This window comes from Apteryx rowi, unplaced genomic scaffold, assembly GCF_003343035.1.
Source record: "Apteryx rowi isolate R43461 unplaced genomic scaffold, aptRow1 scaffold_649, whole genome shotgun sequence".
NCBI classification, from domain to species: Eukaryota; Metazoa; Chordata; class Aves; order Apterygiformes; family Apterygidae; genus Apteryx; species Apteryx rowi.
In genome coordinates, this window is record NW_020450926.1 from 263667 (window position 1) to 407845 (window position 144179).

At 38.7% G+C, this 144179-nt stretch overlaps 1 protein-coding gene across 9 annotated transcripts; it reads left to right on the top strand.

Moving 5' to 3' along the window:
* The first annotated feature begins 5474 nt into the window (after positions 1-5474).
* LMO7 (LIM domain 7) lies at positions 5475-105793 on the top strand. 9 transcript variants are annotated; one of them, XM_026084607.1, is made up of 33 exons: positions 5475-5544; positions 8790-8859; positions 27658-27764; positions 58576-58606; positions 59008-59121; positions 59718-59916; positions 61063-61315; positions 61733-62032; positions 62366-62656; positions 62911-63111; positions 63533-64249; positions 65751-65780; positions 68467-68584; positions 69787-69929; positions 71194-71641; positions 72358-72678; positions 75603-75717; positions 81549-81710; positions 83039-83223; positions 83935-83995; positions 85007-85063; positions 87236-87261; positions 87594-87698; positions 89501-89593; positions 91064-91446; positions 93563-93628; positions 93933-93998; positions 95914-95966; positions 97881-98100; positions 99019-99291; positions 100657-100765; positions 102515-102617; positions 104973-105793. In XM_026084607.1, the coding sequence occupies exons 7-33, from the start codon at positions 61101-61103 to the stop codon at positions 104993-104995; spliced, it is 4884 nt and encodes a 1627-aa protein (XP_025940392.1). In that variant the 5' UTR covers positions 5475-5544; positions 8790-8859; positions 27658-27764; positions 58576-58606; positions 59008-59121; positions 59718-59916; positions 61063-61100; the 3' UTR covers positions 104996-105793. The 9 variants fall into 9 exon arrangements, with proteins under 9 accessions (XP_025940392.1, XP_025940393.1, XP_025940396.1 ...); XM_026084608.1 differs by lacking the exon at positions 61733-62032; XM_026084609.1 differs by lacking the exons at positions 61733-62032; positions 62366-62656; positions 62911-63111 and having other exon boundaries at positions 5522-5540.
* The last annotated feature ends 38386 nt before the right edge of the window (positions 105794-144179 follow it).

Genomic DNA, 144179 nt, shown 5'->3' on the forward strand with positions numbered 1-144179 from the left:
TCGGGTGTCTGCCAGACCATGAATTAAATTGCCGTTGGAAAGGAAGATAGCAGAACAGTTTCCTCTATGACCTTGACTGTTTTGGACCAGGCATCCCTCCAGCTAACAGAGGTGAAATGCCAGCAGAGTTTTCTATCGGGGAAGATATAAATGTCTGCACTTACTGTACAACTTTCTGTGGTCTAGAATACAGATTTGGCCTGTTTCAGAAATAAGCTGCTCTTTCCACTGCTTGACCTTGAGAAAGCTAGTTACTGCCATGGCTGGGCTGTTTGCTGTCAAGCAAAAGGCATTCTGCCCACGTGGTGCCTCGCTTGATTTTGTCACTTGTGTGTTCAGGACTACATGTGCAGCAACCCACTGAATATGGTCCCTGTCATCTGCCCTATCATCCTGATCGTCTGGGAGGGATTCTGAGAGATCCATTGCCTACTGCAGCAAATTATGGCTTTTTAAGACATTCAGAGAGGAAGAACCAGTGGGAGGAGAAGTCTGTCTGGGTGGAAAGTCTGAAAAGGCCAAGCCCCACAAGCTCTTCTTTCCAAAGAATAGCGGCAGCACTTTTGTTGGCAGCTACCACTTTCACCATTCAAGGACAAGCTCGTTTCTGGCATGATGTTAAAAAAGGACTATGGGTAGCTGTGAAAGGGGGAGGCAGGAACTTCCATAGGTCTTTAGGTAGTGTATCTGAAGGTTCCCCACAAAGCTCCTGCCCATTGTCACAGTCTAGAAGAACCACCAGTTCCTACAGGAAGGAGGAGAGGAAAAATTCCCTACTATTTGCATGTTATGCACCTCTTCCTTTCTGACAGACCTTAAAGGGCAAAATCTGTCGGGTCAAGGTAGAGCATGTTGGTGACAAAAGTATGTAAAATGGAACGGACTCAAGATTTTGTATTGAACATGTTGTGCATCTACTCCCAGGTCCTGCCAAACAGTACAGATATGAGAGCATTGTGAATTTCTTCAACAYTTTCTTGTTGGCTGTGGGTATAGTGTACATATCTCCTTGTGCATCTCACTGTGCTCAGTAACAGTACTATTCTGGAGTGATATATTGGATAAGGGTGGTTAGAGCCAAATGAGTGCTGCAAATGGAGATGCGTAATGCTAGGATTGTGTAATGATGGAGCCATTTGCACCATAATCTGATCCAGATTTTGGGTAATTGGAAAAAGGCCATTAGCAAGGTCATAATTCAGACATTGATGCATATGTGAGGTGATCTCTCCTTTCTTGAGTTAATAGCACAGACCCAGTTCTGCCTAGGTGGGCACTGTGACAGGATCTAGGGAAGCTGGCATGCATAGCTGTAATTCTGTAGCGGAGATTGTACCGCAACATCAGATTCATATTGCTGTCCTAGTTTTTTTTACAGCACATTAGCAGTCTCTCCACAGCATGATAAACTTGGCTTTTCTTGCTGCAGGCTGAGCTGGGGACCTGAGGTTCATAATCAGTTTAGTATCTTTGAGGTCATTGCTTGATTAATTGATGGCCCAGTGAGATCTTTGTGTAACACAATATTAAGGATATTTGTCATACACTGTTCAGAATCTATCCTGAAACTTCTATCCCTAACCTACAGCCCTACATCAGGGAGTTGCGCACTGTATGCTGATGCAATTAGCATTTCTCAGAGCAGGATATGGCATCCTTTTTTCATTTGAGTTGATATAGTCTAAATAGGGCCATATTGAGGGAGCTTTAAATGAGACTGAGAGATCAGAACTGGACTGACTGCGGAGACTCCAGCTTTGGTGTTTTCACCACAGCAAAATTAAAAGGAGAAGCCTGCTGCTTCCTTACATTTTGTGTCCTATGGCTTATGTATATATGAGAGCAAGCCCATTTAAAAGCTTCTACAATCTAGCAGGAGAGCTGCCTTTCTTAACCATTCATATTGATATATACCATGGAAGCAATTTGATGTGAACCCCATTAATATTTTCATTAGCACTGAAAAACCTTTGCATTTTTAATTATTTTTAAGGCAAGAAAGAACTATTATCGTCAGCTGCATTTGGCCTTCAGTGGGACAGGCCAAATAAATGTACTCAATTTTAATTTTTGGCCTGAGGCCTATAATTAGTATATTCTTCTGTGCATTGTGCTTTTTGTTCAATCTACTCATGATTTCAATTTTGTGCCATGTTCAGAGTGGCTAATCTTGGTTATTCCTTCTTGATTTGCTTCCTTCTACAGAAATTACAGCAAACTTTAAATTAACTCTATATGCAGAAGGTTTTTAAAAATGCTTAAATTTATGTAAAGACTTGGTTTGCATACTATTTGAAGTAAATTGCCTGGATCTGGTAATTGCAAGTTACCAAAGTTCTAGGGGACGCTTTCTTCTGAAAATTAAATCAAACTGTTTTATAGTAGCAATTAAGTGTGATTTATTATATAGTCTTCTAATTAATAGACAGAGGGCAGTGACTTAAACAAGCAGAAAAGGAGGCAGAATACATGAAGGAGAGAAGAGACTTCAATTTGCAAAGARGTGATGTTCAAAGATGGATAAAATTGCTTTTGCAAGATATTTCCTTTATTGTTTGGTGGATCACATGGTCCAAGTTGTTGAAAATTTGTCCAAAATCAATTATGTCTATTACATAAGTGTACCACACCCAGTAAAACCTGTTTTAATGAATAAACAGTGACTCAGAAATCATAGACGTTGTTTGGAGATGTAATATCTGAGGGTGGGATTCATTTCGTCTTACACAGATTCTTAAAAGTTAGGGAACTCTGAACCAGTCAGAGTATTTGGGGTTTTTGTTTTGTTTTACTTTTAAATGATACCCATTTTCTGTATAGACTATAATAGTTATAGCTGTGCTTGATCTTTTGCAGCACGTATAAACTGGACAAAAGTCCTTTCTCAGAAAAGTTCTCTGTCTCTGTATGAAAGCTTGGTTTAAAATGGAGTACTTCTTTCTGTGACATCAACAAATTCATGGTGTTGCACAATTTGGAAAATGTTTCAGTTTCAAGCCATCAGTATTAAATTGTTCCCTGAACATACCTTTAAATTACTTAATTATTAGTTATCCTTTGAAAGTCAGTATTAGCAAAACCTACAGTGGCAGTACTGATGCTTTATTTTAGTGTCAACACACCATGTAGTCTTCAGAATCACAAGGTCAGTCCAACAGCTCCATCCTGTCTAACAAATCATTGTAGACTGCCACAAATAGTTTAGTCAAGATATTTCCAGTGTAAAGGCATCTTATGTTAACCAGTAATTAAGAAGACTACAAGTTTAATACTAGCAACCTTGTTCTGAACTTGGACTCGCTTATAGTTTGGGGGTGGCTTCTAGCTAGCTGAGGTCATGTGCCAGAACATTTTGTGGTAGTCAAAAATGTTCCAGTCACCGTTTTGGAGAATGAGGGTGTGTTTTTGTTGTTGTTGTCTTCTTTATTTGGAAATGAGCACAGGATGCACCTTGAAACTATGAGATGTACTGCTGTGCACTACCTCTGTGTTCTGGAGGGCCTATGCTGAAGTATAATGACTCTTCAATGACACATGCTTCCTGACTTTTTGAGAGTAACCTCTTAGGAGTGACTTCCTTAGGTACTTGCAGTTCTAAGTTATTAAGGAACGTGAACCTGAGCATTGTTTGCAGATACATAAGGCATTCTGGCTTGGGGATAGGCCCAACTCTAGCACAGTGACATTGCATGAAGGAAACATATCGCCTTCTGCTGCGTGCATGACTTGTAAATTGTCCATATTAAATCAAACGCTTGCACTGTGTAGCACCATAGATATCAGAGGGAACTCTAAAATGAGAATAGCTTTTGTATTCTGCAAATTGATTGGAGCTTGAAACCCAACCCCTAAGTTTCCATAATAGCACAATTCTACTGCATAGCATGCAAATTTTAAATTTCTTATAAATGATTCCCTTCATTCTACAAATAAGCTAACCTGGGGAGCACAAATACTTGCCTTTAAACTTTTTAATGCCATTTTACATGGGCTACTTTCCTCAAAATTATTATCACGAAATATAGCAACTTTCTATACAAGTTTGGATGCAAAAGACTATATTTTATTTGAGATAGCAGTAATTTTGAGACACTGTGTTTTTAAGTGATTCTTGAAAATATCACTAAGATGCAACATCTACTCTTCCTCTAACAACAGTCTGTTTCTATAGAAAATTGTATAAACCACAATTCACCTAGGGGAATCAGTTCTTTGTTGTCAAAAGTTTTTTTGTTGTTTTTGTTTTTTTCCAACTGAATGTTGAAATTGTTCATGTCTTGAGTTGGTCTGTCATCATTCTATCTCATTTTTTGTTAAATGCAAGAATAAAGCTTTCAACCCAAAAGATCTTTGTAACATCTATTTTTTTTTTCAATAGGGAGATTAAAACTAGTTATTGGATTAAAAATAACCTACATAAGAACTACTTGTTTAAGTTTTAGGATTTCTGGTGCTAATATACATTCCTTTTGCAATTTAGAAAAAAATAATAAGGTAATAATTTAACAGACCTTAAAAGAGCTGCCTCCTCTCCCTTGCTCTTTTACCAAGCAAGCATGAACCACAGCTCATTTCTTTTGCCACTAATTTCCCTAATTACTGTGGTAACCAATAACTTTGGTCTGGATGCACACAGATTCCCCAGCACTTTTAATTTGTGTACCTGAAGCCCTGTCAGTACTGGGGACAGCTGGCATCCCCAAAAGGAGGTTCATAACGTCAGGTGACTGAACCTGGAGGCATCTGAATTAAGCATGATGAAATGTGCTTCCTAGTATTTGATTCCTACCCAGAACTGGGATAAAGCCCTCTTTTGGACTGTTTTGGAAATACTTCTCCCTTGCCTGTGAGCTGGTCCTCAGAAACCTGCCAAATTTGGTCCCTTCAAGGGACACRGGCCTTGGAGGGGGATCCATAATCCTAATGAGTTCAGACTTGAGAAGGGTGCTGCCGTGAGGGGCCCTGTCCCATGGAGGGAGGTAATGCCAGAGACTCCCTGCCCCCCGCCTCCAACAGCCACAACTTTTGTCAAACTGCCTTAGGTGCAAGTGGCAGAGAAAACCTATTAAAATACTTTGTGCTGTGTATCTTGACTACACACACTGTAAAATGAAATAGAAGATAAAACCCTCCTTTTGCCCACCCCTTCTGTTTCAAATTTGTTACGCTTTCCAGTTTGGTGGTTTATTGTATTAGAAAACAACAATAAGTGTTCCCATAGAAGTTAGCTGAAGATTGATCTACACTGAAGGAAACTATTTGAAGATGTTGGATTTGACTTTTTCTGAGGCATAAAGAACTTTTTTTTTTTTTTGAAAACTTACTTTCAAAATTAATAGAATAAAATTGCAGATGATATGAACTAAGTGTGGATTAGAAGAACTTCTCTGCAGTACTACTTCTTAGATACTTTTGCTAGGGCTGTTTTTTTTTGTGTGTGTATCAAATTAACTCCCAATTATTATTTTTGTAGACGGTTACTGGGAAAAGCTTTGGAACCAAAGACTTTCGAGCAGCTCTAGAAAATGGAGTCCTGTTGTGTGAGTGAGTATTGTGATCAAGGCTCTCAGTTACCCATATACCCACTGTTTCTTTTCTGTGTGTGTTTTTTTTTTATTAAGTTACTGTAAATTACCTGTGATGGTGGTTCTCTAAATCATGTAAGCTATGTACTCCCACAGGCCTTTTCTTTTTAAAAAGCAGTTTATTTCAGAAGTGAATATTATGAAACTGTAAATTAAAGATAGCATGCATGATTTCAGGTATATGTTGCTTACTAATACTGCTTTTCAGTATGAGGTATGAGAGAGGTTATTTGGTCTTCTGAGGAATTATGATTACATCCAAATATCTCAGTTATGTAGAATATATCAGATGTCATTCAGGGATATGCATACATTATATACGTATTTTTTAACAAGCACTGTAAGATGATAAAAATAAATGAATTGGATCTCAGCATAAGGTAGAAATACACTTATTTGTATGTGCATATGCAATCTTGGCTTCAGTATTTTCTGGACTGACTAAATTACTAATTTCAGTAACAGTATTCGGACTTCAGCTTTTTCTAGGCTGTTTTCTCTGAAAAGCTTCCTTGTGCTTATATATTATAGGCTTCACAATAGTGGAGCTTGTCTGGTTGGGTTGCTAGACTGAGTCAGAGGTGTAAAATGTCCACTGGTCAGGTCTTTTCCACGCATCCATAATTGGTTTTGTACTTATTAGAACAAGATTGCAGGGTTGCCAGCAGTGCTAATCCCTTAGGGTTTTAAGGAATGGCAGGTATAAATGTCACTTGAATGCCACTAAGAGAGAAATCTCATCAGAGGACTCCAGGGGAAATTTAAAAATTCCTTGGAATCTCAGAGCCATTCTCAGATCAATTACATTCATCCAAGCTAACTTTCAGAAGTTTTTTGAATTTGTTAGTATATATGAAAAATGACCAAAGTAAATGCAMATAAGCAACTTTCCTGCATCCTTCCTTCTGCAGATATTACTGCCTTTTCTCTGTCTGTTCTGTCCTTTATTCTTTTCCCTGGGCACTTCTCCTTTCAGCCTATTTTGCTAGTGCTTCTGCAGTCATCTTTCAAGGATTCATCCATATAATGGAGTTGAATTATTTTGAAGATTAAATGCTCTTGTAGAGATGGAAATTGTATTTTCATTACTGATGTAATCAAATATTAGCTAGAGTGAATGTTGTAATAAATTAGTTTGTACTTTAAGAAGAGCTACTTTAGGTACGTATTTAGTGGGAGGTGTGTATTATGTTCGGCTGTAACTTTTAAATAGTGTTTTTAAGAATTGGCACTGAACTGCTATTTTCTAATTCTCTGTCTTCATTGTTGACATTTCTTTGGCAAAAGAATGTGAGCTTCCATCTGCCAAATGCAAATCAGTTAAATTTATATGTAATTAATAGCCATATGCAAGAAAAACATCCTGTAATTTCTTCAGCTGAGCAGCTTGCCTTAGGAGGCATACAGTGTTCTTTAAAGGAAAAGATGCCTAATTATCTTGCACTAAATCATATAGATGTCCCCCTGTATCATTTTAAATTTGATATACTTGAGGTAGAAGGAGAAGTGGTTTTCATAGAAATTCTATGGAAACAGAAAAGAGCAAGATGTGAAAGATTTTCAGATGTCTGATTTTCACCAAAGTATATAGAATGAAAGATCTTAAATAACAGAGGCAAACTGGACTCAACGTTGCTTCTTACCCCAGTTCAGCTCTGACTTGGCTACTTTAACTTCCAGAGAGAGATCATCTCTGGAAATGATATATTTGACTTAAACAACAGCAGATCAGACTTACATTTCCACCATATTCCTATAGCAGCCCAGTTGCTTTGTTTGGTACACTGAATGACCAAGTGTGCATGTTGACTGGTTGGCTGACCAGTAGCTGACAAAAATCATTTTACAGTATAGTAGATCTCCTATGCATACGTTAGCAGAAGAAAGCCGTTAAAGTTCTTAGTTACATGCTATTTCATGTTTTAAAGTACATTAAAGCTAATAAAAATGATGCATATGGAAGATTAAACACTTTTTTTTTTTTTGAATTCCACTCAAAACAGATCACTTATTTTCTTTTCTTGTGGACAAGTCATCAGAAGTATTCTGTTTAGTAAATAGTTTGATGCTGTTTGGAAATCTCAGGACCTGCAGCCATTCTTCCTTTTCCTGCAAGCATTTAGAAATTCATCTTCCATTCCATTTTGTTTACATAAACTCCATTCTTTTTGTTTGTTTTCCAAATAAATTTGCTGTTTGAGCAAAAAAATTCCTTTTCTCACATACAGTTTTAAACTCCAGGTCCTGACTTTGCATTGGTGTGGGTGAATCACAAAACCTCATTGATGCTTTATGTGGGCATAGGGTCTGGCCAGACTTGTAGCGACAAGATGAGGGAGTAAGTCCAAAATCCACAAAGGTATTTAGGCAGATGGACTCTACAGGGTGTCCTGAGGTTCTAGTCATCTGTTGGTCCTGTGGTCTGCATGTACTTAAGTGAACCACGGGTTTTCCCTACCTCTGTGATTGAAAACCAGAGTATACGGATATGAGGAATCCTGTACATCTGCATCTTTGCCTCATCTTCTTTGCAGGGCAAGATGTGTGCTTGGGCTTGTGTATTCAACAGTGATGCATTTGTCCATCTAATCTTTTTGGTTTAATTATGAATCCTAGATAATGTAGGGTAGCAATAATGTGAAGAAAAATAAAATGCTTCTGGCTGAGATTGAAACTATAACTTACACATCATGTAACAAAAATGGTTGTTGCATACATCATACTGGGACTGACAGTGACACAAATTCCTATGCTTATAGGAATTTCAGAACTTTCACATTGAAAATTGATATTTTGATTTTTAATATCTGCTACATCAGAACTTTTATCAGAAAAAAGTCTTTAAATGGGAAATTTGAGTATGGTTAACATCACCACCCATGCAGCTGAAACATGGCTCCATTTCTTCCTGCAGCTAACCATGCATTTCTAATTAATTTCTCTTTCTTTCTTTCTCACTTTGCCATTCTCAACAACCTTTATTTTTGTGATGTGTCCTACTTTTTGCTTCTGCAATCTGTTGCTGTTTGCTTGTTGCATTTTAGAAAACTGATTAAAAAACGTATATTATTTGGGTTTACGTGTTCAAATTTTCTTCGTTCAAGTCCCATAAATTAGCAATATATGCAAAATATTTCTTAATAGACATTGATACTCATGCTTAAAGCTGATTATATAACAGAAATTCATATGACTTCTTTTTAGTTTGATTAACAAGATCAAACCTGGCATCATTAAGAAGATCAATCACCTATCAACTCCAATAGCTGGCTTGGTAAGTAATGATGTCAGATCTAGTATTTACATAATTCTGCTAGTGGGTGGGTGTGTGTGTGGGGGGGGGGTTCTGGTGTGTGAGTTTTTTGTTTCTTTGTTTGTTTTAGTCATCTCTTGCCTTTTGTTCTTACATGGTCTCACACACAAACCACTTCAGAAATCCTTCGGCTAGCAAATGGGCAGACTAAGAAGCATTCTCTATAACATAAATTTTTTAGAATTTACTTCTCCCCAACCCCATTAAAGCATAGGTTGCACTAAAATAACTCAGATCACACGAAGATCTCTCTTTAGGCTTCAGTTAAGGGATTTCACAGTATTTTGGCTGTAAATCGCATTGTTTGTGGAAGAAAAAAATTACCTAGAATCATTTTATTTTCACAGTAATCTTAAAGGATTTCCTGTGTGGTGTTGACAAACTTGCAGGTCAGGGACTGTAGGACTGTAAATTTTGTAGCCATTTGGCATCATAAAAACCATCATAAAAAACAAATTCAAATAATTTTTTTCTTTACCAGTTCTTCTTAGGAAGGTAGCCTTGTTGGTTATCCTTATCACCATCAATGTTTCTTACTCCTGTGACCAGAACTGTTGTTCTTATTTTAAAGGACTGAAGGTGAACAGGGACATATGCATGATTCCTGTAACAAGTAGAAGAGCCCTCCTTATGGCAAACATGCAGTCATAACATTGGGGAAAGTTATTTAACTTCTTAATACAAGTAAAATGTGAAACATCTGCAGATGCTTGTAATTATATATTTTAAAGGTATGAACCAATAAAACGCCTGCTTTTGCAGGTCAACTATACAGCTCTCTAGAGAAGAAGGCATTCTGTTGGTAACTTGGCTGATGGCCGTAAGATTGGGTTAACTTGCCATATGTTTGTGCAAGCTCAGAATGTGCATTTCCACATCAAATGACCGCATGAAGTGTTAGTTGCCCTTGTCCCAGAAAAGCTCAGGGTCTTGGACTCAGGAATAATGAGGGCTGCACATTCTTTTCTCGTGAGGCATCCAAGCAAGAATTCAAATTAAACCAAAATCATCTTGGGAAAGACAGCACAGTTATTCTATCGCTAGTCTGATGGCCTAAATGGCCTCTGAAGTAGCCATTAATCCAAACCAGAAAACCATAGAATAGATTTCATTTTTGTGGTGGCTCAAGTGTTGTCTTGAATCATAACTGTGTGAACTCCCGTTTTTACATGCTTTTTCTTTCTTTCCAGATACAAAAATTTGGAGTATTCCTTAGGTGTGTAGTTCATATCTTACCACTTACTTATGGTATATTACTGTTCCCTCAAGTTGTTTCTAGTTCCTACAAGTCTGCAAAAATTAAAGGGGAGGAAGGGTTAACGAATATACTAAACCAAGATTATCCAGTGGTATCATTGGTCTTAAAATACCACTTGAAGATAATCATTGGGAGAGCTCATGTTTTGTGTTAGCTGATGGAAAGGGTTTTACATAGATATATTAATTTCAGAAGATCATGATTATGATGCCTGTAATGGGAGGGAGGGGAGGTTTGTTTCCCTAGACTTAGGAGGAGCATACTCAGTTATACCAGCTTTGAAGAGACCAGCTTTCATCCCTGCATGCAAAACCCATATTAGAAACTATGGTTTTGTGCATTTTGGAGAAAACACAAGCATTTGTACCTAACAGTCTCATGATACTGTGAACCCATAGGATTTCAAGAGGGAAAGAATCCACTGTTACTCTTGAAAAGCAGTTCCCAGAGTAACACACTTTTGCTAGTAATTTCTTTGTTTTACTTTCAAGTGTAGAAGTGTAAGGTTTACAGTGCTCCTAGATGTACAGCTTGCTAAGAAATCATCCGGTAGGCTTGCTTGTTATGTTCTGGAAATATTTGCATCATTCATAAGTTTTTTCTTCCATGAATCTTCCTCTAGATTGCGTTCTCCAATGGCTTCATATATACTTCTGTGGCTTTCATTTCTGCTGTATTCAATGTCTTTCAGTCTTAAATTAATTGTTATTCCCCAGGCCTGTATGAGGTTTACAAATACTGTTGGTAGGAGGACTTTTTTCTTTCTTTTTTTTTTTTTAAACAAACTTAAATTTTAAGTTTAAAGAAGAATTCTTTTTTTTTTTTTTTTTTTTTTCCTCCCTCCTCCTTTCTGTCAAGGGTAAAGAGCTGCTGAGACTTGAACATGGGTCTTGCAATTCCTGTGATATCTTTTCTGTAGACGTCTTTTGATCATGTTCTTCCCATAGTTTCTTGTTCATTGTCCTCTGGACTTCTGGACTCATCATGCTCAGTTAATGTATTCGACTTCCATATTAGTGGTTTTTTGTTTTTTTTTTTTTGAAGAGAGTATTTGAAAACTTTTCTAATACTTAGAAATTTTTCAACAGTACAAAAATAAAATGATCAACCAGCATGTTTGGTTCAATCTCCAGCATGGTTTCATTCTATTGTTTCTTTGACTTCATGGTTATTTGAAAAAAAATTCTTGAGTAAAATAGGAAACGAAAGTCTATTGAATAATGAAGCATTCTGTTTTATATGATATATTGTGTGCTACATTTTTTGTGTGGCAATAGGGAATTGAGGTGGATTAATGCTCAATTAAATCATTGCGTCACTTGCTTTTGTGACATCTTAATTCTCACAGAATCTAATAGAGATTTTTTTTATTAGCTGGATCACCTAAATTCCRAGCTCATTTTAAACAATTGAAAATAAGCTTTAGCATTCATCTTTAGTTTGATTATACTACTGTGTAGCAAATTTGGGTGTGAATTACAATGGTTCAGGTATAATCATGATGGAATGATAAATAAATAAATGTGTTTTGATGAGTAAATACCTAAGTGAAACTTGGCATTCAGTGACCAAAAATGCTAAGTATGGTACTAGTCAAACCTAAAAATTGATGTAACCTGATATACTCAGTTTAGAATGGCCCAGAAATGGTGGGCTGCAGCTTGCTTAGGAGATTGGATTAACACTGCTTGGGAGACAGGGAGACATAGCCCAGCCATAATGTGAAATGTGTCTAATGCTTTGCTACTGCAGTCCCACTTCTCTGGTGCTCTTCTCAGCTATGCTCCTCCCATTGCTCGTGTGAGATCTAGTGATCTTTTATTTTTATATATATATATATATATATATATATATATATATATATATAAACACACACATATATATAAAATAAAAATATATAAATATATATATTTTACAATCTAGAAAACTGAACTGATTCACAAAGGAATAAGACGAATGCCTGAGTTGCTGCAAGGAAACAGTGGGAACAGGAGACAGAGGGCAGAGCAGACCTATCTATTGATGGTGATGGCAAGCTCTTAGGTCAGCTCGGCCCCTATGTGAAATTTTTTTATCCTGACTGCAATGAGCAGGAAACAACGGCTGGGAATTCCTGCTCTGGATGCAGCACAGCTTATTTTGCAGAACTGCTGCAGCTCGGAGCCTTGCATGTTGGTGAGTCCCAAATCACTGTCAGTTTGCCAGGTGGGTCAAGCTGTAACCCAGGGCTGTTGAGGAGCTGAGCTGATGGTGTGGCAGGAAGGGGTGCTGCTGCAGCTGTCCCAGGCTGGCTTGCCACCGCTCACCCATGGTAAGCCACTGAAAAAATGCTAGTGCAGCTCCTGGGCTGACTTCCTGAGCAATGGGGCATGCAGGCTTCAGGGTACAAAGGACCAATTCCAGCCATAGTTGTAGAGCGATGAGACTTGCTCCAGGTTGATTTTTAACAAGAAACAACGGGTTTCAGAGATGGTGCAGTTCTAAGTTTCCTGAAGGGAGCTCGGACATGATTATTATTATTATTTTATTTTATTTTAGCTGGAGGGACGCTGAAGGAGAGACATTTGAATGCTTGATTAATAGACCAAGTTAATGCTTTCCTTAGCACCACTACATTTAAGGTGAGAGGATGCTATTTGTTTAAAAACTTTCCACTGAAATAATTTCTGGGAAATGCAGGATTAACTTCTGCTTCTCTTTCCAACTTTTACTCTGTAAGATCCACAGCTTTTATGAGAAGTCCATATATTTTCCCTAGTGCAGGTAGGCAGGCCAAACGGGTACAAAGTAGCTGTTCCTGGTCCTTTGTCATTTTGGAGGGATATGGTAGGTGAATGAAAAGTCAGAGAATTATGGAGGCTGGGATTTTGCTATCCAAGATAGGAAGTATGCAGCCTGCCTTAAAAATCCACTTCTGGTCCATACTTAAATGAGATAGACCTATATCATAGAGATATGCTTAAAAAACAAGCAAACCAAAAAACCTCTCTTACAGTGATAGATCTTGCTAGGTAGATTTTATCCCAATTGCTTTGCTTCTGTAATGGAGAAAATCCTGTTTATATTGATTCTAAAACAGCCTAAGCTGTATCTAGACAAAGAATTGCAAATTAAATGATGTGCTCCATCTCCCAGCGTGATACAGCTGCCCTCAGGTACTAAAAAGCAATGTTCACGTTTCAAGTACCTTTCAACCCTTCTTTTGAAGTGCCTTGCATTAAAGAGCAGTCCCCACTTTCCAATGTTGTAGACTAAGTGACCATTTCTCCGCGGTTTCTGGATGTTTTCTTCTTTTTGTTGTTCCCATTGCCAGGTGTTCTTCCCAAGTTTCTACTAAAGGGGAAAAAATCTCAAATCTTTTCTCTGGAATAAATGGATTTTTTTCTAAAAGCGTAGTAGTAGTAGTAACGGAGGACAATGACATTATTTCTGTCTGTATGCTTTTTATTAAGTTGTTTTTAAAGCTTGATTATTTTTTCTCTCTTTTATATAGTGCTCCCGTTTTAGTAGTTAAATGGGCAAAAGGGGAAAGACTGAGGCAAATATTGAAGTCTCAGGAAATTAAGTAAATCAAAAGTTGCAGAATGATTTTGCTTAGAGTTCTTGGGGGCAGGGGGCAAAAAAAAATAAAAATCAGTGCTTTGCAAAAGCAAGCCCAAAGAAAGCCCATTTCTCCATAAATGGGGCTCCCTGTCTTTTAGCTTGAATCCCAGCATGTAAAATGGTTCGCATCTAGTCATGCAAGGGGGAGGACATTATGGGCTGATAACAAATCTTCCAACAAGGCTCTGCCAAGCATTTTAAGAGATGCATCACTGGCTGCAGTATCTTTCTCCCTGAGGAACCTCACATTTCCGACTCAGTTGGCTGAACGCAAGCATAGGATCATACACTGGGATCGAAGTCTTAAGAAACCCTGAGACAGTGCGAAGATGAATGAGTTTTGTATAGTATATGCAACCTTGACGTATCTGTCAGAACAGTTCATTGCTCAAGAGAAATAACTATGCCCAGTAGCAAGGCAAAATTTTAATAAATAGAACTTTCTATTTGAGATCAGGTAGCAAATTCAGAATAAGAGTCAGTATCTCCATTGGGAAGTGGTGGCTTGTGGGAACCCTGCCTTACAACTTCCTGATCTGGTCCTTAAGACCATGTATTTCTCTTTGCAAATCCTGGTAATAAGGTTGAAGTTCAACTCTGCTCTGTGATTGGGAAACATATTGTCACACTGAAGGCCTGAGGGCTATGGTCAAACCACAGGTAGAGAAGGCAGCTATTGGATTTATAGGATTTAAAATGAAATGCTATTACTCTTTGTGTTTTTAGGTTTTACTTATTTGTTCTTTATTAACTGGTCATTCATTTTGATCAAGCAGAGCTGTTGCTGTTCCCTTCCAGCTCTCCCAGTTTGAGTGCTGGATGAAAATTAGCACAAAACATCTAATTCACAAGAAGCTCCTTATTTCATCTTTGGCACATTTTTAGTGAGTTTTCATTTTGCCTTTCATACAAGAGCGTAAAACTGTTCATCTGTAGACTATCCCAGGTTTGAGCTAATGCATTCAGAAAATTATATACTGGGATTTTTTTAGTTGTAGTTCTAGTAGGGAATTGGGGATCTTCTAGGGTGAAGAGCATCAATCATTTTCCACACTTTTTTTTTATTTTTTAACCACTTATTTTCCTGGTTCATCTAGGCCCAACATGCCCTTCTGACAAGTCTGTATTCAAATATCTTTCCCTCTCTCCTTTAACAAAATCTACTATAACAGCACTATATTATATAATTTACTCATTTAATATATCAAAAGGAATTAATTCCACTTGCACCAAGACAGCCAACACAAATAGTGAAGGAGAGCCACTTTATAATGGAGATTGTTAACATATACATCATAAACCAATAAAGTAGGTAATAATAAAAGTAAGAAGGAAGAAACAGGAAAAAATGTACCAAAATGAAGGGGTGATGAGGACAAGGGTGGAGAAGATAAAATGCTACCACTAAAGTTACTTTTGTGCATAACACCTCGCAAAACTTGGAACTGCCCTGGTACATCCTTATCTGCTGTCATCAAATATAGCTGGCCAAATATATCTTTTATGTGGGAAAGTTTTCTTGATACAGTTCTTGTTATAGGAGACTGGCATTCAGATGTCAAATTTCCACTTTCTTACAGGACATTTTTAAACAATTTTGGGGGTAGAATCCATACAACTGAGATAAAAATCTTCATTTTGCATGTTTTATTTAGGACTTGGCTACAAAGCTCACTCTCTAGATAATTTAGATTCGAATTATTTACGTCTTCCATTTAGAAAATTTTAAAATCTGATGGTAATATTAATATGATTTTTTTTATTAAAAATGTCTCCTCCCCCCCCCTCCGGCAGCTCTGCTTCCAAAGTGCCTTGGAATCATTCCTTCCTGCTGAAAATCCTGACTCCATTTATTTTCTACTGTCCAACTCCTTATGTTTAGTATAACCTTTATACTGGTTCATGCTTTCTGTCATCTTGCATTTTTTATTAAATGGTCTCCTTTCTTGTTTATCCAGTTTCATATCCAGTATCCTTTCTTCTATTCATCTGTAAGACTTTTCTTTTCTTTTTTTTTTTTTTCCTTCTTCTTTGCGGTGTATTTTGGGGGCACTTTTTTGTTTGTTTTTTATATATATTTTGTGGCTTTTTAAAAATCTTTTCCAACTTCTGATCTGTGAATATGACGAGAATGGGCTAGATTAATATTAGTAATGCTAACAGCAATCTGTGTGGTGTGAGAAAGTGAATAACGGAGAAGAGGTGCCCCCCTCCTTTCTATTCCTCATTGAAAATGAGGAAAGACAAATATGCAGATATGTGGAATAAGTTGTATAAAAGCTAGTGGTGTTGGCCTTGCTTTGCTAACAAACACCAGGAGAAAAACAGTTAGCTCAAACTATTATTATCCAAAAACGCTCACAAGAAATGGCCAGCCTCATAAATTTTGATTGAGAGCTGACTAATGAGCTAATAGCCATTTGAAAACTTGCTCTGTTTGCTTGTCTAATGTTTCTTGTTGCAGTGATGAGAGGGTTGGGAATGCTGAGAAAGTATAATGTAGAGTGATTTGAAGCATTGCTTTTTCTTTTGAAGTTTTAAGAAACCTTTTGACAAGTCCCAGCCCACATAATAGCTAAGAGAGCCATGACCTCTGCCTCGATTCTTGCCTTCCATTTCCTTCATGGCTGAGCCATGTCCTGTGACTTTGATTTTGTCTTTGGACTGTAAATTCAGAGTGTTTATGCAGCACTTCTGCTAAGCGTGAAATGTGATGTGTTGTTCACCTAGAAGCTGATTTGCCCATCTACAGCATTGCTTGTTACGGGGCAAGACACAAGATGATGCACATCCCTTTCTCAAAAGACTTCTAGTTACTTGGCGTAATCTTTACTTCCACGAATGCTAATTTTGCTTTTACAAGAGCAATTAGTGTTTCTTGTGATTCTTATTCTTAACTTCAGTATGCCTAAAACTTAGGGAGAAAGTGAACGTGAACAAATAATGTCACACATTTTGTGCACTTTGTCCAACTTCCCATCACATATGCTTTCCTTTATAGGGCACCCTGTAAATTTTCTGCAGGCTCAGGAACATTTCAAATGACAAAAATGAGGTTGGTTTCCTCTTTGTAGTAGTAGTTATTTATCTTTCTTCATTTAATATCCTTTTTATGCTGCAGGTAACGTAATACCTCCAGGTATTTTCCTGTGGAAAACAAGAGGTTTTTAATGAGCAAATCTTATTTGCCAGGAAGGACAGTGTAATTCTAAATAATAATATTTTACAATACTTTAAAAAAAAAAAAAAAAAAAAAAGGAGGCTGAGATACTATATTCCTCATGCTTTTTCTTTTTCCTCCTGGTATTCCAGCCTGATGTTATGCTTAGCTGGAAACCTGTCTACTATGGCAAGTAGTATAATTTCTTTCAAATGCTGAGAAGCATTTTATTGTGTAGTGGTATGTTTGTTAGATTCTTAAAGTGTTTAAACTAGATGAGGACTTCTATATGACTGTTACTACCTTAAGTATCTAGTTTTGTTCTGACAAGTAAAATTACGTGGGAGGGGAAACTTTTTTTTTTCTTTGATCAGTGGTCCAGCTGAAGTGCTCAAACAAGTTTCCTGGACATAAAAGACTATGTCGTAGTCTGAGAAAAGATCTTTTGAGCTTGCGTAGCATTTGAAATATAACCATTAWGCAATGTGTAAAATTCTTCAGTTAATGAATCCTAGTGAGATTTTTGTCAGTACTATGAAAAATGCAATCGAATTCAGTGTAGCTTTTCAGTAAAATTCAGAAGTTTCAACTGCCATTACTTCAGACTCTTAAGCAGATGTTGCTTCAAATTTGGGAGAATGATGAGCACATAAGCCCTGGCATGAAAATGCTTAATTTAAAAGGAAAAGCAGAGACTGACCTTTTTTGTCTTTGTTAATCATGGAACATTGTAGAAATCTGCTCGCTATCTTTGAGAATTTAAACTAAGATGATTCTTAAAGCTTTTAAAATGTTGGATCTCAAAGTACTTAGCAAAGAGGTCTTTACCATTCTTTCATTTCTACAGCTGAAGAAAGCAGAGCGCAAGCAGAAGAGTTTAAGTGACTTTTCCTGAGGTCAACCAGTAAGTTAGGGCAGACATGAAATTTTGAATCTCAGTCCAATTCTCTCATAGACCATAATGTGAAACCAAAAATGTTTGAACTGAATTCTGAGAACGTAAAGGATAAATCAATAGATGACAGGAATGATGTAGGATTTGATAAGAACATATGTGGAACTATAAATCAGTTCTTGAACTCTTTCTGCCGTCTTACTGGAAATAGGAATATGGCTTGTATGAAAACACCCTTGTTAGACAATTAAGGAAGAGGGTTATATGCTGGAAAGGAAGTATGGTTATTAATAGTTAGAGATGACATTGTTGTATAGTTTTTCAATGCCTSATAGTTGGAGTATGTAATCACTGCAGAGGTTTACTAATGTTTTGTGCCCTTCTCCTTGAAAATGTATGGTATGCTTCAGCCTTCGCTATGAATTTCCTTTAATTGTTTTTTGTTGCTGCCTAAACCCTTTGAAATGTAGGGTGTGGGGAAAGGGTAGGCTGATGCAAACTCTTTGCGACATTTTTAGTAGCTGCTCGAGATTTCTGTCAGGCAGAATAAAACCCAGCTGCTGTATTAAACTGACAGTTTTTCAGTAGGTGGTGATGATGTGAAATGTATCTAGGAGACTAACTGGGGAGAGATTGCACATGTGCAGACCCCTAAGTGCATACCCCAAGAAATGATGGTTCAGCTTCTAGGCCTGGTCTCCTGTCTTGGGATAGTAAGTGCCGTGCATCTTTGATCTCTATGTGAAATAAAAATAGTGTTTGGGGGATGTTTTAGATGAGTTCATATGTTCCAAACTGATGCTTCCAAAGAGTTACTGGGAAGAGATGTCAAAATGTTAATTAATCAAAATAAAAATTATTGTAATCTAACTGTAAAGTAATATGATTGACATCAAGATTTTTTTTTAATGTGGGAATTTTTCATCCCTCCTCCTACTCTAAACTAAAGCTCCAAAAAGTATGACTTTTTTCCCAACTTGCCAGCACTTAATAAGATTCATAAGTATGGTTGCCAAATAAACTGTAAGAAATTTCCATTTATCAATTCAATCAGCTGTAGTCTGTGGTGCACCCTGTCATTTGTATGCTTTTTTATTTCCTTAAATAGCTGATGACTGTTTCTGCATTTGTAAAGAAACGTTCCTTCCTGACTGGAAAAAAAATGGCAAGCATGTAGAAAAGGTACACACCTTAAATTATGATTGTGACACCTATTAGTTGATTTCTCCTGCTTTTGCCAAGGAAATGCAGTTTTGAGGTTTCATGCAGCAGTCAGTATTTCTCTGTGTTAAATCTTCATTAGCTGGACACTGCAGTGCTTTTCTCTCTGGTTTATCAGATTGTTGTTGTTGTATGATGTTTAAAATTCATGGCAATTTCCAGAGAAAATAGATGTTAATTGCAGGAGTGATAACTTTCTGCAGTATCAGTGCTGGAGATGTATAGCTGTGCAACTCACTTCCGTGTGTGGGACAAGACTCATACCGTGTCTTTCAATGCCTGTCTGAACACCTCCGCACCCGGGTGCCCATACTGAATTGCCCTCCTCCGATGATGTGTGTAGAAGAGCTAATAAATACAAAGGCAGCATTAAATGCGACTTAATATGGTCGCAGAAGAGTTGCACTGTAATGACCGAGCTTGCTTTCTGTGGGGCACGAGAACGGGGATGGACACGAGGAAGCTTGGCCCTAATGCAGGAGCTGAGGTGGACTGAAATACAGCTAATCTCCAAACCYGCTCCTTGATCTGGGCAAGCTGGGAGTTTGCCTTTACATCGTGGCCCAGGTAGGGCAACAGAGTTAAAGGAAGTAGTTTGCTGCTCCTTTCAGAAAACGAAAGATGTCTGTCTGGGGCTGCTGAAGGAAGCGAAGTGAGAGAGTGCTTCAAATTTTTCTTTTAAGAAAAATGAAGTACTGAATTGTAGTCTAGAATCAGGAACTAAGTGTACTGAGGATCTGAGTGTGCAGTTGAAGGGGTTGAGTTGTATCCATACTGAATTGCTAACCTGTGTGAGCAAAATAGAGAGCAAAAAAGAAAAAAACAACTGTGTATACAATCCCCCCCCCCCCCAAAAAAAAAAGAGGTCTGCCAAAACTTTCTGTTTCAAGAACAAGAGTTCTTTACTTATTTTGTTACTCATTAGGCTTCAGGGGAGTTTCACCTTTAAGTGGATTACTGTCATTCCAATTCTGTGTAGTGGGGTAACTTGGCGTTAGAGTATTTTACACACTTAGCTTACAAAGTCTGTTCAGAGTGAAAAGCACATCACTTGATTTTCTCAACTTGGACTGGAATGTGAATAACTGGTGGGAAAGTTAAGGCTTGTCCAAACAAGGAAATAGCCCAGGATGGTTATTCTGTACTCGCTTTCTGAGCGTATACTTATTTTACAGTAAGAGTGTCTGTGAGGGAATTAAACTAATTCCCTTTGTGCAGTCCAAAATGGGATTAAGCTCAGAACTGCACACAGCTCTCTTCTGGGTAAAAAGGCGGGTCTGCCCAGGCTGTCAATGTGCAGTTACTTTTGCCCTTTTCATTTACAGCTTACCTCATTCAGTAACAGTGACATCTCAGAAACGCACCTGCAGTTTGCAACTTGTTACTCCCTCTCTTTCTTATCAATATAGTATTCATTTGGTATGCTGTTGCTGTTATATACAGCTATGTAATCTTAGTTAAGTTTACACCACAGCACAATAAAGGCAGGGGCCTGGGCAAGATTTCAAGTCATTAAGGACAGTTGGTCCCTTGCTGCGTCGAGTACCTTGAACTCCATAAACTCAGTTTCATTTAAAAAAACAACAATAGAAAAAACAGTTTCTGTTTTACCTTTTTCTTAATTTTGTTACGCACACGGGAATTACATTGTGGAGCTCAATGCTACAAGAGATTGCAGGCAGGGAGGTGAACTCTGTAGGGCAGGTCTTCTGCTGGCCTTTAAACACAACGCTGGGCACTGCCTGGAGCTGAGAAAGGACATCTGGGGAAGTCCTCTTAGTGCAAACCTTCGCGGGCTTCTGTAACCAGCTGCTCTTGTCACAGCTGGAGGTGGGGTATTTGGGGTGGACGGGCCTTTTTGTCTGCCAGCAAAATGCTGCTTATTCTCACCTAAGGCTGTTTCAGACTGTGGTCGCCTTAATGGTTTAACTCTAATGAGACTGAACTGCAGCGCAGAGAGGAATATTACTTTTTCCATGGCTAGGGTTATCTAAGCCATGATTTGAAATTATAGATACTCGGAGCCTGGAGATAGTGGGAGAGATTATGCAGGTCTCATGCTTGTATGCGGGAAGCACGAGCACATGCTTTCTGAGAGTAAAGCCAGAAGAGTTCATCACTCGTGCGGGTAGCTGAGCGCAGAGCTAGGGGCAGGGAATCCTTGCCTGTCGGGGATCTCAGTCTCTCTTTATTGCTCATTGTGTGAGAGCCAACGAAGGGTACGGTACGCACAGCGGAGAGGCCAAGCGATCAGCACTGTTTCTGATCTTTGGCCAATACAGTGCCTGCACGTACTGTTATAGGTGGGATAATTTACAGAGCAGAAGCCCTGAGGTCGCTCGAAGCTGAATTGTGCCTGCATTTCTTTTGGTCTTGGACCCAAAAGTGAGGGGGGGGGGGGAATGTAGTTTAGCTGCTCCACCCAATCCTTTTCCGACTTGCAGTTCAAGATTGAACCCGTTAGCAGCGTTTCTCAGGAAAACGGAGAGACCGGGGATGTCATTTTATAGCTGGGACGAATGTGTCGCAGCCACTTGGTAGCCCAATGCTGCAATGGTGATGGGGGTTCCTGGCTCGCGGGCCTGTGATCAGACCGCAGGGTTGGCCCCTTGACTCTGCTCCCCCCTCGCCCTGCTGCCCCCTGCACCCATAACCGCTGCTACTGGTCAAAACGTAGCTCCGAGGAGCAGCCGCGAGTTACCGGACTCGTTCAACAAGATCCGTTCCTAGGCCGCTTCCCTTTCCCCGCCTTCGAATGTAAACAATGCATAGCTCTTCCCTGATGCTGTTGCAAAAGGCAGCTCTAAATTCAGTATTAAACTGACTTCTGCAGGCTTTAATGATTGGTGTAATGCTGAGTGTGTGAAAATTGCTTTATACTTTCTAAATTACCTCTATTTGTCATGGGAATATGCCTTTACTCAAGGGAATGTGAGTGTGAATAAGAAGGATTCCTCATGAGTATGGAGCTGAAGGAGACACAGCATTTGCGGCCAAGGCTACGTTACTCCAAATACCCTTAAAACTATGGTATTGAGAAGCAAGGCTTTTAAGTATGAGCCATTCAGAAGATATTTAGAATTGTGTAGGGGGAAAAAAAAGAACAAATACATCAGTTTCTCTTCCCAAAATGTCAAAAGTTTTGTTGGTAGGCACTTGTAGGTACTGGGATTTTTTTTATTTATTTATTTATTTATTTATTTATTTAAGCCTATAAATTGGAAATGGCTTCTGGCACCAAGGCGCTGTCTGGGTGAAGCTGTAATGCTTCAATGAAAATCTGCATCACGGTCCTTACAAAATTCTGCTCCCTTCCTCCCCTTTCAGCCTCTGAAAGGAGGGGCAGGGAAACCATCTGTCTTTGCATGATTGCTGTTAAAATTAGCTGAAATGGTAGGTATTTAAACAGAAGGAGTAGACAACCTAATGTGGAGGACCATCTTCATTTATTGGCCTAGGCAGTCTGGAAGAAACACAAAACAAAACAACCCACCAAGTATGTTAATTGAATTTGTTTTTCTTCCAGATGCCAATTGAATTGAGAAAGATGTGCCATAACTTGCATTCCTACAGCATCTCAATGTGTCTTGGTGCGTGTGCAGAGCTTCAGAGAAACAGTTAACTAAGACAGACTTACCACACAGCATGACTGCACCCTAAAGAAAGCAAATGTATTTACACATATGTTTAAATTAATATTCCTGCCCCACCCTGATAATCATGATAATTGAGGGATTTATTTTTTAATTAAATTGCAGATTATATATGCAGGCTCCACTTAGTGTAATATTTTGTTGCACATAAATAATCCAAATAAAACAGTGATTCTATACTCTTATATGGAGACCTCTTTTAATTGCCCTATACTTCATGCTCTTTGATTTTTATTCCATAAAGATTTTTTAAATTATTTTCTGTATTCTACCCTTTCTCAGTTTTTTTTTCCTATTTAAGGTCACCTTTTCTTGCTCCTTTTTGCATCTCTATTTCTGTCTTTTCCCTCATTTTCCTCTTGCTGATGCCATTTTCTTCCATTTTAGAAGTGTTCTTCCTTTATTTTCCTCTGTCTTAGGTGTTGAGGAACCTGTGTACCTTTTTCCCCCCCTCTCATCTYACTGGTGCTATGTGTTTATCCTCCTTGTCACAGTGCTGCACCATCTTGATCTCAAATTCTTGCCACGGTGACATTAGGAGCTGACCTCAGGTGCAAGCACAGCACCACTGCCAATGGTGATCCCAAATTTTTTATTTTATTCTATTATATATTTTATTTATTTATTTATTTGGAAGATGTCCTTATTCTTGTGCTTTCCCATACCATGACTGCCTTCTTCCTCCTTTGCAGTCTGGAGGGCAGAGGTGTGAACAAGCAGTCCAGAACGTGTTTCATCTGGCACCATTGCTTTTCCCACCCCATTTAACCCCTGGAGCTGCAGAGCTCTTATGCTGCCCCTTGCCTAGAAGCAGAAGCAATGCTGAGGTCCAGTGAGAAAACACAAGGAGGTAGCAATACAGAAAAGACTTTTCAGAGAGCGAGAGAGAGTGAGAGAGAGACAAGCCTGCATTGCTAGGACACGGGAGAGAGCCACAGATCCCCTGGGAGGCTCCCAGGGAGGCTGTTGCTGGCTCTCGGGGTCTCCCCATAATATTGGCGTGCCATCTTTTCTTGTTTGGGACACTGCAGAGGGGATGCCTTAGCAGCAGCAGGAAGAAAGGTGATTCCCGTGAGGGGCCAGAAAGGCAGGCGCGTGCCTGCAAGTGTGCGGTATTGCCTGCTGTTTCTCCCAACAGCAATATTTAAATGCCTGCTCCTGGGTGACCTGCTTCCCACTGCAAGCTTGGTCTCTCTCATGTTGCTGCTTTCCTGTGTTTTTGGGTGCGGTTTGCTTTGAAGTTTCAGGCAAAAATGAAATGCTGCATGGTAATCGCTCTAACTAGTCAGCATTCTGTGGTGTGCATTTAATGCAAATCTGTACGGCTTGCGTGAAACTGGAGTCGTGCTTGGAGCATCTGAAATGCTTTACTCTTTCCTTATGCATTTATTCAGGAGGGGACATAATCCCCCTCCCAATCTCACTTCCCCTCCCCCAAATCCTTAGAAGTAATAATAACATACAAAAAATGAATTGCATTTGAATTCTGTGGTTAACACTTCAGGCTTTATTTTTGTTATGATTTAAGACATGTAATTGTACGATGCTAATTCCAACTTCAGATGCTCAAGGATATGGATTGATCAATCTGTACATTAAAAACATCTAGTTAATTTTGTCCTGTTATTCCTGTCAGTCTGTTCAAAACCTTACTCTTTTAATGGTTGGAAACCTTACATGTAAGCAGAACATGTATTTGATCTGTTTGACCATGTATTCTTGTGTCCCATTGCCCTTGGACTAGATAACTCTTCTCTCCCCTTTGGTGTTACTCCCCTTATGCTCACAGAGGGCATCAGTATTGCATCTCATGCTTCGCTTTATCGGCATAACCAAGTCAAGGTCTCCTGTTCTCTCCTCATTATATAGATCCCTTGCGGTTTTTTCCTCATCTTCTTGCTCTTTCTCTGCAACTATGCTGATTTGAATCTTTCCTAAATTTAAGTGGCCTGCCCTCACAGACAGTGATTGGGAGCACCTGGGTGGCAGAGGGGTGTTACAGATATGTACATGAAACCCTTTTTTCTCAAACACACTGTGTAGGTAACTTGTAGCCACCAGGAGAGAGAGCCAGTTCATTGTGCTTCTCCATACTTTTAATTGTTGAGTTCTGAATTTTTAGAAGAATCCTATTCACAGAGTATGATGAGATTAGGATAGCAGTATATGCTTTGAAGTTGAATTGGAACAGTCATTAGCCTTATTAAAGTACAGTTATATTCCAAGAAATAACTTGGTAAAAGGAATAGCATGATAGTTTCTATATTTGAGCACATTAATCACCGAACCTTGTTCCTGTTCGCATTTCTAGTGATAAATCTAATTGCAAGGTTGACAGCTTGTCACTTTTTCCAYTTATTTTTGTGGTACTATTTAAAATTCATTTTCAGGTTCATTATTCTGTTAGAGTTTAAAATGGTTGMTAGCTATTTTGAGACTTCTAGCTTTGGTGACTTATGATAATGATTAGGGATGGTCAAGAATAACTCCAGAAGAGCAGTATTTAGAAGTGCTGATTTGTTGAAACTATAACTTTTTGTGGCGATGTACAAATTTGAGCAATAGCCTTTTGGGTAAGCTTTCTTGATGCTCTGGGGTGAATTTGAGGCCCAGACTGGAGGACATCTTGCAGCTGGGACAGCTGGACACCTAAGACATGGCAGGCATGATCAAGCTGCTGGTTCAAGAACTGGAGAGAGGACAAATTTGAACCCCACTTTATCCTCCACTCTAGTGAGTGCCATGACTAGCTATGTTTTGCCTCCCATGTTATTTACCCTTTCCTCCAACCTATTTCTAAGCCACAGCGTTTCTGAAGGTTTTGACTCATGTCAGTGATGACATTCTCATGCGCTGTGTCAAATATGTTTATCAGAAAGTTTATATTTGATAGATTTAATTGCTACAACACCTTCAAAGTTAATTCTCCTGTACGCAATTTGGTACAGCCAAGTTGCCACTGATGAACAAGTACTCTGCTTTGTTTTAATTATGCTTAGGGTGTAGGCAGAATCCCTTTTTCTTGCTCTCTGACTCATCTTTCTTGTTTATCCGCACAATRCTTTCACTCTCTGTGGCTCAGTTGATGTGACCTATCGCTTTGCAAGTTTCCTCTGATTTTGGTGATGGATCAGGCCAATCGGAGCACGCTGCCTTGCTTGGTATTGGTGTCACTTGTGTTTATTACCTTGCAACCACTCATTTCTTCTGGTCTGCTATGCAGCTTTCTTCCTTTGCTTTACCTGCTGGTTTCTGGGATTCCCCAGACCCCTGAACTCAGACTGTCTAGCTTTTTACCAACGTTATGTGCTGCTCAACCGAGTAGTGGGCAGTTCCCCTGCTTCTAGGAGTGGGACTGCAGCCTATGCCTTTCCCCATCCCCCAGATCTTTGGTTTAGCCTTGCATTTTCAAGTCCTTGAGGCTTTGAAGTACTAACATGACACTTGAATATTAATTGGATAAAATGCCACATCCAGCTGGCTTTTCCTGTAGGTGCATTGCACGGAGAGGAAAAGCAAAGGCCTCTGCCTGGGTTGCCCCACAGCAGGATGCTCAAAGGCGGCTGGCTTGCGCTAGCAGCCCCCTGTGTGTTATGGGAGCTGGTGCATCACCAGTTACGGCAAAGTTGGCGGCACAGTGCCCTCCGCTTGTCCCCCTCCGCTTATCCTCTCCGCGTGCCCGCTCAGCAGCCCCCGCCACGTGTTGGACTTCGGGGATGAAACGCCTGCTTTCCAGGGATGCTCGGGGTCTCGGGGATGTCAAACCAAGCCCTCAGCCTCCATGGGAAATACCTTCTGCAAATATTTTCCTTGAATGAAAGCATGTTTACAGACTGATAAGAAATACTAGAATCTCAGGGACCTTCAAAACGGAAAGTTGTGGGGATTTTTTTTCTAACAAGTATTAGAAGCAGCTGATACTTTTTTGTAGATTTTTTTTTTTGAATTTGTAAATGATTGAACTATTTTTACACCCAGCGAATATATATCAAAAAAAAAAAAGGTTTAAACCATATTATATCACACCACAATCATACTGCGCAACTCTACCATAGTACCTTAATTGCAAAAGCTTTGAATGACATGGCTGTATTAGCTTATGAATTAAGTAACTTTGTGTACCTTTTCCTGTGGCTTTCAACCAAACTGAGAAGTGCGGGAGAGGGCAAATTCTTTTGTTGTTGATAGCATTCCACATTAACAAGAAGGAATTTCTTGCCCATTGTTTATGAAGTGGAAAGAGAGCGCAAGYTGCATAATCTTTCTTTATATTACTGGATTTAATTAATTAATTAATTTTTTTTAAAACCTTGCTCCTGCTCGGCAGTTGATCTGCAGCAGGTGCAGCGCATGGGTGCTGTAAGACACTGCACCTATATTTTGTTATATAGCCGGGGGGGGGGTAGGGGAGGAGGAAGGGGAGGAACACGAGGGAGAGAAAACCCCATAACTAAGGAAGCAGCAAAGCTGAATACAGTTTGGTTTCTCTCTTCCCCTCCCGCCTGCTCAGCAACCAAGCCCAGATTCTAGGTGCCGTATCCCAGAATCGGGCTGTAATCATAGAAACAGAATGTTCCTCCTCTTCTTCCTCCCCTGCCAAGAGTTTCTGGGTGGTGAATGTCAGTAGCTGGAGTTATTTTTAAAAGCAAGAGGTGAGGCTTGTCGTGCAGAGCTGGAAAGAGGGCGTTTGTTTGCAGAGCTGAGCTGACATCAAAGTGTAGATTGCTGCCTACTGGCTAGCAACTACTTTATGCCAGGTAATCTTTAACGTACCAGCCCGGCACTAAGATCACACAAATCAACCTGCGTGCGTGTATGAAACATGACCTGCATTTATGATCCAGAAGATTGCTTTTTTTATTATTATTTCCATGAGCTGGGCTTTGACATTTAGAGGTTCATACTAATCATCTTGCAAAACCTGCTCAGTGCTTTTAACTAAGCAACTGCTTTCTTCTTCTCTTCACAGGATAATATAAACGTTTTTCTGAAAGCTTGCGAAAACATCGGACTGAAAGAAGCTCAGCTTTTTCATCCAGGGGATCTTCAGGATTTGTCCAATCGAGTTACAGTCAAGTGAGTTTTGTGGTTTTGCTTTTTCCCTCCCCTCCTCTCCTTAAGTTGGTCATAAAGCTTGTTGAAAATATATTTCACAATCCATCTTTTAAAAATGTTTGCCTATGGAAAATTCTTGTTTTAGTCTGGTAAGAGCTATTTTGAATACTGTGGTGAAGGTTTTAGCATTCTTAAAGGTGGTGGATAAGATTTGCACAAAATTAACTTAGAAAGTGAAATTATTAATCTGGTRTTTGTACCTCACGCACAGGCAAATTAATTATTAATGAATATTTACAGCATTCGATAATGAAACAGAAGCTGTTCAGGTTGCTTTAAACAGAGTAAAATTAACTGTTGAATTATATAAAAAGCATGACTTTGCTTTATGCTTTGAGATTATTGATGTAAAATCTGAAAGGCTGAGATGGTACTTTTGACACTTACCTGAACTGCTGTGAGGCGTAGGTATGGTGTTGCTGAAGGACCACTGTTCTCACCACTCCAAATATTAATCAGATGTTTGTCACCGAATGTTGCATCTCCTGTCAAGGTGTGTCTGAGTGGAAACCAAGTACTAAATTGCACAAGGAATAATTGTCATGTTTACAGAGGACTGCTTTCCTGTGAAATAGAAGTGGTTTGGTTCTGGTATGTAATTAGTGGGTCGTCAAATATCAGGACTACTGAGTGTCCTAATATGAGCTTGCTACTAGTTTCTGGGAGATTAAGATGGTGCTTTAATAAGCAGACACTTCATGAGTGTTTTAAGATAAGTGTTATGGAAAAATGTCCCTTGGGGTCCTTCACTTTGATACAATGTTAGGTGTGTGGGTACACAGGATTTTTATTATCCAGTCTCCAAACAAGAAAGGCTCAGTGGCTTGTGCTGGAAATCTGTTGGGTTAAATGTTAAGCATTAATTCCTGTCTTAAATTACCAATTTAATAAAAAAGGCATGGGCAGTAATCCTTCTGTAAATACATGAAAAAACATTGTGAAATGGCACATAACTAGTTTGTTAATTAGAAAGAAATCTCCTGTAGGTGGATTGGATGGTAGTATGCTAACATATTCTCTGCCTGGTTTCAGACTGAAAGTTAATACATACTGAGCTCTGATACTTAAGATGGAAATGCATTTTCCAATGTTTGACTCATACCTGAAACATAATTTCTTGCAAATGTGGTGTTTAGGATTTGGCACCCTTTCAGAAGGCTGGTATTCTTTACATTGGTTTGTATGTAATGCTGAAGGCCAGAGGACTGGTAACCCTATCATGTTTTAATTATTCACAAAAGCCTTATTAAAGCCTATTTTAGTTGAGATTTACTCTAAGGATATAGCAAAGAATGATTTGAAATTGTCAGGAGCTGGTGTTCAGCAGTGTAAATAATGACAAACTGAAACCCAAAGGAGGTCGGGTAGGTAGAGTTAGCAAACTGTTGTGCAAGGTATGTTGTCCAACTTGTCCCCACATTAACCACAGTGCCTAAGTGAGGTCAGCCATGAAATTAATCTAGTGGGTCTGGAACTGGATTTTTTGGAGCCTTGCAGCTCCACTAGTTCCCTTCTTGGCTCCAGGAGCCAAGAAAAAGGCTGGAATTTGGATTTGTCGGAAGGCAGTTGGAGTATTATATCATATCTACTGGGCAATAGATTAATCTGTGTTTTCCAAAAAAGAAGATTTAACTGTTGATCACTTATTATTGACAACAATACAGAAATTCCGGGTTAGAGTGGAAAGAGCGGCTAATGGTGTAGTCGTGCTCTTTTGTTTCAATATAAGTTAAAATTTCCACACGTTATGTGTCATGTAACAGTTTCCCAGTATGGTTAAAATGCTTATAGAGTAATTCAAAACATCTAAATCTGACCACACTGTAAAGCAGTAGCATGTTTTAACATGTTTAGGAGTTTGGGAAGGGATAGAGAAGGGGATGTTATTTCCTTCATCTTTTGGACTAAAAGGTATACAAAGATAACTCTCCTTTGAAACATTAATTGTATGTCAGTGATTACGTAGGGGGCAAACTAGTCTTCAGCAGGTTTCTGGAGAAAGTCATGTGTGTGTCAGGAGAGAAATGCTGTCTGATTAGAAACTTTGTCCTATTTTCTTTATTTAATAGGAATGGGTAATTTTGTATATTCAAGCTGAATTATAAATTTCAAAACTGGTAGGATGCTAGGCATCAGAACGGGCATACTGTTTCTTGTGTTGCTTATGCCTTATCCTCTGATAACCTTGGTGTCAGCATTAAAAGTAAATAATTTCTAGTTGTGAGAGGGAAAACTTTTCATATGCTGATTTTTATAAAAGATTACATTTCGGTTTTTGGCTTTCTAACGTTCCTAAGCAAGTGTATTTTGCCACTATTGCCCTAGGCCAATTGCCCACATCTTAAATCAGCTGTGATAGGTTGCACAGGATAATATTAATATATGCCTGAGGCAGCATGCATTGCTGAAAACAGTACTGAACACAGTGGTAGGCCATACATATGTACCACCAAGCATAAGACAATTCCTAGTTTGCGTTTTATGTGAAAGTAAACAGTTTGTTAAAGAAGAAAGTACCACTAAAAGGGTGGGTCTACTTCCAGCACTAAAAAAACCCCATGAGTTGCCCTACTGTCAGGCCGAACAGCATCTCTAACACCGACCAGGAGGCTGCATCTCTGCCCCTGCTGCACTTGGCCTTTTGTCAGTTTGTCTAGTGGCTTGTTGAACCCTTTAACACTTCTGGCACTTCAAATATCCTGCAGTAAGGACTGACTTTTTCATACAGTGCATAGTTAACTGTAGTGTTTCCTCTCTGCCTTCTGTATCTGCAGCCTGACGGCTACATTTGGCACCTCCTCATTCTTGTATCATTGTGCACCTTCAGGCTGCTCAACACCCATCGGACCTCTGTCCTGTCCCACCTTGATAGTCTCTCTGACTGTGCTTATTGCTCTGCAGTGTACCCTTACTGATGTGACCTTATCTTTTGTGTCATCAACAGTGTATGGTAATGGTGTCAAGCCTTAAGAGCTTTTAAAGAGTTTTTTTTAAGAGCTTTTACTTGTAAGTAATGTAATGTTCTTCTGGCAGCAGAGCTAAGGATAAGACCCTCTGTTACTCAAGTGTTACGAGAAGCCATACTAAAAAATAACAGCTATCAGTTTATCTTCCTTTTTGATAATGAGTTTGCAACTTTCACTTTTATTTTGTATTTTCTTGCAATTGAGATTATGTGCAGCTATAATGTGAAACCCTTTTCTGTAATTACTACTTACATCTGGACAGGAAAGGTAAGAGATCTCTTAAATTTCCAGTACGTTGATCTATCTCAGTTACAAGGGATTATGTGATTATCCTTTTAGCAAAGAAAAAGCTCCTTAAAATTTTCAAACAAACTCCTAAACAACAAGAGGGCAGGTTAAAAGTACTCACTGCTGTTCAAAGCATTGCAAACCTCATGCTTTGCCAGATCACTGATGAGATTAGTAGTAGAGTGAAGTGGAAAAATATACTGGATGGTTTCGTTTCTGCCGGTGAAAATGAGAGTATAGATTAAAGTCTGAAATTTATAGATCAGTCTTTCTGCAAATCTGCAGGCATTACTACTCAATGGTCTAGTACAGCAATGTGTCATGTGTTCCAAAAAAAAGTATGCAGATGAAATTATTCCTCATGTAACCATGTCCGGCAGGTAGGTGCGTATCTTCTTGTTTCATGGTTAGTTATTTGTGTGAATGCGTGTGTCCCTCTTCAGTTCTTCCAGTAGACCTGATATATTCCTTTTTCTTTAACCTAGGTTTTTATTATTTTTAATTGGAGGAGATATTATTTTAAAATCCATCAAGTCCTGTTTTGTTTTTTATGATAATCTAAGATTGTCTTAACATTTCATTTGATTCTTTTCTAGTTATATCAAAGAAATACTGTAATATGAGCTTAGTGACTTTCAGTTGCCAGTACAGTTACTATTTAAAAATGCTGAGCACTTCCTTACCCAGCTCTTTAAAAGTGGCACACCCAGTTGTTCCCAGCTGTGGAAGGGTTCTTAGTAAAATAATGAAAGTGAGAGTTTGCATAGACAGATACCACGCTTCAGGTCTGATTGAATTTGTTATCCCAATTATCAGTTTTAAAGGAGGCAAACTGAGCAATCGGGCTGACAGCATAACTAAGAGTTGTCTTGTCTTCAAGCAAATTAATTCTTCCATCTGAATAAATTCTGCTTCTGTAGAATGAGGTATCCACTTAAAGAACCTCATTACATATTAATCATAAATCTGAACAAGTGTGGGTTAAGATAGGAAAATATTAAAAAGGCACTAAGCCAGAAACTTCTGAAAGAATTCACTGTGTTAATTTTAAATGGCCAACATTTTTAMATGCTGTCGTAAGCCTCTGAGCCCTGATGTTAACTTTACTATATCACTTTCATTCTTCAGTGAAGTATCAAGTTAAAATATTTGATTTCTATTAAAATTATTACTGTAAGGTTACATTTAGAGTAGGTCTCGACTGAAATTCAAAAACTGTTGTCTCCTAAGATAGCTGGAAGTCTCTTTCCACCTTTCAGAACTTAATATTTGGGTAAGGCCTTCATCTTTTCGGTACTCCTTACTTCTTGGCTTATTCATTATTAATCCTGTACACTAAATGAAGTAGAGTATAAAGCAAACAGAAGACACTGTCAGAGAAGTCTTGCTGAAGTGGGATTAAGTGCAGAAGTGGGCTGAAGTAATGGAGTAAAGCAAAAACAATCCCAAACAAATTTGAATGCAATGCTTTCTGTAGCATAAAGCTCAGAGCTTTAAAACTAGAGCTACCTAGACACAAGTAATAACCATTACCTATCATGTTGATCCTTGTGTCTGTGCATTTCAACAGCTTAATTTTTGAGACATACTCTCTACTTCAGTTCAGAGGTAATATTTTCTGAATTTAAAATACCATGAAAAAGTTGGTCAAAGATTTGTTATGTTGAAGTAAAGCCTGGGAAGATCAAATAGTTCCTAAGTGATGTGGTCATAAGGGCATACTCTGCTGCTCTTCATCCATTCAGAGCAGGGTACATTTTGTGGGATTTTCATATGACGAGACCTGAAAAATAATGATTAATTATACCAACATAAAATAGTTTTAACATATGTACAGAATCACTACCACCCACATCGCAACTGTTGTTCCTTACTAAGCAACCATCTCCTTATAGCAAAGACTAGAAATAAGTCTTATAATGCTCTTGAGTTTAGCCAAACACAAAACCTCCTTTAGTACCTACCTTCTTTATGCCATAAATAAGATTACTGTAATGTCAGTGCCTCCTTTCAGTGATGAAATTGCCTCACTTGTCTTTTTGGGCTGCAGCTGCTAAATATGCAGATATAATTGAATGCCTAAAATACTAGTGAAGGAGGAGGAGAGTTAGGTTGAATGCAGATGTAGCATTTTCCACTTCTGTGTTCAAGCCATTAGCAACTACTTGTTCTTCATGTGGTAGGAAAATAGCTGTGCACTATTTAGCAGATTTTAGTTTCTAATAAGAAAAGAACTTTTTATATAAGCTGGTATTTCTCATGACTTTCATGTTCTTCCTGTCTGGACCTGGGGAATATGCCGGGTTTCCTGATTCCACTTGTGTTTCCTGTTCACGATGCTTTCTTCTGCAGGGTTGATGAAGGCAAAGTAAAGTTTCTATTCGTGTGTGAATATTACTGCTGCTGAATACAGCACTGAAGAAAGCATTCTGGATAGAAACCACTGAAAACGTGGTTTTCTTGAGTGGACAGTTATTGTCAATGCTTTTAGAATTTTTTAAATTTTATTTATTTATTTATTTATTTTCAAATCTCTAGCATCTGGAATTGTGTTGACTAGTACACGTGAAACTCAGCCTTCATTTAGAAAGGCCAGTGGTATTCTTCATAACTGTGCAGTAAGACTGAAAGCCTTACCAAAATGCACCATGGAAAAAAAAAAAACCTACATGGCAAATAAAAGAATCCTCAAGAACTTATTTAAAAGAAACATAGTGATTTGGTGTGGAGAGTCTGAGGGTCTCTGACTCTTTGCTTATATTTCAGTCATGAACATCAGACAGTCGGGTAAAAGGAGAAAGGATGGAAAAGTGGAGGTGGCGGAAAGCAATATATTTAGAAAGGAGAGTTTCCACAATTGAGACTCTCCTTTCTAAATATATTCCACATCTCAGTACTTGAGGTAATATTTTAGGCATGCTTTGCCAGTAACACTCAGCTCTTTAAACTGCCTGGCAAATGACTACCTGGGAGTTTGAGATGTAATGATGAGAAACCCTTCTGAGAGTTATATCCCCGCTTGTGCTTCAGGAAGAACTGCCATACTTTGATCAAAGGAGACAGAGTCAAATATCCTGAAAATGTGGATTTTTTTTTTTTAAAGGAAAGTATACAAGTAAATTTGTGGCCAAGTTGCTCAGAGTTAGTGTTTGTTATTCATAAAACTGAATTCATACTTCAGACTTCTCRCATGTCTAATGTGCTTGCAAAGTAACTATATCATCTTGAATTCTTTTTTGCTGAAGAGTTTCAGGGTTACAATGAAATCGCATAATGGAGCTGAGCCTGATTTTACTGTAGTGCTCCCCCCCCCCCCCCAAGAAACACGCATGAAAATGAGTTGAAAAACCCACTTTTAATTTGGTTTAAAAACACACGCACAGAGAACCACCCTTTCCTGCCTCTTTATTTTGTGTAGAATAGAATATTGTGAACTGGATAAAGGCCAAGTGCTTCAGTGCAGCTGGTACGGCAGCAGTTAGCCCTAAATTTATAYCTGTGTAAGCCCTCCACATTATACCTGGGTGACTGAAAAGCCAAGCGCCCTGAAGGGTTGGGCATAGAGTTTTAAGAAATTATGTTACGTTCAAGAAATTATTTTTGCATTCAAGTTGAAATGAAAGGATTGAACCACAGGGTTTTATGGCTCTTGAAAACTGAAATGAGAATAAACATATGCCTAAGAACCTTTTTACCAAAATTTAATTAGAATAATGAATGCTGCTTTAATTTTTTGCCTGACCTCCAGGGAAATACCATTGTTACCATGTGGTTGTAATAGGGTTTTATTGTGGTGACAAGTTTCCTAGTGCCACTTCCCTTGGAATGGAAAGGGGAAGAACTCACGCTTCAGAATGACTCCAGACATGTTCCTACAACTTTAAGTGTGGAATTTTTCTTTTCGCTATGGGCATTTCAATGGGAATAAGCTGACATTTATAGCAGCTAATCTTCCCAGGCGTATCTGTATTCTAAACATTGAAATTACTGTAATTTTATTGTTCGTGACATAATTAATTTCAAGATCATGTATTTCACCTGTGTAACTTTGATTAATACCAGTGACAGTTACACTAAGGTAAAGAAGATGGTGATAATTGAAAAGCGTGTATTTTATCAGTCTTAACACTGTTGTTCTTAGTGTAAAACATTCATGCTTTTGTCATTAACTTGCCTAAGTTTTAAATCATGGTGGTAGAACAGTTGTAGGTAATAAAATATGTTCCGGACTTTAGACCATATCTGCTAGGAATTTACCTCCAACTTCTCAGTGTAAAGTCTATAAAATGTTAGGTGTGGTACTATTTAAATCTTTCTACTTTATCTATGAAGTTTCTGATCACTAAGAGAAATATTTGGGATTGTTCATTTTTTCTGTTGAGTAATTTAACAGTTAATTTACGTTGCCTTTATGGGATTATAATTTTGATAGTGTGTTTTACCATTTATGTATTTTGTGAGATGATTCTGCTGTTAGAATGGAAAACTTCTGGAGTTGCATACTTATATCTGCAAGTGTATGGAAACATACACTGAACAAGTTTGGAAAAAATGACATTAGTGTGTTTTAGTAGCAGTTACAGTAATTCAGGTATCTTTAGTGACACATAGCCTTATATTGAAATTTAAATAGTTATGCTACAAAACTAATGGCTCACTGAAGAAGATTACAGTAGCTTTCTGCAGAAAGGTCTTGGTTTGTTCAAAGTCCTCATTTTTGATCCTTTTATATTTTAAAAGCATCTCTGCAATAATGTGGGGGGGGTGCAAAACCATTACTAGTAAAAGCTTTTTAAGTGTTTTTCACACTTGCTATGTGTTAAGGAGAGAGAAGTGTCTAAGCTTCTAGGATTCACATGGGAATCTGTCCAAATCTTTAGGCACAAGTATTCATTTGTTAGCATGCATATCAGTCCCYTAATGTCCTGGAATAAAATGCAATTTGTAAAATGCAGTAGAGGGGGATCAATCTGGATGAGTATCAGTGAGTTGTGAAAGAAGGCAAAGAGAATATTTTCATTTTTTGGTGATGGCTTTTTTTTTTTTTTTTAGTGGGATTTTTGCAGACAGAAAAAGTGCTTGTGCTTGAGGTTGGGAGTTAAGAGACTTCTAAAAAAGAGTTTGTTACCTTTGTGTCAATTATACAGAAACTTGTGTACAAATTTACTATCTGATTATCTCTAATTGTATATTGCTACTAAATTACTGAAGTTTGATTAGTTTTTCAGTAGACAGAAAAACTTAATAGGAAGAGCTCTTATTCTACATGTTGGGGGAAGCTGACTTCTTGAAGCTTCCTGTGGATAAAGGAGATTGTCAGTTAATCATACTCTGTAAATAGAGAAAATAAAGCTGAACAGTATGTTGACAACTCTAGATCCTACTTGATACGAAATCCTGCTTGTGGCCATTTATTTCTATGCTATGATTAATACTGTTTTGCAGTGCTTTCAAAGATGACAACTGTAATTGTTATTACTGGTTCTTAGCTGGAGCACTTAAATAATATTTTTCAAAGCAACTTTAACAGGATTTCTTCTGCCAGTACTGCAGAAGAAAACTGGTAATGCAATAACAAATTTAAATATTTTTTAAGAATGTATGTTGACAGGGTTGCAGTTTTTTCATTTTGTCACTGAAACCTGTTAAATGGAATAATGGCTTGCCACATGGTTAAAAGAAGACAGCAGTTTGGGAGAAAAGAATGAAGGTTGTTACCAACACAAAGGCGTGATAGTGTCATGTTTCTTTTAAACGATAGAGATCTGTTACAAAAAAATAAAACTGGAGAACTTGTGTAAGATGTTGGACATCTTCACTGTGAAGCGGTAGAGCCAACTTAATTCCCATCAAAAGAACAGAATTCAGGTGGGAAGGGAGCTCAGGAGGTGCCTAGCCCAGCCTCCTGCTCAAAGCAGGGTCAAGGCTGAACTCGACCCAGGTTGTTCAGGTCTTGAAGCCCTCCATGGATGGAGACTTCTCTGGGCAACCAGCTCCAGCGCATAATTATCCTCCCAATAAAAATGTTTTTCATTATATCTAATTGGAACATTTCTTGTCTCAGTCTATGGCTGTCATATCTTGTTCTTCTGCTCTGCACCTAAGTAAAGAGCCTCCCTATAAGTACCAGGATTGCTGCTAGGTACCCCTGCAGCCATCTCTTATCTAGCCTGAGCAAGAGGTCACCTCTCTTGGCCTCTCCTCACAGGACGAGTGCTCCAGCTTTGACCATCCTGGTGGCCCTCTTCTGAACTTGCTCTGGTTTATCAATGATTTTCCTGAACTGGGGGGCTGAAGCTGGACACGGTGTTATTGGTGTGGTGTAAGAAGTGCTCAGTGAAGGGGGGGATAGTCACTTCCATCATCCTGTTGGCCATGCCTCTATTCCTACCACCCAGGTGCTGCTAGCCCTCCATGCTGCCAGCACCCACCAGGACCCCCGGGGCAGCCCTCAGGGGTTAGTCCTTCCCAGGGCAGGACTTTGCATTCGTCCTTGTTGGCTCCATGAAGTTGCTGCTGGCCCAGCCCTGCTGCCTACCACAGTCCCTCAGCCCTGCCCTCCGGCGTGTTGACTGCACCCTCCAGATGCTCCTATCCGCTTGAGGAGTGAGCCCAGTATCAGCACCTGATTCGGATAGAAAAATGTGAAAGTCGCTGTGGCCAGTTACTCACAGCAGGTTGACTAATGCAGATGATATTTCCTCTTTCCTTTCCCTTCTAGAAAAAACATCCTGCAAGTGTAAACACGTACACACCTTTGAACCCAGTATGTAAAGATACACATCAACGGACGTGGATTCCAATGCGTTATATGATAAAATATTTAACTGGGGTGGGGAAAGGGAAGCTAAGTTCAAAATACTTGTGCTTTTGCAAAGGATAGTAAATTATGGACATTTACCGTGAATAAGTGCTTGAATATGCTTGTCAGATTTATGATGCAATAATGTATTCTTTTTAACTCTAACCACCTGATGTTTATGAGACATTGTATAAAATGCTCTCAGCCTTGATCATCTTCTGTGATGACTGATGTATTTGCAAAATGCTAGCTAAAATGCCTGTATTAGTGGAAGGTATGGTATACTTTCATGGCTTGATTTTAAGGTGTGTGTGGGTTTTTTTGTTTGTTTGTTTGTTTTTTCATCACAAATCTATGCAGTTAGGGAATTACTGCACAATTCCATAAACTAATCCTAGTCTACCCACCTTTACTGGTGTTGACTAGTCCAGTAAGCATCTTTTAATGGTTCTGTGTGCTAATTTTCAGAAGTGGTGTTCTTTTTATCTATAAAACAGAAGAAAAAACTTGGGTTTCTTGAGTCAGAACAGGAAAACACAGGAAAATTCCAACTTCATATATAAAATAATGAGTTCTGGAATCGCTACTACTGCTTGGGGCTGAGATCTTGGGGATAGAAATTTGTGAAAGAGTTTTGCGAGAGCATTAATTCAGTATTTAGTGGCAGTCATTCCCCACATCTCTCTGCCCTTACTCATCTTCCCACCCCCTCCCAAAAAAAGGCTGTGGAAATTGCGCAGCTGTAGCGATCTGTGGTTTGCCAGTGTTGTAAATACCGTCTGAATCTTTGGACCTTGATTCCCCCCCCCTTTCTTCCCTTTCTCACGTCACCTCCCCAAAAACCTCAGAAAAGAATACTGTGGAGCTAGAAAATCCTTATTCTCCCAGCCCTTCTCTGACCTAGAAAATGGAGTTGCTTCTGCTCTAGGTTTGATTAAACAAGCTGGGAGTCCTGAGCCTGAAAGAGGATGGATGAACAGAGCCTGAAAGAGAGATGATGGTGGACAAAATAACAAACTTAAAAACGGTAACTGTGTCTTATGTTACAAGGACAAAGCAAACGAAAGGGCAGTAGGCTTTCTCGTCAGAAGATGCTGTGGATGATTAAAGCTTACTTGAGCTCAGGGGAGAGTGGAGAAGGTCACAGCAGAGAAATCTCGTAAGAGTTGCTAAATACAGAGAAACCACATCTAGCTCAGGAAGTCCCCGAGGCAGAAGCATCTTGCCTGCTTACCTGCTCTATTTTTACTCTTCTTCAGGCAGCCGCGTACGGTTGTGCAGGAAGATGGGATCCTGAGCTAGGCAGACTTTTGATCTGGCCCAATGTGGACACTTGTGTGTGTGGTTTTTGAAAACATCACATCAGGATGCTTTAACTTCTGTAAAACTATGATAACCTTTTCCAAGAAGCGTGAGTAAAAAAAATCTGACACTAATTCCATGGAAGTGATTAATAAGATTTGCTAAATCAATCAAGCAATCTACCATTGTTAAGCTGTAGCAAGTGTGGAGCATTGTGTGTGGAGCATAGTACATGGATGTACCTGAAGAGCTGAATAAGATCATGGTAGGGCAGGAATGTGAATCTCTTAATCTAGACCAGTACCTGACTTACGCTATATGTGACCAGCTTATGCAGTCAAAGGGAAAAATACTATTATGTATTCTTGAGAATTCCACACTTGATTTTTTTTAATCAAGTTATTTGATATTTTAGTAAAATCTTCATAAGAATAATAAATGGAAATGGTTGAAATTTTGTACAAATAAGCTGGTATATATCTGCATATACTCTATTCAGCATCTTAATTTAAGACCTACTTTTGCTCTAAAAAGATCAGTTAATTCAAGAGGTTTTGTTACTGATTTCTGCATGGGCAATGTAAGAAACTGTAAGATCACACATCAGATGGTTATGCAGAAGGCACTCCCACCCAGACTGTATAAGCACAGAATATGATGCATCACTAATGATATATTCCTCTGCTGTGCACATCCTGAAAAACACTCACTTTTCACTGTGTAGAACATTTCATTCTGTGGAATCTGAGCTCATCTTTTGTACTGAATGTTGTTTGCTGCTGAGAAATCTTACAAAGGTCACTATGCGCTAGTGATTCACTAGTATTATTTGCCATTTCATTGTGATGTTTTCATTCCTTCATTGGGAGGAAAAAAAATTTCCTTTGAAAAATAGCTTTCCTTTTTGTAAACAACATTTTGTCTTACTGAGGCATTTTCTTCTTTGAGTTATCACCAAATTCCTTAGTTTAATTCATTCTTCTCTAATACTGGTTGAATAACTTGTGAAAGCACTCAACAAGCTTGTTTCTGTTTAACCATTAAATAATCTATAAGGAGATTTCCAGTTATTCCAGGTGGTATAGTCAGTCTAGGGTGGTGATTGTCACCAAAATGAAGTGACTTCATTTGTGAATTTATTTTTTTTATGCAATATTCTTCTTAGTTCATCAGGCAGGATTTTGAAACTATGAATCCATGGGCTGATGGCACCAAACAGTAAGGGCATGAGCTCCCGAGCTTTGTTTGCTTGGGTGCCATGTGAGCAATGGCTGCGCTGTAGCTGCTTTCAGCTGTGCGCCAGGCTGGGTACACAGAAGGATGAATTCGGCTCATCACCTGGCTCTTCAGTACCACTTTGGAATAGCGTGCACTGTTGGTTGAAATACTCAGAATAAAGTGAGGCAGGTACTCCGTGCTTACAATGTCAGATGTGTGCCAGAGCTGCATGATTAATTTTGTTCCTTTAATAGACAGCATGGGCTTGCTCAGGAAAAAAGCTGGAATAAAGCACTGGTGCTTCTTGTTTTCTTCAGAAAATGTATTTGCAGAAGAAGGCATTGCAGTGAAAGGGGGTAAGAAGTGGGGAAAAAGGTTGGACAAGGCAAAACCAAAGAGAATCTGAACCCAAAGAAGGAATTTCAAAATCTTTTCTCAAACTAGAGGTTAAACTTGAGCTGTTGTGAAATCTTCACTGAACTYGAACTGAAATAGGGCTGAGAAGAAAGAGGAAATCTTAATCGTAAGAAAAGGCTTAATAGATCAAATAATTTCACTTCCTAGGAAGTTTTTTTAGCTTTTACTGTGTGCTTTTCCCAAAGGGTGATAGTAGCCTGTTCTTTTACAAAGAAAAAGTACAAGGGCTTATAAAAACTACATAAATAGAAATATAAACTGAACAAAACAATATATGAGAATGAAAGTCAAAGGCTTGGTTCTCTCAAGCAGCGCAAATGTGAGCATAGAAGTGAAAATGGTTAAGTAAAAGTAGTTCAAAAAACCAGGGAATGCCTCTTCTCAGTAGCATGGTTTGTGAAGGCAGGAGTACACCAGGTCAGGTAGTACACAGCTTTCCTTTATTTTATTTGAACAGAGGTGCATCTGCAGGGCAAGGTGCACTAGGCAGACTTACCAGGTAGACCAGAGGAAGCAGCCTCTTGTGCCCATGCTGTGGGCACAGATCCAGAGCCATATCCCACCATGCTACATCTAAACTGTGTGTCGTGTGCCGCTGGGGTAGTGTCATGTCACGGCTTTCTCCTTGCCCACCTTTCCCTTTCCACCAGAGCTTCAGTATTTCTGTGTTGTGCTGCTCGGCGTAGCCATCTAACTTGAGCTCCACCTAAATAGCTGCGTTGCTCTTCAGAACTTCCTAGGGGGTAATGTAGCAAGCACAAAAGAGAAAATGACTTACAACAAAATTCGATTCAAAGCTAATGTAGAAGAATCAAGCTCTTTATTTTTTTTATTGACTGTGACAGAGAAGTGGATCTCAGCTGGTCACTAATGTCGCAGAGGCATTGCAGGTTATTGTCAGCATCACCAAAATACTTTTTGTCACCTCCTGATACGGTATTTTGTGGTGCCAGATGGTTTGAGTTTGCATACCTACAGGTTTTTTCCAGGTCCATAGAGGAACCTGAACTAAAAAGTGTATTGGCTTAATTCCAGTCTGGGAGGTTGGGAAGCAGTGAACGCTTTTAAGACGCATACAGCCCAAGCTTTTTCTTGTCTACTGTTGCCCAGGAATGTATTTGTGTAGTTTCCATCATGTGAAAACGGCATATTGCTGTGTGCTCTGTCAAAGGAGAGAGAAAAGCTTGCTTTTATCTTCTGGGGTAGCAGTCTTTCTGATGGAAGTGTACCACCTCATGCAAGGTATAGGTACTTATGTAAGGAGCTTTTGTTCGCAGTATTTTTGTCAGGAAAGAAAATATATTGAAGCTTTTAGAAACTGTTTGGTCAGACTTAATTGCATGTAGATTTTGGCATGCAGCACTTAATGGAGCATGTTCCTGTTACTCATGCATGTGTAGTCATAGGAGAGGCTGGGTTCCTTATAAACTGAAATAAGGAGCAGTGAGAAAGTTGGAAGAAAACTAGTGCATGATATTATTTTTCTGCCTTCACACAAGAGAATTCTCCAGCCAATTATTTCAGGTTATTTCGGCTCCTGATACCGAGAGCTGATTGCCAATGCTGCACGTTTAATTGTGAGGACTTGCTTCTGTTTCAGAACAAATGTATTAAAGTCCCCCGGGGGTCAGTACTGGGTCCAGTCTTGTTCAACTTCTTCATCAGTGATCTGGATGAAGGGACAGAGTGCACCCTCAGCAAGTTTGCCAACGATACAAAACTGGGAGGAGTGGCTGATACACCAGAGGGCTGTGCTGCCATTCAGAGAGACCTGGACAGGCTGGAGAGGTGGGCGGAGAGGAACCTCMTGAAGTTCAACAAAGGCAAGTGCAGGGTCCTGCACCTGGGGAGGAATAACCCCATGCACCAGGACAGGCAGGGGGCTGACCTGCTGGAAAGCAGCTCTGCGGAGAAGGACCTGGGAGTGCTGGTGGACACCAAGTTAAGCATGAGGCAGCAATGTGCCCTTGTGGCCAAGAAGGCCAATGGTATCCTGGGCTGCATCAGGAAGAGTGTTGCCAGCAGGTGGAGGGAGGTGATCCTCGCCCTCTCCTCAGCCCTGGTGAGGCCACATCTGGAGTACTGCATCCAGTTCTGGGCTCCCCAGTACAAGAGGGATGTGGCACTACTGGAGCAAGTCCAGCGAAGGGCCACAAAGATGATTAGGGGACTGGAGCATCTCTCTTATGAGGAAAGGCAGAGAGAGCTGGGCCTGTTTAGCCTGGAGAAGAGAAGGCTGAGAGGGGATCTTATCAACGTGTACAAGTATCTGAAGGGAGGGTGTCGAGAGGATGGGGCCAGACTCTTTTCAGTGGTGCCGAGCGACAGGACAAGAGGCAACGGGCACAAACTGAAACACAGGCAGTTCCATCAGAACATGAGGAAAAACTTCTTCACTGTGAGGGTGACAGAGCACTGGAACAGGTTGCCCAGAGAGGTTGTGGAGTCTCCTTCTCTGGAGATATTGAAAAGCCGCCTGGACGCGATCCTGTGCAATGTGCTCTAGGTGACCCTGCTTGAGGAGGGGGGTTGGACTAGATGATCTCCAGAGGTCCCTTCCAACTTCAACCATTATGTGATTCTGTGAAAGTGACTATTTACCAGGAAGATATTCTAGTGTCTGTGTTTTACTGTGAATGAAGAGGAGGTGGCCTGAGTGCTCTTTGTTCTGCTCTGTATTCCTCTCAGTTTTCAGTTCCTTGACTGTAGATGATCCATGTGCCAGTGCTGCCCTGGTTCAAAATAGTCTTCCGGTAACTCTCCGGTTAATTTGGGATACCCAGTAAAGATGCTTTCCTTCTATTTTTATTCTCCATTGCTCAGACTTTTGTGCTAGGCAACTTGCAAAACAAACAGCAACATGGGATCAGCCTCAAAGAGCACACGCTTTGAAGTGGAAGAGAGGTGCCAGTTGTGAAAAGTTGGTCTTTAAGGATAATATAAAAGATAGTCAAACAAAAAGATATTAGTGGGTAATTATTAGAAAAAAATTATCTTGTTCTTTTCCTTGGTTGTGGAGAACCTACCAGAAATTTGTTTATAGCCAAGGCTTAAAAGTGCCTGGCTTTCTGAACTGATTGGGTTTTGGAGTGATGGTCAACACGCAAGAAATAGGGACACAGACAAGGGTATAAGACAAACTGGGTGTAGATGGCTTCAGAAGAGATGGGGTAGAAAAAGAAGTCAATTCATTGTTAAACAAAGCAAATTGCAGTCTGTACTAATCTCTCACCATTTAAACATACAAAAAGCTTTCAGTAATTGAACTAAAATTGGTAGTTATTTAAGAGGATGAATGATACTACTACTATGATATTGTAGTCGTTAAACAATTATATGTTTAATTGTTCATACAGAATTGCTTTTTGGTTTAACTTTGGTAACTGCTACACCAAAGCTGTCTTGCCACTGGTGATGTACCCTAGCAAGTCTTCAACTTGTGCAAGCACTTTAGCAAAGCTTGCTTTTACACATGAAACATAGAATCCTCTATGCAAACCAAAATTAGCAAAAGGAAAAACCCCTTTTAAAGAAAGCATAATTTCAAAATAGTTTTCATCTCTAAATGTTGCTCTGAAATTAGGAGCATTTCTGTGAATGTTTTGGGTTTGGTGGGGTGAGGGGGTTGGTTATAACACTCAAAAGGAGTGCATTTGAGATCTCAGTGCTCATTTACAATCTGTAAACTTAGATATATTTTAAATTCACATATTTGAAAAGGTGTGTTTACTTCACACGCAGTCCGCTGATCTCCATGCTCTTATCAGCCTTCATCAATGCTAAATTTTCAATGTCATTGCTTAAAATAGAAGGGATTTGAGAGTGCTCTTGACATAAGTTTCTTTTTTCTCTTTACAAAGAATGATATCTCAACACTTTTAATTTATTGTTCTTTCCCAGTAGCTTTTTGGTTTGCAACATAGCCTGTTTTTTGGTGGTATCATCCAAAATAGTTCCAGTATAGTCACCTATGTACTTTACCCTGTATCTGTGGGGTTCTTTTTTTCCTCTCCTTACAGAGGTTTAAGTTTATATAACTTTTATTAATAAAATTAAAATAAATACATACTTGACATTCTGTTTAAAGTTCATGCAATACTTCTGAATTTTTTTTCGGTGAAAGCTTCCACTGATTCTCTCCTACCTGAAAAATATTTGGGGTGTATAGTTTTACAGGATGTGCTCTGTGTGCTGTTTTCCAAGAGCTTTAAATGCAGTGTGATGGAGGACTTAACATTCATCTTGTTTCTTTTTGACTGAGCAAAAATATGCAACTACGAAGTGGTTCTGAATCAGTGTCTTCCAATAAATTAGCATCAAACAGATGGCAGATTTGTTGCTTCATGAGCTGTTTTTGATGGAACTGATTTATACTGTTAAAGATGAGGCTTACATAACTTGCACTGCAACATGAGATATTTTTAAATATATTTAAATTAGAAAATGTGTACAGTGTATAACTCTGCCATAAGTGATGTCCTTGGTGACAATGGCTGTTGCATAACTTTGTACCTTTGCTTGCTAAAAAAATAACCTGGAAATACTGACTTTTTTATTAAAGTTATTTTTAAAATATATACTAGTAAAACTTCTAGCCAATTAACTGACATGTAGAGAGGATAAAGCAACAGATTAGGAGTACTCCAGCTATTTTTCTGTGGGCAGCTTCTTCACCTACCTATTGTCATGCAGCAAGAAAGGGAAAATATATTATAAAAACTTTTGGTGTCTGTTTTCATTGCCAGCTGGTTATGTGGGGATAATGTGCTCAACAGTTTGCTACCTGGCAACCTTGAGCAGTATCATCCTGTTTGGTTTTCTCCCACGCCTCTATCTCTGGGTCAAAGGATGAAGGTGTTTCCATCCTGCTCTCTTCTCCTGTGCTTTATGATCACTGTCTTCCTGTCAAGAACCACCTGAGTTTCACTGCAGTTGGGCAAACTCCTCCTTAACCATCAGCAGAGACTTGACTATTTTTGTCCACATTGGAAGATACTCCTGGTTATTCTTCCATTSCGCTGATTGAATGTCTTTCTTGTAGCTCTATTATCTTGGATGTGAAATGAGAGATGGAGACCTTGGAATTTATTCTGCGTCTCACTTGTTGCAATGTGCTTCCTGAGTAATGATACCTCTGAGATGGCTTCCTCTGTGATTTTCCTGAGATGCGATTTTTTTTCAGGTAGACTAACAGCTCAAGAATTAAGTTTAATCAGAGGAGAAGTATCCAATTAGTTTTATCAAGCTTCTTCTACATTTCTGATCCTGTCTAGATTAGAGGTCTTAACTGGGGGATGATAAGAGCTTGGCTTTTCACTGAATTATGAAACGATGAATGCAGTGACAGCAGTGTCACTGGTGAGATTTCTGAATCACACAGAGCTAAAAACATGAGATCAAGAGGGCGTCCTCCACAGACACTTCCAAAGGAGGAAGGTCTGGATTTAGCAGCCACTGATGCAACGTGTGAACTGTCACTTTAGGAAGCTGAGCCTTCTTGTAACTCACTGGTGGTGTGACATACTTGGCAGTTTAATCATTAGTTTGATTTAGTCTTTGCAATGATTAAATGCAATAATGATTGCAAGTCACAGGTTTTTAAAGAGACCTTTAATCTTTCAGAACCCTGGGCTTCCCAGATGAGAGTCTCAAAGTAGACACTAACTTAACCTTATCTGGGTCAAAAACCTGCCAGGTCTTCATGTGGAAATTACAAGGATTGATGGAGGAAGGATTTGTAGAATTTTTAGCCTCTTTGAGAGCCTGAGGGTTACTTTTGTTATCCAGACTCTGCATTTTGGTTGACTTCTGGGAAGGATAGCTTACAACCGCCATGTGTGTTTTAAGGAGCCTACTTGTCCAATGCTTAATTTGGCTAGACAGTTGGTGAAATTCTGCAGATGGCTAATTGTAGTTTCTAAGAGTTAGTGCATATAGTATTTTCTTTCTCTGGAGAAGAAAGATTCCTAATTTAGCATTTACTCATGCACTCATTAAAGATGTTGGGAATACTGCCATGGCCTCAGTTGGAGAAGAATCTGATCCTTTTGTTCCACTCCCTCCCTACCACCAGATTTAGTTGTAATAGCCTGTTGGAGCGTTTTGGTGGTGTCTTAATTGGTATGTTAAGCTTTTTTCCTCAGTCATCAGTTTTGTGGTACAAATTACATACTTCACAAGTACCAATGAAAGAGAGGGTGTGAGATCATCTGTATTTCTCTGCCTGGGATTGCTTTCCCATATCATTAATTTTGTTCAAGTTTTTATTCTCAGACTCCTCTGATTTTACAACTGAAACTCTCAAGTGACTAATAGCACATTTGGTTTCAGTAGTTTGGGATACTCAGGATTTTGCTTGATGTAAATTCTCCAGCTTCAGAGGTAAATGGTCAGACTAGCATGATTTTTTTTTTTTTTTTTTCTTCCCTTTCCTGGTTTTTCCCTCCCACACAGACTTTCTAATATTCTGGCAAAGCAAGTATTTGGACTTTTACCCATTCTCTCACTTTGCAGTAAAGAAGCACTCATTTTTCCAACATTAAGAACTTGGCCAGAAAACCTGGCCCAAAAGGTTTAATGTTTTGAGCAAATGTTTAAAAATACCCTATATCTGACTTGCCTTCTTAAAGTAATGTTAAAGTACTTCTGACTGTCACTGAGGTGGATAAGTTCTTTTTCCACCAAGAAAACTAATGCTTCTCCAGTGAAACTGATGGTAACAAATTGAATTTAGTTATTCTGGATATTGCAAAAATAAATCTGAGGCCATAAAGAACCTGAATAAAGATAATTACATATTTAAGTAGCTCCATTACATGGAGATGTAAGAGCTGAGGACAGAAGGCAAGAATTGCAGCAAACATGGAAAATATTTGACCGACTTGCATTTTGTCTGTTCCCCAGCACAAGAGGGCATGTTTTTGCTAAAGGTAATATACTATGTGAAATTTATGTTTGCATTTTTTTTGTTTTAAATTAGGTTGCTGTTTCACATCATGCTCTCTAGTAGAGCTGACTCAAGGAAATATAGTGCCCCCCCGCCCCCCGATAAGAGTGCAGTTTTACTCTGTGTTGATTGAAGTGCTCTTTCCTGGCTCAGAATCTGTTCGACCAAATGAAGGCAAATCAAGAAAATCTAGGAAATAATGGAGTTCAGTGGTATTTTTGTGATCTATGTACTCGCTCCTTTGGGCATACACACCTCAAACCTCTTTAACAGAGAAAAGTTGGGTTCAGTCTGTGTTTTGGTTTCATGCTTTTGTGCTCTGTGTCATGGTTGCTAGAGTAACCCAAAGAAGCAAAAGAAAATAAGGCAATTTTTCAAAAGAAAGCATTTTAATTTCTTCACTGCTTCTTATTTGGTTGTGAAATGTTTTACCAGAGTATTACATTAAAAAAAAACAGTAGTCCTTTAAAGTTTTTATACCATCTGTAGAGACTAAACTAAATGATGCAGTCATGCAGTAGTGATTTATCTCTACTTAAGGACAAATTCCAGCATAGCTTTAACTTGTTTCCAGTATCTTTGTCATGGAATAAATTGCATTTGCCTTGTACCTCCATCTTGTCGTCTTCACTCCATCTCTATAAATAAATCTAAATTCTTTCCAAAATCCTAGTTCTATGAGACTTTTCCAAAAACTGTGCTCTCAGTAATCTCAGTTTAAGCTGTTAAAGCATTTGTTCTTTAACAGTGTGGCAAAAGCTTAGAATAAAATAAGGAGCTGGGGGTTTACACTGCCCCAATTCTCAGTCTTAGGTTTCATCCTCAGCCAGCAATCCCAGGGATTGACAGGGTTCGTGTCAATATTCCCACTGTTCAGGCTAGTGGATGTTCCATCAGCCTCAGTTTTTGCAATCTTGGTTACTCTGTGGTGCAAACCAATGGGAAATCCCAACCTTCATAGCTGGGCTGGCTACCTATTTTCACCTGGCTGCAGGCAGGGGCAAAAGGCACATTGCTTTCTGTGCAACAGAACAATCCAAAATATAACATAGCCATCCGTAGTAATGTAACCAGTCCATGCATGTGAACACATCGTTTATTCAGAGATTCTCCAGGAAATACTTTATTTTGAATGCAAAGTATGTTTTGTCCTTCTGTACAGTAGTTTTGCCAGCACTACAATGGAATTACTCCAGGGAAGGAAAAAAAAAATTACCCTGCACAGATGATTTCTGATGGCTATCCTGGGAGCTGCATTTTTCCAAATACCCTCAAAACATGAGGGATCTGACTGTAGTCCACATTTGTCTGTCTCATCTCAGGAAGGAAAGTCATCTTCATGCATGTACCTAGTATTGTGCTCCCCTGAAGAGAAGGTGGCTGGGAGTGGGCTGAAGCCTGGATGATCACCCACTGGTGCATCATGGGTAGGGCATCTGTAGTATCAGCTGTTGACTTTTAGTGAATCATCTCTGTGCACTGAATTGCTGTTTTCTGTGTATACACTAGAATAACGGCACCTGMGTATGTGTTTGGACTGGTGAAACTCATTATTAGCACAGACATGAGCATAGGAATACCCAGTATAGGTTGTTGTCAGTCGTCTTTTTTTTTTTTCTTCTTTATCAGCTGATACCTTCATTGCCAAATATCAGGTACAGATTACATAGTGTAGACATGAGTTATTTAATTTTTTTTTTAAACACACCCCAAGAAATTACATAAACCTCAAGAAGTTGGTACTGAGTGTTATAAGCTGTGATAAACTCTTTTGCTTATACCCAAGGAACTTACACATCACCACCTGTTTTATTAAATACAATCTTTTGTTATCTTTCTTTTAAACAATCTTCCCTGGGCATGTGCCAAGGCTGGGGGCTGAATGCAGGAGTCTTTTCTCCTACCTCATGACATGAGTAATAAAAATCTCTCTTGAGTAAGCAAAGGTGCATGCCTGCCAGATCCTAGCTGACCCTCAGTGACCACCTCTGAATGCTTTATCCTAATTGAACTATCTTATTAAACCGGGGGCTGAGGGTAGGAGCGTGTGCACAGGCTGTTGGTAGTGGAGTAGYTGGTACATGGAAAACTTGGAGAGAATGACTAAGTATAGAGAGCTATTTTGAAGACTTCCCTCTGGTTTCTGTGTATGTGGGAAGAGGGGATGTTGAAATGCTTCAATCAGATGTAAGAGTAGGAGTAAAAAGGACAGCAGTTGTGGAAATGTTTAATTTAATAATGGCAAGGAGGCATCAGGCAAGAGAGAAAGTGAAAATATGGGTATGTCTTGGAAAAAAAGGTGAACTGCGAGTTGCCATGGTTGCTGCAGTTTAGCTAAAGCAAGTAATATGCTTTATTCAGAGTAATTTTTTAGTAACATGCTGTTGAACTGTTTCTGTGCTAGCTGACAGCTGTACCTTCATGTGTTTATATATATATTTCTCAAAATGTATAGGATCACATTTAACTGCCTATTTTGATACTTATTTTTCAGAATGACTCCATAGACATACTATCCCTTTTAGAAGGCATGCTAACACTAATTTGAATAGAGAGGCATATGGGGAACATACATTTATCTACAAAATTTACACAAGATGGTATCAGTTTGGTAGAGGAAGGAAGGATCTTCAAACCTGAATGCAAGAAAAGTTRTCATAAATGATGATCAGCAGGAGGAGTTTAAGTCTGCTGATTCTGAGAAATCTGAGGGGGGAGGCTCTAAGTGTGTGAAACTTGAAAATTTGTAGAAGATACAGAGCAGGAAAAAGACATGGTAACATTTAGTAGAACCCTGGTGCTTATGGTACTTAAGTCTACTATTAAGTAGACTTAAGGTATGAATTATGTACAGGTGAACTTAGAAGTCAAACAAGGAGATATTCAGCAAAGTAATACGCTCTAGGTTCTAAAGACCAGTACCTTCAAAGCTATAAAAATCTGGAGGTCTTACAGTGATACTATAGCTATCGGTCTAAATTGCTGTGTGTTTTGAAGCTGTTTTTCATGATAAGCAATTGATTTCATCTATGAAACTCAAATGTCCTTTTAAATTTAAATAGACTGCTTTGTTTACTTTGAGAACTACTAAGCTTCTATGTGAGCTTAGAGCAAACTCTGCAACTTTTAATTCCTTGCAGAGAGAATCCATCATTTCTCATAGAAGTCAATGGATGTTCTCATGCTTTTTGGCCAAAATGTCTGGCATGTGACTGGTAACTTCCAGAAACAACGCATATGGTATTTATTTTTGCCTAGATACCAGTCTAGATGTAGAATTTAAGTTACTAGTATAGACTGGAGGGGAAGGTTCTACATTTGCACTAAAAAGCAGAAGAAACGTCCAGCTTGATTACCCTGGGCCAGTCAGTTACTGAAATGAAAGATGCAGGTTCATAAGGGTTTGGGGAAACGGAGTAATTAAGAAAAATATACAAAAAGGGGCCAGTTAACAGTGCCACGCTAAATACTGTAAATACTCTAATATTCCTTGATACACCTTAGCATTTGAGCAGGAAGCTGCAGGATCTTATCAATCCTCTTTACTAGTTAGTGATGCTCCCTGACACTTCCTGCATCCCAGCCCTGAGCTGAGCACTGTGAGCAGTGCTCGACTTGCTAGCGGGGCTCTCTTGTCCCTGTGCACAGACTCATTCTTCTGGCACTGCTTTTTATTACTATTATTTGATAGGTGTGCCTTGTACCCTGCAATACACTGAGTACGATTTTCCTCTCTAGGCGAGCCTGTAAATTTGGTGGAGATATGAGGAAGCTAGTGGAGCCGGACCACACAGGGAGGGGTTGGAAAAGAGCAGGAGGAAGTGGATAATGTGACTGTCCAGTAACTTGCCCAGGCTGATGCACATATCTAGAAGTGGCTGTTTTTGTTTTGATAACAGATTTAAGAATAGCATGGAAGCATAATAGATGAGATCAGCAAGGAAGCACCATGCTTTAGAGAGAGTGTGAAAGGATGTGGCTCTGGGGTGATGGACGGGGACGAGTTCCCATGGAGGGTGTTGGCTGGCTGGATCCCCTCTCCACCTTTCTTCTCTTTGGCACTTCTCTCTTCCACCCCTCAATCCCTCAGCCCCTTCACTGTAAGGCGAGGGTACAGGACTCTATACTGTTACGACATAAGCAGCATGGATACAGAGTGGTCCAGTGGCTACGGAAAATACTTGTGATTTTTGTATTTATAGAACAGTCAAATAGAAAAGTACATTTTCAAAAGCTGCTCTTGAGCCCTTCTGTAATACCAAGATCACTTTATTTCCAGCAATCTCAGCAGTGAGTTGTGGCTCTCAGGGTTGAATATCAGGGTTGGTTAAGAATCCAAGTACTAGAAGAATGTCCTCATGTTTCCGTACCCATGTAATGGTCCCATCCTCCATTGAAGCCTTTCTATTCTGAGCAGCATGTGGGAATTCAGTGAAATCTGATAACTGGAGTATTAATAGCAGTTGAGTAGGTGTCCAAAGAGGTTAAAATTTAGCACAAGCCCACTGCTAGTTGGACAGACAGCGTTCATCTCCTGCGCAGCATACCTCAACAGGGGCAGAGAATCCTTCAAACCCTTTGACATCCTCTTCAGAAGTGTAAGTGAATCTGTTTGGTGTCAAGTTGGAATGCCTGGAGCTCTGCAAGGAGTTTGGGAGTGGGCTTGTTCAGCAGCGTGCTGGCCCAGTTAGTAGCCCAAAGCAAGGCTTTTCTAAGCCCTTTAACATACGTCTGGGAGGTGAAACTACTGCTTTGGTGGTAAAAGGTCAAAGGGAGAATGCTGATACTTCTTTTTAAAAAGAAGTTTTCTGTTTATTTTAAGCCGTGTGTTTGTAAGATCTGTAGTATGGAGAATGGGATGGAAAGCAGATAGTTCTGGCAGCTGTTGGGGTTTCTGGGGTATTTGTCACTAAGGGAGGGGCTTGGCACCAGGCATGGTGCATTTGTCACTGGCACATTCCTTTCCATCAGGATGAGTGTCTCCATCCCTTCTTTCTCCACGTAAATGGATTCAAATTTTTCTTCTCTCTTTTCTTCTCTCGTTGCATGACCGTGTGACCTCTTCACGGCAGATAATTCCCATTTAGGAGAGRGGGATTCCCTGATCTACCTAGATTTTATTTATTTTATTTTATTTTTTAACTATAAGTAGATATGTATAGTTTAAATAATTTTCTCCTCTAGATACATGCACATTCAGAAAGCCCCACTTTCTGAAAGAGATGCCATAAAATCGTCTTCCAGAGTTCTGCTTTGATTTCTGGTATCTTGCTTTTGGTCGTGAGCTCCACATTGATGTTCTCTCTGGAAAATAACAAGGTGAAATGTCAAAGTAGATGTGACATCATGTATTGATAGTTTCTGGAATTTAATATGTATTAGGAGGCTAGGGAACTAAGCCAAATAACATGTTAGGAAAAGAAAATCCAAACTACCAGGTATATTTATTAGCTGTTTTGTAATAAGTCAACCTAAACATAGCTACATAAAATACACTACTGTTTTGGAAGGAGGCACTGAAGAAACACAAGTGCAAGTGTTAGCATTGCCAATGGATATGTTTTATAATGGTTAAATTCTAGTTTGTGTTTCCTTAAAATACTATAGTGTGCAGGCTACTATAAACCATATGACTATCTTGTAAAATAATCTTTTTAAAGTATCTCAAAATTAATCTTAAATCTTAAAATAATCTTAAAGAAGTACCTTAAAATAACGCTAGCCAGTTTTCTCACTCCTCAAAACTGAGCATCAGTAGATGAACTGGAAGCACAGAGAGCCCCTGGCCGGTGTTTTGTCATATGGGGACTCTCGTACAGGGACTGGCTTATGGAGTCCCTCCTCTGGCAAACTCATTTCCCCTCCTGTGTGGCAATGCATTGCCTTTGCAGTTCTTCTGACACAGTTGCTTATAGGAGTGTGCTATAAAACAGATGAGTGAGTTAATTTAGGTTTTAAAAATAGGATACTTAAAAAAACCAAACCAAACAAACAAACAAAGCAACTGGCACAGCCCTTTGGTCCTGTTTCACGGCGTGGAACCATGGTGTGATTCAGCATGTGTTGGCATAACCACGGGAGCAGCAAACAGAAGTGGCTGGAAGGGGAAGGGAGACCAGGAAATCCTTAAGGTAGAAGTGCTGCCAAAGCCTTTGTGTTGTCAGGCTAGGGCCTTGGTGACTAATTTTGCTGTTTAACCTTCAGCAAACAGTGAAACTGTGAATAAATTCCTTTAGTTGCAACTCGGTCTTCTGGTCTGCCATATCACTTTGTTTTATTCTTGTATAGTGGTTCTCATTAAAGAAGCTTTTATCGATCAGTTGCTGAATAGGTATAAATGGTGTTCCTGAAAAGGCATTTTGCTCAAGTGTAACTGAGTTACTTACGCTAATCTAAGCCTATCATCTGCTAACAAGTTAGAGCTATTTCTGTCTTGTTTGTCTTTTTCTGTTTGCTAACCAGTTGACRTAAAAGAGATGATGCTTTACACAGAAGGCATTATTTTTCCATGGGTGGTGATTTCACGTTTTGTATGGATCTTGTCAATCTTTTGCATCAGTGATCAACTTGCAATTGTGCAGTTACGCTTCATAATTATAACAATATCCCCCACACATTGTGTGTTATCTCATGGCCTTTAGACTTTCTTGCTGCAATTGATAGGCATCTTCCAGGATGGCTAACCTTGAAGTTATAGATAAAGTTCTATTGAAAGCACTGCTAACTATTAAGGTTCAAACCTTGTGCATTAGAAGTTGTACCTCTTAAATTTTGAGGCCTCTTAGGTAGTTGACATTGGGGTTTGATTAGGTAACTGAGAGGATCAACGTTTCTTTCCTTTAAACTTCAGAATGAAAGCTAAAAATAAGCCTGTGCTCCTCTAGACGGCAGCAGGAGTAGATGCAGTATTTGGAATAAAAATCTTTCTATAAATCTTAACCGTTCTCATTAGCAGCTTCCTTTGCTTAGTTCAGACATCTTTAGTGAAATGAGATGTGTAGAAACCTTTGGGAAGTCAGAGAAGGTAATGTTTGAAATGACATGAAGTGGTTTAGTAACTGGTGTTGCATCATCATTTGGACAGGACCACACTTTCAGCAGATAATGTTTAGATGCAGCCTTGGTTGTACCCTGCTGAGCAAAGCAGCATCCCACTTACAAATTTCAGCACACTGGCAATCATTTATTCAACCCACTAATTAGATTACATAGAATAACATATATTTGTAAAGAACGGAGTCTGCACTGACTAGGTTCCATCATGATTTTGGAAGAAAACATCAAAAGGCAGACTACTTCATAACTTTCCTCTGTAGGACTGGCGTTTATTTGCATTGATGAAGATACTTCAGCAAGCTGGTTACCTTTTCAGTTCCTAGAACAGCTTTTATAGGACAAACATTGGTGAAATTTGTGCTGTGTGTACATTTTGATACTGTAGGCACGTGTTTGAGATATGGTTATAATGTCCAGCAGTGTTGAAAAGCTTAAAGGCCACATTGCTGAAATTCTTGCACTTCATCCTCAACTTTTTTTTCTCCTTCAAACACAGTGTGAGAAACTGAGTTGTTTGGGTCTGCTTGGAGCCAGCCTTAGGGCAGAGGAGCAGAGGCAAGAGGAGCTGCTAGCCACTGGGTAGCAAGGGGCTGTCATAGAAGAGATTCATGCCCTTACCTGAAGCATCACGCAATATGCCACGTTTCAGAAAAGGCTGTTACCGATTATGACTTCTTCTATCTTGGCCATGGTGGCATAAACCATAGTTGCTCAGATCTATGCATAAGACCTCAACCAAATACTTTGCGTGGTACTGCATTGTGTTGGCATTTTGATGATAGCACTTTATTAAGGAGAACTTCTATTTAATCTGACTAAATATTTCATGTTGCATTTTCATTTATTGCAATTGAGCTGAAATCTTGCTTTTTTAAGTTGGTACTGATGGGGGGGGGGAATCATTCCTGTTAAAAGCTCCTTTTCAATTTACAGCACATTTATATCAAATAGGTATTTTCCAGACTATTTTAAATGTGATATTTTGAATAGTAACTAGGCAGTGGTTTGTGCATGCATTACTCAGATGTGTGTTTTGAGCTTGGCCGGGATGTACACGTACAGTTCTTCATTCAGAGGAAGACAGCAAGAGGTTTTGGAGCAAGTGAATCCAAACTGCATCTTTTACAAGTTGCAAACACATGGAGGAGAGGCAGCTGTGAAGTCTCTAGGTGACAGCTGACTTCTAAGGCCTTCTAGTAAGCCTCTATATTTAGAATTTTGCTTGGCAGAAATTATAATAGCTTTTGTTTTACACAGATTCTAGGAGAATACATTAATCATCCAGAATTATTTTTCTTCACCCTTCCCCCCCACACACTTGAGACCATCAGAAAAATACATGATCCTACATAAATGAGGAACTGATTGCTGTAGGCTCACTTTTCATCAGGAATTTTGTAGGGGGGCTTTTTTTTTTCCCCCCTCTTACACTCAGACTTGCATCTATTGTGACAAGATGCTTAAAAGGTTCAGAGACTAATAGGTATAATTCAAAGGAGGAGAGTAGTAATGCAAGTGAAGAGACAGATGTAGAAAAACTGYTCACTAGGACTAAACTTGTCAGCCTGCTTCTGTTGTTAGCGTAGCAAACATACGTGGGGAGCGTCGTCTCTTATTCAAGCTTGTGGATAATTTCTCTTCCTTTTGGGGTCAGCTATGCTCACTGTTTTACTTGAATTTCCAGTGTTTTAAGTTTTGTAGTGTTTATAGCCTAAGTACACAGGCCTAGTATAGTTATGGTTATTCAAGTGTACAGAATGCATTGAAATGTAAAAACAGCTGCATGTTCCTCCTATTGCAAATGATTGACCTAAATGATTGCACAGAACTCATGAAAAGCAGAAGTGAATGCCATCATGTTCAATCATAGAGCTTCCCCCTCAAAGTCGGTGTGACCAGAAACCTCTTGGACATAGGCTCTCGCTGACTAGACAGGACTTTTAGTTACTTACTAGATTGTTAAAAGTTTGGAAGCAAACTTTAAGGTATCCTCAGCAAGGACATACGTGACTTCTGCTTTTGTAATTGCAAACAATTGAAGTTCTGTCCTACTGAAAGGTTCCTAGACCTTGAAGCTGAAGAATATTAGCCTTTAAAATGCTCTGTATCAGATGCGGAAGGTAAAATACTGATGCATGCTGCTAGGAGAAAAATTTCCCATGCTCTGCTTGGGAAAACAACCTGTCTCTGGTCAGCACGTTAGGTAGCAGCCACAGCACAGACCTCTGCATGAACATCTGAGAGGAAAGCTACGTGCTGAGGGAAGGGAGAAGTACAATTTTTCCAGTATCAAGTCCAGTGAAAAGGGCAACAATGTGTTTTGGGAAGAAGAGTAAAAAATAGATGTAAATAGTTCACGTTAAAGGAAAAGCGTTCTTCCATATCCATAAGATATAGGTTGCTTGCTACAGAATCAGCAAAATCTTTGGGATGGGATGTTAAGGAAGTGGCAGACGGGGATCCTGTGGGTCAGATGCATCTCATGACTCTATATTAGTGGCAGCTTGATTTCCATATGACGTAGTGGATGGGCACAGCAGGTCCAGTTGAACTGAGTGAGAAGAGCAGACTCTCTCAAATTAGGAAGAAAAGAGATGGGAGGGGAGGTCTGTATCCCAGCCAGTTGATAGGCTGCACTGAAGAATGTATTTCCATGAAGAATGCTGTCTACATTGACCTGGCCCTACCATGGTTGTGCTACCTTCTGTGACTGTCCACTGAGCAATTTCTTGTACCTTTTTCTTGCAGCTTTTGATTAACTTGCTCCTAGGCAGCCAGGAACAGGAGATGACCTGATAAATCATTGGTCTGATCCATTATGGGGTCCTACGTAGGTCTTTCTGCTGCCGTATGTTAATTTTCCATTAATTCTCCAAACCAACAATGTCTGCAGCAGATAAAAAGTTATTTAGGTGTGGGGGAAGCCATTTGCTTTCTGGAACTGCTGGCACTGCTGGCAAGAGGGTTTTACAGCTGCTCTCAGGGCCTGGCTGTAGATGCTTACAACTGCAGACTGAACCTTGGCACCCCACATTTGGGAGGGATGTATTGGTACACTTGAGAAACGTGCCACAAATCAGTAATTTAAAAAACACTTACTAATGTTAGCACTTGTATTCTTTAAGGGTTTTTTTTCCTCTAGAAATATGTATCCCACTTAAAAGCAAACCAAAACCCTCCTTCCAAGCCTACAGCAGCGCTCTCCTGATGTTCCAGTTTCAGTTGCTCATTTTTTGTCTGAAAAATTCTCTTTAGGTTAAAACATTCTATGTATCTGAGACAAATATTTTGGAAAATATAATATAACCAGAAAAAAAAAGTAACAGTTGAATTTGTTTACATATGGGACTGAAGATCTTTGTCTGCAGCCAACAGAGCGTTAACAAAGGTTGACCATTACCAAAAGTCATTAGCTTGTTATCCACTTTTATTTTGTTGGTAACTAAAAATCTTAGCTAATTAAAAAAGTTTAGAGTTCTTCCTGGGGTATAGTTCCTCTCAAATCACAGACTGTAATAAGGCAGTTAGTGTCTTGCTTTATATGTAATGATTGAAATGGTACACAGTTATACCTGTGAATTCAAAGCTAATTACTTTTTTATTTCTTTTAGAACAGTCACAATTCCATATTTTCTACCAGCCTCTAATTGGTCTTCGTAAATTGTAATTTCTTTTATCTTGTAACATTTTAAATCTTGAATAATAGAAATTTAAGTCAGAGATTTTTAAAGTCTGTCCTTGTTTTGTTTTGTTTTCTCCTGTCCTGCCCTGCTTCAGACCGGAGGAGACTGATAGAAGAGTGAAAAATGTAAGACACATTTATTTTAATGTTTTTTAAAACAATTTCACAGTAATTGCAATTTAGTATTTTTAAAACGTTTCTGTTCATGGGACTGTCAGTCTTACCTTATTCTTTAGCTGTTCATTTATCTGATGTAAATTAGTGCCATCTTGCTATGATCTCTGCCCAGTTTACTTTCCCAAATAAATGTATTAATAGGAAACAATCCTTAAATTTGCTTAATTGAGATACGTTAGATGCATCAAAACGCTGTTTAATTGGTTTTAATGGAGATACTGGCTAATAGTGTAGACAAGATTTTACACTTCATTGTGGAAAACATCTCTAACAGCATACTCAGGTGCTTTATACTGTTATACTCTTTGATAGCTAACTAATGAACTTGATATTGACATTTTTGTTTCTAGGTTCTGATTACATTGTACTGGCTTGGGAGAAAAGCACAAAGTAACCTGCATTATAATGGCCCATACCTCAATCTTAAAGCATTTGAGAAGTTATTAGGGCAAGCATTGACTAAGGTAAGAAATCCAAGAAGAATGGTGAATAAAAAACCTATTTCATATATTACACAGTTTGCTATACATTACAGCATCAAGCCTAAATAATCTCTTAGGGGTTTAATTCTTAGTTTGGAGAGCATGGTGATTTGTTTTGCTTGCTATCTAAAGTCCACATGAAAGGAATGATTTTTACCTGATATGGGTTCTTCTGCTACCAATATTATCACAGAATCACAGAATGGTTGAGGTTGGAAGGGACCTCTGGAGATCTAGTCCAACCCCCCTGCTCAGGCAGGGTCACCTAGAGCATGTTGCCCAGGAAAAAAATACCCACCATGGAAAAAAAGAATACCTATCACGAAATTCAGAACCCTTCTGCTCTCATTCATTTGGTAGATTGCAAAGAGCTCCATCTTCATTCCAAAATATGAGAAAGAAAGGCCTTGTGCTGAACTCCTATCCAGGATTTTGTATATGTGGTTTTTAGAGGTTTACAGTAGTCTTTGTTCAAGTTCATTTGTGTGTTTTTAAAAAAATATGTTTGAATTTGAACTCAATAGTAGTATTTGCCTCTTAAACTATTGCAAAAGACCTTTCAAAACTTACTCCTGTAGGCACTCGAAGAGTCCAGCCATCTGAACAGAAGCGGCAGGGATAGTGGGTACGGTGATATTTGGTACATTGACCGAGGAGAGCCCTTTTCATCTTCAGCTAGCCATAAAAGAGACGACTCCTTTGATAGCTTGGACTCTTTTGGTTCAAGATCCTCTACAAGCTTTTCATCAGATATAACCTTGAAAGGTGGCAGTGAAGGTATGTTTTCCCATTTTAAATCTTTGGTTAGTCTATGTCTTGTGAGCACAGGAGAAGACAGTGTAGGGACCTAATACTTTGAACGCTCAGTATCTAAATTGGTTTGAAAGGCAACTCTAGAGAGCCTGCTGCAGTTGCAAGCAAATATTGACCTTAACCAGTTGGTAGAAACAAAGCAATGCCCACGTGAATGTTCCTAGATAGAGTGGTTGGGCCTCTTGCTCTCGCTGTTGTTTTGGGGCATATATATGTGGTGGGTATTTTTTTTAGCAGTGCAGGAAGGGAAGTTGTTGGAAGTCAGATCCCTAATGCCTATCACCTATCATTGCAACAGCTGCAGATGTGCCTTGCCTTGTCCCTCAAATGGATATGATGTCAAACATCTACATTTTCACTTCATTTGTATTGAATGCAAATAGGGTTTTTCTCACCTAGATTGAAAGCTGAATAATAGTGGTTGTTTCTGATATTCATTAGTTTGTCATGGAAAGAAATATAACAAGAAGAAAGATTGTGAAATTGGTCCCTGCAGTTATACTCTACATTTTCTCCAAATTTTAAAATGTAATAGTAACATGTAGTCAAAGTTATTAAAAAAAAAAAAAAAAAAAAAGTGAGCTTTTGGATTTTATTCAGTGTGAATGGCATACACTCTATGTAGTCTTGGCAAATGATTTTATCTGATCTGAGCAAAGCAACATGTAGCCATGCTATGTATGTGACATGTACCCATGGGAAGCCATGGGTATGAATCTGCTGAGATTAATATATTTTTTAATTATTTGCTAGTAACCTGGGTTTATTAGTAAATTTGAATGGCAAGTATGTTTTTAATTAAAAACTGCTGTGTTCTTTTGATGCTCCGATCCAGAGGCTAGCACTCTGTTTCCTGCGTGGAACAGTGATAGTGAAAGAATGGAATGAATGTAGCAAACCAGGCTCAGCATAATGGACCTTATCACAGCTTCATGAGAAACTTCTAAAAATACCTCTGCTTTGTCCTGTCAGTAGCTCAGCAAATTTGTGGCAGAAACATCTCAAGTATGGAGTCGACTTGACCCTTACAACATTTCAATCTAAGTTCTAGCTAGAAGCTTAAATTTAGAGAATAATTTTTGTGTCTTCCTTTTCTCCCCTTTTCCTAAGGCTGTGAAAGCGACACAGACTCTGAACTGCCTTTCAAAATGCATGACTCTCATAAGGATGACAGATCCTACCGCAGGATTGCTGTGATTGAACCGAAACCTACTACTGACTTCAATCGCTTCTTACCCAACAAAAACAAGCAGGCAACATATGTGCCAGCACCCCTAAGGAAGAGAAGGACCGAGAAGAATGAGGACAACAGAAGAAGCTGGGCAAGTCCCGTCTACACTGAGTCAGATGGAACATTTTCAAGGTACTGGTATGCAGTCTTAGTAAAGCAGACTTCTTGATTTCTGGTATTTTTTTCCTAAATGTTTTCTTTATTAAAGAAAAGCTGCTATTGTTGCAATTCAAGGTAAAGCATTTGAGTTACCATGTTTTAAGTTTCCTTTTATTTTTTTCTTTAACTCATTCCACTAGTTTTTGACCAGTGTTTTGAGGTTGTTCAGACTTCAAATAGAGGGGATTTAAATGATCTTCAATGCAGTTTTAAGTAAGCTAGACATACAGTTTTAGTTTTCTTGTTAAAGGTTTCCAAAGCGTGGTAGTGAATTGCTGTTGCCCGACTTGTAAACGTGTACGCTTGAGACTTTTGGGGCAGTTCTTGAGTTTCATCATTACCTTCATGACTTCACTGTCCTCATTTTGTTCCTGTTTTGGTCAACCTCAGTGGCTGTGAAAGGAATCCTGTAGCTTCCTGCCAAAATAGCAGAGCAGAATGTGGGCTCGCAAATCCAGCTTCCCTCCAGATGATCTATGACTATGACAGTGGCTCTGATTCAGAAGATGAAAGAAGGCTGCCCGATGTGGTTATGGATGATTTAGCAAAACGTAGATTTCTAATCCAAAAGAGCCCTGTAAGCTCTGCTGCACCTGGACATCATTTCATGTTGCGCAATGACTCTCCTGAATCTTGCTCACAGGGAGGTTATCCAGCTGGTCCATTAGCTACAATGCTTGAACCACTGAGGTCAGAGATACTAATCCAAGATCCAGTAACTATTGTGTTACCTAAATTGCAGTCTATAAATAACTCCATAAAATTAGCCTTCTAATCAGCATTTTAACACAGCTGATAAATTACTATGCCTTTTCTGTCAAATTTCATATTTTTGTGAGAGGCAATAGGATGCTGTTATAACCATTTAACTTTTTTTTTTTTTTCTGGTGCTGCAGTGATGGAATTGAGAACTAATTAGCTTCATTCACAAGGCTGAACTCTTAAGCCAAAAAGCATGTCTTTTTGCATATTTTATGTCAAGTTGCTCCTAAAATATCTTAACTGATTGGGTATTTTGAACAGTAACCAGAGGAGGCAGAGGCAGTTGGATACTAAAGTGGAAAACAAGCCAAGAGCTAACATTCCTTCACAATTATCTGGGTATTTTGATGAGGACGAAGAAGAAGCAATAAGCATCCCAAACATTGAAAAAGATGATCTCTATTTTCGCAAGCTRAGTTCTTCAGCACCAAACACAGTGGTTTCTTTTGATAAATTTCTTCCTAAGTTTTGGACTCCAGAAGAAGAATTGCTGTGGAAAAAAATCAGGAAATCCTCTTTCAAACCCTGGTATAAAGAGATTCAAGGGTTCAGGTGTGTGTTTATGCATGCCCCTGTTTCTCTCCTGTGTGCAAAACCTATAAACAAAGTGTGATTGTATGACTTTTTTATTTTTCATTTTTAGTTTTTATTGCCTGTGTAGCAGCAGGATATGTTTTTTCTTATTCAAGAAAATAATTGAGGTATTATTTCCATTAAACTATTGCACCATTGGTGCTGTGCATTTTACTCAATTTCTGTATTTTTTTTTTCTTTCCCTCTGTTCCCTTCCTTGTGCTGCTGCACAGTAGAAAGAAATCAGATTCTGAGGATGTGGATTTTGCTTATAAACAAAGCTCTGGTGCTCTTGGTCATCAACCAAGACCAAGTTTTGAGTGGAACAGCAGTTGCAGAAGGGATCAAAACTATAAACCAACTGCTGAATATGTGGGAAATTCATTGTCACAGATTGCAGAAGAAAGGATCTTGGAGGATTCTGATGAGCCCAGGTTGATATCGTTGCACGAGCTGTACTCTTGCTGCATTGGAAGGAAATGGCTGGTTATGCAACAGCTAAATGGAATCAAATAGCATCCCGCATTGTGTTCTCGGGATTTTTTATGTAGTCTTAAGTTGCTGGTCTTTCGCAATGTGTAAATGCGAAAGGCTAACATGCTGCATAGGTTACTGGCTTTGTGTGTGGGCATGTGAGTGTGCTGTTTCTGAGAAGGTTAGGCTGTTGCATTGCCATTTTGCAGCGGTTGATGTGTGCTATGCTGTTGTTACGGCGGTGAATGCCAAGTGGTGTAGTTGTACTGCTTGAGATACTGCAAGTCTAAACCAAATGTATATCTCAGTACATTGTGATCTGCTTGTCTTTTGCTACTTAATGATATTTTTACTTCCCTCCTTTTGTTTTATATGCTTCAGTCAGTTTTCRTTACTTCAGGCTCTGCAAAAATACTCTGACTACTTGTCTTCTGAAACAAAGACCAAAATTGATCCTACTTCTGGCCCTAGGCTCATAAAATGTAGAAAGAATATTTCCTTTGTACCAGGATGCAGACAAGGAGACAATGAAAATGGATATCTATATCCAGATTTAGAAAACGATGACCTGTTTGTTCGGAAAAAGGGGGCTTTCCACGTGAATCAAGTTGTTCTCCAAGACCCTGAGTATTTTAAAAAGTTCTCTGAGGAGGAGTCTCCCCTAGAGGGTGAAATAATTCTGCAACCTAGAGAAGGCCAACCTGTGATTCCAGATTTGGAAAAAGATGACATGATTTTTCGGAAAATTCTCTCTCAGAAAAAAGAGGTGCCTTTATCAGGCGCTCCAGACAAATATCACCCTGCCCTCTTTCCTGACCCTTGGAGTCTTCCAGAGGACATCCGGTCCAAATTTTTGTGTTTACTTGAAAAAAGCACGATGCCAGAGGAAAGAAAGAGCAATGGAAGGGTGTTGTCACCATCTTCCCGACATAAGAAGGACGATATGTTGACTCGCAAGATTGAATTGTGGAAAGTGGGAAGCAATGTACAGCCAGTAAATTTTATCCCAGGTCCATGCAGTGAAGAAGACTGGAAGAAGTGGGAGGCAATCAGGGAAGCCAGCAAAGTTAGACACAAGAAACGGCAAATGGTGGAGAGGTCAGGTTGTGTCCTGCACGGATTGTGCTTGAGTTAACTGAACTGTTTCCATTCAGAAAAGCATCATCTTGTGCTGAACCATTTGTAGAGTGCAAAACTGCAATTTGTTTGTGTAGTCCTGGACAAGCTTTTTATTTGCTTTGAATAGAAGCTCATGACTGCAATACCATATTTTCAACAAGAATTAGTATGTTTTATGGTTTTAGGCTGCCATTTTAGAAAGAAAGTATGTTATGATTCCTTCAGTACCACAGTTTTATACAAGTTTCTTTCCATGGATGAACAGGAATACTGATTATTCAAAAGATTACAGAGGCTATTATAGAGAATTTTTTCCCCTAATATAATGGTAAAAACACCTCTGAAATACACAAATGTTTTAATGACAAATTCTGGAAATGGGCACTCTATTGCTTGCCCCCTGAGTTTGAGAATGCTTATAATCTGTCCTGCCACATGAGGTGAAAAAAATAGTAGCGCTGCTGTGCCCCCCAAAGTCATAGTGCGTACCCAGTCTGTGTCCATGCAATTTTAAATTCCCCTGAGATGTACCTATTCTACCAGTATTTTTCGCTGCTTTTATATCTGGTCCAGTCCTAATCCTTTCCTGGTATATTCAAATGTTTTTATTCTACAACCAAAGTCAATTTTGAACTACTTTCTAGCTCTCCTTTGGATTTTGTGCTTACTGTGGGAGAGAGGAGCTTTGAATATTTCCTTAGCTCTGAAAATACGGCATTGCAAGTTGCAGTTCTTCCAGCTGTGCATCCTTGCTTTGTGACTAAGACACTTTCATGTTCCAGTCGATACTTTGATGTTGTTGTATTTAATTTTTAAGCTTAATGCTGTTAACAAAGTGCAAGCTTCACTGAGAAATATATCTGAAATGCTTGAAAAGTTTTCACATTCTAAGAATTAATTCAGTAGAATAAAATACTCATATTCAAGTATACTGAAAATCCTCTTGGATCACATTGGATGTATATGAGTCTCCACTTAATGTGCTAAACTTTTATACAGGGCCTTTTATGTTTATGCATTCCATTTATTACTTGCATTTAGTATTAGAGTTGGGTGAATTAACTTGACGAGAAAACAACCTTTGTGAGCCAGGCTTCTTATTGGGACAGAAGTTGGCTTTAATCTTAGTTTCTTGAGATAAGTATCTTTTGAGCTTCATGCTGTTTCGTAGCACTGGAATAAGTGATGCAGAGTTCCTACAAGGCTCTACCCATGCAGTGTTTCTAAAACTGGAAGTATTGGAAACTTACGGGCAGCCTTGTTTTGTCAGGGATTTCTGCCCAACTTGCACATCATGCAAGTGCTGATGTGCTTCTGACTAGTGTCAGGTCTCCAGTGTGCTGTTCCATGCTGTCTGGTCCTCAACCTTTCATGGTTTCCCCTTCGCTGAGAGTGCTGGTGTACTGATTGTGTTAATGTTGTTGTGAATATCAAGCAAGACACTGAATCTTTTCTTTTCTTTTGGTTTCCACTTTCTCAGACTGTTTCAAAAGCTTTCTGATGAGCAAGGGTAAGTTTTATAAAAGCTTGAAAGTTCTTAACACTACTTTTGCCTGTTGTTTAAATTCTTATGCATACACAGTAGCTAAAAACTATGGCTCAAAGCAACTTGTGCATGCTGCTTTGTTGTTCTGTGCTTGGACAATTTACATAACAAACGTAAGAAACCCAAAGCTATGCATCTGGCAAAAGTTCCCGCTGGCGTCTGGAATATGTAAGTTATGGTTCCAGTTATCAGACATTTTGAATATTGACTCCAATGGCTTATTGCTGCTGAAGTGTCGTACTTGGGGTTCTGTGTTTAAATTAGGCTTTAAAATATTCAGAAATATAAAGCAAGATTCATAAATATTTCATTTTCTTTCAAAGACTGCACAGTTAGAATTCTGAAAGTAACTCATTAATGTCATGCATATTTATGGTGGGAATGATATAAAAATACATCATTTTGAAATAGGACAGGTTGAAATAGTAATAAATTTTGTTGATAGTTTAAATGAATGTTGAAATAATTTAGCCTGGCATTCATTACTTTGCATTTAATGTTTCTGCTCTGATGTCAATACTAACTTAATTAGACTTTAATTGGAGCTATTTTACTTAGTAACTCTAATTTCTTTGAAAAAGAGGAACATACCTTCTAGAGGGTGGCAGCTGAATGAAAATAAAGCCCAATGGCAGAAGTTTTCCCAGGGTTATTCAGCTCTAGTTTCTGTTAAAAATGTTGAGCTTTATGGATGTTTTATGATTATACTATGGACTTTATTGAATCCAGTGGTAAACATATTTACCTGCTGGTTAGTGCCATATTAACTTATGTCTTGTTTACAATGTACTGCAGCTGAAAGAGAAGGGTTTTTTTATCATTTATTGTCTTGACAGTATTTCAAGTATTTTTTTATACATGTTCTACCTTTTATTTTTTTTATGCTCTTTGAAATCAGTTATATATCTCTTGCTACTTTTTTTTTTTTTTTTTTTAACCCTGAGGCAAAACCCTATAAATGATTGAACACTGCCAAAAGAAGCAAGAAATGTAAATATTTCCTGAAAAAGCTAGATGTTAGAGGAGGGARACTTGGAAGACTCAAGTCACTCGTTAGATCTTGAGATTAAGCATACATTTAAAATGAACATACCGTTTATTGGTCCTTATTTAGGATATATTGTTTTTAGGCCTAGATTTTTCTATGTTGTTCAAGGTAGATATAGGAACTCAAGAGAAAGAAAAGGAAACACTAGTCATTCAAGTTTCCTTGAACAAATCTGGAATGGTTTTGATACTTAAGCACCGTTCTGTTACCCAAAACCGTTTTTACATGTGTTGTAACTTAACCATAAAAAATGAGGAGAGGATAGCGAACTGTTCAAGAAGAAAGTTTCTGCAATAGTGACCATGAGATTTTTACTAAATTTGGCATTCTTCCCATTCAAAAAATAAACAAGCCAGCAGGAATAATGAGTTACTGCCCTAGCCTTTATTTCTAGAGGCCAAAGTCCAAAGTCTTTTGTTACCAGTGAAAGTAAGTTGGGCCTCTTGGGAGGAAGTTAAAGAAACTGGCTTGTTGGTTAAGAKCTGTCTTAGTATGCAAGAGATTAGTTAAATGCCCTGTTCTGAATCAGTTTTGTTTTGACCTGAGTTTCTATCACACCAGAGCAGTGCTGAATTTTCAAGCCCCGTTATAATTCAGTTCACTAACATCTATCATTGTATCGTACACCATCATTGAAGTTTTATTTGGATAAATATAAACAAAAGTATTTTTGGAAAGAGGAAAAAAAACAACCCAAAACAGAAAGGTAGCTTTCCTTTTATTACAGCACTGAACCTTACAGTGAAACACCAGTATTTTGGTTGATGTCACCTGGCTTATGGTCAGCTCTGAACAGGAGTCCTGCCCTATACCTAAGTTTAAAAAAAATCTGTTATGTTTAAATGGGAAGACTGAAATATGAAAAAACAAAGGAGAAGATAGCATAGGAATGGAAATCAGATGTGGGAAAAGAAGATGGTGAAAAGGGAGTTTTGAGGATTTTGGATTAAGGGGAGCTAGTTAAGTGGGAGTTCACAAGGAAATCTGTAGCTGTGTTGGAGAAATTAGTGAGAAGAGGATGACGTTAGCTATCCTGACTTGGACTGAAAGTGGCAGGGAGGCTTGGAGAGGTGCAGCATAGGCGTGTGGGACCTGTGGCATGAAGGAAGCGATCATTTAATAGTGACTGAAGCCTGTCATTTAGAAGAGTGTTTCAGTAAGAGACTTTTGTGATTAGCTGGAGGAAGGAAAGATGGAAGATGGTGCTGGGGCTTTTAATGGATAGAACAAATGGAAGAGTGAGAATTCAGGTTCGAGGAGAACGGAGAAGCCTTTTAGCTAAAAGAAATGAGGAAGATCAGTAACAAGAGTAACAAGTTTAAACAGAAGTAGTAGTCAAATATGAGAAGCTCAGTGTGAACCATYAGCATGAATTTGCTACAGTGCTGCGGGAGCAGCTGATTCTTCCCTTTCTCTGATTTGCTCAAATACACTACTGCTGTAGCAGGCTTGCTCAACCATCTGCTCTTATGTTTCCTGCTCTGTTTAAAATAACACTTGAGAGAGCTTACTTGTACTAATATAAATTTCTCTCTCTTGTAGGATCGTTTGCGTAAATGATGGCTAATATGTAATAAAGCTGAGTACCTTTTCTCTTTCTAGGAGTAAATCTTTGAATGACGTCAGTGCAGATGAATTACAGTCATTGCGCAAAATACGTTATGAAGAGCTACAGAAGATGAAAAACCAGTTACAAGAACAAGATCTGAAGTGGCAAGAAGTAAATATTACTTTTCACTCCTGCTTTCACATGTCCTGCTAAGGGGCTGAATGCTGCCTACAGTCAGCGTCCCTAGAAAACAAAGTATTTTGCATGTGCTCAGCAGTTCATGGGATTGGGTTCTAAAATGATCCATTTCACACAACTACTGGTGATTTTGGGAATGACTGTTTAATGGAGAACTGAAATTATTTTATGTATTATCAAAAGTATTTGATTAATGTTAAAGGATAAGATTTATATGTATTTTATAGTATCAACATAAAACCTTTAGGCTTGATTTCTGTGGCCATAACGATAAGTTAGGACATAGTTTCATGTGCAGCCCGAAACTTGTGAATTCATTTTTGTGAAATGATTGGACTGTCCATGTTTTTCGTTATTCAGGGAAGGGGGGGGGAATAATATTTCCACATGCAAATTCTTGAGACCCCCACCACCTCCAATAATTTTGTCTTTAATTGAGCTTGAAAACTTTTATCAYAGTCTTCAACTCCCTCATAACATTATCTGAAGACCTTTTCTTTTTTATTAAAATCTGTGATTTGTAAAGATTAAAAACAATTAAGAACAGAGCACTGAACAAGCAATTCATAATTGTTTGTTTAATGCGTGTTAGCTCTAATATTCTGTACTTATCTTAAAGCAGCTCTGGTATTCCATGGAGAAAGTTGCCAGTACACATTGTGGTTTTACAGAAATGAAGAAAATATAGAAGTTGATTCTTATGTTTTCAATTTAGAATTTAAGTCATGTTTGTTCTCAAGCTAATGTATCAGTCTAACATACTGGTAATTGGAGAAAAAAAGAAAAGAAAAAGAAAATCAAACTCCAAAGCCAATGACAAAGAAATCCCTGTGGCATTTGCATTAGTTTTCAGCTGTGTGTCATTGTGTGAAGTATTCTAGAATAAAACTGAAAATGTCAAGCAAAACGAGACTGAATATGTTTCCACTTTTAATGCAATAATCACAATTATTAATTTTAACAGGCAGCAGGCCTGTAACCACTAACCGAAAAACAAGAATACCTTTTATCATTTAGGGGAAAGATACGTGAAAAGGTGGCCTTGATGGAGACATGCTGGTCATATATGGTAAAATTAGGACCCTGGCATTCAGGCAGCATATAATGGGACGTCTCTGTGGGTGTAAGAGGTCTTGAGAAAATCTGATGTTTGTACGTTCATGTGATTCTCTCAGGATCTAGCAAAATGGAAGAATCGTAGAAAGAGCTTCACTTCCGAATTGCAAAAGAAAAAGGAAGAGAGAGAAGAAATAGAAAGGAGAGCCTCTGAGGTTTCTGAAAGAAGTAGCAAGTCACTGAAAGAAATGCAGGAGGAGAGGTAATGAACCTAATTGAAATGTAATGTTTAGTACTTAAATCTCAGCATTTCTGTTCTCTCTAATTCTTGGGCAGTTTTTACTGGCAAATTGCAGTTGTTTCTGCAGAAATCTAAACAATTTTAGTAGTAAATTATAGTGTAGAAATCTAAGTAATTAAAGGACAGGATATGGTCCACTAGTACATTGTTTTCAGAGAATGTTAAACAATTTTGTAGTATAAATGATATTTTACTTTATTGTGCTAACTGTGAATAAATGTATTTTGAAGTCAGTATTTGTATTCACTTTAAACAGGTTAAAATAATAGAGAATTAAACTGGATAATTGCCTTTTTAATTCTTGGATCAGCTTAATCATCTTAACTATTTCTCTTTGCTCTAACATTGTATTTGCTGTTCTTCTAGCTACCGTGGATAAGTGCAGCCAGAATCTTGTGTATATCACAGAACTGTGAACTTTTACTTGATTTCCACTGCATCCCCAATTGCTCCCTTTGGTATTTACAGAACAAGATTGCCAGGATTCTCTCTGAAGAGTAAAAAGTTTAAAAGAGTACATTTTGTAACATGATACCATTTGTCCTGCTGATGACTTTTTTTTTTCCTTAATGCATGAATGACTGAGTTGAAGGGGCTAAAAGTTTATGCATATGGCATGTATTTATAAATGAGGATACAAATTACAGTTTCTTGAATAAAAGTATGGGTACAAGTTATATGGAATGGCCGATATTGCCAACACCTTAAAAATTACGTGCTAAAGGTATCTTTGTTTCTATATGACAAGGAAATGTGTAGCAAAAAAAAATCTTAACTTCAGGACACCTTCTTGTTTGTTATCTAAAGTTTAGTATCATGTTTTCATAGAGTAGAGATGCCACCAAAGCTATGGAGTTCAGGTGATATTATGTGGCTTCCTTCTTCCAACTCTTTCTTCAATAAAATCTGAATTTCTGAAGATATCTAATTGAATAGCTATATCATTTTCTTGGCAAGGAGTTTTTTGTCATGGTGGCAAGCTGATAATGTGACAGGAGTACGCCTGAGTGTTAAGGGAGTGTTGACATGAGTGTTGGGGGCGGGGGGGGGGGAAGAAAGAAGACAGATTAAAGAAACTATACAAAAATGATGTATTAGTTTTCCATTACCAGATACATGTTTCCCTGTTTATGCTCTGTCTCGGACATTCAGTAGTTGAAACACTTAAGGCCCACCTGTTTCTCAGGTCACTTGACTGGTATTTTAATGCGTTCTGTCTCCTTAGGGAGAACAGAAATCGAGCAACCTATGGTCAGCAAAAACTGGAACGCAGATGGACATACTCGTTAAACGATGATGTGTTCAGTGACGAAAACGCACCTTCCACACAGTCAGCAACAAAAGATTACCTTTTTGAAAAAGATACCTCCTACAGCACTGAAGACAGCAAAACTCCCTATACTGCACAAAGTAGCAAAGAGAATTTGCAGAAGCCGCTGAGCAGTGCAGCAATTGACACTCAAATTCCAGCAAAGAGCCTGTCAGAAGAGCAGAGCTCAGCTCTTTTGTCTACTCGCCACTCAGTGAATACTCAAATTGGGTCAGCTCGGGTTTCAGCTTCTCTCCCTAGAAGTTACCAGAAAACTGATACCTCTAGGTTAACATCTGTGGTTACACCAAGACCTTTTGGTCTCCACTCAAGAGGAATCTCATCACTTCCACGGTCGTTCACGGTAAAATTCTGTTTAGTTCCTGAAGTTTGTAAATGTTATTGTCTTGGATAACTGGTCAAACAGTAGACTTCCAACATTTGTTGCTTTTTTTAAAGAATCATCTGCTGTTTAATGAAGGCTGTGTTAACAGAGCAGACAATTCTGTCATTGCTTTAGATGTTTACTTGCGTTTCTGTACTTTAAAGGTAGTCCTCGGAATAAGTCTGATAAATATATTTGGTAGAATAATCTTTTTATCATTTTCAGTAAGTCTCCTTGGTGTTGCTTATCAGAAAACCTTTCTTCATCAAATGTAATCATCTTAAGCTAAATTAACATCATTAAGTATTAAAGACAATTTTTCAGGTGATATAAATTTCCTCTTCTCCACTGTCTCTAAAGTGCTGAAACACAGAAACTGATTTTTCCCTTATTATGTAGCTCTTCATAGCTTTTTCATAAATCTCTAGTTGGCTCAGTTCTAGAAATGGTAAGAATGCAAATCTTTCTAAGCATATAATTTTTAACAAGTTTATTTTAATAAGTTTGCATTATATATTCTGCAAGCATTTCAAGGAAAAAAGGTCTTGCTCTTCTTTAAAGTGGAGAGTTAGTAATGGGTACAGTAACCAGAAGTTGCATAAAAGGGAGAGATTTTTTTTGTTAAATATTTAGATTGCAAAAAGATCAAGGATTTTTGTAAGCACACATTTACTAAACTGTTGTTTTTGTCTTAGATGGATGATGCCCAGAAATATAATGGAGAAGTAGAAAAAACTAAAAGAGCTCAAACTTTGTTCACTAGCAGTTCATTTTCACAACCAGACTCGGTGCACCCTCTTTCCCCTATTGCACTTGGAAGCAGAGGTGAGGAGGAGGAGAAAGAAGGTGTTAAGACAACACCTACTCCTGGTTTGACAGTATCTGTCAAATCCCAAGACCAAGATACTGGAAGCTGTATTCTTAAATCAGATTATTGTTCTCCTCCTGATTCTATTTCACTTGCATCTTCTGCAGAAAATGCAAGTCTGCCAGAGTCTGAGAATTCAAAAACCCAGGTAAGTTTGAAAATCATGTCATTACTTAGTGTAACTGAATGCAAACAAGAGGGTTTAAAAGTTACATCTCGCACTAGTGTTCTTTGATAGTAAGAACTATTCAGAGAACTGTTACCTCATGATTTAATTTAGAAGAAACACAATAGTTTCTTTTGCTGTATTCTTTCCCTACCCTTTATCTGTCCTGTGCTTGATTTTATTTTCTAATTGAGGTTCAAACTGTTCATTCTAAATGTTCAGTTTGGTGCTTGTCAACTTTKTTATTCTCCAGGTTAGCACATTGTGTGCATAACCAGGTTTGTCAGTTAGGTGAACAACCTAAGCTACTCTAGCATCCATTCTCACTTTCAAACTGGTGGCAGAAAATAAAGATCTGCTTTTCAAAAGCCAACCTTAAACATTTGTATCACTGACCTTTTTTTTTTTCCCCCTGATGTGGCTTGAGATACTTTTCTTAATAATTATTTACTTGAAATTGTTTTGATTTAGTATTTTTACTAACAAACTTTAGAAGAAATCACCATTTCCATGTGTATCTGCTTATCCAGAAGTTGGGCCTTTAGTGCTTCTTTCAGAGCTTTTGAATCTTCTCGTGCTGTTTCCTCCAACTGATCTCATGTTTCCCAAGTAAAAAATGAACAACAGTAACTTTAATCGTTGGTACCTTCCTGCAGTCTCTAACAATGTGGTTCATGCCCCTCGCTAGGCTAGAGGTGAATTCCTTGCATTCCTGGTGCTGCTGTACTAATTATGTCAGTTGCTTGGGTGAGGATCATAAAACCTTAGATGTTGATTTATGAAATCACCTCATACACCAGTTATTTTTATGTACCTTTAGTCATTTTGAACCATTCTTGTTTCTTTGAACCTGTGGAAAAAGAATAGATTTCAGTTTAATACTCATGATATCTCTGAGGTACCCAACTAGCCACCAGAATGAAATTACTGTATTTTTTGGAAACTGTGGTTATTGCATAAGGAAAAAGTTTATGATTTTTTTTCTGTGTTATGATAAAAATAAACAGGTAGGGATTGTAGCCAATGAAAAATGGGATTAGATGTGAGTTCTTTTTTTTATCACTTTTATGTAAGCCAAATGAAAGCAAAATGTCCTATGTCCTATTTCATTGCTATCATTGGTCATGAGATTATAAATTGTCTTGCCTCCAAATGGGGAATGTGTTTTTAAAAAAAATTGATGCTTGTGGTGTGTATCAAACAATCAATAATTTAAGGAGTGCGAGTTCCATTTGGCAKGTTTGTAAATCATTGCTAGAGCTGAGAGATTGGTAGCTCACTAACTGTCAGGGCAGCCATGCTAGGTTTGTAGGGTACCAAGTGTTTTGGAGAGGACCTGTCCAAATGATGAAGTTCAGTGTGCAAAGTGRCATTACTCCTCTCACAAGAGGTAGTTTTGAAGAAGAACTGGTTTGGGATGCTGGAAATGAAAATAACAGTGATCTCCAGGAACATACTCAAATTTCAGAGCTTTATACGTGCTCATGTATTGCGTCAATTAGTATGTTACCTTTTAATGTACTGTTACTCACCTAAGGAGTTAGACTGTATAGAAAAAAGACTCTTTCAGTATAGAGCATTTGCAAGTTAATAGCTGCGTTTCAAAGTAATGACTTAATAGTTTCTACCCTGAGCTATGACTGTGTGTGGTTTGCCGGGACCATTGCTATAGCGCAGGGGAAAACCTCAGGGTGTTGCCCTGCAATATTGTCTTCATGTGCACCCCCTGCTTGGGTGCTGCTGAGGCCTTCTCTGACTGGCTGCTGCCCTGAGCCTCCCTGTTGCTGCTTTTACTTGTGAAACACCCTCTGGAGATGCCCATTTCTTTCCTATGACCGAAACAGGAGCTACTGGGAACTAGCTTAGATACTTAAACTTTTAAATATTTGAAGCTAGGGAAAATGAATCCCACCTTTTGGGAAGATTGGTTCACCAGGCAACTAAAATTTAGGGCATACATTTAGTGTGCACATGAGCATGCTGTGTCTTTTCCATACACACGTTCCTGCGTTATATCTGTTCTAACAGTGTTTGATGGAAAAAGCCTAAATTTTTTTTTCTTTTATAATATCTGTTTCATTGTGATGAAGTGAATACCATTCATTTGGGTGTTTTAATTGGTATTTAATGACTTCATATTAAAATGTTAATGTATATAACACATGCTTGTAATACATTTTGACCTTGAAAGCAGGTTTTTCAAAATGTATTCCAAATCAAATATTTGTGTAGTTTAAAATGGAAATGTTAAGTTTTTATTCTGATTTTGAAAACATCTTGAAAGTCCCCTAGAATGGAAAATCTGTATTCCAGCTAATTTTGGGATTAGCTTTATAGTCTAAGGCACCCATTACAAAATCCATAGCAAGCTAGTAGTATTTCACACAAAATTAGAAAGATGACTGTTTACACAAGTAAATCTAATTGCAGCACTGAGTCTAAAGGAAATTGATACTGCCTTCTATAGCATGTGTAAGAATAAATAAGGTGAATTACTGTTATCTAGCTTTTTCACATTCCTATTTGACTGATGCTTTGTCAGTAGGCAGTAGATTTCACATATTCACAAGGCTATCCATGAAGGTTCATTTAGGGTTTTAGTTTCCTTAAATGTCTTACATTTTGTAGCATCATTTTATGGTGAATTTACAGTTAGAAAAAAGTACAGTTAAAATATATATATATGAAAAATAATATAAACATAAATGTAAACAAAGAATGTAATGTTTGAATTAAAAACAACCTAGTTAGTTAACTGACTTCAGTGCTGTTTCCTTTGCAGATGATGCGAATAATAGATAATTAAAGTGCACATTGTGAGTAGCCTCACTTATTTAGAGGATAAACTTTCCCTCATTTAGACTCCTGTGATACCAGATACTGTAGTGTCATGTTTTATYTTTCAGGAACAGTACAGTGAAATGAGAATCAGTATAAACCAGAGACCTGGCCACAGTCGCAACTTTGGGTTTACAACAACTTGGAATTCTTCAGGGGCCTTTGTACAGACGGTTGAAGAAGGTAAATGTATATTTAACTGTGCAAACTTTTCTTCTTCTTGCTTTAGGAACGTTGCAGATACTGCCAAAACTCAGGTAGAGAATAGAAAAATCAATATTTTCTCTGTTAATGCTTTTCTGTGAGTTCTCATCTCTTAAAATGTGTTTAATTTAGAAGTATTCAAAAGCATTTCCTGAAGCAAGGACAGTTCTGTAACCACTGAAAAGGTATAAACGTGATTACCCAAAGGTTTCCCAAGTCTCTTACAGAACAGTAGTATGGGGTACCTACAGTGTTGGGTTTTTTGTTTGTTTGTTTTTTAAACATATGGATTATTCCTTTTTCCTTAGTTTAAAAGCTTTCATTTTCTATAGTCTGTAAACACATGCAGAGGAAACTTGGGATTTAGTATTTTTATTTCAATTTTTTCTTTCCTTGTCATGTTGGATTTTGGAGGCGATATTTTTAAGCAGTTGTAACTTCTAAATTAACTTCCAGTGAAAATTTTACAGATGTGTTAATACCATGAAAAAATAAACATTTTTGTCTTGAAATGAAACATATGCTTATTTCTAGCTTTAATAGTTTCCTTTAGAGATCAAATTAAGGGTGTTTTTTGGGGGGGTGGGTTTGGGTTTTTTTGGGGGTTTTGGGGTTTTTTTGGGTTTTGGGGGTTTGGGGGGTTTTGGGGGGGTTTTGGGGGGTTTTGGGGTTTTTTTTTGTTTTTTTTGTTTTTTAAGGCAAGCAAATAGCATGCAATCTTTGCATTCTGAACAGGCATCTTGCACATTACCAGTAATACTTAAACAATATTTAATTGTGCCTTTCCTTATAATTAAAACAAGATCGTCCTGAGGAAAAGAGAAACCACTGCAAACTTCTCATTTAGTTAGCCCTTCATTATGCTTTTCAGAGAGGAAAAGATACCATTTAGCAGTACTTACTGAGCAGCCTTACTTTTCATTTTGAAGTCATTTTTTAGATATCTCTTCATTATATCTGGATACTTCTTATAATTAGATTGTAACAGTTAATTACCTTGTCTGAAGAATAACTTTCCATTTATTTTCCCTGATGCTAGGCCTCTGGTTTACTTTTGTTACCTGGAGGCAAAGGACAGTTTCATTGTGCTATCAGCTGTAACTGAGAAACCTGAGGGCAGTGAATGTTCCTGCCTGTCATTCGCCAAGGTCCAAATGAGCTCCGTGCCTGACGCTGGAGTGTGGGAGGAGATGAAGGCCCTCTCACTCTTACCTTGGTTATGCTTTATTATGATATTTGCAAAGTAGAAAGATTAAACTGAGCATTTGGGGTGGACTGCACCTATTTGGTACTCATTTTTAGCATGCATTTAACATCTTTTTGCAGTAACTGACTAATGTATCCTTATGCAGTAGCTGTAGGTTTATTTAAAGGAACAAAGAATGAAAGAGGTGGACAGTTCACTGAAACAGTAAGATATGCTTTCAGCTGGGCACTTCTGAATGTTGTGGGTTTTTTTATTAAGAATAAGCCATAGGATAGTTCAGGTGGGAAGGAACCTTGGGAGATCACCTAGACCAAACCCCTGCTCAAGGAAGTGTCAAGACTGAACTCAGACCTAGTTGCTTAGGGCTTTACCCAGCTGGGTTTGAAAACATTCAAGGATGGAGACTGCACAGTCTCTCTGGGCAACCTGCTCCAATGCATAACTATCCTTCCAGTGAAAAATTTTCCTTATATCCAGTCAGAACATCCCTTGTCTTAGTTTATGACCATGGTGTCTTGTTTTCCTGCCATGCATTATAATAAAAAGCAAGCTTTCCCTTCTCAATGACTTCCCCTTAGGTACCAGGGCTGCTGTTAGGGTCCCTGAAGCTGTCGCTTCTCCAGGCTGAACAAGAATCCCTCAGCCTCTCCTCACACGGCAAGTGCTCCAGCTTTGACCACCCTGCTGGCCCTCAGTTGAACTCACCCCAGTTTAGTAATGACTTTCCTGAACTGGGAGTCCCAAGCTGGATATTATTGGTGTGCACAAGTGCCCTGTGAAGGAGGGGGATAGTCACTTCCGTTGTCCTACTGGCTGTGCCCCTGTTTGTACCGCCCGGGTGCTGCTAGCCCTCCATGCTGCCAGGACATGCTGCTGGCTCATGTTCAGTCCAGCACCCACCAGATGCCCATGTCCTGCTCCCCTTGGGCAGCCCCCAGCCTGTACTGTCTCAGGGGTTAGTCCTTCCCAGGGCAGGACTTTGTATTTGTCCTTGTTGAATGTCATGAAGTTCCTGCTCTGAACAGCAGCCCTGCCCTCCAGCGTATCAACTGCACCCTCCAGTTTGATGTGGTTTTCAAACTTGTTGAGGATGCCTTTCATCTCATCCCCCTGGTCACTGATACAGATACTAAGCAGGACAGATCCCAGAGTACAACCATGTGGAGCTCTGTAACCAGCCTCCAGGTAGAGTATGACCCATTAACTGCTACCCTTTGAGCCTGATGGTCCAATCAGTTTTTCACCCATCTAGTTGTGCACCCTTGTAGACATAACATCCCAACTTTGATACCAGGATACTGTGGGAGACCAGGTCAAAAGCCTTTCCAAAGTCAAGGAAGTAAATCCACCACACTCCCCATCCACAGATCTAGTCGTTTCATCATTGAAGACAAACAGGTTGTTTTAGCATGATTTACGCTTGGTAAATCCATACTGACTATTTCCAATCACCTTTTTCTCCCTCATGAGGCCAGAAATAGCTTCCAGCAAGACTTTGTCTGATTATCCTTGCATATTTGCCATCCTAACTAGTTCTATTGATTTTTCTTTAAGTGCTAAACTGCAGTTATCTTCTTATTGCCTATAAATGACTCTGGATTCTACATATGCTTTTACTTCAAAAAATTGGTAAGAAATCTATTTGGCAAACAAAATGAACTTCTTATATGCATTCACAAAAAGTTTATTAAGAGTTAAAATTGTAATGCATGTTTCAGTGAGGCCCACTTTAAAAGAATATAGTGTTCTTTTTTTTACAGGCATTTTCTGTCTTTTATGCTAAAAATTACATTAAAAAAAAGCCTTAGAATCTTTTAAATCTTGACATTGCTCTGCCAATTTCCCCACTGCTGTATAATCTCCATTATTTCAGTCCTTCCCCTTTCCCACATCCTATTTGCAGCCATTGTTTGAGATAGAGTTGATACAGAAGTGTACATGCTGTGATCTAACACTCACAGGCGTAGAGGACGTGTTCTTTGGAAAATAAATTTGACCCATTTCCTTCATGTTTTGATTTTTATATGCAAATCTGAGTTTAATATTAATGTGTGTTAGCAACAACAGATAGGGATAGGGTAGGAGTAAATGAGTACGTATTGAAAATGAGTGAGAAAATGGTGTTTTGGGAGGTTTTTTTAGTGTTTTGGGGGGTGGTGGGGTTTTTTTGGTTTGTTTTAAGAGAAAAATTTTCTACCTTCAGGAAAATATATAAAAAACACTGTTAACTGTTCTATTTAATGGAAACTAAATCCTCTACACCCACATAAAGAAACTATCACTAAATCCTATAGTCATGGTGGAGCTGGACAGAAGGCGGCAATTGACACCACACACTTTAGGCATCTGAATAGCCCGCTAGTCTCTGTAGACTCCTCTTATCATTAGTGAAACCAAAGCTGCTTTGGAGGGTGAATCGGAGCAGAAGCCCTAATACAGGTGCTCAGAATTGCACTCTGGAGAGACTCCTTTCTTCATAGATTATAGAGACAGTATAGGAAGCAAAGTATATAGCTGGCAAAGTTTGGTGCAAAAAATTGAGTGGTATAAGTTCTCTTGTCTGTGCAAGGCCTACATGTGGAGACTAGCTATTCATTCATGTGTGTATGGTTGGGATATGTTGGGTATGTTTTTGTGGTGATCTTATGGGAGGAAGCGTGCAATCTTGAATTCCCTTTCACTTCCTAAAACCTGAATTGGTAATACCCCCCCCCCCCAGCCATGTGCCTACTGTAATTGTGCTGAGGCACCATTCTCACCTCAGAGCTGGATCTCAGCTCAGTCAAGTTATCTGAGTAAAATGAACACCAACTTTTTTGGTTCCTAGGGTTCATTCTATGTGACAACAGAAAACAGGGTGGTACTTAGTCCAATCTCTTTCCTTGAGCCAGAAGTAGTCCCTTTACCATAAGCGTGAAGTTTAGTCAATGTGAGATCAAACTGTATGGTACTGAAGATCTTAGATTTTGAAGCAAAACACAATTCAGAATGTTCTGTATATATTTTTGAAAATAATACTTTCCATTTGACCTTCAATTCTATTAACTTTTATTCCACCTTCCTTGCTCTAAGGAGGTACAGGTTCTTCCAGTTTCATCATTGCATATACCTTTACTATTTCCTCCAAATAAAAACTCTGTTTTTTTCTCTGATAATACTGTTTAAAATTGGTATATTTTGAAAGTTTGCTGATAACTGCTACTGGAGTTTTCAGTCCATACTTTGAGAAAAAAATACAGAAAAATAGAACATGGAGCTATACTTCCTCTTCCAACATGGTCCTTAAAATGTCATTGTGTTTTTGTTTTTGTGAACTATGAAGTGGTTCAGAGGAGTATTAGGAAGCCTAGCATTTCTTCATTTCTTAACTTCCTGGGGTGCCAGGAATATTAAAATCTGTCTGAATCCTTAGCAGATGATCCAGACTTCTAATAGCATTTTTCTAGTGAGTCAGAAGAAGGTCAGATGAATCATGAGGGGTCTAAATTCCTCTCTCATGTTTGTCCACACTTGTTTCTGATAATGTAATATAGCATTGTCCTTGGTATATTTTAAATAAGATGTATGGATTCTTCCATTTGCTTTGGAAAAGCTTCCATTGTGTCATTCAAGTTTGTCTCGTTTTTTTGGGGGGGGTTTTTTGTTTGTTTTTTTTAGAGTGAGGATTYATTTCTCAGTCTTCAACTCCATTTTCATGTAGCTTTTCTCTTTTGTATTCTGCTAAGGGAATAAATGCCAATGGAAAAACCCTTCAGATACAATTCATGAAATCTTACTGAAGTCTGATATTCTAAGCTCATCCATCTTCTTATTTAAAAAAAAAAAAAAAAAAAAAGCCTAATAACTGGCCCTGTATGCTGGCTGTCCTTAGATCAGTGGGATCACGTGGCAGTGCATAGTAATAGATTAAAAAAAAAAAACAGTGTAAAGTGCAGCCTGTCTTGCAAAATATATGTAGAATTCAAAGTCCAAGCTGCAATAAAATTTGCTCTCAATTGAGTCGTAGCTACCAACAAATAAATAGAAAGAAGTCTAATGTTAGGGCACCCAGCAATATCTTGAGTTAGTCCAATCTTCAGTTGATTCAGAGCTAACAATCTATTTTAACAAAGCAGTAGAGCAGCATATTCATGTCAGCAGAGCCCAGAAAAAGTAAATAAGCAAGCCAGTTTATCCTGGAGTTAACAAAGTGGAGCCCATTTTTCAAGCAAACAAGAGGATTACCCAAACATTGGCTGAATTTCAGGTATCATTGGCTACAGATACTGCAATGCTGTCTCTTTCTCACTACCCCAGGCTATAAAGGCAGGAGTAGGCAAACCAGAGCCCATTTGTTAAATGAGCTAGCCAGTGTGTGAATGCTTGCAAATTCAAAAGGCTAATGTTCTGCCTTATTTTCATAAGGCTAAAATTGAACATTACTTTGATATTAACAGTTTACTGACCTTATACACAGTGCGGTAAATTTTTCAAAGACTTTTTCAATATCTATCAAAGGCATTTCTTCGAAAGAAATATACGTGTCGTTCCCCCCCTCCCCCAAACTGTGGTAAAAATAATTGTGAATGGAGACATAATTTTTTTTTTTTCCTGTTTTCTGCAGGTAGCCCTGCAGCACTTGGTCAGCTGCATGTAGATGATGAGATCATTGCTCTCAATGGCACAAAGGTTTCACATATGGACTATAGTCAGTGGGAAGAAGCCATCGCTAGAGCACTAGAAACTGGAAACCTGGTCATGGATGTCAGACGATATGGAAAGAATGGTGAGTTCTTTCGTAGGGCAGATACGGTGTGCTCTGTAAGGCAAATAAGCTTTGTCTCTGCTGTGCATGACAGCTGAGAGTCCTTATTTCCCTTACAGTAGTAATACGTATCTGAGCTAAGTAGTTTGCTAGTGTGTCAGTTGCATTTTAACACAACTTGGCTTTTTTTAAACTGCTTCTGCATTACAAATGTCTTCACAAGCAAGTCTGTTAAATGTTAAACTACTGACCTCTCCCTTATGCTCTGGCCTGTTTGAGACAATGCACAGTTAAATTGTGCAACCACCACACAAGGGAGCAGAAAATTCTCTTCTCCTGCTATACCACATAAATGAAGTGGGGTCCTTCCCTAGAGGATAGTAACTTTTAGATCCTCTCTCTCAACAGCTTCTTTTCATCCCCTTCTTTCTTCAGGGAAGGAGGGTTGTGTCCTTTCTTCTGGGGAAGGGTTTTGGTGGCCTACAAGCTTGTGGCTGACGTAGCTCTTCTGTGCTATAACTTTGATCACTGACCCAAATATCGTGATATTGTAATCTCTCAACATGGTACTATCCACTCTGGCAAGTGAGGACTTCCATCCTGGCTGAGGGCCTTGTCACATCTCCAGACATGCCATGGGTTTGATCAGGATACTCTTTCATAGTCACAAAAGAATTTTTCCAGTGTTTGAAGCGTGACCAATGAGTTCTTTCAGATTATAATAATATAAAATTCTTTTAGTGGGAAGATAGGTAGAATAACGTAGCAGCAAGTGGGGAAAAAAAAAATAGTGGGGTGAGGAGTAGACAGGAAAAAAAAAAATCACAACTTGTACCATACCTAGCACAAGTGAAGACTGAAGTTAGTGGAGCATAACTAGTCAGATAAATTTAAGGGTGGTGGTGGGATGGAGGTTATGATTTGTCTTCCCCTCATCTGTTTTGCTAGTTTAGTTTAGACAGCCCTTTTTTGCCCTGTGTGTGTTTCCTGGGTAGCTTGTACATGAAAAAGACACTTTCTATCTTGAATATTCCCTATTTCAAAATGTACCTTGTGTGAGCTAAAGTTGGGAGAATTTCCTTGGTTCTTACTAATGGAATAGTAAGCAATGCATCTTGGTAAACTTTTACCTAGCTTTGACTAACACTTGCATTTTTGGGGAAGGCGGTCTGCTCATAAAAGCCCCTTTTCCTGTCTTTGCAAATTCTACCTGATTTGTATGTCTCCCTCTTTTGTTACATGTGTGTTTTTTCTGTTTTTGTATTATTTGAATGTGTTTTCTCTAACTCTTGTTCTGTTCTTTGACATTACTGTCTACGTTAATTTCTTGATCTCCACATATCAAAAAGATTGGGGCACAGACCAGCCTTCCCTGCCACATCTAAGGCATAAAATCCTCAATCTCACCAGTATGGCTACCAACATTATAGGTACATCTGAAAATAAATGGGTTGATGCAACTTCTGGAGAACAAGTTTCAAACACTTCAACCATATCACCAAAAAGAGATTTCTCCAGCAGCCTTCAAAGTTCTGTGAGTGTGTTTAAAGGGTCATGGGTTTGGGGGGGGAAGAAAAAAGTCAAAACTTAAGGCCTTAATGGGGGGGGCAGGGAGAAGAAAAAATGACTCAAGAAATCTTATGGTTACTTGTATATGTGCTTATTATAAGGAATTTATATTTCTGCAAATACGCAAATATGGAGATGCAGCTATGTATTTATTAAGGTAAATAAGATCTGCTTTAAAGCCTGGCTACTGTCTGTTCAAGAATATAGGATAAGTATTAACATATTTGCAGACTGCATTTTAACTAAAATGTGCAGACTGTTTATTCTTTATAAACACCTACTACCTCCATTATTAGCTTAAATGAAAGTTGCAGTCCTGAGGAACAGAAGGTGTGCATGCTTTCAGATTATTTGCAAATAACTCACTGCCTGCCAAGGAGCTGAACTGGAAGAACTATCTCAGCTTCTGGCATTTTCTTGCAAATTAATGTTTTTTACTGCAGCCATCAATTCAAAGCCAGTTATTGATCCCGGCAACTGCCTACAGTCCTTTTATCATATAGTATACTCAGAAAGTTTTAAAATAGAAATTCCCCAGAAGGGTAAAACCTTACATTCTGAAATGTTTAATGGTATATAGTTCCTATGAGAGGAAATGTTTAACTTTGTGATAAATTTCCACAAAACTAATGAACCTGAGACTTTTTTTTTCTTTCTTTCTTTCTTTCTTTTTCAGGGTACAGAAACAAAATTGATAAATGGGTTGCAAGGAGATCTTGGCTCTAACGAACAGAGAGGTAAACTGCCATTGCTTTTCAGCTGCTAATTGTATGGGTTTGGCACGAGCATAGATACTAAACCTATAATCATCGCGAGCTTTATACAGTGGGCTAAATGAGACCTTAATGAACTGAAAGCTAGACAGGTATCGCAAAGATCTAATTGCATCCAAATCGGGTGCAGTTTGCTTCTGCGGCGTGCTAAGCAGTCAGAGAACTGACAACAAAGCAGTGGCAAATCCCCTGTCTCAGCATTAGTGGTTGTAAATTTACTGTGTGGTAGGAATGAAAGAAGTGGAAGGCACAGAGTTTATTATAGCTACCACTGCATTGTGGAGAGACCGAGTCAGTATGAATATCAATCTATTTCACTATCTGGGAAGAGAGTATTCAACTTTTTTCTAATTCAAGTGTGGGGGTTATTCTTGTTTGTTTGTTTCTTTCTTTCTTTCTGTTTTTAATTTTTATTCCTGGAGAAAATATTGGTGGTTTCTGGTATGAGCAATTACTCATGATGCTATGAGCAAATCTAGCCTTACTTGGCAACAGAGAGCAGGTATGTAGACTTCCTAATGGAACAGTAACCCTAAAATGGAAACTTCTTATTTTATCTTGCATGTGCTTGGTGGTTTATAAAAGAGTTCCCCTAAGAGGTCAATTGCCCTCTGGAAATGCCTTTCTGCTGACCTTAAATGGAGCCTGTGGCAATTAGGCTCCTAATTTGGCATCTCAAAGTGGCTTAAATTAGACAGGAAGAACYTTGAGTCTTTGTGGGACCCTTATACTGTTGTCGTAATTGGACAGTGTTAGTGCTAGAATGAAATGCTAATCAGTGTATGGTGTAACCTACTAAAAACTGTATTTGTTGTTATGAAAGATTAGATTTCCTCTGTGTTCCAGGTTTTTTTGAAGTGACGTTGCAATAGATTGGAGGTCTAACAAATGTTGTTTGTTATCCAGGGGTGGTGATAATTTAAGAAAAGACAGCACCTCATTGATTTGTTTGTATTCTTTGTATTTTTCAAATAGCATCTGAACCTATTTCTTTGAAAAACTTAAAAAGACGGTCACAATTTTTTGAACAAGGTAAAACAAAGAGCTAATATTTCATGTACTTCCCATGAAATTATTCTTGCTGCACACTCTTCTTAACAAGTCTCTGGTGCTGGGTATTATGCCTCTTCAGCATTGCTTGTTGCAGTTATGACAAAGCAACATAATTAATTTCCCTTCTTTCCCCAGGGTCATCAGGTTATTCTTACAATTCATGGGTCTACCTTTGTGGTAATGGGTCTTTGTGTGTTCTCTTATATCTAAAGCTAATTAAATCTCTTATATGTTGTTCAAACTCTTTTTTTTTTTTTTTTTTTTTTCCCTTTCACTGGGTAGGAGTAAGAAGTATAGCACTCTGTTCAGGTTTGCTACTACCTACAAAACAGAAAAATGTTGACCATTCCAGCAGAGGCTTAGTGCAGAATTCAATGAGATATCGATAAAATATTTAACAGTAAATTGGAGTTTATTTGGAGTTGCAACTCTATGCTTTCATCTAAATTGACAGAATACAGCAAGTGGCTGGCCTTCCATTATGTGGTAATGTCACTAGATCCCAAGAAAACCAATATAAATTTTGAATTGAATATGTTATTTTTAAAGACAAAAAATAAGGCACTCAACTTTGGTTTTGTAGGTTACTGTTTGGTGTTCTGCATGTCACAACTCACATACTTCCACTACTGTTGTATGTCTAACGCTGTCCTCAGACTATGTATGCTTTGCTGTTTGGCTGTGGCCTGTAAGAGTGAAATGCTGTCCCACTGGAAGTCCCGTGTGAATTTTGCCAGTGATTTTAGTGGAGCCAGGACTTTGTCCTTCATGGTGATGGCTTTCTTTTTTCAAGAAGTGATAAGTGAAATGCCAAAGCTTAAGTCTGTGTTTATGGTTCTGTTTGCTTTCGAATACTTCTTCTGTATTTGTACCTGCAATGTTGTGGGGGAAACAAGGTTGCTGGGTTTTTTGCTTGATCAAATATTTAAAGGCTTGCTATGAATTTTGTTTTTATTTCAATGAGTTTTATAGCAATATTTAAAGTATTTAACTTTTGCTTGAGGGGGAGGAGAAAGGACATATTTTTAGAGTGTACACTCAGTACGTTTTTGTTCTTTTTTAATTTCTGACACCTTGACATTACAGGGAGATGAAAGATTCCTATTTTTGAATCTCTGTAGGCCAGCATAAGTTTATGGGGTGAGAAAAGAAGGGAGCAAGATGTCTGTTCCCTCTACCTCTGTTCAGCATCTCCTGGTGCAGTTGCACAGGGGATCAATTCCTATTGTCACTGGGGCTGTTCCAGTCTGATAATGAAGACAAAATTGTGCATAAATAGATTAGACACTGATCCATGATTTATTAGATGTCTTTTGTATGCTAAATCTCACCTCCTTTCTCAGGTTCCTGTGTTCCTACGTACTTTAGAGAAGTGTTTCAACTCTTGCTTTTATGCATTTTTTTAAACTGAAATTTGGATAGCTAAGTAACAAGTTCACTAGTAGCAAACAAATATAAAGATGTAACTTGATGTTTAGGAAAAGATTGCACTTAAATTTGTACTTCCCTGTATTTTCTCCATTTTTAATTTGTTAACATAATAATGTTTAATCATAACTTAAATGTAATTATGTTTACCCATGTTGTCATGGGCTAAAGGCAAGCATGATAGCCTCAAATAACATAGTTTGTGGTAAGTGTTGACAAGCTCACCAAAGTCAAGTGTGCTTTTGGGAGCAGAAAAAGAGGACAGTGGAAAGGGAAAATACATTCTTTTGTGGTAGAAAAGTTGCCTGTGGAAGTCTATTGCTATTAATTCATGTCCAGGGCATTAGGTGAGTAGCTGCTGCACACTGGAACAGTGTTCTGAGTACAGTCATGCTAAACAGCTGGGTTTCAGGGTAGTGATAGGAAAGCCGTAGCAAATAACTTCTGTATTGCTGCAGTGGGAGATGTACTGCTAATTCAAGCAATTACTGATGGCACTTGAAAGCATGTAAAGCTTTTCAACAACTGCACACATTAGTTGAAGGCACCTAATGAATTCTGCCCTCAAGTAAATGAAGTAGGGTCAAATACAAGCATGGCTTACAGAAGAAGCAAAAATTAGTCTGAAATTGACACTCTCCACATTTAAACAAGTCTTGCAGTAACAAGTATGGTTCTAACAATTTCTGTTTTTGTTTTGCCTTCTATTTCTAAATCCTACAGGAGGCCCAGAGGCTGCAATGCCTGATGTAAGTACTATTTACAAACAACTTACTAGCTGTGTAACCCTGGTGGTTTCAGGACACCCCCCTCACACACACACTTTCTATTGCTTTTTACACTGCCTTAAAATTCTGATCAAACAACTCAAACTACTGACTAAACTTTTTTAGTGTGTAAGAGAATGGTTGCATTCTGTCTCTTTGAAAAAGGCTAATTTAGGTTCTTGTCACTCTAAACCTGTGCTGTTTGTAATAGCTTTTGTATTTCCCATTTAAAAAAAAAAAAAAAAATTTTAAATGTAGAGTGCCGATTACATGGGGGAAGATGATAAAAATATCTCATTTCTGTGCTATTTTAGCTCCCAGTCCCATCCATTAGTGCTCCTACTCGTCGGGTTTGGGACCAAGAGGAAGAACGAAAACGACAGGAAAAATGGCAAAAGGAGCAGGAGCGTTTACTGCAGGTATAGTTCATCTTCATAATCGTAGGCGGCATTCCTTTGAGTCTAGTAATTGCCAAGGAAGAAAACCTTTCTCAACTCCTGCAACTATTGATGTCCTACGAAGAGTTTCAGATGCTTTCATGGCAGAACAGAAACACGCACTAGCAATTACCCAGCAAAAAAAGGTGGAAATGCTAGTGAGCTTCATGAAATCAAAACCTAGGCTGTATGTTCACTGTAGCAGAAATGCTCAGTCATCACAAGGCCGGTATGATCTTACTGGCAACTGAATTTAAAGGGCAAGCAGAAACCGAAGTGGCAGCGGTCTTCACTTTTAAATATGAGTTTTATTTTTTAAGAAAATTGTCTCTAGGGTGGGTTTACCTTCAATTTGAGGTGTTGCCTTGTATTTGGAGATGAAGAGAAGGGAGCCAGTGCCTCAGATGGATGCCTGTTACCATCCTATGTGTTGGTCAACCTGATTCCCAGGATCTCTGTGAGTTCAGGAAGCTGAAGCTACTGATGAGCGCAAAGAACATCTTCACATCCAGTTTGCTAGAGCTGGAGGAAAGGATTGCAGAGAGAAGGGGCAATGTGTGTCACCTTAGGACAGTATAAAAAACAAACACATTCTAGAGCTGAATGGGCTTATGTTTCAATGAGCTGTGGTCATTGCTCTAAAACATATGTCTGAAAATTAAATTAAGGTTAGTTATCTAAAGTCTGTTGGCTAGCAGAGACATTGGTGAACATCACTTTCTCTGCAGAAGCCCTCTTATTAAAATTGGTGCATTCAGCAAAAGATTGTGATGTCAAAACATAACTTAGCTACCCCATTGCTTTTAGGATGCTTTAGCTTTTTTCATTCCTCTTAGCTTGTAAACTCTGCAAGGCTACAGCAGTGCCTTCCTAAATATGTATGTGGCCTCTTACGCTTTGGGTGCTCCATTTGACACTCAAAGAGATGTCTTTAAAGAACAAAATTTGCCTCCCCTTTCCTTCTTGAGAACAGTCTTAGTCTTCTCCCATTGCTTTTTTCTTTTTCTTTGCTTCTCCTTCTTTAGTCTTGAAGAACTAAATTTGGCCAGAGTAATAATGTTCCCTTTCTTCCGCATGATCCCAATGATGATTTTTCAAATAACAGAGAAAAGAAACCAGATCTTTCTTTACTTCCTTCCAGTATCTTAGAAGGAATACTTTTGACATTGTTAAGCATTTTGCTTTTCCCAAGACCTAAGTGGCGACTGACAAAACCCACTAAACCATTTATTGTGTGCCTTGAATAATGCCTTTAAGACATTGCATTGATTTCATACCAAATCCAGTCATAGGACAAATTCAGAGGTCCAGAAATTGGCTTTTGTTTAGATAAGCTTCCAAAAGATCAAGTGTTCTCACTCGAACCAAATTACTGCCTCATATTTCGCTTGTAGGGCACTTTGTGTTTACCTTATTACTGTGTCCAATTCCAAGTTAAATATAATTACTCTGTCTTTCAAGAAATACCTTACATAGCTGGGTTTCGTTCAAATGGAAACTAAACTGTAAGGCAGGGAATATAACAGATGTGAGGATGGTTGTTAGGAGACCTAGCAAGTAAACCTGGATTCTGTGAAATCAATGACCAGATTCCTTTTGATTTGTATTTGGGCCAGGATTTCACTCGCTCATGCCAGACCCAATGTCCTGATGGAGCTCCAGCATGTTTTTACCACACCAGTCTGACTGTTTTAAGGCATATTAAATAAAAGTATTATATTTTAATGCAAATAAAACATACCCTGGTTCTTATTTGTGTGTCTAACTTCAATCTAACCTAACAGGAGAAATACCAACGGGAACAAGAAAAACTGAGAGAAGAATGGCTACGAGCTAAGCAGGAAGCAGAAAAAGAGAGCTCCAAATATTTAGATGAGGTAGGCTATGAATATGGCTTCACCTGTAACAGTGCAGTTTCATGGTCCTTCCCCCCCCCCCCCAAATAGTAGAAATATGGAAGCAGGGAAATAATTGTTTTGCTATGTCATATATCTTCTCACTTTGGAAAATAAATGCTTCTAAAATAAAAACATTGTCTATAACTTGGCAGAAAGAGGTTGCAAAGATAGGACATAAAGAGGAAATGGGATGTTCCTGACCTGTTGAATTAGACTTTTTTCGTGATGGATTGGTTAAGTAACTAATACCAGAAATATGTTGACAATGGTTACAACATGTAGGATATTATTGTGACCAGAATGAAAATGGTCACCTTTTTTGCTGAATAATATTTAACTCCTTTTGTTACCTGAAATTCTGCTTCATCATTATGCTCGTTCATATGTGCCTGGCTTGTTACTGTCATCCCATTCATCCTGTCTCTGATAAATTTACATAATAAATCAACTTCAGCATTGCTATGTTTCAAAATATTGAATGTCCATTTTCTGTAGCTGCCTACTTTTGTAGTTGTTGCCTATGGGAAGATGAACAGGTTTTTTTCCTGGGCGTGGGAGGTGTCTGAGATATCTTCTCTATTGCTATATGAGATCAAGGAGTGCTGCTTCAGGCATCCTAGCTAGAGCAGTTGTGTTTATATAGAGTAATGAACAAGACGACTCTAATTTAAAGCTTAGGACTTCAATAAGAAACCTCTTTGACCTGTTAGAGGACTTTGCAGCAAAAGGATGCAAAACATGTCATCTTTTTAATTGTTAGAATCAAAGACTGGACCAGTCTTTAATTGGCATAGAGTATTTGTTCATGTCAATTAAAAGATTTTTAGACTGCTGAAAGACTTTTTCTCATGTTTGAGAGAAGAGTCATAGATTGGTAGGTCTGAGGCTTGACTTTTAGATGCTAGAGGGATGCAGGAAGGGTGGGGGCTTTCTCTACATGACAAGTCATGTGGAATTCATTGGTCTGGTACACGCTTGCAGTGGTTCCCTTAGGTAGGTCCCAGGTTTCTGAGTAAGAAGGGTAAGAAAAAATGTTGGTATGTGATGATTTTCTTATTGTAGGCGTCATAGAAGGGTTTGTTTTCAGTGGGCATGTAAGTGGAGATGAGCTGGCTTGAAAAGTAAGTGGTTTTTAGATGTTTTAGAAGGATGTTTCACATACTAGTGGACACACAGCCCATGGAGCTAGCTAAGGCTGCTGTGTGAAATGGAGCTCTTGCATTAGGAGAATGTGCTTGCAGACATTCAAAGATGAAACCAAAGTACACTGTGTGCATTGCATTGAGAATGTCTGGGTTGCTTTTTATCCCAGTCTTCTGTTATAGAATAAACAAAATGTTTTCTAAATGAGCAACCTGCTCTGTTTAAAAAAAAACAAAACCAGCCTCCCTCCCTCAACACCTTTTTTTTTTCTTTCTTTTTCTTTCTTTTTCCCTCCCCCTGCTGCAGGAGCAGACTGTCCTAACTTTAAACACAGTGTCTGTCCCTGCACTGACTCCGTCAGTGTCCAGCTGGAGGGCAAGCACTGGAACGAATACTCCTGACGATACAGAAGGAGATGGAGGAAGTGAGTCAGCAGCACGCTTGCTGCATGAGGAAGAAAAAGAACAGCAAYGGAGGAGGCTCCAGGAGGAACAGCAGATCCAGGAAGAAGCAGCCCTCCGTTTTCAGCAAGAAAGGGAGCTCCAGGAACAAGAGCTTGAGAGACAACGTAAAGAGCAGGAACAGCAATATGCTGAGGAGCAGAAGCGGCGTGCGGAGATGGAGGAGGATCAGAAGCGACATGCAGAAAGGCAGAGGGAAGCATCAGTGGAGACACCTCAGTACCAAAGGTCTGTGCTTGTGAAGGGAGATGTGCTCTCTCTTCCATCTGCATAGAAATTTAAATACGTTTCTAAGCGACTGTAGAAGTCCTGAATGTATAAGTGCATTTGTGTATGATTCCTACCATAGATTAGTCACTCACTGCAGGGCACCACATGATAGCCTAAACCTGCTAGCTACTTATATGTACTTCAGCAGTGAAATAGTAAGGGCCTGGTTGTGCCATCCCTTACGCATAGTGTAAGCGTCATCAGACAAGTGTGCGTGACCAAGTTGGCACAATTTGAGAAATTCCTCTGCCCTAGTACACCTTAGTCTGTTCTGTTGCAAACCGTTTTACCTTATGTAAACCTGTTTTATTTTGCCCTGGAATAGACTAGAAATAATTGCATGTGTATTTTTGCATTTTGGCACCTAGAAGCTGTTCGGTGATAGCTTAAACTGCTGAAGCCTGACTGCAAATGCTCATTGCCATAAGTGACATTTTATTGCACAAATTATCTTGCTGAGGCTACCCATTCTTTTCAGAAGTAGAAGAGTCAGGTCTAAGACACACTCTTTCCCCATGTATCAAGTGTTCTTCTAATCCACTTCTGCTGGTTTTTAAACAGGAAGCTATGTATAAATACAGTAATTGCAGCCAAATCAAAGATGACCTGAAGCGCTTACTGTGAAGATTTGTTAGTCTCTGCATAATCTTATAAGTTGAAAGCCAGTGGTTCATCATATAGGGTTTTCAGAAGAAATACTAAGTTAACTATTCTCCAGCAAATACATGTCTGACTTTCAAGAGATTTCTCTCATTTTAGTTTGACAATGCAACAATGCAGTTTAATTGCTGTGTTAATTACCCAGTAAGGGGTATCATGATATCTGAGTTAACAGATACTGGCTTAGATATCGCAGCCTGTTAGAAATATCCACTGTGGGTATATTTATTCTAGAGGTGAAACAGTTTTTCTTCTTCAGCATCTTATTAAAAAAAAAGTAGTTAATTTACAAGTACATGTTCTTGCCCAGAAAAGTTTTCCTACTACTATTACAGGTGTCATGGGAGATTAATCTGACTGAAAGATTAGAACGATAAGTTTTCCTTGTTTTATTGTGTACTTAGCTAGTCATACACAAGGCAGTAATTTTTGCTGTTTCTCTTGAGGGTTGTTTTTTCCCCCCTGTTGTATAAGCAAAAAGAGATGTCTGAAGATAATGCTTGGTATCAAGTTAAATCTTAGAAGAAGAAAATATGATTACAAAATTGCATATATTTGCAGGGGAGATTGTGAGATCTGGAGTTACTTTAACTCATGTTAAATTGCTGCTGCTGCTTGAGATCCATGCTGAGCAAAACAGAGGCATGGTTGCTAAAATGGCTAAACAGGTTCTTCTTGGCAGCTGAGCCAGAGTATCTCTACAGTTTTAGCTTGCTGCAATTGTAGGATAATAAGACTTTGTGCAGTAACTTATTAAGCTGCTGTAATATAATTGCATATCTAAATCCTTGATATGTACTTTAGTCTTGGAGGATTTCATTGCTTCTGAGGTTGCTGCAAAAGGATGCCTTTTGCTAAACAAGGATGGCTTTGCTTAATATTAAATGAGCAGGTTCAGTCAAACTGCAATTTTAAATATCTAGTGTTAAATGTTTGTTTGTGATGATAGCCAAAGATCCAATTTGAAATGTGAAATGTTATATAAACTTATATGAAGGCACGATACTTGCCCCAAAGAGCTGTGCTGGCTGTCGACTAGTGGCAGAGCACTGAGGTTGGGAACAGGCAAGTGGGAAAGAGCTCTGTTTGTGCAATTTTGTGAGTATTTCTCCCTCTGGGTTACAGACTACACCCAGATAGTTTGCTAGAATATACACTCAACTTTTAGAGAACTGCTGTGTTTGGACAAAGCTTTACTTCTGGCATTGAAACTGATAAGATAAACACTGTCATCTACTGATACTTACAATTTTTGCAGTGTTTATAAGTCTTTTTTTTTCCCTCATGGATTTTCATGTTCCTAACTGATACATCTGAGCTTTCTCATTTTTCTGTCTGTATGCTTGCTGTTTGTTCAACTTCTAGAAAATTTTTGTTTAATATATATTTTATTGTGTGTGTGTTTTGTTTATAGACATTATGAGCTCTATGAAGTATCTAAAACGATAGAGGATCGACCTGGCCATCCTCTCATTGACAGGTAATAGAGAATTAAACTGCTAGGTAAGTTGAAACATTACCTTCAGCAGTAAGTGTTAACCAATTTGGCATGCTGAGGTTTAGATTCTTTGTCACTTACAAACAAGTACTTGCAAGCAGTTTTTCCAATAACCTTTCTTTGGGTTCTTTTGTTTTGTTTCTGGCTAATAAGACTAAGCCTGTTTAGAACGTTCACCCTTTTTATATGCTGAAGGGTCTGTTTTGAGTATTTTTAATAGAAAATATTTGTACTTCTGTGTACATCTTTTTCTGTATACGAACTTAATAATACACCTTGTTTATAGGCATTATGAGCATTACGAGGTTTCTAAAACCATTGAGGAGCGACCTGATCAGTCATTTGCTGACAGGTAGGTGTGATATTGAATTTCAGCATCAATTATAACATCACTATTTCTGTGTCAGAAAGCCTTGAAATGTCCAATAACTTTAACCGTGGTGATTAGTTTATATTATGTATCACTGCTGTGTTTTGCAGTTTTCATGTTGTGTTTTCATCTTGAGGAAAAAAAGTAGCCAAACTTTTGGCAAATTATAGGCTGTGTTGTAAACAACAGTTAGTCAGCAGGATTATACTAGGAGAAGCAGAACTATAAGGAAGTAAATATGTGGGTGGCACTAGACTTACCTGACTGGAAAACAATTTCATCTAAAATTGTGATTGTGTCATAATGTGCTATACAAACTAAGGTGCAGTTGTCCTGATCAAGATTGTGAAACCCGAGACAGCAAGCAGGGAGGGAGGTGAGAGATAGCAGCGGCTTATTTATCAAGAAGGCAGTAGCTGTACCACCTGTTAAGTTACACTCTCTTCACTTTGACTGTTTTCTGTTTTGTTTTAGACTGTGCTCAGTGGTTTGGGGGGTTGGGGTTTTTTTGTTGTTGTTGGTTTTTCTTTTTTTTTTTTAATTCACTTCAATAGAATATGTTAGCTATTACAGATTTATTGGGCTCTTTGAATAGACAACTTTTTCTTCTCCCTTTGACTTACTGGCTACAGTTAAAAAAACCTCCATAATAACCTAAATCTAAGACACTTCTATCAAGTTTTTGTCCTAGATGGCATCCCATAGTAGTTCCAAATGATAATCTCCACTGCATATTTATTCCATTCTTATAGTTCGAATCAGCATGCCCTTCTGTATTAAGAGGAATCCCCAAATTTACAGGGTACAACTTAAGGATCTGTTTAGATCTGGAAGATCTAAATCTAACTTTAGAAAGTTGCCTCCATTAAACAGTTACCTCTTAAATACATACGTATGTATATGAGGAGGAGGCTCAGGTGCTCAAATCATCCTGGACCAGGGTGCCCTGCTCTTTGGAAGTCCTGTTCACTACAAACAACTGTGCAATTGTGTCCTCTCAAATGAGTAAAACAGTAGATTGGCACTGTACAACAGATAGCTAGAACTGGGGGGACCAGGAAATTTGATGCAATTTGGTTATGTATCATTTACCTGTAGATAAAGCACAAGACTCCCTTTATACACGCTTATGCAGCCAGTGTTATATGTGCAAAAATGCTGCTGTGCAGCCATCCATAGCTTTGCTGTTGAAGTTGTGGCCCAGCAAAGGAGTTCTGTTTCTTTCTGAACTATTTGAAACCGAGAAACTGGCTGTGTTATTTAGGGCTAATAAGGTAGCAGAAAGGTGTTGCTAAAGCTCCCTTCTATACTGTCAGCAAACCAGCTGTTTGCCATATGCTTTCCTGCATATTTTTGAGTGGCTTTTCTTGGCTAAAGCCAATTTAAAAAATGATGCTGCTGGGTATAATCAGTGAATAATAAATTCCCAAGAACAATTGGCATGCAGTATTTGAGGACGTGCTTTGCTGACAGTCTAGTAGCACTGTTGAAGTATGATTTCAGTTTCTCACAAAGTTAGGTTATTTTATATGCCTGCTTTGAAAGTTATCACCTGACTATAGTCTTTACAAAGCTTCCATAGGGAAGGGACTGTGTTTCTTGCATGTTTGTATTCAATAAAGTACAATGCTTGTTCCCTTATAGCTGAAGCTGGGAACTTTCACAAGTCTTTAATATGTAATTATCTGTGGCCAATATTGACGTCTTTTTCCCCCCTTAATATCCTGTTGTCCTTTTGTCTGTTTCTTTGTCTCTTGTTTTAAGTACATTGCAAGTTGTTGTTGAGAGGGCTGGTGAAAGGAAGGGCTGGGTATCTATAATCCAGAGTGGTGAGATCTTTGTTCATGACAGAGTCTCCTAGTTGAGATAGAGAAATGAATGTTTTCTATATCTTTAGGAATAAGTCCAAGTCAACTTCAGAACTGGATGAAGTCACAGCAAACAGAAATGGTAAGTACTGTTTAATTTCCACTATTTTTTAAATGTATCTTTCTTGGAAACTGGTCTAGCAACAGAAGTAGTCATCCTAACAAGATTAATTGTCAAAGATCTTTTTGATAGCCGCATCAAATTGGTTATGTATCATTTACCTGTAGATAAAGCACAAGACTCCCTTTATACACGCTTATGCAGCCAGTGTTATATGTGCAAAAATGCTGCTGTGCAGCCATCCATAGCTTTGCTGTTGAAGTTGTGGCCCAACAAAGGAGTTCTGTTTCTTTCTGAACTATTTGAAACCGAGAAACTGGCTTCAAATTCATAACATGGCACAATTTACTGAATTTTTAACAGGAAGAGAAAATTGATACAGTCAACAGATAGGTCTAAGGCAAATATGATTAGCTACTCTCTTGAGTGCCTTAGCAGTGATTAYGAAGGAAACTTAGATGCCTAACTTTTAGATGACTGAAACTTTACAAGATAAACCCTGTCCTGTAGATCTAGCACTGAAATTGTTGTACGTTCTCATGCTGTGTTTGCTTTGTCAATAAAAAAGCTCTACATACCAAGATGACATGCATTTGGCACAACTGTTAGCTGTTTTTAACTGCTGTTAGTGTAGGACTAACACAGCCAGAAGTCAGTTTTTGGTACTGTCACAGTGGCTTTTTCCGAGATCCTGCTGCCTTTCTTGAGTTGTGTTCTTCAGTTATGTTACTGCTTTTTCAAAGGAAAGTATATAAACAATTTTCTAAATACATTACAGAAGTAAACTTTCAAAAGCTATTTCTGTGTCTAAAATGTGATGGAAAAGGTTTTGTACTAACAGTGGATTTGCATATACAAACAGTATGGGTGACAGTGAATATGAGAAATTAGTGGATAGATGACTGCGGCAAGATGAGCTGAAGCAAAAGCAGACAAAGGATATATATAAAGAACTTGAGGTATGAGTTTGAGGAAAATAAATGGTGTATTAGAGGAAATATTATGAATTGACAGTAGTGCTTTCACACATTAAAGCTTGGTCATTGAAACTAATGAGAAAATAAACTTTCACCATATTGTATAATGGTAATCTATAGCAATAAACCAAGAGAAAATCTGTAGTCAGAACAGTATTTAAAAGGATTGAAATTTAAATTGAAGTGACTTATTGCTGAGTAATTTTCTCAATTCAATAGTCCCACTGTAAAGGATACTTATAATGTTTAGAAAACAACAAAGTTGCTGCCATCTAACATCTAAACTCATATTAAAGAAAGATGATTTGTTTGTTTCCCGTTTCAAAATTTCAAGCAGGGTTCAAAAGGTCTTCTACACCATAAATCTCACTTCCACTGGCTAGTTAACATAGCATCCAAATAATAGAGAAAACTGTAAGATTTAAATATAAATATATGTGTGTGTGTATCAAGATAAGCATATCAAGATTAAGCAATGTGTCTAGCACCTTGAATAGGGAAAGAATTCCTGAACACAGGAACAACTTATAGAAAAAGAAAATATAAATTCTGAAAGGGGAAGAAAGTATCCCACCATTCAATTATATATTCTATGTGTGCTTCAGTTTATGATATCGGAGAGGAAGAATCTAACTTGTAGAGCTAAAACATGTCATGCTCTTTTAAAAAAGCCTATCACAAAAAGTGAAAGGAAATACCTATTTGTAGATAAATTAAACTTCATGTAAAGGGCCACACTAATAGAAATATGAATAAAACATTTTTGTAATAAATAATGATGTATTGTGAAGTTTGATACTGGTCATTTGAAACCCAACTGTGAAAAGGGAACTAGAAAAACTTGTGAATATGGTGAAGAATTACTGCTTCTGGAACTATATCCAGGGTACTGGATGCTTGATATCTAGTTTTGTACCTTAAGATGTCTAGCCAAAGTTTCTGCATGTTGTTCAAATAGGTACTCACAGCAAATATTCGGAAAGGTCTTGGAACACTAGTGAGTCACAGAAGGGGCCTCAGAAGGAGCATGGCCTGTCTGCAGCAGAGCTGGAGAGACAACAAATCCTTCAGGAAATGAGAAAGAAAACATCTCTACATACGGACAGCAGCTGGATTAGGCAGCGCAGTTCCAGTGTACATAAGGAGCCTATTAGTCTGTACAGCAATAGTATGAGGAGGTAGGAATCATGTTAAAAATGAACTTTGTCTCTCGTTAGATATTTTTGTTTGGTTATTCAAAGCTTCTGTTTTTATTGCAAAGTACAGAAACAAATCCAGCCTGTAAAATGCTGTACGGGAATCTGAATGGCCATACAGACAGAAAGTAGCCAGTGTTATAGCTGGGATTCAATTTTTGCGAGTACTGAGTGTGGAGATGTGACTCTGTGACCTGTAAATTACTCCTTATTTCTTGGCTGATATACYAGCAACAGAAATCAATAGTGCGCCTTGTCACTGAGAACCGTGTTTAAGAATTTCAGTATGACAATTCATTGTGGAAATTGATTATTATAGCTAAAGAAGATATGTCTTTTACATAGAAATATCATTTTGGAAAGTCTAGAGTTTGTGTCTTGCTTTAAACAACATGTAAATGTTGGGTCTGTCACTTAGGAAACAGGCCGAGTTATCAGTCATGGGAGCGTTTGGCTGTTGCGCCAACACCTTGTTTCTAGACAGTGTCACTATCCAGTGGTGGGTGGATTGTTATTTTCAAACTGGTATCCCTTGGAGAAAACACAAACAAACCCACTATCTGAGGTCTGTTGATATGCAACAGATTTTGATATAGTTTGCCCTGATAAGACTACAGTGAAGAGTATTTTGCCATTATTCTGTAGTCTTGAGTGCCACCTTTCTTTCACCCCTCTCATGTTTTTCCCCTGAGACCGGCACCGGACACAAAGGGTAGTTTGCAGCTGAAACACTTTACATTAATGTATTAAAAGTATTGCTCAGGGTGATCAAACAAAAATATTCATGCTGGAAAATCTTTAAAATGCCAAGATAATGTTTTCCTTTTTTAAAACCCTGAATATGGCTCTTTTAGTTCAGCTGTACTGCCCTTTACGTTTGTATATGTAACTATATTACAGGGGCGAGTCTTTGGACAATCTCGATTCTTCGAGAACAAGCTCATGGAGGCATCATTCGTGGATGAATCAGTCCGCATCCTCCTCATCTCTGTCATCTAGTCAAGATTTCAGTCGTCCAGTGTCCACTTCAAACCGAGCCTATATGCGCACTCCTTCCTCCAGCAAAGCACCTCCTTCAGCCAGCTCTGTGAGAGCCCCGTCTTTGTCCCAAACTGTCCACCGGGCTCAGTCACCCATCTCTGCTTCCCAGCCAGGGTCGCAGATGCACAGCAGGTCAGTAGCGCCCTTCTGCTGGAAATGTATAAACCTTGGTCTGTGGTGAAGAGCGAACTCTATAGATACCATGGTCTACAGCAGTGTTCTCATCTGTAACCTTAATTAAGAAGTTAAGTAAAAATGCCTTGAGTTTTCTGACTGAAAGGGATGTTGGAACTATGAGCTGGTATTACCTACCTGTTCCTTGCAGCCATTCAGAAAATTCCCCAGGCTTTGTCATCACTGCTCTTTACACTATTAAAAAAATAAAAAAAAAAATCACCAGTCTCCAAGCTATTTGTTGATTACCAAAATGATTAGTAAAAGCCTTCTCCAGATGGCATTTCTGGCATTTATTTTCTTAGGCTTCTTTTAACAAAAGATTCCTAAAACCCACAGTTTACTGCCTTCATCTTCATCTCTCCTCCCCCCTGTTTTCTGGCATATGGTCAACAACTTCTCAAGGAGCACTCAGGAATGCTCATAACCAATGACCTTGGAGAATTACAGAGTAGGATGTTGTTTTTAATCTGGGAAGGAGAGCAAGAATTACAACGTATTTTGAAATAACAATGGAATTCAGTTGTGGTAGGGTAGATAACTGCTGTCTTATGCACTTGAAACATTTAAAAAGTACCTTGAGATAAGACTGTAGAGAATCATCCACACACAATTACGTGTATTATATAGAATAACACTGTAAACACTGCTCTTGCATTTTCAGACACTTGATAAATTGACCAATTTTTTTAAAGCTAGGCTCCTGCATTCTTTATAGCATAAGAAAATGACCCTTTTAAACATATTTGCTCATCTTGTTCTCACTTTCATTTTCTGATTTGCTAACATCCTGGTGGATCTATGGAAATTGATCTCCATATGGCATACGTTCAAAGAGTTAACATAATATTTTATGTCCAGGACTAGCCTCCTGTTATCTAATAGGGTGCAGATGGTGGGACTTGGCAGGGGAGGCTTGCTAAAATACGGCCTTTAGATGTTTTCCCCAAAATAAGAAGTGAGGCAGGAGCAGAAAAACCTGTGTGTTTTTTACTCTCCAAACTTAACAATATCCTTTTTTAGGTTTATTTGTGGAAGGCATTCTGTGCAATGAAACATCTCTCAGGAATGTGACAGAATTTTCTCATTTGTTACTATGTAACTTTCATTTAAATTAGCTTTAATTTAGCTTTCCCTAGCTTTCAGTTCTGTTGTACAGAATACTCATTTTCAACTTATTTTCCCCAAGCAGTCAGACAGTCCACTTGTTACCAGTATTCTCTGTGCTTTTTTGTTTTTAATCTCAAAAAGTCTTTGATAACTTTTCTTTGTCTTTTAAACCTTTTCAAGCTGATTTTTAAGGATTTTTCATTCTGTATCTAGGTCAGTCAGTGGGAAGAAAATCTGTTCATACTGTAATAACGTTCTGGGCAAAGGAGCAGCCATGATCATTGAGTCTCTCGGTCTTTGTTATCATTTACATTGCTTTAAGGTGAGAGCTGAGAGTAACACCATGAAGGAACAGGAACTAATCAGGAGCACGCATGGCTACTCAGTGTTATGCTCACAGGGGCTCTACTAATCACCTGCTTTGCCTTTTACTCTGACAGCATGCTACAGGCATATTTCCATGAGGCAGTCCTATCTGCAGGCATTTAGCACTCAACTCTAGGGCTGTTTCTCAAGTGCCAGAGCAAACAAGTGTGACATATCTCACAGTTCTTTCTTCTTTGAATAGACGGCAAAAAATCAGAAGGAGCTGAGCAACCTCTCCTAGAGAAATCGGGTCCTTTCAAAATATCTCAAGCCTGAGATATTTGAATATTTAGTTGGCAACTGAATCATCTAAAGTGACCAATCCCTTCTAGCTGAAGGGCTGGATCATTATTTTGCCCCATGCTGCTGAGCTGATGGTAGCAGTGTTCACCTGGTGTTTTCCTGGCACAGGCATGCTGACAGTGTTCAAACTGACTGGATACAACCCAGCACCCAACCAGAAGCTGTGGTTAGAGCTAATCAACCCTGGTCAGAAGTTGGGTATATTAGCTCATGCTCAGCACTGAGACATGGTTACGTGACTTTCGGCCAGTTTGGGGCATACACAGAGCTGGAAGAATTATGTCTATCTAAAAAAGATGTAGAAGAATTGCTAGATGCCCTATTCCAGGACTAGATTAGGCATTAGACTCTGATTTGGACACCCTCTTCGACCCTGCTTCCTTCATGGGTTTAGGAAAGACTCTTCTGTGTCTGGTTCAGAACATTTTCCCTCTGTGACCAGCTCAAATGTGTCAACCAGAAAATTGCAAGGAACTACAAGGCTTTTCCTATTCCTGACCACCTGAGGAGGAGGGACTGGAGTAATCTGGGGAGGTTATTCTTCACTCCCTTTCCACAGAACATATTTTATGTGCAAGAGGATCAATCAGTAGGTTTTGACCTAGCGGAGAGAATTACAAATTTGTCTTTTCCAAATTTCTTAAGATTAATGAGCTGTTGAACAAACTGCCATCCAAAAGATTAATTTCGCATTTAAGCAGGCCAGCTTCTCCTTCTGTAGACAGCCAAGCATTTTGCTTTGTAAATTCAGTACGAAGAATGTTACACTTTGAGTTGGAGTCTTTCCAGAGGTGGTTCATATCCATAGCAAAGGTATGTTCAGCCACTACACTTAAATAGTTAGCATGAAAGTTATCAATCTGTTTATTCATGTGTTTATTCAAGAAAAAATGAAACTGGCCCCCTCTCTCCAGAGAAGAACATGTTAAAATGATGCAAAATCCAGTAAAATGGGGGTGCATGAGTATTTGCTGCTTTGAGTGCCAAATTGCTGAGGAGCCTTGCAGCATAGAGCCACATGGAATCTGCAAGTAGCACACCCAGGTGCTCTGTGCCAAAATCGCTGTTGCTGTCTAAAGAACAAATTCTTTCATGTTGAGCCAGTTCTAGTTTTCAGAGAAACTGAAGTTCAAACTAGATTTAATGAACTAATCTCTGAATAGCTTCTGCTTTATATCTGTTTAGTTTGTGTATCTCTGCTATTTGTTGTCCAGTCATTGCCTTAAAATCGCCCTTTCTCAGGGCTGGTTGCATTTTGATCTACTAATTGTTACATGTTTACTTTTAGTGGTTGTGGGTTTATGGCTCAAGCTTTCTGAGTTTTAATCCAAGCTGCTTTTGAGTAATGTTTTCTCTTTTTAGTATTTTGTAAGGAGTTGCTAATTATTGGTGTATCATGCAGTGTGTTGCCTGTGGATGTGACCTCGGGGGATCCCGCTCTGGAGCTGAAGTTAGGATCCGAAACAACGAGCTCTTCTGCAACGACTGCTATATCAGATTTAAAAGTAAGGCAATCGGACTGCAGCGTGCATGACTGTAGTTCTTCYTTGTGCTCAAGCGTTTTGTGCTGAAGTGTAAAAACCTCAAGTGTTTTTACAGCTGAGCCAGTCAATAGCTTTCATATTTAAGTTGGTATATTAATGAATAGATTCAAAAATGTTTGATTGTCAGTTCCTCTTTCATAAGGTTGTCACTCTTGACTTTTAACTTGCTGGTAACTGGTTTTATCACCTTATTATTAAGCAGCTTCAAACAGACAAAGTAGTACAGTCATCCTGCTTTCTTTGCAGATCTGAGAAAGTGGTGTCTAGGAGTTGTTGTCAGTTGCTGAAGAGGCTCATCTTGATAACAGAGAAGTCATTTTGAAAAATTGTCTAATTTATAAAAAAATAATCTGAATTTGTATTTAACTAAATCCTAGAACATGCCAGGAAAGCTATTAGGATATACTGTGCAGGTGGCAAAAATGCTGTTTTCTCTCTGATGCTATTATTTTTTGAATTACAGCTTTGTGATTGGTTGTTCATTTAAGTACAAGTCAGCAGGGAATTGATTTACTTACAGATCTGAATTGAAAGATGCAGTATAATTTCTTTTCCTTTATTACAGTTTACAGAATTCGGACTTACTGGAGCATGATGTTAAGGCTTTGAATAATAGGTGTTTTTTTTTCTCCCTCCCTCCCTCCCCTATTGTGGAAGGTGCTAGACAACCTCCTAATTTTTAGAAGTGGTCCCAGGGGTTTTATATGGCTCTATTTTTATATAGCAAATACAGAATTCTCCAGAATGACAATCTTCAGTTAAGGAAAAGGGTTTCTAAATGACTTGCTAGGAAAGTTGTGCATGCTTCTGCATGAGCCCAGCATGTTTTGCTCATGGAGGCCCAGAAGGCAGCAAAGGGAACTGGCTACTCAGACTGCGATGAGGAGCAGGACCTCGGGCATCTGCTGGCTGAGGGAGGCCAGCTCAAAGAGCAGCTTTGCATCTGATGCTGTTGTCAGGCTCTCTTTAACCTCAAGAAAGACGGAAAGCTCAGAAACAGTTGTGTGGTGCCTGGGCCACAAGTGAAAAAACCCACACCTTTCCTTGACCCTAACAGTGCCTCCACAGAGGCTGACTGGAGGTGCAGGGACGCTGCTAAGACGAGTAGGAGGAGGGAGAAAATCGCCCCCCTCCCTCTGGAGGTGGTCCAGATCTCTGTGAATTACTGTTTGGAGATTTTATCTCATTGTTGGTAACGTGACTGGGCCAAAGTATTCCTATTTAAAGAACTTATATTTACAGGACATTGAATCTGGAGCCTACTCATGTTATTTGAGCTTTGTCTATCTTTTCTTCTGGGAGGGGGAGTAGTTGCTGGGTGAGATGGATAAATCTGGAACTGAAAAGAATCTGAAATTTTTTTTTATTCCTTGTCAAGGACTTTGGCAGTAAACAAAAACACTATGGATAAAGTGCCATTTAGTCAGCCTTTAATATTGCAGCCCATAAAGCCACAGCAGTGAAGCAAAGTAAATTTTTGAGAAGTGGTTCTTTTCCCTTCTCTGAGGACTGCATCTTCCTGGGTCTGTGGGCACCTCCAAACATAGGGAAGGATGAGTTAGAGGGTGGGAACTCGAGGGCAAAATGAAGTCATTGAAATTGGTGATTTGAATAATCCAAAAAACTACTGTGTGATTATTGTAGTGAAATTATGTACTGAAAACACAGCACTGGTCTGCAGTGTGATTACTTTGCTTGCAGTTAGCATTAGGCACCAACCTGATTGATTATTAATTGGTTTGGAACATGACCAGATTGGCTAAAAGGTTTGATGAAATGTAGGTTTATTAATATTCACTGTGTGATTTTTACAGTGTGATGGTTTTGCATATTTTTGTTCATTTTTAGTTCAAGTGTTTTATACCTCTAACTTTATTACAGTGAAACACCAATGCATTGTTCAGTGTCCCCAAATGTATGCTGAGAGAGAGAGGAAAATAAAAAGCTTTTATTGCTATAACTGCTTAGCAAATCTTAATTTGTGTTCAAAGGTAAATTCAAAGAAAAAAAAAAGTGACTCTGTCTTCATGCTGATACAAAAAAAAACTCTGAAAAACTTGGTAAAGTGCATATTCTATGAAAAATTACTTGGCCTGAAAAACTTATAGTGGTATAGTTGGGTTAAATCCAAATTTTTATTCATTAAATTTGACTTGCTAATTCCAGAATGTGTTACCTTTTTGCTGCTAGCATTTTCAGTAGATATTGAGAATTACCATTATCTGTCAATTTTTAATTTGAAAATTTTAATTTTTGTTACTAAGCTGCTTCAGTAACTAGAATTTAATTACAATTTCTTCTGTCTCTCTCTAACAGCTGGACATCCAACCTCCATGTGAAGCAAATGTAGATATGAAACCACTGTTGCAGATAGAAGAAGAAGTGATTGCTGCTGATGTAGATCTATAAATATATATATTGTGTGTATGTGTGTTTTTTTCTAAGAGTAACTTCTGCTTGTCTAGTCTTCATAGCAATGCATTATATCCTTCATATAACTATTTTTATTTATGAGAAAGTAATTGCAGTAAGGAAATGTCTGGGGAAAATGCTTTCACTTTTCAGCTTCAAGTACTGAAAGAACAAGGGAGAATAAATATATTTTCAGTAATAACTTCAAAATATTTTTGAGGCTTATAATCAACTAGATGACTTTCCAATGGTATATGAAGAGGGTATTTTGTTTCTGAGCTCTTGAAATGAGCGTTAGAGAAATAGTTAATATAAATATGTTTACAATTGCTGTCTTTATTTTTGACATATACTGAAAGTGAATTCTCTAGGTTAATATGAAGCTGCACTTAAATGCACACAATGTGTTTGCTTTTCATATGGTGGTTTCTAAAATTAAGTGCTTTTTGAAACTTAAATACAAAGTATAATCTGTTTGCTCAGTGGTGATGGCGTAATATTCTGTGGAATCCATTGAAGGGGAAGATTTCTCCTTTTTCTTCCCATTTGAAAAATGTAACTATCACTTTTTCCTCCACACACTGAGTGGAGGATGGTTGTTGAATTACAGTATATTTGTAAATAAATTTTCTGATAGTGCATTTATTAGAAGTTTCTTTTCTTTCTATCCAGCAAAATATGTCTATAAGGTGATTTATTGAAAAAATAAAATTTGTTGGAATTTTGTTTTGGGAAAACATTTTTTTATAAAAGGATTAAAATGTCACCTTAAATATGCGTAAGAACAATAGCTCTTGCTCTTCTTTTTTCACTCACACTGGACTTCAAATTTTGTAGATACTGTCAAGCTCCTCATGTTCTTTCTCTTCAGCGTTTAATACAAGGGTGAGATTCTTTGAACTGTGTGCTCATCCCTTAACTACTATGGTCAGAAGAGGTGGAAGTTCCCCAAAATTTCTCTGCTGTGGTTAGAAATGAAGTACTGAAAATATCCTGGATTGTGTACTGCTGCCTCTGAAAACACCACAGGAATGCATGCTATGTTTTTCAGCAGCGACTCCCAAATTGCTTTGGTCAGTGGCTTTCCCAAATCATTTAATGCGCTGTTACATATATACCCCTTTGCATCCCCATCCTTGCAAGCCGAAAGGAAAATGTGGGGTGTGGACGAGAGGAATTTGGGGTCATGTTTTGCAGATGAGGAGGACTGCTGGGACGGGTAGGAGGGCAGGGTGAGGCCATGGGTTTCGACTTGCGTGTGGCGTGCCAAGGCCAGGCGCAGCGCTGCTGCCTCGCGGGGAGCAAGGACACTGACAGGGAGCTCGCAGGGACCAGGGAGGGATCGTAGTGCAAGAGCTGAGGGAAACACAGGGAGATCGAGCTGGCTTTTATGCCTGTGTCTCTACCGTTCTGGTGGAGTGGGGAAACTTCTCCTCTGTGGGTCTTCTCATCAAATGCACTTCACTAAATTGTCTATCTAATCTAATCACTAAATATTCTAGTCTGATCTAATCTGTAGCATTAGTGTGGGCCTAAGAAATAAAAAGAGCGCAAAGCTAGGAAGTTACTTTGCTCATTAACCCCTTGTGTCTCTTTGTTGATCTTTTCCCCTGAACTTTATGCCTTTTACCAAAGAATTCCCTGCAAATAGAGGAGTGCTAAACATTATTTCTAAATGTTGCTTTAAAAAAAATAAATATCTAGAAATGCCCAATCACAACACAGTTGCCAAGCTCCTTGTTCAGTTGCCTTTGTGGAGTGATTGGCTTGGCCTTGACTCTTGGTACTCAGTTAAGTGTCTCCTGTGAAATGGACTGGTAAAGATTTTTGGTTTTGTTTGTTTTCACCAGTGTGGTAAGTAAGTAACATTTCAGATCAGAGATGAGGACTCCAGGCTATGAAGACTCTGGTCTCCAAATATGCAAAGTGCAGAGAGATATTGCCACTGTCTGCTCACACAGCTCTCCCAGAGGCTGGGTCCTCTCCTCTGGTTATGGAAGAAGATCTGGTCTGTTGGAGCCATTCAGAATAGGAATCCAAATTAGGTGCTATGGAGTTTTGGCTCTCGTTTAGGACATAAAATTATGTGCCGAAGGGAGATGGTGCAAATGTCTCTCTACACTAGTTGTTTTTCAGCCTTTTTTATAGTAGGTGGTGTAGGACTATGGACAGCTGCCTTTTTTTTCCCCCAGGGTAAAAGAATCTTTCTGAAACTGTGGGAATAAATTAAGGATCCATTTCTAGACCAGTCCTGTCCCATCCTTGCCTCCCACTCCCCTGAAAGACACCGGGAGGTTTGTTTGTTTGTTTGTTTGTTTGTTTGTTTGTTTTAAAATCACAGGTCAACCCTCAAGGCTTCAATGAATTTATCCCAGCCTGTCCATCGTTTCCCCTCTCCCTGCACTGTGTCATGCAGCAAAGCTGTGGGAAGAGTTGAGGTGGCCCCAACGGCTATTGCACCTTGGAGCCCCGACGTGTTGCCCAGTCCCTGGCAATTGTTTGGTCACAGAAGTCACTCGTGGGGCGAAGGGCTGAGTGGGGCAAAGCTCAGCTCAGCTCCCCACTGTGTGCTGGAGTCAGGGCTCTCCAGCCGGTGTCCCGCAGCCTGGAGTTACTTGCTGTGAGCCAAACTGTCTTTTCCTGAATAGCGTCAAATATTTCCATACGCTCTCCAATTTCATTTTCCCAACATCAGTTATTTCATTAATTTGGTCCAAATTACTTGCCTGTGATTAACTGAAGTTAGTGCGGGTTAAAAAGCTGAAGTTGAAACCCTTACAGATTTGGAGCTGAGTTTCTCATCCTTATTAAAGCCCTGGTTAAACAGGGCTCCTTCAAACCTGCATTTGCTAATTCAAACGACAAATGGGGGCAAAAAAGCTCCTTTCTCCCCCCCCTTCCTCTGGAGGGGAGAAGACAGGGGAAAAAAATATTATGAATATTGTATCTATATATTACAATCCTCACTAAAGCATGTAGAATGTTTTGGACTCTAAAGTTCAGCAAAACTCATTTTATGCTAGCAACACAAGATGGCAGTGTGGAAGTATAACTTGCACGCTGAGGAGCACTGTGGTTTTAATCTTCTGCACAGTCCTAGGTTCCTCTTTCTGAAATGTTAAAAGTTGGTGTTATCTCTGCATTAGCATCTGAAATATGAAGTAGTCCTCAGTCACACAACCAATCTGCAAGAGAGCAAGGAATCGGAGAGATCAAAATCTAAGCAAGGGTGCATTCAGTCTGGTATGCAAAAGACCAAGTTTGTGCTCTGGGTGTTTTGCTTGGAGAATGGAATTGTTCATGTTTCACTACAAGAATGCGTATTGTGGTTGTAAGAGCAAATGAGTTTGTCTTGGTATAAAAATGATCATATTTGCTGAATAATGCTATACTTGCAAGATAATGAGAGTAATAAAGAGAAGTTTCTCTTAATCTTGGGTCTTTCCCCGCAGCTGGCATCGTGGGATGGGATGTGCAGCTCAATCCGAGCAGTCTCCTTCAGTCTTGTCTGCCAGTTGGTTAATTAACTGTTAATTAAACCAGTGCTATGTAAACACATAAACAGAACATTCTTTATGAAGAAAAATAAATTAGAGTATTTCTACTGGAGTTTTGTTTTGTTTTTGAGATGCTGCTCAAGGAAGAACACCTGATTGCTCTGCCTCCTTTCAGCAACTTCAGGCTGTGTGTGTGTGGGGGGGGGGGGGTTGTTTTGGGTTTTTGTTTTGTTTTGTTTTTGTGGTTTTGTTGTTTTTTTAAGGTTAAGGCCCTTAAATGTAGGTATCGAAGCAGTGTTGTCAGCAGATGAGCTAGGCCTCTGCACTCCTGTTAAAATCTGTAGAGATTTAAGGCTCAGTTCAGTTCCTTGCTCTTAGGTGTCAAATGCCGTTTGAGATTTTGTAGTGTCTAGGACATTCGCCTAGGACTGGGGATATGACGCAAGACTTCGGGGATACTCATGCCCTCCTGCAGTAGCAGATGCAAGTCTCATGGGATACTTTAGGGCATCTTAAAGGGCAATAGATATTTATGAGCAAGCAACTGAATCAAGCTCAGGTCATACAGACAGCGGCACAGAGGTGCGATTTGGTGGCCCCTGAATCGGTGTCCGCCATAGGGCACGATACTTATCTCTCTGTACTTTATTGCATTTAATGGGAGTTTGGAGCTTAGCTCACATATAGACGTCTACAGTTTTACACACCTATGTTTACCTATCTTAATGATGACTGAATACACCAAAGTGTCTCAGAAATCCCAGTTCACCTAAAGAATTTTCAGCCCTAAATCTACCGTATCTTGAGGTTCGCAGTCTATAAGCTAGATAACTACTAAACTAGCTAGTTAACTACAATGTGCAGGTGAATATGGCTTTGGCATTGTGTGATCTACAGACAGAGGCTCCAGCGTAGGGCAGTGGTTAAATAAAAGGAGACCTCAAAAAATGGAAGTATGTTTTCTGTAACTTTTAGTATGAACTTACCATGGGCTTTCTCTAGCAGAGAAGAGGAATAAACAAAGCTTCTCTGAGCAAAACTCAAAGTATTGCGTGCACTCTTAGTTTTGCTGAGATTTCTTTAAGAATTTTTATTTTCCTTATGTTTCTAGATTTCTGTCAGAAATGTGCAAGCTAGATTACCTATGCATTCACCTCTTCAGGCAAGCTGCAGCAGCTCAGGGAGCACTGGTTACTGGCAAAATTTATGCAGTGAGTCCTTCATTAGAGCACAGAATCCGAAATTGGTGCTCACGCAAGTCTCGTTATTTCCAGGGACGCTCGTTGGTGAGCCCCAAGGAAGTTTTTCTTAGGGTCCAAGTGATGAAAGTTCAGCACTTGCCTTAGATAATAGCTGTTGCAACACAGCCCGCCTTGTCCTTTATGGGGAGTAAAAAGGGCTTGGGATCTGACTATCCGAGCTCAGTATGAGACCTGGCTTGCTTGCAGAGGTATTTTATATTCCAACCGCTCGTTTGTAATAGATTGACAAAACTTGTGTTCATGGTTTTAATGGAAATCTATTAGCAGCAGGCATAATTACATGAAAGAGCAGCTCCGTACTGAACGTTCATCAATGTTTTTATTTTAGCTCCTTGCTTCTTGGGAGCTAGGGGGTTTATGTTTAAAATAATATTCATTCACAAAAGGAGTATTCTAAGGTGATCAGTGGGGTATCAGTTTATTAAAGCAGAAAAATTTTTTAATTGGCTCAACCTCTTGGAAACAAACTTGCCTGTGAAGAAGCTGCTGGAGGCAGCAAACAGTCAAGAGAGGTATGTAGTGCATTGAGAGTTGCTGATGTCTATGAATTTGCCTTAACAATCAATACTGTACAAAAAACTAAAACACTTAAAAAWATATATATATATGTACACACACATATATATGTGCCTGTGTGTGTGTTCAGACACAGATTCTCCTTATTAGTCATAATAGAAGATAGAAAGAAACCAAGAGCTGTGGCTGTTGTATGGGTTGTTCATGCTAATGTCCACCAATATATAAACATAATCTACTGAGAGCAAGATTGCAGTCAGCCCAGCATGCCCTCTGAAACAGTCTTCTGCAAGTGGCTGTGCCATAGCAACTGTTTTAGATTCCCTGACCTGGAATTTTCTTTTCCCCCCAGGCAGTCAACCAGATGTACCATTTATTGGTGCATCAATTACATATGGCTCTTCTGGGACGGAAATTCATGGCTTTCAGAGTCAGACAAGACTATTGCAGTCATTTTATCTGACCTTTGAAGATCAGAACCTCTCACCTGAAATTCCTATATTGAGCACATAACTTTTGTTTGAACAGTAGTGCACTTTGTTAGAAAGAAGTCTGGTGTAGATCTAAAGAATGCAAATGATGGAAAATCTGCCACGTGTCAAACTAAATTGTTCCAGTGGTTAATTAGCTTTCTTAAAAATGTTCATTTTATTTTTAGCTATTTTATTATAATAAACTTTTTAGATATTTTTAATTCATTTTGCTTGATTTAGGCTTCTAGCACTGGATCAATTTTTTTATTTTCTTCTCCTAGATTACACATGTGGTTTTGATATAATAGCCATTTTTTTGTTCTATCTATACTCATAAATAATATAATAATGTATCGCTATAACAATATATCATTATTTTAGTAATATATTATCATACATTATATACTAATAATTATAATAGCAATTATACAGTGATATAGTATTATATATAGTAATTTATTTACTTACTCATTTTTCTTTGTTAATATACCTGCAGATAGAGCTTTTATTGCTTACATCATTCAAAAAATGCAAGAATACCTCCGTAGGAGGCTACTATGGAGACACTGGTCATCACTCAATGAATTATAACACAGACTCCCCCAGAAAAAAAAAAAGAGAGGAAATAAATAATCTTTCAGAGCACTAAAAATCTGAAGCTCTGTAAGAGTTTATATTTTACCTAACTCAAGAGTTTTGAAATAAGAGCTTATGTCCACGAGGGAATTTTCCAGCATAAGCCTTCTGGCTTAATAAGTAAGGTATAGAATTGCCTTTGTGGGAATGATTATCACAGAATTTCAGTGTGATGTTGCTAATTTTCCTGTCTTAGGGAGACACTGGTAAGAGATTCCCATTCCAGTGTGTCTCAGCTCCCAGGGGGGCAAGATCATGTTCCATTTTTAATTCTCAGTGTCTAGCATGAGTTGCAAAAATACAGTTTGTTCCTGCTGTGTTTAGCTGGTATAGATAGGGTGAGTCCACACTGTGGCCTTTCATGAAAATGCAGTTCTGCAAAGATAGCAACTGCTGTCTTCTGATGCTCATGTAAACAAGACTCTTGCAGAGAGGGAGATATTACTTCTACTTGCATGTGATACTTCATTTTAAGTAGCTGCCTTTCCTGCTTATGTGACCTATTCCTTTTATGAGGCATATCTTTTATGTGCTGCAGCTCATTACTGATGGCAGTACTTGTGTCAGTGCACTTTTTCCATGGAAATCAGAGGAGAATCCCAAAACAGTCATAGGAAAAGCCCCATTGATTGCAATGGAGCAAGTCAGTAAATGGGCASCCTTCAGCTGGTCGCAGCTATCGTCTGCTAATGAAACACAGCCCTCAGCACAGCGTAGTGCAGAATGGTAGTCCAAAGATATACTCATTAGTACTAGGTTCTGCAGAATTCTGTTACAAATGAGCATGCATTTCTATCAACTGCTTGAATGCTCACCAATACTTTCGGTCCTCAGCAAGTTAAAAAAAAAAGTGACAAGTCACTTTTTTGTCCTTTGCTGTTGGGATAATTGGATGTTTTCTACTTTTGACTGAAGGACTCAGTATTCTTTGGAGTTGTCTCTTGGCAGTGATAGCTCGTAGCACATCTAACACCTACAAACCTCGGGATTTTGTGTTTCCTCTCCTTGTCCTCTCAGCGTTGGAAGAACGGAGATTCTGGGCTGAAAGTCATTACTGCCAATGTACAAAGCTATTTAGATCACCCAGAACACTGTGCGTCACACCAGCCACCTTGGTTTCATCATCACCAACCCTTATAATTTGATCTGCTTCGTCTAGTGATGAAGCAGTAAATCAAAATAAGCAGACTAACACTGGTTTGGCATATGAAAGATAGGTAGAAGCTAAACAAGAAAGGGATATGCAGGTTACGCATCCATTTACCCTTATTATGCTATTGTTTTCTTTGTAAATCACTTTGAAGATTCATAGTGTTATCATATAGTATGTCCTTGCTATCAGGGAATTGGAGTGTGAAGTGGACATTTATGCTGTTATGTTAAAACTATATGTTAATACTAAACACACTCCTTGCCAGATATGTCAAATTGAATTGTTCATAAACTAATTGAAGGTACTAAATTCACTGGGCTTGTAAAATCAAAGCATCCCTTCACTAGAGAGCMTTTGAATTCTTCCCTTCAGTGTCTCAAGAATGTGACCTTTGAAGTATACTAATAAAGGTATCAATGAACACAGGCAGAAATGTTCCTGGGTCATTCCCTCAAGCAGCAGATATTTACACTCGTACTCCTGATTTTCATAACTATTTTTTTCCCCTCATTATTCCTGCTTCAGTGATTTTTTTACAGGGTAACAACAATGGTTATATTGTTCAGCAAATATATTTATCACCCAATCAGGCTTCATGCTGAGGCAGCAAAACAGCTGCATTTATAATGCTGTTCTCATGCATGTAGATCAACTGCAACTCTTTGATTCCCACAGAGCCTCATTGGTTTTAAGCAGAGCCCTGACTGCAAGCGGGGCTGGGAGTCATTTGCCCATCTGTTGCCTCCCCTGACAAAGCTGGCTCTTTGCAAGAGCACTGCTGTTCTCTAGCCTGAGAAAAAGATTTCCCCATGCAACCCACTGGTGCTGGATACGTTTTGCTGTTCAGTAAACTCCAGCGACTTGCATGAAAGGGGCGTCTGCACCGCTGGAGATTTGCTTCATTACTGGCCAGTTAGAACAAGAATATGACTCAGATCTGCAAGGCTTGTTAGTAAGGCTGGGAAGTGATAACCTTGACTGAGCTAAATACTAAAGGCTGTATTGTTGGCCAGTGTTGGTAAAATTAGCTCTATAGATGCGAGCAGAGCTGCGCAGRCTTGCCTCAGCTAGGTGTGTACCCCTGGTGCAGACAAAATTAAAATTACCTTCCAAATCTCATCTCTGCTTTAAAGCTTTTGACAGCTGTTGTATAGGCCCTGTACAGATTGTACAAGTATCGCTTACCACTTTTTCTGAAAGTTTGAGAGAGTAGTTGGAGAAGTGAGAGTGTGCTGAAATAAATATGCTATGATTCTGTGGAGATGCAGAAGGCTCACCTTATTTTGTCAGATTATAAATCTGCTTTGAGATGTTTTTGAAGTCTCTAATTTCAAGCCGTTTGATTACATGGTAATTTTTATAAACCAAGTGGCCTTTCTTAGCCTTCCCTTGAAGTAGGAAGACAGTGAGAGTGAACCAGATAATTCAATAAAAAATTAACTTCTGTTGGTATTTCTTCAGCTAACAGAGTGTGAAGAGCTCTTGATAGATGATTGCTTCTCCAAAAAAAAGTTACCAAGGTTGAATTCTTTCTTAAATAATAAAATGGATCTCAGACAATCTGCTGGTCCTGGACTTTGAGTGATGGGTTTGTTTTCCCTCACTACTTTTAAAAGGAGTCTGTGGGCAGCATTTTCTAACTTTTTTAGTTAGATGTTTGCAATACAGATCTGTGTAGCCTGTGTAGCTGTACTGACTATTATTTTCCATATTAGGCATTGAGTTTTATATTTGTCAGACATATTGGCTGCACCCGTCAACTGCTTGTAAGCTTCTATTTTTAAGTAACTAACATGTGAGGAGAGTGCTTAGAAGGATGGTAGATGTTTTTATTTAATCTTGAGTTAGGTCTGTGCAGATGGGGAAACTGCACTGGGATATATAATTTCCAGCAATGGTAGAAGGTTTCAGGACTCAGATCTCTTGCCAGGCAGGTCTCTCTCTACGAGGTTGGGTCAGATTAGAAAAAGCACTGTTTGTTTTTTTTTCCTCTGCCCAGATATTACAAACTTAGCCTCTGAGACCTGATTCACCAGTTACAAGCTGCGATCGGCAGGAAACAGCTTTCATCTATCAGCTTTTCAGTACAAGATTGGGCAGATGACAGGAAAGATAAAAGCCATGGAAGTTCTGCTATTCTGCTTCATCTAATGTTGGAGTATGGACTGTCTTCTTCATGCCAGCAGATTTGCTCTATGGGTCACAGTGGGCAGAAGTTGATGTATTTACCTCGTTGCTTTTCTGAGCAAAACAGCACTTTCTGGTGCCATTGTTCACTGATGGTTCTGGCCAAGAAGGTTGGATGCACTCCCACACTGGAGCTGCTGGTTTTATCTTCTCTATGCTCACGTTCCAGCATTAAAGTTGGATTTGGCATTCCTGGAAGAAACCTGATGTTCAGTCTCTCTCTGAAACGTCAGTAATTAACTGTAGTGTTTCCCTTGCCGAAGAGCAAGCTGTGGGGTTCTTGCAGGCGTGCTGGGGAGTGATGTGGGGCAATCTCCTCGCCTCCCTACTATACTGTCAGGTTGGCTCAGTGATTATCTGCTGATGGTCGTGCTGCTGGCAGGAGGACTGAAGTCTCCTTGGCAGCTAGCCCACGCGTGACTTGGTACTTAATTTATTCTTTCGTTCCTTCAGCCCTGTTTCAGTAGCCCTTACAGATTCTCCTAGGGATCAGGGTCCTTTTTTGCATACAGTATGCTAAGGGGAACTCTTCCCCAGTGATCTGGTAATTAAATCAAGTTGTAGGTTTCATAAACTACCTGTTTTAAATGCAAAGCAGTTTTGAAGTTTCCTGATTTCCATCAGAGCTTTATGCCTGTCTGCCACCATGGAGTGGAAGTTGCATCTTTTCAGCAAAACCCATACATGCTCGCAGAGACTCCAGGGCAGTAGTATTTTTTGACCCTTTGACTGTCTAAATCAGGTACTGTAAAGACAGTATAAACTTTAAATAATAGGAGTACAGCCATGAACAGTCAAGCAGGGGAGCTCTCCATCCTTTGTATCCCACTCCCAAAAAGAGCAGAAATATGAAGAGGTATACAAAGGGTTTCTTCCTATTTTTAGTTGATACTATGAAGGGTGTGATAAGCTCTGTATGTTGACTGCAGGAACTTGAATGAAGGCAGCTCACAGCAGGAAGAGCTTTGGGAAGGGATGGACTTGGAATATAGAAAGGGGGCTATCAACTTCACTGGTTGCAGTCATTCAAAACTGTTTCTCTTATCATACCTTAAGTTATGTCTCTTTGGCTAAAGAAAAATTAGAGCTTGGAGGATAGTGATGTGATGCAAAGCAATCACCATTTTTGGCATGTTCTGACACATCAATTAAATTCCTCTTTCTAAGAGGTTAAGCAGTCTAGTAAACCCTGACTCTAATACAGGACTATGTGATGGAAATATGACTCACATAAGGTGGTGGACAACTGGGTGAAAAACTATTTGCATCAGCAGAGAATATCATAAGATTTATTTTATTTTATTTTTTTTGGTCTGAGCTAGAGCCTTGTTTTTGTATTTCAATCAAATTAGACCATTTCTAGAAGCCTTTTCCTGAAGGATTGTTCAGCTGGGACTGACTCAGCTACAGAAGTAATTGATTCTCTAGCACTAGGGCAATGAAAGAGATGAATTTTGAGAATTTTCTCTGAGATTATTAAGTAGTTTTTCCATACTTCATGAAAATTATGTTGGATTTAGACTGTCTCTAATTGACACTCTCCTGACTAGATGGTGAATTTTCTCTGAGGTTTCCTATCCAAGCTCTTTGTAGGCTTGAACTTGCTTCGCTTGTGGTATTTGAAGCCATGCTTCTGGCTTTGCAGACCTGTACCCTGATTAAAGAGTTAGATATGCCTTTTAATTAATTTTTAATCAAAATGAAGGAAGTAAAGAAGAAAATAGGTGGAGGAAATCCTAAAAAGCTGAAATCTTTGGTCTGCTTTGAGTTGGCTTCAGCTCTTTTTATGCTTGAGGACTGCAACTGATTCAGTCTTTTCAGTTTGGTTAAGAACTGACCAAGGTATATTGACATTTTCTTGCAAAAACAGAGAACTCAAAGTTCAGATGCTTGTCCCTGTGTGCTCTGTTCTTATCCTAAACTCGTAAACCACRGATCAGAAATCAGAACACGCCCAAGGAGGCTCACAGAGTGTACTGGTCATTTGTGGAAATATTTATTGTCGAAATAATTTTAAAAGACTGCATCCATTAACACAAACTGATACTCATGTTTTCTGCACAATAATTACCTTCCTTTCACCTTTTCCTCACCCCTCAAAAATCTTGTCAGGCAACAGCAATCTTATCTGCTCAGGCTAAATACATTAAGAACATTTAATAAAAGGTCATGCTCTTTTTCATAAATACATTTGGTGCACTGGTTTGAAGATTTTTCTTTAACAGGATGCTGTACTTAATTGCCTTTTTATGCTGAATAGCTTTATTGGAGTCAATGAACTGCTTTCATAGCTCATTATAATATTCAATTATGTAAACATACTAGTTTCTATTTTATTTGTCATCAATCAGTCTCATTTTTAAGACTGAGTTTTGTTTTGTTTTTAGTTTGACTTCAGACAGTCATCAATTGTATTTCCTTTGAATGCATTTGGAATCCTAATAATTGGATGAGGAGCAGACTAAGTATTCCTAATTTTATTCAAAATACAATTTGTTATAGATCTTATGTGGTTATTATGATACATGAAGATGCTGTGTGAGGCAATCCATCTGATTCTCATATTAATTCTTTTTTAATCAAAAACACTCTGTGCATTACTTTGTCCCATTATTTCTAGATTTGTTTAGCCTAGCAAAAGGTTGAAAGAGAATGCAATGATTCACTTATGAATGCATTCAGGAGGGGGAGGGAGTTAAACATCAAGAAAAATAAGATCTGTTTAAGTTAAGAGAGAGTACTGGCATGAGATCAAAGACTTATAAATTGGTCATAAATGTAGACAGGAAATTAGAAAAAGATTGCTGGCCATTTGAAGAATGATGTCTGAGTTAGGGTATGGCAGTAGAGACAAGATGGACTTTCAAAGATTCATGGAGGAATGTGTATGACAGAAAATAGAGCAGTTCCTGGGTTATCTTATCGTCCAAATCCACAGACTCACAGAGCCGTTGAGATTGGAAGGAACCTTTAGAGACTCTCTAGTCCAAACCCCCTGCTCAAGCAGGATCGCCTAGAGCAGGTTGCCCAGGACCCTGTACAGATRGCTTTTGAATATCTCCAAGGATGCAGATCCCTTTGTATCTGACATATTGGTATCTTGTATGGTGGCTGAAAGGAATGCTGATTTGAACAGGACTTATTTTGTCTTAATCTGATTCTTCATCGGGGTTTTTAGTTAACTGGTGGGGCCAAGATTACTTTCTTTCCTCCCTTGATGGTTTCTGAGGTGTTGTAGTTTGGCTACAGCTACCAACAAGGGTAAGGTGTGTTGGGGCTTCTAATGACACTTGCATACAGTATTTTGCAGCTTCCTCATCTGTGTGCTTTGATCACTCACAGGATTGAAGAGATTGCTACATTTGAGACTGAGGCAGGACCTTTCCTCCAGGTTCAATTGGCAGGGATGTCTGGGGTTTTGCCAACGGGTGGGACATGCTAGGAGAGCAGGAGAGCTTTATAAAGCAAATTCCCTGTTGCTGACAGGATTATGGATATTGGCAATGATTTGATCTTTCCTGTTCTGTTTCCACGACATGTTAGAGTTGTGCTTCTTGGCTGGGTTGGATGTTAGACACTTGGGCACTAGATCTTTTTTGCTCCTTACAGGTACACAGGTACATGTAGGCATTTGTCATACTCCTGTCTAGCTGAGACCTACATCATGTATTCACTTTTCTCACAGCTCTCCCTTCCTGCTGCAATTTGCTGGCCTCTTTCTAATGCTGGTACGGCCAGTGCTGACCTAAGTTTTCTAAGAACAGTCACTATATACTATAAGATCATGCCCCAAAATAGACTGAAAAGCAATTTCTGTGACATTCATGATTAGCTTCTTATTAGAATTCTTCCAGTCTTTCAGTTCATAGAATAGAAAGTCAATATGAATTAATTTTTCAGATACGATGGTGAAATGCAGTATTTAGAGTTTCACTAAAGCATGTTACTTTATGCAGTCTGTATTCATTCTCTCCACGCATGGTCACTTCTATCTCTGCATACGCCATACCTAACGCTTTCTTCCCAGAATGCAGACATGTGGCAAATTGCATCAAAGCTATGACTCAATGAACTCTGAATGTGTGTGTAGATTTACTCTTTTATCCTTTTCCTGTGTGATGTTATGAGATGCTTGGGCCAGATTCGCAGCTTGGTTCCTGATATCTTTGCAAGTTAAGAGTAGTGACTGTTTCTCAACAGTTCACCACTTTTTTTGTCAGAAATTAATCCCGTAAACTGGATTCATTTATTTGCTATATGAAGGACAATTATTAGCAATGAATGTATATTAAAAATTAAATATTTTTTCTTTTTTTATCATTTGCCTTTTACATTGAGCAGTGAAAATAAAGAAGACGCTTTTTAGTCAGTTTGTGAGATTCATTTTTCGAATGTAATGTCACAAAAACAATTTCAGGAAATGTTTAGATGCTGCTTCCAAAAAAGTAGTCAGCTTTGAAATTGTAAGCAAAATAATAAAACCAAGTAGGTAGCTCATATACCAATATCCTGCTGCTCTCAAGAAGTTTTTGAGTCTACGTATTAGTCCATTTATTTAAGTGTTACTCAAACTAGAGGTCTTGCAGATGAGGCATTAGTGTTGGATTTCAAAATTTGATTTTTGGAACCAAATGTGGACAGATGCCATCAAAAGGTGATTTGGAGCATAATGCATAGGCATTTCTTGAAGAACTTGTCATTGTTTTAGAGTTGTTCAGTGTGTGTGGTAGAAAGATAGAGGCTTTGAGAGCTCCCTATTAAAAAAAAAAAAAAAAGTGTTTCTGTTCCCAGTTGTTTCATATTAAAGGGCAATGGTTGCTTCTAAAAATGATTCTGTTTTTATTTTCTAATTTTGAGATAAGAATGTCTGTGATAGAAACCGATGAATGTGCATCCACAGGAAGGATCTGATCTTTCATTAATTTCAATGTAGAACCTCTTTGGAAGAAAATGTTTGAGGATTTTTCCAAGAGCTCTGAACATCATCAGGTTTTGTTTTTTTAAAAATCTTTCTCTTGTTACTTATTTCCAAACCTGAAGTAATCTATGAATTGAAATAGCAATTAGGAAACTTTCCTCTGCATTTTAATTTTCCAGCTGTTAGTCACAGAGCAGGATGGCTACCTAAAATGTTTTTTCCTTTTATTTTTAGTAAATTAGGAATTAGTAAATTTAACAATAGAAAGTGTTTTTTATTGGTTACCATGGCAACCTGTTCTGCAAAATATCCTTCAAGAAATACCTTTTAATTTACTATCTCCTAAAGGATATGGCAAGCACTTTACTGTCTCTTAATACAGCTGTATTTAATGCTACCTGGTGATTAGCATGTTAAGTCGTCTATGTGCTTTGTGTCTAATGTTACAATAGGACTTGTTAAAGAGAGACCTTTAATTCACTAAGTATATATATAAATGTTATTACTATTATTTTAAGTTTTTCACTCTGCTTCTGCAGTTATTTTAAGTATAAATCCCTAAATTTCAATTTCTATATTTTCTCCATTATTTGATGGTGGATGAGATGTTTACTGGGACCCCTTGTCTTCTAAAGCAGTTGATCCACCCTTCCCTCTCCATGCCACTTAGTAGTTCTGCTGAGATATTTGCAGTAAAATTATTACAGCTCAATGTGATTTTAGTGATAAACTGGTGTATATATTGTCAGGGTGATATGATTTAACTATATGGCATGATTTAAATACTGTGTTCCTAAGGAGCGCAGAGTCTGCAAAAAAAAAAAGGCCAAATACATTCAAAATGATTTGGCAAGATTATTACATGATGAAAATTACTTTCTGGTGGTAGGCAGTGGGGGTAGTTTTCCCTCATACATATCCATGAAATTATTTTAGCATCTGGAGGTTTATGTTTGTCATTCAGGCCTGGACCGCCTCATTTTAGAAAAGCATGAAAATCGCACAACTGGAATGTGATGGCAGCATGCATTTTACTGCAACTTGTAACTCAAGATGCAGAATGGAAATCATATATCAGAACAGTGGGATGATATGTAAGATTGTTTTGGCTCTGTTTATAATATCAATATAGAATATTATAGTTTTGACAAATGTATACATTGTTTTAGAAATTAATCAGAGCACAGTTGTGGTACTTGAAATATTTATTTACACATTTACTTTCAATTCCTCACTCTATTAATCCGTCTCTGATGAAGCTGAGCCAGAGTCTTCCAGCTCCTCTTGTAAAGTCCCTAGGGTAGTATGGGTTTTCACTATCTCTAAAATTATCACAGCGCTAGTCTCTGTTCAAGTGTATCCTTGCAATGCTGTGAGAATCTCAGTGGACAGTGGTATACCTTCAGTCAAAAGCATTTCTGTGCATTTCTCTTCACAACAGCACATCATTTTGGCCCAGGGGCTCYCCTCCGTTCTTTGGCTCTCCCTTGAGGTGCTGTTTGAGAGCTGTTGCTTTCCTCTGAACATTGCTTTTCTGATGATTGAGAAAGGTATTTTTTTGCCTTTTTTTTTTGAAAATAAAGTGATGACAAGTCTTGACTATTTAAAACCATTTTGTCTTAAAGGATCTCCCTTGTTAGTCCTATCTTCACACTTCTTAATACACTTTTCTGAGAATGTGTCTCATAGTAGACAAGAACACTATAATGAAAACAACTCTACTGGGCAAAGGGACAAGCCTGTCTTCTTTATTTGACTGGTTTACTTGCAGGCAAAGTAAACATCTGTACTGCCCAAATTTATTACATAGACTCTCCCTAAGTCTTGTAGAAGGTTGCATATATGGATAGAACAGCTGACTTCTTTACAGTGCATAACTCCTATGTAAATAATGTATGGCTTAATACCCTCAGATGCTACCAGGCTTTCCTGTGGCTGTATGTAGGAAAAGACAACAGTTGTGCTTAGGTATGGACTCCCCCTGTTAATGGGAATAGCTTGGCAATGTCTGTGAGATATATGCGGTGGCTTGCTCAAAATACTCGTTGCTTACATGGCTTGATCATATTCTTCACAGCGTAGTGGATATTCAAAGTGCTTGACGATCTTTCCGGAGGAGAAATTTCTAACTTCAGTAAAATATTTAGTGAATAATGAAAGAATACTGTAATGAGACTCTAACCTAAATCTCCAGCTCTGCCTCTCTTCTGGCTGAAATCTTCTGCCAGCTGTTTGGAAAATCTGTTGCTGAAGACACTCCAGCGATAAAAAAAAACAGTGGGTTGCAGCTGTTTCTCACTGAATCATTTATGTTGTGCGGAACGGAGATGTAGAAAAGAGGAGTTGCAGTGTCTTAGTAGGTGTAAGTGGAAACCTCTCAGAGAGAATGGAATGGAGAAATCTGTAATTTCTTCATTACACCAAAATAAAAAAATGCTATTTTTCAGTTCATTGCCATCTGTCCTTACTTGATGAACCTACTCAACTAAACGTGACTGCATTTTCTCATAGTGTTTTATCTGACCTGGAATACAGGCACTGGTGCTGTACAAATCTAGGCATTCCTGGATACAATTAGCACTGCCAACATCCCCATGAAAAACATGGTTTAAAAAAAAAAAAATCTCCGCAAGCATGTAAGCATTTAATTCAGCTAGGCTCTGTGATATCCACTTAACACTGCCTGGTTCTCTTCATATAACGATGAGTTGCAATGACTTGAAGAGCGCATGTCCTCTAATGGCTCATATGCTCCCAAACACTTGACTGCTTACTTACAAAAGTAAACTCCTTGCTTGCAAAGCCATTGCCTAATTAGTAAGTGAAGCTCACCACATGTTGGCATGATAGTTTCTTTGAAATGGTTCTGTGGGTTGTTATACTGTGTAATTCCAGGGGTTGACAAGCCATTTGTTTTTCTGTCTCTGTTTAAGGTTTTATTTTTTTTTAGTTCATTGTCAGAAAGATCTTTGTAGATTTCGCTAATACCAAGATAATGATCATTCTGTCAGATAATGTTTAGGTGTGGAAATACATCACAGGATAGCTGCAATGGAGAATATACAGCTGAGGGAAAAAAGAAAGGAAAAAGTGCTTGTAATTGCCAAAATTCTTTGTTGCTTATTTTGTTTTCAAAAAGTCTTGTTTTAGCTTTACCTCGAACCTGGGACAAATGAATTACTGCATGACTGTAAGGATCGCAGCACTGAAGTATTTTTTAGGTTAATATTTGCAAAGACCAACCCTAATTAAACTGGAAAACAAATACCATATAATATTCAAATATGTGAAGGTGAGATACAGTATGATATTATTTCAGCATCAAACAACTGTATTAAAAATGGCTGGTAAATCTGAGGGAAAATTCCATCCTTCAGTAGTCAGTGGTAGTTTGGATAAAGAGGCGGTCAAAGTTTCATTTAAGATATTAGAACGCTATAATAGAGAGTTTCCCTTCCCTCCTAACCCAGAAAAAAAAAAAAAGATTCAAGCAAAGTTTACCGCCCATGCCCCAAATAGGTGCAATTATATGTAAAAAAATTGGGCTGCYCATGTGTTTAGGAATCGCTAACTCATGTGGTGAGTAGCATCTGCTTCAACCTGCTGCTTTCTTCATTTCCATCCCCCTTCCCATTTTGTCAGCCTCTCCTTACTGACACCTTTTCTCTCTAGGTGGTCAGGCATTGCATTATTGACCAAAGGTGTGCACRTGTCTGAATGAAGGACAAATAGCATAAAGCTGGACCCAGACTTGGGGACGTAGTCCTTGGAAAAAACCCAGAGAGAGCTTCTCTAGGTGAAGAAAGAGGTCTGGAGCTGTAAGGAGATAAACTTTGCTTTTTTAAAAAAATATAAAACATCATAGTTTTTTTTTTAATAGAAAAATACTAATTGTTTAAAGCAAAATTTCCAAAAGTATTTCAGTGAAATTTCAAATAGGAACATATAAGGTCTACATTTATTGCCAGAAATACAGCGAGACTGACCCCAATAGAGTTAGACTGGCGCTCAGAGGTGCAGTGTGAAGGAATCCAGGAAGTATTGCCAAATTCTGTGTTTTCTTCATCCAGTGAGAGTGCCATAACTACAGAGCTACTGAATATTCAGGGAGGCTGCTGGGGTTTGCAATTTTTTTAGAGGTTATGGCACTATTCTCCCTTAGAAAGGAACAATTGCTGAGAAAAAAAGCTTTTGGATGACCTGGAATTGTTTTCTGACAAGCCAGGTTGGTGCTTATTGCTATATGACTCCTGCTGTGTTCAGTGAAACTGCCTTTCCTCTTTTCTTTGCTAATAAATAACAAAGCAGTAAAGAAGTGTTGGACTTTAACACTGACTTTTTCTAACTGAAGCATCCCACTTGACTCTGAATTTTGACTAATTATCTAAACTACAAAGGGAAAGCAATGATTTCTCTCTAGTTCTCCTTCTCTTTTACTGATTGCGTGCTGACTTTGTACCTCATCTTCCAAACCACAGAACAGAAGCGAAGAAGTCTTTGTCCTCCATCAGTTCTCAAAGGACTACAGTTAAATGCAGATATGGTAACTTACTTCCCTTCCCCTTCTTCTTTTTGAATGATAAGTATGGTATGATAAGTTTATGTTCCTTGCCCTTCCCCATGAAACAATCTACCCGAAACTTCGGGATGAAATGTAAGGATTTTCTTTCTGCACTATACAATTTGACAAAGTGTCCAAGAGGGAAAAAAAAAAAAACAGAAAACTCAATATTTGCATGGTGAAAATTTATTTTAATATGGCTATTCCTTTTCCTTTGTCACATCAGTACATCATCAAACATAATTTTTGCCTCAAATTCTGTACAAACTCAGCATTTTCACTGAGCATGTGGAAGAACTGTGTTACTTTCAATTTTTATATCCTCCCGGAGTAGTGAAACAGAAGGTGTTGTTGTCCATTGACTTTGGAAATACCTTTGTATCTGTTCTGTCTCCTTTCCTAAGAGTAAAAGGCTTGTGTGATTGCACTGCCCCTGCCCGTCAGGCTTTTGTTGGCTAACATCAGCCTAACCTGACAAAGATGTGGAAATCTCAACATAATTGCTTTCCTAGAAATTCTGAGGAGAGGAAAAAGACCTAAATCAGTGCCTGCATTGAAAGAAAGGTGGAGGGACTTGGCTACTACACGCCCTATGCAGGAGCTGCTGGCCACCGTATGTCAACTGAGTGGCTCTCAACCTACTGAGGCTCTTAATGGCGACCCCGCAGGGTGTGTGGAGAGCTGGAGCTGTGGTCAGGAGATTTTGGGGACAGGGGTCACAAACCCCCAGAAAGCCAGTGGCTGGCCCTTTCTGCTGCTCTTGGAGGTAGTCGTTTTGAACAGGCACCAAAATAGCTTTGTGGCGTATTGAGAAGTCTCATCACATTGTTTACATTTTGCTGCCTGCTCGAAGGTTTTTTCCGTGTCCTTCACAGGAGTTCATGCTCAAAGCTGGGAAAATTGTTTCTGCATTCTTCGGCTTAAACAATCTTGAAGCCAGATGAGATAACATGAAAAGCAAATGAAATCCTTTTCAAATAGTCTGCGTGAGAGTGCCTGGAACGTTTCAGTGGCTAGCTGGCTTATGTCACAGCGCAGTTGATGTTGAGGAGAGGTGATAGAAACTACATTTAATCATAGACATGAACATTTACTGAAGTAGATGTTTGTAACACTGCTCCAAATTTTGAGGTGTCTTTGACCTTTGTTAAAAATATACCTATACATGTTACACGTAGCTGTTAAAAGTAGGTACAAAACCCAGCATAATCCAACAAGGTACCAAACCAGGAAAAAAAAAAGGAAAATGAATACAAATTTTTTCTTTTTAAAATGCCCTGCCCATAAATGCCATCTTTTCACCTTCCTCACTACGGTAACCAAGTCGGTGACTGTCATAAACAATAGCAATCAATGCAAAAAAATCTGGGAAGGATCTTGGGCATCAGCAGGTTTGGACCGAAGGAGTTAATTCTGAATTTGGGATCCTTTCTTCTTTAAACTGAGTGATGCATCTAAGCGCTACACCAAGGTGAGATTTAGCTCCAGATCCACATCTTAATGTGTCTACATGTCCACCTGTGTGCAAGGTGTCCGTGTTCCCACCACAGTCCCGGGAGAAGTAATCAATATAGTCAACGGTTTCAAGAGGGCTGGCTATTCATTTTATGTTATACCAGATACCTAGAGCTCAGTTCAGCTGCTCACATTTAGGCATCTGATGCCTTTTGAAATGCCCATGAATGCCTGTGGCATCTGCATGGGCCTGGCGGATATGAAAGTTGACTGACTGAGACAACTGAATCAAGTCCCTGCATTTGGTCAGCTGAGCAGCTCTTCTGATTTCCCTGGCTGTGGTGGCCGGATCTCCACTGACACCTAGGTAGGCACCTACACAGCAATGCCTGAATATGGGGTTGACTCCTGAATTCAAATCTAAGCCCCTAACCTAGGGCTTGATGCAGTTGCCCCATAGCCTGAGTGACAGTGGTTGTTGTTGGACTGCAGACGATCCTCTCGAATGAACTGGTCTTAAACTATCCAGGGCTTCATACTGCAAATCAGCTCTTTAAGCAATACCTAYGTAGCAGTCAGGTGTTTGTGGAAATGCCAGAACATGAAAGTCATGGTAAAGAGCTTCACTGAGCAGCTAATCAGCTTCCCATGTGGGCTCTCAGATGCGATGCGATACCGGTACAAGCCAATTTTAGAATGTTCTGGATGGATCAGTTCTGCACATAAACTAGTCTGTATCTAAGTGCTCGTTTCTGTTTTTGTGGTCTCACTTCATTCGACTGTAATGTATTGCATTTCTCTGTTAGCGTCATCTGCCACTGCTGCTGCTGGGTCTGCCCCTTTCCTGGGATTAGATCACCAGTTTCCATCTCATTTTTCTTACATCTGTACAATTTGATTCCTGTTTTGTTATCCTGGAGGTGCTGTGTTTAATATAGCCACCTTGCTCCATCTCAGCTAAGATTAACAAGACACTTTACCTTACAGCAAAGAGGGTAAGAGTGAGGGTGAAGAGAATGAGCTTTTCATGACAACTGTGAAAAAAAAAACAAATATACAAGGYTTCCTTGTAGGGAGATGAGATAGCAGTGCGGTATCTAAGCTGCTTTTAAGATTTTAGGAATTCCTATTCATCTTTCTCACTTGTGAGGAAAGAAACTGAGATCTCAGCAGCACTGAATCCTGGACTTGATGTGCGTGCTATGCAATCCTGTCAAGAGCAAAGTCAATGGGCATTTTGCCATTGATATTTAAAAGGAACCATGATAGCAACCTGCTGCCACAGCCTTTGTGTATCATATTCTTCCTATGAGGCTTTGTCCTTTCTCATTCTGCATAGGGTGATTCTGGCATGAGCTGCTTGTAACAGGGCCACCAGCAGAGAAGAGAGCTGATTTACAAAGAAATCAAAGTAAGTGGAGTCTCCCAGCCCCTGGGGCCAGGTATGGTYGGCAGACGACAGCGGCAAACCTCTGTAGGTTTAGTGCATAAGGCATTTAAGTGGCACATCCCCAGACTGATTTGTTCAGTGTTTTCAACCTTTTCACTTTAGCTCTGCCACTTTTCTCTCTCATGTGAGGCAGSAGGAAGAGTACCGCTGGCATATGTCCGTATGGGTACCGAAAGGGAGTTGATATTCATTATTAAAATCATTAGCCTGACTTTTGGAAAAAGACCAGTGTCCGAAGGCTCCCATATTTATTTTTGGTGCCCAGTGTGTAAGAGACCTGCAACAATAGGCTACATATCCCAAGGACGGGTGCACATTGCTTTCAGAGCAAAGCCCTTTTCGAGTAAGGTTGCCAAAGAAGGAGGCTTCTAGCAGTACTAGTTACTTGTGAAAATGCAGACCTCTTCACATTAGAAAAAATGGCTAGGAGCAGCTTTTGGGAGAGAAGACGAGTGATTCAACACTTCAGGAACCGGGGCCCCCATCCCTATTACACAAGACAAGGCAAGTATAACAGTGAAGCCAAGAAGGGACGTGCTGCTATTTTTCCTTTAGCAACTGTTGCATGAAGCGGTTCCTGAATGCATCTCTACATTAAACGGGACTGCTGGGAAATGCAGCCTAATTCCAGATCAACCGCTCCCCCTGCAGGAAACAGGCTGGATGTATTAATTTCTCAGGGATGGCTAAGAAAGCAGAATTCAATATGTAAGAGCACATGAATGAAGTAGAAAATATGTTAAAAAAAAAAAAGGTGTTTTTACATACAAGTGGTCTATATAACTTCAGAATTTGCTGGAGCTGAGGTCTGCAGCCTTTATGAAAAGTAAGTCTACTTAAAGGTGAAGGATGGGAGAAATGCTGCTGTAACAGGGTAGCACAGTGATAAGGGAACCTGAGTTGTTAAATAAAGCTCTACTCCCTTCTGCTTAGCCAAACTGCACAGATCTCTGAAGTCTGGTGTACAGTATTTTACCTGAACTAGGAAAGATTTTTTTAAACCATTTCAAGATAACTTTGGCTGTTAAGTCAGTGAAATACGTATTTTTACTGAACTGCAACACTGTCTAGCTGTTCATCCCTCATATTTTCCTACCCCTGATATACTAGAAACAATTCATAGCTGATCAAGCCCTGAAATTTTAAGTTAGCTGCTGGACGTAAGCATGTTTCTATTTTTAACACGGATTTTCTGGGCAGAACTCTGTGCTTTTTATATTATCTATATAAAAATAATTCAAGGGTATTTTATGGTCCATCTCATATTAAAATGACATTTAACATGGAATTTTAACTATACATCAGGGAATAAGAGCTCTGCTTCTCCTCAGTTAGGAGGTTAATAAACATTTTATCAACTTCATGGATGTATATCTGGAGTAGATGCTAATAGTTCGAACAGATCAATGAACCAGATTTTTAAAAATCCCTACATATATAYTTGCCTACTGTGCTATTCCAATACTATGCATAAAAATTCCTATGGTAGACCAAGTTAGAAATGGGTTCAAACTACAGATTTGCTRCCAACCCTTCTACTTCCATCAGAAATTRTAGATTTGCTGTGTGAATCACAGAGTGGTAGCTGTGTCTTCTCTTACACAGGAGGTCAGACTAAATAAACATAATGGTATCTCCTGCTCTTGAAGTACATGAATCAATTAAAAAACAAAACAATATAGATCCATTGCCCCTCAAATGTTTTATCAAGTGACCTTTACAGTGAGGATCATATGTCTTATCAGTCTGTGAATATCACACATGCTTACTGATTATGCACATTAATTCACAGCTGGATATTCATGAAGGTAAATGATTTTTTTTCTGAGAACAAATTCAAAGTCATTGTGGCTTATCTGATCTTCTCCATAAATAAGAAAGAAAGTTGGAGACTACAGTTTGGGATTCTGGGAGGGTATTCCCAACACTTACAGTGAGCACATGTTACACACTCACGTTGAGAGCTGAAGTTCCCTGTATAGTCGCGGGGAGAGGTAACTCCAGAAGGTGATTTGCACCAGTGAGACTACAGATACTTGTGGCTCCTTATTTAGATGCCTTCCAGATGCCTTTCTTTCTTCACTGGTTGCATGAAGAGCCAAGACTCTGCAGTTAGGCCTTTAAGGTTAGATGACACAAAGTCAGGAGCCATTGCTAAGGGACGGTGGAATACCAGCCTCACTATCCCTGCTCTCATTTATGAATTGCTAGCTCAGGCTTCTACTGGTCCCTCCCTTGAAAAAGACCAAAAAAACCCCAAATATAACAAAATGTGTTTAAAAGCTTCTAAAGTTACAAGTTCTTTTAAATATGTGGATGGATGGATGTAAAAATCCCATTGAAACGTTAGACTGAACATATAACATGAATCCAAACATTTTCAGGTAATCTACAACATGGAATTCTTTTCATAAACTAATCAGACTCCATCTCACAATGAACCTGCAGGGGGAGGGGGGGGAACACTTTTCTTCTTGGAGAGATTTCTTTTTTCACGCATACTTAAGGAGGYGAGAAATTAAGAAACAACTTTTCTCTGTTTCATTTCCCCCTTTGTACAGAGCCTGCTGCATTTTAAAAGGCATCAAGCTATCCTGTTGGTAGCAAAGTCCAGCAACAAAGCGAAGGGTGTCACTAAAAGTTACTGCTTTCAACTTAGGAAACTTGAAAATGGGTAAAGGACTTCTAAAGGATTTGTTCCCTTTGTGAGAATGCAGAGGGTGTTGCTCACAGCAACAGGTGGGAGCGCTTGTACTGCGCTTTTACATTTCTCATTTAAAAGGCACCCATCGCAGCATTAAACCCCAAAATCTCACTTACTGCTTGGGCTGTAAGTTCCTGGGTGTCTTGTCTGTCTCACTGCCCACCCCTTTCCTTTCTTATTTCTCCTGTCATGACCTTAGGGGTTAAGATGTAAAACGCAGCAAATGTGCTGAGACCAGAGACCAAAGGACTCTGTGTCTGTGTTTTGAAGAAGGTATTAGCTAATCCCTTTGGGGCCGGATTGAAGAAATTTTCAAATTGTTCGTTGTGATATGTGTTAACCAAATTCCAGATGACTCATTAGTAATCTCATAATATTATTCAGAAATAGTTTCCTAAAGCCTCATGTTTGGAACAAATAATTCTATATGGTATTAAATATGCTTTATATTTAAATTCTGCATCAGATTATCAGTAAAGGAAACCTGAAACAGCTCCTCTGGCAAAGCCAGCTGGTCACTGTGAAGCTTTCAGAAAGATATCAGATGTTRAATTATTTTACATGGATAAATCTTCGAGGATTTGATAATTAATTAATAAGCTGATAATCATTGCTAAATACATGTTAGATGATAGATTATAATAATGAATGGCTTAACGCACAGTTCCATAAAAGTCACTGCAAATCTTGTCACTGACTCAAGGAAGATTGAGATCAATATCCTACTTCATTAAGACTGGAGATATAAAATGGCTCTTCCCTGCCYGGGCTATGGACAGCTCGTTTGTTCCTGTCCTTCATTTTGCTCAGTTTAGACACGGAGGTCAGCTCCATTTTTGTTCCAGATTAGTTTTTGCTTTCAGGTCCCATGCCTGAGAAAGCTTTGGTTGCTGACACTGCTGGGGAATATGTTATTTGTTTAAAACCAATCTATTTCCATAGATGTTTTAAAACAAAGCCAAGAGTATGGTTCTGCAAAAGCTTGTTTTTGCAAAATCTAAATTCCGGGAGCAAATCTGAGTTGAGAAGGTTCGTTTAAATCTCTGCCATAACCCAGCTGTGTGCATTTTTCAAGAAACCTGATTTTTAATGACTTCTCCTTGTTTAGGAAGTGGCTGGCTACATGTGAGCTTTCCGACTGCTGCAGGGGAATAATGGGATGTCTCTCTGCTTTCCGGTGGTGAGCTGTTTTCAGGAAGGCTGATAAGAAAGAGGAGTCTTTTTCTCTCTCTCAAATCTGTTTGTCTGTGTTTTTTCAGGCTGATTTTGAATTGTTCCTTCCCTGTGTGGTTTCGTCCAGCCTTAGTGAGGGTGTTACTTTCCCCAGTCCTTCTGTCTGATTTACAACAGTGGGGATTAAGCTGTGCCATGGGACCAGTGGGGACCTTCACACCTGATTTCCAAGGGGTCTGCAAAAGGAAACTAAGAAAACCAGTGGGCTTGAATCTGGCGTCTGAGTGTCCCTCCCTCCTTTGGGAAACTGCACARTCAGGATACTGAAAAGGCTTTCAAACCACTGCTCACTGCTACGCTCCTCTTATACCTGTGGTTTTGGCAGGGTAGAGAAGAGAGAAAAAGCTTAACAAGCAAACCCCTGTGCTCTGAGTTTTCCTGTGCAAGTCTATCAGCTCTGATCCTGCGATCCTATGGGGACCTACGGCAATTTGTATCTGCTGAGCAGCAATTCCAAGTAATTGCAATAGGTTCATTTTTCCTGGCTACAGATGCGGATGAAATGTGTAGCACGTAAACATAGAAAACAGCTAACCTAAAGCACAGGCTCCTGTAAAGCATACACTGGCTTGCCGTAGCAGTGTTTTTCAGGACTTTAAGAATGCATGCTGACACTTTTTCTGACTATCAGCAGCAAGACAAATGTAATCCACATTGGATCTTCTAAATTTCCATTTGATTGTTGTGCATTTACCATATTAAGTTGTCCATCACCACATTAACCCTGTGAGTGGTTCAAGGACCTCTTTAATTCAGCAAGTAATAAAACTCATGCAACTTTTAGGTGTTCCATATATTTTTATCTTTTAAATGGGTTGGATGGTTTGGGGTTCTCATCTAATCTTGAATATTACTGACATTTCCATACATGCTTTAAGCTGCTTTTGTAAGAGTTATGTTGTAATTTCAGGGTTGTAATTCATGTCATTGAATATTCTGCTGCAAGGACCAGTACAAAAATAGCATGGGGGGTTGGAGGCACAGGACCACCAGCAGCAGGGAGCTGAAGGTGTGTGAGAAAGTGTCTTCGCAGGCTGGCAGCCAGCGTAGCCTGGTGTTAAAAATGTGATAGCCTGCGGTGTTGGCTTGTCTATTGTTTTGTTTCATTTCTTTGTGTAACATGTTGGGGTGTTTTCCTTTTGCTCTGCAGGTTGCAATTCCTGCATGTGGTCCGATGGCAGGACAGGCTAGGAAAGAAAAATCATCATTGCGCACCTTTTATTTCTGCAKAAATCAAAGTACTTAGGAAAGCTGCTGTCAGAGTGGAAAAAGCTCATTTGTTAAATGTCTGTATGTCTTGACTGCCATCGTAACTACTGCAAATATCAGTGGTATGGCCTCGAGGTGACAAGCCAGAAAAGATTGAAGGGCATTTTCTGAAATGGTTTATTTACACTGAGCTGAGTCCACTTCATGATTTTTTTAGGATGAGCCACACAACACTCAGAATAGTGCTTCTCTGAATGAAAATAAGACTACCAGAAGAATATTTTTCCACTTTTGTACTGCAAAATCTAGACTGATGCATTGTTTACTGTTTTTGATATATTTTGCTCATTATATAGCCTTTTCATTTATTAACTTGGTTATTAGTATGGCATTTAAACCAATTCAGAGGAGATTTAATGAATGAGGTGCTAGGGCACGGGAGTTTACTGATATGTGACTAACACTAATATTTAGTGCTCACCATGATCCTTGATGTAGTAGTCTACATTAAACTGTGGGAAGGAAAGTACTGAGAAGTGATTTGGGATTCTTCAAAAATTTTTGGTGTTTGTTTTAATTTTACACTTATGTTAGTCCTTTTCAAAACTGTTTTTGTCCAAACCTGGTGTCAGAGAATGGGAAAATTATGAAGTTTCACGAGGTTTCAAAACTGGCGCTGAAGAAAGTATTTTTCTTTCCTCAAAGTGTTGCAGCAAATCTTTGCATTGCAAAACATCGCTGTCTGTTCTGCATAAAAAAAGAGAGAGAACACTTGTACTCAGTTATATATTCTTCTCTACTCAGTCTTTTGATCTCATCTGCCTTTACCATTTTCAAACTACTCTGATAGACACACTGGAGACTGAGATCTCAGCTCTTCTCACATTTAAGACAACTTTTCTCCATTTAAATCAGTTAGTATGTATAGACATAGCAGAACAGAGTTTAGTCCTATGTGTATCTGTTTGTTTTTTTTTTTTAAAGAGTACTAATATGATGAATGTCTAAGATGTCTCATAAAAGGAAGTGAATTGAAGGCAGGGAATTGGAGTGAATGGCAGGTGACTGAGATAAGCCTGAAATAGCAGCTCAGAAGAGTGACAGGGGAAGATTAAAAGATAAAATGAAGGCAACTGCCAACAACCCATAGAATCTAGAACACAAAGTGAGCTAGAATAAAGAAAGTTTAGAGGGGAAAGCAATTCAGACAAGATGAGAGTGAAAGCAGAGCTGCCAGGGGTTTTTAGTATTTTCTCCATAACACAGGGGAAAAAAATGAAATTAACATTTTGATAATGCTTGATGGGGAAAGAGATAACAGAATGAATGAGCTCCTGTCAGATAGAGAAATAAGGAAAGTGAGAATGAGGGAAAGTAAGGTTTCTGCAATAAAAAGTTCAGTGGTCTGAACTTTTATTCAGAGGGGATTGCAGTCAGAATCGTTTGAGGAGGCAGGACTTGGGGGAGTTCAAAGGCTGAGGCACTGGAGGCAACCCAGAGCTAATTCCTGATTATTTTAAGGAATGTAATGAGTGTAACAGCCTTTCTTTCTTTCCTTCTCTGTTCTCCTTGAATGGACTATGAGGTAAGCAGTTCATAAATCAAAATGTAAGATTATATATACTTTCAGTAACATGTTTGTGAAGACAAAATGTTGCCGCAGACACAAACATGACAATTGCTAAAATAGAATGCAAACCAACCACATATGACAAATTTGACAGAAAATCTTATACTCCAGCCCAACTCCTTCCTTCCTTTCTGCCTAGGCCTGATAATACCTTCTATTTAGAAACAACTAACTCTTGGGGGTACTTTTTGACGGAAGAGGAACCACTTATTGATTCACCTAGTTTAGGCAGTTCTCTCAAAAAGCATGTGGGTATGGACTGATGTCTCTGCTATCACAGCTCAAGGACTGGAAATTATTTATAAGGATCATAGTATTGTATCTAGACTCAGTTCAGTCTCACGGGGTTTCTGAGATGGGATTCATCCATCAATCTCCAATGAAGGTATTAACAGTAGAGGGAGCGGTTTTATGCTTCATTCTTGCTCAGTGGAGAGGAAGAGGGACAATTCATCTCACCCTAGTGTAGAGACCTAAAACTGATAAATGCATCATTTTTTTCAAAATGCCAGTTTTTCTCCTTTGCCTGCCTAGAGAGCTTAGGGTGATTTAGACATCTGAAGTCAGGTGAGATGAATCCTACTCCGAGAACTGAGAATACCTTTTCCCTCCCAGGCATCTTGTCAGCATTTTGATAGAGCACCCACCTCCAAAGTGCTGCATCAGCCCTGTTGTACATCTTGGCACGAGGAGACAGATTCAGGACGGAAATCATGGTTCAGCCAAACAATTTCCTAGTCATCTAGACTCCTGCCATTGCCAGTGTGGAGAAAGATAAGTGTTTCAAACAGTTCAGCTCACTGTGAGGCAACTATGGTTGTGTTATGAGTCTCCTTTGGGGTTTGCCTCTCTCTTTCCCTTAACTATTAAAGGAGTCTATATGAATAGCTTAGGTTAGATTTCTTTTTAGACAAGATTTATCTTATTGAACTTTAGCTAAGTATGTTGCATTTGAAGTCCCACTGACTTGGCATTTAAACCGGTATTTAAGATCAAATAAGGCTGGTGTGTGTTTTTCTGAGTCAGGACCAGAGCAGAATTGTCTTCATTTTGTTGTTGCTGTTTTTTAACTTTTACTCTGTCAATGCATACCACCTAAACTTAGCAGTAGGACACCCTTTTCTCCTAGAAGTCATTTCTTTGTATATTCTAGGGAGAGGAACTTTTCCCTTCAGAGTCTATTTTAAAACAAAAATTGAAAGTAAAGGAAAATACATGAAGTTTTGCCACTTTCCTTATTTTAATCCTTGAAGTGACTGCTATCATGGAGATAATTAATGATATCCTTTACTCCATCTGGGAAATGCCATGACAGAAATTTATATTTGTCTCTGGATATTCCTTGCAGAATCCCACCTAAATTATCCCTCGAGCATTCTTCCAGTAACACGAATTGCCCTTTCAATTTCTGTGCTTTGAACATATTCATTTTTTTGTCTTCTCCTTACTGCTGTTCCTCAAGCCAAAGAATAACTTTATATCGTTAACCACCAGCTTAGTTATGGAAGTGCAAAGGATTTTCCATTTTCTTTTAACTTTTTCAGTTTTCATATAAAATCAACAACATAACAATGGATAAATGAGCATAGATGTAATTTTGTATAGTGCTCCCCTATAGCAATCAGAGCAGGACTAGACACTTCTGAAAATGCCAAAGCATAATAAACTAGGAAACGCATACCTATAACTCATATATAACTCAGCTTACTGTGCATGAAAAATGCACTGAAACACCATGAATACGGCCCAACTTTAACATGGCTGTATACAAGAGATGGACACGTTCATTTATTTATTGAATTAAAAAAAATCACTTTAGAAGTTTCAAGCTTGAGTATCTTTCAGTGATTTACTTTTAGTAACATTCATGTCACTGTGAGACAATAAACACTGAAGTGAGTACATTTTGGTTTTGGCATGCTGAATGCTTCATTTTTAACTGCAACATTAGAAATAGTTTTAACCTGTGATGATTTGATCGCTTCTGAACCTTTCCGCAAAAGTGTTGAAACAAAATGATTTTGTAGTTGACCATAGGAGGAAGGAGAAAATTATTGACAGTAATTAACCTCTGATATTTTGTTTTGAAATCATGCAATATTAACATTCTTAGCCATTGAGTTTAATGCCTTTTTATGCGGTTTTCAGTCTTATGAGGGCTTTGTTTTTCTCCAGTGTTCACAATGAGTCTGTCCACACCAATAAAGCATCATGGCTCTGTCAAAAGAATTTTGCTGTATGTAGAAGGTGTTCAGTAAATATCTTGTAAATGTAATGAGTGAGTCATTTCAACTTGTATTCAGATAAAGGTGCTTCCACATCACCCCCTGTTGCCACCATTTTAAGGCCAGGAGAGAAGTGAAAGAAAACCCTGTAACACTTAAAATTAAGCAAATTCAAAGCAGTTTTAATAAAATTTAGAAAAGAATTGCATGTGTCAGTGTGCTTCTCAAAACACAAATGAATGTGCTTCCCATTGGAGATGGTGCATGTGTCATTATGGTTCATTTGAGTTTAGTTTAGGGATCAGTAAGAAAATAAGTTCCCTAAATTTGGCTTAGGAGATGCAATAGAACATAAGCAAGATGATGAAAAGCATTGAAATGAACAAACCTTTGCAAAATTTACCATCTTATATTAGATATTTTTATCCCTTATCTGTAGGATTATCTGATCATAAGCCCAAGACATAACCATGACCATAAGACATCAGAGCGTAAGACTAGAGCTGTTATCAGTGCATGTCTGTGCTGAATATACCTACTTAGAATCATAGCTATGGCTAGTTGTCAACTGGTTTACCATTAGGTATCCTCCCCTGCAGGTGAACCAAAGGAAAATATTCTGCTGCAGGGAGGAAAACCTGTGCTGCTCATGCCTGCAGAGGAAGGGCTTTCACAGCTCTTAGCAGAGTGTTGCTGCTAGCACAGCAAGCTTCAAATACAAAACCAGGAAATGTAATACTGCAGTAGAGTGCTGGGAATTTAGAGGAAGGCACTAACTGATTCTCATTGACATGGTGATATTGCCTGCAAAGTCATGCTGTGCGCCAGAAGAAGACCCAGGGTCTTGGCACTTGGCAAAGCTGGCTGGCTTTCAGCAAAGTGATTCTGCTCATTGAGATCTTGACCTATGATTTCCAATGTCACACATCAGGCAAACAGGGATATTTGCTCATTTTTGGAGGACACTATATTTAAAAGTACTGAAACTATATAGTTTAGAAATGCAAGTTTTTTTGGTTTTTTATTTTTTTATCTTGCAGCCGTAGTTATGTAGTGAAAGAACAGACCTATTTTTGTCTGCACAGCAAACAACCTCAGTTCTGGCCTATGGCCTGGTGGATATTAAATTACCTGAGCTATTCTTCTGAATAAAACTTAATACTGTGCTGGAATTTGCTCTTTTCTAATTGAGCTAAGAATCAGTATAGGATGATACTACTCTTCAAAATGAAGTACAAACACGTAAGTGAGGAACAATGATTAATTTTTTATTATTCAGCAAGAACTTCTCTCCCTCCTACCTCTCTTCTTCTTTCAGTTCCTCTGTGTAATCTTTCCCCCTGGAGATTTAAGACACCGTAAATAATAACCTTTTGTTCCTTGGCATTATCATTTTGTCACTGCTAGATTTCTTTATTTGCTGGGTTTCTGCAAGTGGTGGATAGCTAATGGCTATTTCTTTCAAATAGGGAACACTGAAAGTATCTGAAAAGAAATGAAATAAAATACTAACTTGAAAAAAAGACATACAATAGGCAGGGGAGCAGTAAACAGGGCAGTCATGGGCAGAAAGCATACCAGCTATTGCTCAGTAATTTTAGAAGTCTATTGCAAAGAGAGCAACAGCATTAACTGAAATCAACCACTGCCCTCTCACACTCTACAATCATTGACTATATGTTGCTTTTAAAAATTATGTAAGCTCAGGGATGAATTTGTGTTAGCACAAGAGCAGCAATTGCAGTAAAAGTGGGGAAAGCTGCATTTCACATTTCCCCTCTGGAAGCTGTACTACCCAGTAAACGCATATTGCACATGCATAGAAGGGGATGTGAAGTCCAGGTTCATCTGAAACTGTGAGCTTCAGTCACCAATTAACTTCTGAAACTTCTGAATATTGCCTTTATGATCTTCTTTGGCATGCTCGGCCAAGAGAACAGCAGATATGGTAAGTGAGGATCTGAGATTTTTTTTGACGCTGAAGGGATGGAAAAGAATAAAGGCTAGATTATGATCAGAGCCTGCACATCGCAACAGCAGCGATAAGACATACCCAGATCTTGAATGTGTCCTCGGTTTAATAAGAACCACGGAGAAGCCTGCAGGAGACTTCATGGTCCAAATAATAGAAATTGATCTGGTTCATTGAGCAGAGCACAGTGTGCGCTTTTAGCTTTGCAGGGCTGTACAGCTCCTCCGCAGCCTTTTAGCATTTCTGTATGTTAGAGCTGTCTTTAGGAATATAGATGTTACCCGCAATCTATTTGTTTCCAAGTCAGGGAGAGCTGCAAGATGTTACTGGATCCCACTGGATCTACACTGGTAGACTTGGTGGGCTGGGGCACGGTGTGACTTAGTCACTCTGTGTTTGTTCAGGGACTAAACCAGGTGGTTTCTGTCCACTGGACTCAGAGATCATCCTGCAGCTGGTGGGCAACTGAGGCATGCAGCATGGTGATGATCTGGATCGTAAAAGTCAAAGTGCTACATATTTCTGGAGTAGCTCAGTGGCATCACTGACCAAATGCTTACCTTTTGCTTTACACAGATAGCTTTGAAAAGGTATAATTAATGCAAATCTATGTAAACTGGAGTGAAAATTTAGTCCAAGGTATAGCAGTTTCTTTATGCCCTCTTGTTTAATTGATTTGATTATCCTCTCAGTTACACTGGGGTAACTCAAATTTTCCTCCAGCAGCTTAAAACAGGTGTATTTCTCTGACATGAATGTAGTTACTGTGTGAATAACAACAGAGCCAAGTCCTGAGTCCCTATTTTTACTAAACAATTCATAACTCAATCTACTAATTCAATCTATAACTCCAATTTATCATGACGAAGCAAAACCAGATTCTCCAGAGATTAACTTCAGGTAACACTGGAGTTGTTTTGTAACTGCTCAAGCTTTCCCCACACACACTTTTTTCACTTTTTTTTTTCTAAAGAGGCAGAAGAGCTTCCTGGGTTTCTTTAATGAACAATAGTAGATGTTGTTTCAATAAATGCAAGTCCTGAGTAATTGAACTCAATCAGACATGCCCTCATGGTAACAGCTTTTTGCTATAAATATGTGACAATCCGCAAGCGGTGCACTTAAGAATGATTAGTTTGGAGAGCCTTAAAAACACATTTCAGCATCATAAGACCAGAACATACAACTCAGAAAGGACCTCAAATGACCGTAAACAGTAATAAAAATTCTAAGCAAACTATGTTTTTATTCACTATGTAAGAGTGATTATGTGACTGTTACTGAAAGTGTACTCGAATGTACTTGTATATTCAAGGATTGCAAGCTCACCCTGTTAATACTATGTTTTGATAAAAGGAATTTTAGCTAATTGAGATTATTGGTATTCCTGAAAGAAAAAAAAAAAGAGGGGATTCATAATACAGTTTATGCAGCAGTAGCTCTTTCCAGAAGAATTTATGCAGATTTTTAAAGCCTAGCAACCAAGTTGTTGCCACCAGGACCATGCTAATACCAGCTTTGCAATATTCACATGATTTAGCTTTGTTTTCAGTGCACCAGAACTGTATTTTGTTTCAAGCAAATGAAAGATTTCTGTGGTCACAGTTCTGATATGGTTATTCTTAGATTATATTAAATGTATCTTTTCATTTTAATGGGATCTGAATTCATGTTACACATATTTCTTGATAATAGAGTGTACGTCAATAACAAGATTAAGCTTATTCATTGTAAAAAAAGTTCGTAGCTGGCTGCAAGAAAAAGATTTTATTCTTTCTTGAAAAATGAGATAATTTAGTGCCTGGAAAAGATTGATATAGAATAACATTGAAAGAACAGTAGGTATTTAGTCCTTTGGGAAGATCTTTCTGCCTCTCAGATACAACTGTAGATATTTTTCCAAGTGAATGTTACTATTAGAACTATCACTGTTGCTTAATACTTATTTTACAAGACCACACAGATTTAAGCCCTACCAGGTGCTCTCCAAATAAGTGTGAAAACATATTCATACTCCTACACGTTTAGAGCTGAGCTGCTAAAAAACGTGCAAAGGGAAGGTGTCATAGCTGTAGTTCTGTGACACTGAAGACAAATAGCTATGTGAATTATGAGGCAGGGGCGCTGAAAAAGCATGGACAGACTAATGAGCAGATGCACTGGCTGCTCAGTTTGGTGGGGGATGAGCAAGTGGTTGAGCGAACAGGTCGCTGGTCTGGCGGTGCAGTCGGTTGCGGCTCTCCACGCCAGCTGTTGAATTGGCTCGTGGGCAGGATTAGCAGCTGGTGCAGACCAAAAGCACCCGTGCTAGTGCCGAGCCACCTCATGGTGGGGGGACAGCAAATAACCAGACACATGTCCCTGAACTAGATTGATATAGTGAACGATCTTGCCCCAAACCACTGAACAGCAGCTTCTTGCAGTAGGAGTGACCGTCAGCAATTTACTATGAAATATATGTATATGTATAAAATATGCATGTCTGTGTATGTCTACGTATAAAATAGTTTTCTTCAGCTCTGTTATTTTCTGCACAGTGTCAGTGTAAAAACTCCCAAAGCCCCAAGTTTAAGATCTCTCACCTTATGAACGAGACAAGTGCATTCTTCTCCTGAGCTTTGCTACAACGTTATTCTGTGCATGTATTCAGTGAAAAATAGTCCAATTCTGCAGAAACCAAATGGTTGAAACTCCAGACATTGTACCTGGGCTTGTTCCTGTTGTTTTTACTTGCAGGATTGACATCAGATTTACTATCCTGGTTTTATGAAGTGAAACTGTATACAATCAAGATGGAAGTGAACAATGAAGAGAAAATGCAACAGAAATTGTTCTCCTCTGAGGGATTATGTCTATATTGCTAAAAAAAAAAAAAGAAAGCCAGGGCCCAGAGGCTGTGTGACACACATGCTTAGTTATAGCCACTTCTAGGTTTGTCTTGGTAAGAGCAAGCTGGTGCAATCTGAAACAGAGCCCCCAGTGCACTAGTAATTGAGCAACGTGAACGGTCAAGGTTTAGCTTCTGTGCTCACTCCGAAGCTCTTTTTTTGGTAGCATAGATGTGCCCCTTTGGAGTGCCACAGTTTTTGTTAAGACATCAGTGCACATATGGATTAAATCATGTTTGCCTTATTGAGACTTGTCTCCTTGGACTAGTCACATGAGTGAGGATGAAGAGGATTCTGGTTTATATTTCATAAAATAATTTTATACATCTCAAATACTGTGTGCTGTTGTCCTTTTCCTTCCTGCTTTTAATTGACAGGTGATGTCTAGGTTATACTGCCAGCATTTAATATATTTCTAGGAACAAAATATAAGTCTTCTCAGAGAATTCCCACTTAATATGGTTTCTTGTCAAGCTTGGTCCTCTTTTTGATTACAGATCCAAATAACTTTTTTCAAGGAATACATAAAAGAAACAAGTCCTTCAGCCATCTCTTTGGCAAACACAGGTAGCCCTTTGTGGATCTTAAAAGACTCCTCCTGTTTTGTAGGCTCCAGATATTTCACTAGGTCATGCCAGTATTGCACCATTGGATAAACACTTCTTTCTGTGGCTGGGATTCAGCTCCCTGGGTGCGGAGATCTCAGGACTGAACATCTGACTCTGACTTATACATCTCACCGGCTCTTTTTACTCTCTATGGAGAGAAGCAGATTTTTTGAAAGGACAATTCATAAGATCTGTGTTAAATATTCCCAGAAGATAGTCCATGTCATCCTAAGGAAGGTATCAAAGAGAGCCTTTAGAGGAGGCCTTTTTCTCTCCATAAACTATAAAGGGTGACTATTTCAACCTAAGACATTGGAAAGTTAAAAATATATGTGTCAGCATGTATGAACACTTCTAAATCTTTTCACCTGATAGCATTAATATATGGTGTAAAATAAGTATTCGGGGAAGAATGGGAGCTACCAAATTAAGCCCCAACACAAACCTTTCAGTACAAACAAGGAATTTGTTTGTTGGCTCATTTTTTAAATATTTTCTTATTTTTTTCCATTTTGTGCTGTCATTTGAGACTGCATTGGAACATTAGTGCTATTTTTAGCAATAAAGAAACAAGAACAACTAGATGATGGTTATTCTCCTGCCATTTTTTTTTTCTAATATTACTACAGAAAAGTTCAGAGAGGGTGCAAATACTGTAATATTTCCACTGTTGTGTTGGAAATAGCTCACACAACTTCTTGGGAGACCTTTATTAAAACTCTGCTATTAGAATAAAGCAATTTATTTCCCTGCATTCTGAAATTGCTTCAGGCCAATTATGATCTGACTGATATTCATAAAAATACTTTTGAGGAACAACTTTTTTCTTTGGGACTGAATTGGTTTGCTCCAAACAACAGATATACACAGAATATTTCCTAACACTGCGTATGCGTTACCTAACTATTACAACATAACACCTGCTTTAAATAATAATTGAAGTTGTGCTATGCTGTCAAATACTGTTAATATATTTTCAATAGCCATGGAGCCATTTTTCTAGCAATATGTAGAGTGTACTGCTCTGTATGCTTAATAGTAGATTCTCCTTTATTGGTGAGTGACTATGAGAATGTGCTGCATTAACTAGAAAAAATGTTGACAGCTGTGGGATCTGTGGAAGAAAACAAATATGCATCAATCAAATGTAGATGGATAGCCTTGAATATTATGCAAAACAAAACTTGTGCCGGAGAATTAAAATGAGATTGAAAGAAATCCTATGGTAATAAAGTTAGAGTTGAGATTACCAAATGAGTTTTTGCCCACTCTGATTTTCTTTGCAGGGTGCTCAGAAAAAATAATTGGAAAATTTCGAAAGGAGATTTTTCTCCAAATTATATTTAAAGGTTTATTTTAGTGAGATGCAGCAGTATGGAAAATTTTGATGGGTGAAGTATTAAATAAAGATAAAAAATGAAAGCAATGCAGTTTGCTTCATGATAAGTAATGAGCAAAACAAAGGCGTTTCCCATCTTACACTGTTTGTTTTCATGAGATCACCTATTTATGAAACTGAGAATGGCAGGCATGGGAGAAACCAGGAAGATTTTTCACTGCAGCTCCAGATACCTGACCCAGACGTAGACAGTCAGTAGCATGAATATCTTGAAGCTGGACCCAGAACTGAGGTTGGAGGATGTAAAATGTTAAGTAGAGGGGTTTTTTTATGTAAGTTTGAGAATACTGCATGGGGAAAAATGTTTTATTATTAACTCTAGCTGACATGTTTCTTTCAAGCTCACTTATTAGCAACACCATAGAAGCTGATTGTGATCTTTGGGAGGAAAGAAATATATAAAAGGTCTAAGGGAGCAAAATATGAGACTTCGGATGGAAGATCCAGCTGTTTATTAATTGCTGCTGTTTAATAATTTTCTCTTATGACATACAGCCTGGTTGGGGGGTTTCAGAGGAGAAGATAAAGATTTTCTGACTGAGCTACCACTAGGAAAAACTTGTGAATCTTCAAAGTATTGGAACAAGAAAAGATGCAACTGAAGACAAAGACTGTCAAGAAACAGAGCTTTATAATTTTCTTATCCAGCTCTCCATGTGTATATGTGTAAATAAAATATGTAAAGAAAACAATAAAAGGAAGGATAAGACCATCTGAGAGGACTTTGGAAATGATGGGAAGAATAGAACAATCACACATATATGCTCTAAAACCTGTCCTGTTTGTGCAGGTAAGACGCCATCCTATCCGATTTGCTGCTGTTATCTTGTCTCTTGGCATTGCTTGTGCCTGCCTTCAGGTGGTGCTTGCTGAGTCCTGTTATTTCTGAATGTAGACACCAGTCCTGCCTGCAGTTGGATGAGTAAATGCATAGGAGACATAAACACACTGGTCTTTATTTGAATACATATGACCCATTTTGTCTGGATGCTGGCAGTGACCTCCTGCTACCCTGGCATGCTGCAGAAGGACACAATGATGTCCACAGCTGAGCACTTGACAGCTCAGTTTCTGTCAGGAATACAATTTAGGAGGAATCTAAGCTGTCCTGTGATAATAGAGTTGTTATTCAGCA